Source organism: Diadema antillarum, unplaced genomic scaffold (genome assembly GCF_040938485.1).
Source record: "Diadema antillarum isolate AM-2024a unplaced genomic scaffold, OU_Dant_1.0 seq00000796_RagTag, whole genome shotgun sequence".
Taxonomy (NCBI): Eukaryota; Metazoa; Echinodermata; class Echinoidea; order Diadematoida; family Diadematidae; genus Diadema; species Diadema antillarum.
Genome location: NW_027271681.1, coordinates 548,694 through 692,872, shown reverse-complemented (window position 1 = coordinate 692,872; position 144,179 = coordinate 548,694). Strand labels below are relative to the sequence as shown.

The 144,179-nt window shown below is 40.4% G+C and overlaps 1 protein-coding gene across 1 annotated transcript; it reads left to right on the top strand.

Moving 5' to 3' along the window:
- The first annotated feature begins 55,071 nt into the window (after positions 1-55,071).
- Positions 55,072-135,811, top strand: LOC139739345 (LIM/homeobox protein Lhx5-like). The gene is made up of 5 exons (XM_071649960.1): positions 55,072-55,244; positions 72,575-72,774; positions 100,874-101,331; positions 125,599-125,773; positions 135,390-135,811. The coding sequence occupies exons 1-5, from the start codon at positions 55,072-55,074 to the stop codon at positions 135,809-135,811; spliced, it is 1,428 nt and encodes a 475-aa protein (XP_071506061.1).
- The last annotated feature ends 8,368 nt before the right edge of the window (positions 135,812-144,179 follow it).

The following is a 144,179-nucleotide window of genomic DNA, read 5'->3' as shown; positions in this document are numbered from 1 at the left end:
CAGGAAGACCTTGTGGTAAGAGGAAACGAATTGTCAATTCACACGTTTCAGAGACGGGTGAGTGAACGTTGAAAAACGGCGCAGCTAGACAGGGATCTCCTCGTCGCTTCTCGCGCCAGAAGTTGACTAGAAAAAAAAAATACAGACACAAAGCAACAGAGTTCATTAACACCAAACGCGTACATGTTTTTTTTTTTTCAACAATGATACAAACGGCCCATGTCTGGTCTATCGGAAACTCGCACGTTTGATTTAACAGGCTCAGTATATTATACCGTTGCAGTGATCTAGCTGAGGGAAGAATATCCCCTCTTTCGAAGTTGGCTTTTTGGGGTATACTTTGAAACGATACTAAACAAACGACCAATGTTTAAGGTTTTAAACTTGTTTCCTCTCACAAGGAACTATACAAAAAGAAGATAAGTAAATCATTCGTTAAAGTTTAATTACAGTATAGTGTTTGCAATGACATTATTGTTTGCATTCATAAGTACTGATTTTGATTATGACAATTAAGCCGATGATGTCATGTAATGAGCTGGTAAATGTTGCGTATAGCAGGAGTAAAATAAGTGGACCGTAGACGTTAACACTAATTACGGTCATAATGATAGCTGTGATGTGATGAACTTGTATTGTATTGAGTTTTACATTGTAAACGAAAACGTGATTATCGTATTTTGTGCACAAACCTATAACCAAAGGGAAGGTTGTTAGTGGATGACATCATCACCTCAGTTAACGTATTCAAAACATGGTTACCAACCAAGTCACTTTGCGGCAACAAACGTGAAATTTAAAACTTGAGTCCGATTTTTTGAAACTCACAACATTCCGTTCGTCTGATTTCACGCATATCGCTTCCGGATCAACTTTATAGTCATGAGGTGAATTTACTCAATCTGTTTCAAGTCAGTTATAGACATGAGATGAAATTGCGCTTTAAAGTCCTGAAAGAAGCAACATGACGGGCGAAATTAAGAAGAAGGAAGGAAAAAATAAGGAAAAGATTCGACTGTGACTTTGTCTCACTTGACACCCTGGTAACCCTTGACGTGCGATGCACTTTTTGGCGGGACAAACACAAGTCATTTCTCATCGTCTGCGCCTCGTCTGAAAACTATCTGACAGTTTTATATACGCTTAATTTTTCTAGGCGCAATCTAATCCGACCAAACATTTGAACAGAAGAGGACCAAAAAGTCTGATTAGTTGCCTCGGCATCGACTCGACTCTGTCTCCTCATTTCGCAATTATCATTCATCATCTCCATTTTCGTGATTGAGGATGTATTCGTTCTCCTTTCCTTTTTCAAGACCTGTGTATATTTTTGCCCCTCGGAAAGTGACGTGGCGGTATAACATACCCGTGAGCGCTTGAACAGTGCTGCATCTATACATTTTGGACTTCTGAGCAGACATCAAAAGGAAAGGGTTATCGAAAGACGGGCCTTTATGCCCACTTGCGGCTAGAGATTCGCGTTTTTGTGTTGGTCTTCCTCAAGGCTGTCGGAAAAGAACATGAACCCTAATTTTTTGTTGCGAATGGCCTTGTGTCGGTCGTGTTCCCCATTTGTTAACTTATTCTCATTGAATTGCTTTCTGTAAATAGTTTTAAAAAGGATAGAAGCAACAATGACCAGAAGTTTTCATTGTCTGTGATATAAGAGAGGAAACCGGGCTTGTCAAACCGATAAACTATCTTTTGACTATGACTTTTTGTCGTTTGAACGCTATTTTTCTACCCCCTCTTTCTCTCTCTGTTCGCAAGAGAGGATACAGAAGTGAAGAAAAACACAAGAAAGGGGACGAGAGAATCGAGCAGTTGCACTTCTAAGCTGGAAGTACCGAATAGAGAGGATAATAGCCCGCTTTGGTGGCAAGATGAATATCAATTTATCATGGCATGCGGCTTGAAAGGGTCGAACAAATAGCAACCTATGCTAAACTTGCACATTGCCACTTGAAGTTGAGTCTGGGGTTAGTCTTTGTAAACAGACGCTGTTATACAGAAGAGGGGACAGCAGACAAAGTAATGGCGGTTCACGTGCAGGATAAGTGGTCTTTTAGAGTTTCGCACTCTTTTCTTGAAATGCAGCCAGGTTCGCAATGAAGCATCATTAATACGTCTTGACGTGCGTGTTCATCGTAAACAATTGATGTGCGAAAGCCTGCTGATACACACATAATTCAGTGGTGAAGTTTGGTGTCGTGATTAATAGGTGGATTCGTATTAGCATTTGTGTATTATCATTATTATGATACTGCTACTATCACCATCATTTTTAGTACAGTATCAATATTGTAACTGCCAACATCATCACTGTAATCTATTTGCACTGCATGAAAGTGAAACGTCAAATAATCGAAAATTTCAGTTCCTTGCGATTCAAATGATGTTTAATAATTAGTATTTCCTCATTGTGCAGGTATGTGTGTGTATGTGTGTTAGTGAGTTTCAAAACTGTAGTGACGTACATTACCATCGATTCATGAAGATAACAATATTACACATAGTTTTACCGTATTATAGAATTTTTAACAACAATAACAATAACAGTATTACCATCATCAACAACAGTTACGCGTTCTGACGGCGATCCTTAACTTCGAGGATAAGCTAACTTCGAAGATAAGCTCGTAGTTAGATATGAGGCGCCAAGTGTCACATGGTCTCTTTCGTCACGAATTGTCACGAAATTGTTTTTTCGTCAAGTGACGTCAATTTCGTTACGAAATGACGAAATAAAAATAAAATGACAATTTCGTCACGAAATGACACGTTGTCACGAAATTGCATTTTGTCAACGAAAGAAAAATTTCGTTGACGAAATTGCCATTTCTTTGACAAAATTGACGCTGTCACTTGTCAGCGAAAAAAATCAATTTCGTCATGAAAGAGACCATGCGACACTTGGCGCCCCATACTTAACTACAAGTTTATACTCGAAGCTGATTCAAGGACCACCGTCTGAACGTTACTAACAACTAACAGGGATTGCGGGTGTCGTATGTTGGGTCTGAGTCAGATACAATGTGGCGCCATTTACGAAGGGATCCAAAACCAAACGAATGAATAAGATGACACATGCGTAGATAAAGACAATCAGTGCCAATGGCTTTAAAAACAAATCTAATTGCATTTGGTCTGGAACGTGGGCCATTCCTTTATCCGAGAGCATACAAGCTTTAAGTGGTTCGAAAATAAGAACAAGAGTTTTGAAGAAATTGAAATTGTCAAAGTCGTACAAAAAGTCGGAGTAATTTCTTTTGCCGTCAATAGGGAGATATGTCAATGATAATGCTGTTAATACCCAACATTTAATGTCTGCAAGTTCATCACTTAAGGTTGAACTATACACATCAAATTCAATTTCAGCTTATCTCTTTCTTTAGACACAGACATAATCTCCTGACACATAATATGCAAATGCAAATAGATGGCGGTAGAAACAACCCTTCATCCATCCTGTAAAACAAAAGATGTATCATACAACAGCTTTTGTTCATGAAGCTAAAATGGAAGGGAACACAGATGTCTAAACGAAAGCCGAGTCAGCCAAAATCGTGATGGTACAGCCGTCGGACTGCAAAGACATCGTGAATGAACACAATGATCAATATTCATGGGAGTTTACTAGAGACAAAGCAAATATATGATAGGGGATTTTCTTACGCTGCCATCTGAGCAAAGTGTGCCGAAAGTGAGAAAACTGTGACGTTGAATAAAAGAATCATTATAATCAGACCGTGAAGCTCGTCACTTGATTCCCATCCTATTTTGTGGCCATGAACATATTGTTTTGCAGGATAATTTTACATTGTGTGTGTGCTTAGATTTTTAAATCTGTACAGGGAAGTGCGCAGTTTACAGACTTAAGTAGACAATTGATTTCGAAGGACATTTCCGTGTATAACGAGCTGATATGATATCTCACCAACGCCCAGCCCACAGACCAAACTTATTCTCTCGACTCCATGCTAACGATCCGTCAAATATTTTAACCCTTTCCTTCTCGGGAAGGAGCCCAGTCATTCGCAGACCTTCACCAGCCAAGGAAGAAGGCTATATTTTTCACTCAATCAGCATCGATCGGGTTAAGGGAAGAACAACGGTCGGAGCATGAGTCATATATACCTTTGGTGGTAATCTAGACACATCAATAATATGCATTAGATTCACTTCAGTTTATTTCACTATCTTCTTCCACAGGATATGACATAAAATACGAAAATTACAAATAATCTTGAGTACACAATTGGTGCCTGTACGATGAAAATAAAAGGATAATTAACGAATTAAAACTTATTGTTTGTTATGCACTCGCAACTTTCTAATACGCAACAGGTATCAAGGGGCACTGTGGTCCTAGGACAAGATGTTTTACCCACTATGTCCCTCTCGACCAAGGTGTATAAATGGGTACCTGGCAACGCTAGAGCAATAATAATGACAGAGTCCTCTGGTAGAGCAGTGTCAATATTGAAGAGGCTACCCTGGATAAAGAAGACCATAGTGCATAGGGGGCAGAGCGATTTATCGCTGTGTAATGGTGTGAACAGGTTGAGGGATTCAAAGTGGGTATGCTCCAGCGAGGGCTTCGTCCCATCGAAACAGGAATCGATCACAGGTTCGTTGGTGTGTTTTATCCCGCTATGCCATTAAAATCATGTGACTCAGAACCGCTGACTCGTAAAGTGATTAGAACTTATCATTTGTGTACTTTGTAATTTTACGTACTCGACAAGAAAGACATTTAACCCTATTGAGCTGAACGCGCTCTGGAAATAGATTTCCAGTGATTACATATAAATGAATGGATGAATAGATTTAAAAAAAAATGAATAAATGAATCAATTGAAAATACATCAGTTGAATAATTATTTCATTGATCAATCAATATAGATAGATAGATTAAATTGATACATTCTTTTCTGTTGTTGACATCCTTCCGCTGAAATTCCTTTTATCTGATGCCCGATCTTTGACATTTGAAGCTGATGCATTCCTGATAAATAGTCAGACACAGATCTTCATTAGACCCGCCCCTTTCCTAGTTTTTGTTCATCGTCCTCACTCAATGAGCAGAGAAGACCCGGATCATGGAGGTACCTCGATGCCCGGATCAAGTATTTGACTCCCGGAACGACAATACCTATCGAAGACAACTAGAACTTTTGACTTGAACCATGGATGTAACTCCATGCTTGAACCTGTATCACCTCCAGTTTACCATAACGTGCACACATGCACATACACACATATAAACTCATTTCGGCCTTTGTGATAATGAAACACCAATCTGTCGCCATGATAATCTTAAAGCCGAAGTTGGATCCTTGTTGCCGATACCGGTCGAAAGCGATGAAACGAAGACTTCGGACCCAATGCGGAAGTCGTAAGCCCCCTGACGAGAGCTGCCGAAGTGTGAGTTGGGTCTGAGCTGCGGAAGTCTACGCCAGGGTTTTTGTGGTAGTCGATGGAGGAACCCGACCACCGCCATCATCATCATCAATCATACCTGGCGAAACCCTGGGGGCTGATGTCAAAACTTTGCTTTTTCGACTCAGCGGGTCGACTTGAATGGAAGCGTCGTAACAATAGCCAGTTCGCCAATAGGAGGCAGCCTTTCTCCCCCAAAGCTCGGTTACGCTTTTTTTCCAGGGCAACCGAGAAAAAAAAATCGAATCCATGCGACTGTTACCACAAGAGAAGCTGGGCTCATAGAAAATGGAAGAGAGGAAAAAAGTCCCCCTTTTTCTCAGCAAAAGACAGGAATTTATTGCTTGAAAAAAGGTAAACGCTCGGTCGTTTTATGCCCGGATTCGCTGCTTTTTGTTGGGCCGAACTGCTTGTTGATCCCAGTCCAATGGAGCAGTTGTGAAAGGTATTGGGACGAAGTAGGGCACGGAGTAGGTCGGATTAGACCCGCTATTGTGGCGGGGGCTTTGATGGTAGTCAACCGGTCGAGTCTTGGCCGCGGGGCATATCGCAGCCAAGAAGAAAAGAAAAAAAAAGTTCCCCTATTCCGCACCATTCCACACTCCCGCTGTCACACACACACACACACACACACACACACACACACACACACACACACACACACACAATGGTCTTTGGTCCTCACATCAACTGAAGAAAGTGCAAGAAATCCGTTGCTCTCTATACCCCTCCCCCATTCCATCTCATTTCTACTTCCATCATTGTAATATGCCACGGAAGACATGTCAATGCCGGCCTAAGGAGGGAGGACCATGGTCCCAGGGCTTCAAAAATACAAAATTTCCGAAAATAATCCACGGCCACCAAAATCCCTCTCTTTGCTCCTGAACACTTTAATACAAGAGATATCTTAACGATTTCAACACTCTGAAAGTTGAGAAGGTAAGAATATACCAACTTGAATGGAAAATGCGGAAGTGAACGGATTGGCCAAATTCGGGAAGCACCACTCTCATTTACAACTTCTTAAGAGAGTGACGGCACGTATGTGACTTAAACATTTCGAACAGACCATCAAGGAAGAATTTGCATCAGGCAGTGATGATTCCAAAAGAAAAAAAGTGGCAGCATTCTTTAAATACTCTTTATCTGACTTGACTTTCGATCAGCTCAAAATGTAGGCGTTGTTCAACTTGACGTTAATACGTACTATGAGCACTTGACTGTATCAAATTTTATTGACAAAAAAAGAATGTTTGTAGGTCTACTCTACCAAAAAAAAAAAATGCTGATTCTGATTCTGATTCTGATACTGATACTGATACTGATGTAATCATATCAACGATCAATTTCATTGTGGATATGTTTATTTCCCATTAATTGCATTGGAATTCATAGACTGAACTGCATTCCTGTTAAGGAGGGAAGTGATGCACATAACAAAACTGAACATTTCAGACAGTTTATTGCAACCCAGCTAAAATTAGACACAAAGGCAAACAGGCTTTACTTTCATTTGATTTAATGTCGAGTATTTTTTTAACTTTATTGTCGTCTCTTCTTATTATGGTTCCTCCCATAGGGTTACACGATGCAGATTGTCCGTTTAGTATGGGCTATCCAGCCATCTTCTCAGGTGGAAGAATTAAACAAACAAACAAACAAACATTCACATATGCAACTTGTTTCGGTTAAACAGTGGCCTACAAGCCGTCATCTAACACCTTTTTTTTTTTTGTTCGCCTTTTGATTCCGTCTTTCAGCAGGAAATGAAGAAGTTATGTGAAGTCACGAACTGTTGTTCAATGTGGGCTACCTAAGTTGTTTTGTTTTGTTTCGTTTTTGTTTTTGTTTTTGTTTTTGTTTTTTTGATGAATTTCTTTTCCCTTCCAATAATGGAAAGGAGCCAAAGCAAAAGTCCACATGGATATGTATATGTGGTCACGTGGTGTAGGGTGCCAACAAGTATTGAAAACTGCATGCTTTGCAGGAGGTGAAGTTGGACCAGGGAGGTGTGAGACTCCCCCTCCCCTTTCATTCAATCACGCACACGCACACACACTCACTTTATACACACTATTTACTGAACAAAATCAATGCTAACAGGCATTGTTAACCATGCATAACGGCGATATGTGGGGAATTTACTCATGAAAATTTTGCATAACACTGCCGGCATAGAGACGTGGCATCCAAAATACATTATTGACTGTATAAAAATAAGCTCAACGCTATGAATAAGGCGCGTTGTATTCCTCTTCGGCTTACCTGGGTGTCATGGTCCCACTCGTTAAACATTGCGTCTTGTTTAAGCAACACTATACCGGTTCAGTGCGTCGTGTGAATGGAGTATCGGTGCATTTCTAGCCACAAGAGTTTGTCTCCCTCCACCCCTCCCCCCCCCCCCTTGAAGGGTGACAGAGAATCATCAAACTGTATAAATTCAGGAAACAACAGAGTGCCAGCTTAGGCGTTTTTTCGAGCTGTTGCAGTCGACTGGCCCATTGTTCGCCGTTTGAAAAGATAAATCGAATTGTTTGAGGTACTAACTGCTTTCCTGCATGTCACCTTTTTTTGTTCACCCGTGTACGCTTAAAAGTCATAGATTCCATGATACCCAGGTGTTGACAAACTGAGAAGTGGATTATAACTAGTTTTCCTGTTAGCTTCGAAACCAAATCTGGCTGTTGGAACAGAAATGAGATATGCGAAACGGTGTAATGAGCTGTCCATATAATTGTACTTGATGGCTTCAGAGCTTCCATCCACAATCAAGAAGCACTTGGCCACGTGGGCTTTCACGACTGTTATTTTCCCCTTTGTCTCGCATCTAATATTCATTACGCCTGGCAATGTTTGTGGAAGTAGATTGGCCAGGAATACGCCCTCCGCTGTGCAAAGATTGCACAACAGATGACATATGCTTTTTCTCTTAAACTCTGGGCAGCTTTTTCAATAGACACAGAGCTATCACGTTCCTCTCTAAGTAAGATAAAACTTTGGTAATAGATTATCCAGATAGATCATCGAATTAAGGGTGGAACTGGCAGATTCACGGACCAAAGGACACATTTATCTACTGTGTGACTTATATACATTCATATCTTTTAGTCTTTTCCAATAGCACTGACTAGCATAACTGACTTTGTTTGTTCGACTGAGTTCATTATTTGTCAAACCAGAATACCAATTAACTTTATTTCAGGTTTTCCCTCCTACTTCAGAGAGAGAAAATCTCCGCAAAATCTTGGTAAGAAATTCTAGAAAAACGAGTCAATTGTTAGACCTCCGATGTTCCAAATCGAAATCCAGATTTCACCTTTAAATGCAACAATAGTCCTTTTGCTGGCACACCACAGTATGACCAAGAGAAGCTCATTGGTATGACCCGTCCATTTGGTATCTGTACACGTTCAAAGCGACAATCACCGCGCCTCGTTCGCATACCGGGCGTAACAGGCGGAGCAGGCCAAGAGGCACTTGGAGATATTGGCGGTCAGATTCGCAGCTGCCCTGTGACGAAAAAGGGTTCTGTCTTTTCGGCGGGAAAATCGGAAACATAAAGACGTAGGACCTAAATATTTACCTTGCTTAAAACTTGTACTGTCTGAGTACTTCATATCTCTGATAAAATAATTATTTCAAGTTGTGGTATCCACGTGTACCTTATATGGCGTTTGTATTAGTTCCCCTGGCATCATAAATGTAAATCTGATGAAGATGCTAACAAAGATAGTAAAGTGGTGATTCCTGTCGAAAAAAAAAATCTGTCTAAATCTTCTATCTGATGAAATAAAAGTCTATTCAAATGTGAAATTAGTTTACTTCGTCACTCATTCGTTCATCCTGCTGTAATTATGTTATGCCACAATTAAACAATGTTTGAGACACGAAATAGGTTGCGCATTGTAAATGTATTCATGATTAATAAGTTCAAACGACACAAGAGATGCAAACCTTTTCCTCAGACAAGGCCTACATTCTTACGTGAAAATACTGTAGTATGTATTATTACAAAGTGATCAAATCTTCAGGATAGTAACATCAATATAACTCGAAAACGCCTGCCTTCCATCAGCACGACACAAATTTCGACAGCGCTATAACCCCATGTGAATGATGATACGAGAATAAAATCGCGTACTTTCAAGAAATTACTCACCTTTGTTCTTCGCTCCCTCATTTAACGCACACACACACACACACATAATACATATATATATATATATGTGTGTGTGTGCGTGTAAATATATATATGTATATATATATATATATATATATATATATCCATATAAATGCATTTAATTCATCGATTTATTCATTTATATATTCCTGTCTACAAAGACACCTGAATGATTCGCCCAGTTAAATATACAAAGGCGTTCTACATCAGCAATTGGTATCAGTCTGAGATACGGTACAACATTGTCTAACACAGTATGCGGAAAGCCAATGAAGCAACTAACCTGATATCAATAATATTTGCTACATTCATTGAGAGATGCTTGGTGTTCTGGAAAAAACGTTTTACAAAACAGATATCATCATCAATTTACGTTTGTGTAATGGGAGGAGATGAATTGCTTGTTCGCGTGGTTGATCTTTGCTTTTTATAATGTCCCATGCACACTTCCATAAACGTGTTATTCTTCAAGCCGAAGTTGTTTGATGAAGATGATTGTTTTACCGAGATATGGAAAAAACAAATCTGGTTCTATTTTTTGTTTGTTTCTTGCGTTTGTCACGCTCAGAATGGAACATTCAAACTCACCGGAGCTAAGTGTGTGTCTGTGTGTATGTGTGTGTTATTTGGGGGAGGGGTCTCCCGAGGGGGAGGTAGTTATACAGTGTAACGAACCGACACCCCCTTCTTTGAGGTAACTGATGTGTGATCCAGATACGCATGTAAATGACTTGTCGGCGATGATGAAAGGGAAGCTATGTAGACAAACAGTCTAGTCATACACGGCGAAGGTGAAAATACTCGGTCCTCATCGACGCCGTCGCGGTTCGACGGTCCCAGATCGCCGGCGTAGCATGACGTTGACACATGGCACCTCGAAGCTGCAGATCCACTGTACACAACAATTTGTAGGCAGCTAAACTTTTGTCCGCTTCGACTGTACCATGCCATTCTCGCGCACATACACCCCGAATGGAAAGATAGAGAGGAAGAAAAAAAAAAGAAAGAATGGGCGGGAAAGAGAATGAGGCAGTTGAACGTGTCTTTTCTATGAAGATATTCTCATTGATAGATCTGCATTATTGATTCGAACAGACACGCTTTTGTGCAACATTGTAGGCTCCTCTTCCATCCATATTTGTCCGCGTCACGTTGCGTTTCGGTTTAGATCCTTTACTTTCATCCTGTTTTTTCGCTGTTGATTCTACGGGATTCTTCAGTAAGTGCCGGTGATTACGTACGTCGCTTCATTTCTCTGTGCCCCCACCATTCTCATTGTCCATCTCACCCCTGTGACATTGTCATCACAAAGATGAATACCAACAGCAGTCGGTTGAAAGATGAAAACAGGAAGCATACAAGGCTAAGTTAACTGTTGGGTGGGGGGAGCAATCATTGAACTATTTATTGACAAAATAATATGATTCAATGGGGGATGAGCTTCAATTCCGATCTTTTCTGCGTGCTTTGCACTGGTTTCTTTTCCACTCAAAGTAGGATACACAAATTTCTGATTTGACAAAGTCGGGATATCACTTCAAATAGTACTAAAAATGATCACACTAAAAAGTTTAAGTTTACCAACTGTCAGCAACAACAACAACACCATATATATATATATATATATATATATATATATATATATACATATATCAGCAGCAGATACTGTATTAGCGTTATCTTTTTTCGTGCAGTTTCTTGCTTTCTCGATGACATCAATTTGATTCTTGACAGTGCCTCGATACGCCAATAATTGCCAAAAATCAATAAATTTCTACACATCAACCACGATAAAAGCGGTTGTGCATAATGCCAATCTACGAAAATCCCTGAACAACAAACACAGAAATCATCAAAATGACAGCTAAAATATATAACATGCAAGCTTCACGCTGTTATAAATGCTCATGCTATCTGCACACGGCTCCAAGAAGAGAGAGAGAGAGAGGGGGGGGGGGAGGTGTACATACGAGAGCATACAACATTCGACGAGCACGGTTTCCAGGCAAATCTAAAAGATCTGAAGATGGAAATGTTTCGAATTTGTCGGGGAAAGTTCGTTCCGCTTCAAAGGCTCTGCATGCTACAAGCAACGTACAATAAGTTGATAAAAATTATCAACATTTGACTACTAGCGTAAGGCCGTTTCCTCGAAGTCTTCTCTCAGTCAAAACTGTGATTATTATGTACATGTTCAACAATATTACCATTGAATCATGTCCAGTCTAACAGCCTCGGTGCGGAAGCATTATATTCCACCCTTGTGGCACAGAACGCGTGAAATATCGTCTATTCTCTGAAGTCTATGATGCGAGAGCACTGTAGTCTATAGTGGATATGACTCTGGACATACAAACAAAAATGTCAGAAGTTCGAATCCTTCCCATTACTTATTGCATCCTTCCACAAACTTTTATCATATCCAAAATGTTCCTCTTCGCACAGGTGCAAAAAAAAGCATACCTGTTGCCGCTGGGGTAAATAACGATTGAATGCTTGAATATGTGAACGGCCAAAGTCCAAATCTGGCCGACATCTTTGCGGACCCCTCCCAAAGTAATGCAAATACAGATAATCATTCAAATCGCCATTTTATATTTCAAATTGTATACATAACATTTTCATAAATAGAGAATTAAAAAATATTAGGACTTCATTAGTTATTTATTTTCTCAAAAGTCTATTGGGTTTGGAGGGGTTTTTGTTAGATTCGGGTATCTAATACGATGATGGCAGAACCCTGTCTCGACTTAGCCGATAAGACCATAATTTCACTAGCGGAGATATTCTATCATCGATATGTTTATGCAGTATTGAACATATTTCCTCGATATATTGTGAAAATGATAATATCTCTATGTAAGTCTATCGCAAACTCCTGTCCTTTCCACGACCTTTGCAGTTTGTCAGATTGATGATCGCTGCCATTGTCACATGGTGTCTCATGATTTGTGTGCTTGTTGTGATTTTCAACACTCCTGCGAAAATTTACATGGCTATTTACTTTGTTTGAATCAACGGTGTCAGCCAGCGTCATTTTGCCATAGCTGTCAATCCTGGATTTCACCTCGAAATGTCACCGAACTCAATGGGAAGTTTCTAGAACTTTACTTCGAAACACCTCTATTCCTCTCCATTCAGGCCTCATCATCTTTCTTTTTCGTCACCCATCGCCATTGTCTGAACTTGAATCGGGGGGCAAAGGTGTCATCATTTGGTGTGAGTCATCGCTTATTCAATCTCCCTTGTAGGGCATCTTACTTTGAAAAGCACATCTCGCGAGTGTTGGACGTGTCAGAAAGCCACAGTGCGTCGGCATTGAGCGGTGTCAGAACTGAGCTGCAGTTTTTCTTTTGATGTCCTGAAGAGGCGGCCTGAAGATGGGCTTGACTGGTAACACCTCACCAAAGGCGAGATACACACAGAGACAGGATACAATTCGCAGTCAAAGTCTTATTGTTATTTGTGATGTGTTTACTGTTATTTATCCCGACTACTGACAAACATTGTGTAGTGTTTGAAGAGAACCTCTTGAGGAATGTTAATGTCTGCTTATGGCATGTATGTATGGGGCCGGCGTCAACACTGTAGACCCCTGGAATCCATTGATCAGACAGCTATAGACATCGTATGTTCATGGACCTACAACAGCTCCATGGTATGTTGTAGACTAAACTGCCTGCTCCCAAAGAATCGCCCGCGAACACGTTACATAAACAAACAGATCTTGAAGTGTCTCATCCTCAGTTAAAGCTGGGGTATATACAACATACGCAAGTAAAGAATTTGGTCAATGTTTTTGTTTCAAGGACATTTCTTCTTCTTTTTAAAGTATTCTGTATAATAATCTTTCTCTATTCTACAGACAATGGTCATCTCGTGTATAAGAAATAGAAAAGGTTTTCACCATTCGGCGCCAATGATTCTCGAAGCTTTCAGTCCAAAAGTGTGTAATTGTATCGATAAACTTTTAGATTGAATATTGACTGGTAAAAATTAGAGTGTTACATTTCATGATACTGGTAAGCATTGGTGGCTTGTTTGGAACTACAGGTGTCTACGACTTATATTTATTAAAAAAAAGAATAGGCTCAACTTTCAGTCTCTTGTAAAGCAGGTACTGTGCAGGGTAATTGGTCAATGATGAATAACAATGTATTGGCATTCGTCATCGTAATTAAAAAGTGATAATGATATTTCGATGGTAGTGAGTATGTCGAAGATTGAACTAATAGTGTTATTGCTCTGAATCATGGATGTAGAAGCTGCAGTGGTCATATTAATGGTGTATTGGTTGTAATAATGATAAGATATATTACGTTAGAAATCTTCACTTTCTAAAATGTTGATATAAAATGTATACAAAGAAGTCTTGCCACAAAGCTAAGGTAAAGAGTAGTATTGGTCATTTAAAAATGATTAGTCAATATCAACTTATCAAAGTAAACAAAAGTGGACTGTAAAATGACACCAGAATGAGAAAGTATCTTATATTTCTTTGTTTGGTTTTAATATGTCTTAGCACTTCTGAATAAAGAAACGATAAGATACCACACGACATTATACAATACGATACGATACGATACGATACGATATGATAATGTCATCACATTATTGTTTATCATCGTTATGTAAGACTAATGTTAAATATACTGATGATAAATATATAACTAAAATTGGTGCAACTAAATATTTTTGAATTTTTTATGATTTTCATGATCATCATTAGATTTTCATCATTCTCATCTTCATGCAACACGGATGTTGAATACACTGTGACCGTGCATCACAAAACGAACAAAAAGTCGCACACACTGATTTTGCGTGAGGACTGAAAATAATAATATTTGAAAATGTATCGAAATGAAACGCCACAAAATATTGAGTCATTGAATCAAGATTTATTCGAAGAACAATGGAATGACGTCTTTGAACTCCAAGATGTTAATTCTTCCTACGAAATTTTTTTACAAAAACTATTAGATTATTATGATAAACATATTCCTTTAACTCCCAAAGTAAATGGAAGGAAAAGAGCCCGGCAACCGTGGATTACTCAAGGTCTTATACATTCCATTTTTACTCGAAACCGTCTTTATAAAATATCTCTGAGGAAACCTACTCCTGAAAACGTGAAAAGGTATAAAACATATAGAAATAGATTAACTTCTTTGATTCGAGTTTCACGTAAATCATATATTTCAAATAAACTCGAATCTAATAAGGATGATAAAAATGCTCTTTGGCGGATTGTTAATGAAATACTCAAAAAGAAACCTACGGAATGTCCTGATAGCATTACCCATAATGATAAAGTTATTACTAATTCTGATCAAATTGCAAATATTTTTAACAATTTTTTTGTTGATATTTGTTGTTTTATTGATGCGCTTATTAAAAAGGAGCACATAATTGGAGTTTTTATGGATCTTAGTAAAGCATTCGACACTATTGATCATGACATTTTATTTGAAAAATTACATAATTATGGCGTGAGAGGGATTACTTTGTCATGGTTTAGAAGTTATCTAAGTCATCGAAAACAATATGTTGCATTTAAATCCAGTCATTCGTTCCATTTGAACGTGTCATGTGGTGTCCCTCAGGGATCTATCCTCGGGCCCCTACTTTTTTTGATTTATATTAATGATATCATCAATTCCTCTCCTCGTTTAAACTTCATTTTATTTGCAGACGACACCAATGTTTTTTATTCCCACAAGGATATTGTAACATTGGTGGATACATTTAACATGGAATTAAGTAATATTTCGAAATGGTTTAGAAGTAATAAGCTTTCATTGAATATTGATAAAACATGTTTTATACATTTTCATACCCTTCAATCTCAACCCACCCTTCCTCAAAGTATTTCTATTGATGATATAAACATTGCTGAGAAACATTCAACCAAGTTCCTAGGAGTGACCCTAGATAACAATCTAACTTGGAATACTCATGTCCAGAATATTATAACAGCAATATCTAAGGCAACTGGTGTGTTAAGGAGAATAAAATACTTAATTAATGATCAAATTTTAATGATGTTATACAACACCTTATTTCTACCATATGTAATGTACTGTAATATTGTATGGGGCAACTGTAGCAAAACCAAATTGAACACGATTTTTCTTCTTCAGAAAAAGGCTCTTCGTATATGCACACATTCAAATTTTTTGGCTCACACTGATCCCATATTTTATCGCCTAAAAACCCTAAAGGCCCATGATATACATTCATATTTAACTGCTATATTTATGTACAAACACATTCGAAATTTATTACCATTTTTCCATAATGCCCTAGTTACTAATGATCATATTCACTCATACCCTACCCGTCGTTCCCATGATTTTCATTTAAGTAATCCAAAGCTTTTACTTGCTCAAAAGTCGATTAGACATCACGGTCCGGATACATGGAACACTCTTCCTGAAGAGTTGAAACAGTGTGCCTCCTTGTTTTCATTCAAAGCAAACTTAAAGAAGCATATTTTATCACAGTATACTTCAAATACGAATTAAGCCCGAATAATTTATATGACTTATGTTGGTCTCCCGATAGTAGCAACATCGTAAGTCATTCCCTCTTCCAGCAAACCAATTTTATCATTCCAAATCCCAGCCTATCTGCCCCTGTGCACTCTCAAGCACTCGCACGCACATTCACCACCTTCACACATCAGAGTTTATTTTCCCCTGCTATCCTCGCAGCAGAATTTGTATTGTTTACCAATTTACCTACCTACCTTTTCCTCGGGCCGGCCATCTTTTCAAGCAATGCTTACAATGGCGGCCCTCTGCATTATCATTTCCTAAATATAATATTGTTATTGTAATCCCAGCTGCATAGACATGCATACTGTAATATCATTAATTTCCTTTTATATCATTGTTTATGCAAGTCAAACGACTCTGTTTCAAATATACTTTGTATATTTCCCATGTTCACGATTATTCAGTTTATGTACAATGTATATTGATTTGCAGAAAATAAAGTATCTATCAAACAAGTGAAATGGGTCAACCTAGCCGATCTTGACTTTTTCATATTTTCTGAAAGAGCAAGTCTTCTTTTACATTATGCTAAAATTTGGGATCATAAAACGGGCAGGAAAGTGTGTTTTTTTAACAGTTTATCTCGAACATTTTTTGTAGAATAGTGTGATTAGGTGTGTCTTTAGAGTCCCCTTTTCATTTCTGAAAAACCTTGTACATCTCTTCACTTTCAACTCTAATAACTTTTGAAAGGATAATGCTACTGCTTTGAATATCGGCATTAATTATTAACAGAATGTGTTAATGAGGCATGCTTAATTTCAGTTTAATTTGATAATCCCTTCATTGTTGTTACTCTGGTGGATTACTTCTTCTTTTTTTGTCCCATTCATAGTACAGCCAGCGCGGTTAGGTAAAGATTAAGCGCTTGAATAGATACTGTTCTTCAGAGCCTTTTTTCTCAGTTCACACTTTTCCTGAGTTTGTGCTTTCTTTCCAATATTTAGATAGGTTAGGAGAGTCCATTTGATTTGAGTTATACATCACTTTAAAGCTTAAAGTCCGCTCTTTCAGAATATGGTCTGAACTAAAAATGCATGTCTGCTGACCGTTTGTTTGTTTTGTGGTGCAGGGTCACAGTCACTGATAATGATTTATACTAGAATTGATACAACTGAAGATTTTTTATTTTCCTATATGTTAATAATTTTCATCGTTACTATTTCATCAAACTATCATACATTAAAATGTTATATAGATTCACAGAACGACACTGCTTGAAAAAAAAATAAAAACAAACAGCCACAAGCATCTCAGGAAAATACATTGAATATCTTCTACAGGATAAGAAACTACTTCTTCTTGGCACTCACTGTAAATCAAGACTCCCTAGAAGGAGTTAGTTGCGGTAAGGCAGCGGAAACAAGACATATACAACAACAATTTCGTGTAAGTGTCAAGATCAATGTAAATGATTGGACCAACTGTTTGAGACGTTTAGGGGTTTTTATCGGTCATCTGGGGGCTGCCCGACTCGAGGAGGTCATCCCATCTCTCTCTCGGCCACCCCACTGGCTGACCATCCGTGCTGGAACGTCAAGATTATTTCTCTCTCCCTCCTCTCCCCCTCCTCTCCTTGCTCTCTCTTTCTATATCCATCTCCCTAATGTTACTTCTCCCTCTCCCTCCATCTCTCTCTCGGTTTTTCTTCATCTCTTTCTCTTTCTTTTCTTATGTCATTATTCCGTCTCTCTGTCTCTATCTCTATCTCTATCTCTATCTCTTCATGCTAGGCACCACGTGACGCATGACCGCAGGCCGTGAGGTCAGGTTGATAGTGATGATGGCGTTGCGGTGGAAGTAAAGTATAGTTCCAGAGTCAAGTGCAATGCTGTCCTATTTACTGTCTTATAAATACAGGTGCACCCGTCACTCAATGTATCCGAAAATAAAACATATAGAAAATAACAACAAAACTGAAATCCAGCATTTTAACAGACGTGCGAAATCATTATGACTGTCCTTTCTTCTGTTCTTCGGTATTTCTTGCATTTTCTTTATATTGATAGATTATATCAAACTAAGACATGCACACCGTCAATTTCAGAGTACACGCGTACCTAATTAGAATAGATTGTACGTGTACTGAGTATTAGGATATGTATTCTCCTTTATATCAGTGCTCAGTTTACGTGAATTGAGCGTATGCAACATAGATACTATATACGTGTGTGTGTGTGTGTGTGTGTGTGTGTGTATGTGTGTGTGTGTATGTGTATGCGTTGTGTGTGTGTATGTGTATTTTATGTATATGCTCTTGTAAGTGAAAATGAGTTATATGATTCAATATATTCAAGGGATATATGTTTGGTATGTGTCTATTTTTTCGTGAAGAAATTATCAGTGGGATTGATTCATAATCGAGTTATTTATGTTGAAGAGAGATTATTTGCGGTATAAATTGAAAAATGGATTTGTTTTGTGTTTTGAATTGTATTTGTATTGTTCTTGTTCATGTTACACCCAGAATGGGTTAATTCATGAATGATTTGAATGAAATCAATAAATATCAAGAAAAAAAAACCCCAAGTATTCCTGACGTGCCCAAACAAACCGTTGATATCATAAATGCTGAACAATTCAAAATGTGAAGACGAATATCAAACACTTTTCCTCATAGCGACATTTTTATCTCTCTTTCTTTTTTTTTTTGGCCATATTCTTGTTAAACTGACTGACAGACGCATTTAACAAGAAAGAATGTTGTGTATACATGAGGAGAATGCATAGTTCATGAATAAATTGAAGAATCAGATTATATCTTGCTTCAAAATTTGTGAGACAGTGTCCTCTGCGAGTATTGTTGTCCGAAAACTAGACCTATTCCACATTCTGCTTGAGGTTCACACGGAAGTAGGAGTTCGGCGCCATGAGACTGATACCTTTAATGTATCGGGACATCACACCACCAATGCACCTGTTACGCTCTCCCTCTTCTCCCGTGTCATATTGGAGCCGACGTGTTCGCAAACTGCCAATATTTTGGTCCTGACTGAGCCGAAATTTGCCCTATTAACCGATCGGTCACCGGGTGAGCTCAACCCATTAGAGACAGGCGCATTTGACCTACAGTGTGTCTATACATATGGAGCCTATGATTAGATTTGTATTCGTATGTATGCATATTCAAGTAATGTGCAGTTTAATGCTTCCAGGTTAGCGTCCCTGGTCAGTGACGGAGCATCAATCTGCACATTACTTGAATATGAGACCGTTCTGAAGCAATCATTTTCACACAACAATAGATATACAATGAACTCTTGAATGAATCCCATAAGGATTGGAACAATCATCTCCCAGCATTTCCACTGATTCCCACTGATCAGTTACTAGCCTTCCCCTTTAAAACGTCAAGTTTGCTATAATGTATATATAGTATGCATCTCTTCAAGATTTTGTGAACTAATTTCGCTCAAAAACATAAAGCATTAGATCGCTTCCACATAACTATAACCATTGTTATTTCTGTGATAATGACACAAAGATAATGGCAAAAATATGTAATTGTAATAATGATAATGTCTTAGCTGTTTATGATATCGTCTGATTTAATCTCATTATTTTCTGGGGCAAACGATTTTTGGACAGGGCCCCATTTATAGTTTTTTTTTTTCATGAAAAACAACATAAAAAGAAAGATGGATGAGAAAATTCCCTAGCTTTACCTAGACATATTGGCTGTTGGCATCGTACTCCATCCCTTGGAGCGTCAAATTCGATTATTTGCAATACCGGTTGGATATCGATAGGATCGTTAACTTCCTTTTTTATTTTACTGGGTTTGTTGTTGTTGTTTGTTGTTTGTTTTCTGGTGGACGTTTCGGATTGAGGGTGTAGGCATCGAGTCGGAGCAGACTGCCAGACAGACGAAAGAAAGAAAAAAAAGGGGGAGGGTAAGTGTGAGGGGGGGGGGGGTTGAATTTTCACCTCCTTCCGATCTGCTGATGAAAATCACGTGTAGATCTAATCCCGGTGCTTTACCCGGCCTTGCCACGGGTTAGCCCGCCCGCCTCACCGGGCGATGATACCCTTGTAGCGCCGCTTCAGGTGGGCCGCAGATGTGCTGGGGCGATGCTTGGCCGATGTTTGACCGATCCATAACTCATATTTACTGTTCGTCTTCCCTTCCAAACATTTCAACCTTCTTAATCATATTCTCAATCTTTGCATAGTGTTAACCACCATATATACATATGTATATATATATAGTTCATTCGTCCGTCTTTCTGTGACTTCTCATGTCAAATAAGTAAGTTGTAACAGTAATCGAGAACAATATATAGAAACATGAATCTATGACTAGCCTACAAACACAGCATTGAACCACACTGAAATCAAATCAACAAATGAAATCAACAGTTCTTGTGACTTTATACATCACATAATTGTGGTGCTGAGGCAACAAAATATTCATGTTGCATCAAAAAAAAAAAAAAAAAAAAACCGAGGCCTATCAGCAGTATATTGAAGAAAAAAAAACTACAACAGTTGATATATATAACAATGATAATGATGATAACAACGACAATACTATGATGATGATGATGATAATAATAATAATAATAATAATAATGATATCATTAACATAGCATTTATAACGTGCTTACACAAATGTTTGAAACACGTACGCTGAAATGATTAATTTAATACAATCACTTCTCAGACAAACTACTTAGTGATAAAACATTAGTTGATTCATAGACAAATAACGCTAGTCACGAACATTGATATTTTCTGAGGTGATAAGGTGATACAATGATTTGTGGTTGTGAACGCAATGAGCTGTCTAACGTGCTCGCAGATTGCAATCAAACGAGCTATCATTTTAGTCATTATTTACTGAAATATGTATGCTACGGCTTTTACAAAACCCTTGAACTCTACTTCATAAACACTATGGTATAGTGGCAGTCGGATTTTCGCTTTTGATTATGGAATTAATTCACACAGGAAGTTAATACTTAATGATAAAATACATCTGATATGTTTTATATACTATTTAAAGTTCGACAATATTCTGCTGTAAGCAAGTATACATCCCTCTCGGCTTTCTATGACCTCTAGACATAATATTTTATGTAAAAATCTTGTGCGTGTCGCAAAACATTAGAATGTGTGTGTCACTGACCTTTCATAAAGTTAGTGATCATAATTTTCCAAATATTCCTGCTGACAAAATTCTAAAACCGTAAATTAAGTGAATACCAACGATCTCACGCATTCGGCCGGCTTGTGTCTGTTTTTCAAAGCTGCACACTTCCGAAAGTGAAGGCGATGTAACCACTGCTCAGCCTTGGGATCCATTCCAAAATAGCGCAGTATGTTGGTATAAGGCAGAATCGAACACAACGCCGTGCAGTGTAACTTTGGACTTGGCTGGGGACAGTGTGTGACATGCGCGAGACGTCACCCGGGGAAGAAGCCCGAGGCAAACACGACAAGAACTCGTCGGGCTATGATCGTGACTGCCAGTTCGTCTCGTGAATTACGCCCTTCTCGATTCGAAAGGGACCAAACCAATGGGGGTACTTATTTCAAGGTTTTCGAGCCACTCTCCTCTTCCTCATGAAACAAGGCAAGGGGATTTTAACGTTTGGATGTGTCTGGTTAGAGAGAGAAAAAAATCAACAAACTTAATGTTTGTTTTCTCAGATTGTGAATGACCGGAATTACCACCACCGCAGGAAATAGTGTGCGCGTTAATGGATTAATTCCTCACCACATGCCGAGGGGGCAGCACCCACGAACTTGAACGCGTGTGAACATATGCGAGGGTTGCCCGTGACACGTATCTCGAAGTGAAATCAATTTTCGAGATTAAATCGTCGGAAAATTTTATGAAGGGAAGAGGGCCTATTGCCGGCGCTCCTGCGAGCACAGCGAGATAAGGCCAACGGGGAAACTGAAATACTATACTAACCGCAGAGTTCGAGCCTAATAAATGTAACGACCAATGCCCATTTCACTTGCCTTAATGAACATTTCTTGAGATAACGGCCAAAAGCAACTAGGCCTAGATGATTCTGCCATACTGAACACGGTAAGTGTAAAGGGTTCCGTATAAAAACCATGGCTCCCACCTTGCAAACTTGTAGAAGGAATATGCACATCCCTTCTACGTGCAGAGTCATCTGTACAGAAGAAAAAAAAAACTTTCATGTTTTATCTATCATAGTTATGTGATTTACGGGTAATGTTAACACCAAATGACATGAGTCCTTTGTTGTTGTTTTTTAGAAACTGTCGCAGAATTTAGCATTGGATTGTTTTGCGCACTTTCACGAACGGCTTTCAAATAGTTGAAACAGTTTTGAGTCGCACTGAAACCAAATTTGCTTGTTCTATGTGGGGTTGATACTTTAATTTATATAGACACGCACAAAAAATATTTTCTCCAAAAGAGTCAGGAGATAAATTTTCGTTCGAAGCCAAATTGGGCTTTTTTTAAAAAAACAGATCATGATATACAAAAGTTGTTAATTCGTGACGTCTATAGCAAGACAAACTCAGATGAGAATGAATATGATTGTAGAATCGAGTACCGACAAAATAATTAATTGCATCGATATCACATTTAAAGTAGCGCGCACAGGAAACATTTGATGGTTCACGTTCCATATATTCACTTTCTTCTTTTATGTTGATGTGCATATATGTTCATATTTCACTGTTCACATTACACTGTACATGCTTTTTACAAGTGAGCAAATAGAGGGCGATATCCAGTGACGTAGCTTTTCCTTCATTAGCCTTGATCGCGCGGCTGTGGTACAATAAACGATATCATAACAAATCAGAATCTGATCATGAACTGGTAATTATCATGTATTCTAAATACTAAATCAATGTAAATAAATACATTTGAATAAGTCATATGTGAATAGAGGTGAATGATTAAGATATCGTGGCAGTTTAAGGACGTCTTGTTGCCTTGGGTTATCAGCTGTATACACGTGTGTATATAAACTATGCACATCATCCTTACGAGTGAGAAGATGTTGATATTATCTTTCTATACATACAAATCGTGTTACTCTAGATTCAGCTTTAGGGAGACATTGTGTAAAAAAAAATGTCAGCAGTAAAGAATGCGATTGAATGGGATATAAAATAGTTGATAAGGTTAAGGAGACACATTGTTTCCCTAAGGTATAGTGTTTAATTTTAATAACGTAATTATGAACATAATGATGTCTCCCTAAAGCTGCATCTATGTGTGTGTGTGTGTGTGTGTGTGTGAGTTTGACAGTCTGTGTGTGTGTGTGTATGTGTGTGTGTGTGTGCAAATATTTTCGGTATAGAATAGCTTATCACTTCAGTCTGAACTGCCACAGGAAGAGAGGTTTTGTGAGCTTTTTGAGTGTACTTCTCTCCTTTCCTAATTGTTGACATGTATATCGCATATTATGTGCATATAAACATACATTATACATGGTATATACATAATTATACATGATATACATAATATATACATAATATCATGCATCTCTCCGGCATGAAGTCACATCCTCTTGCTGACGTAGCTTGCAAGGGTTGACGTTGCGTAAGTCTGCCTTCTTATACCACGTGCTTCTGACTGTTGGCAAAGTGTGTATTCTTTTCATCCAATAGACAGCACGTAAAGGCAGCGCCGTTTCCCCTTTCGCGGCGCCACAGAGTGCTTGCTTACGAAGATGTGGAAGTCGCATATCGTTTTTTAAAAACTATTTCTGAGTAACACTATCAAACAAAAAGTACACACACATTTTCACACCTACAAGAGGACATATAATTATATACTGGATATAAATTATGTATGGTGTATACATATCTATATCATGTATGGTGTATACATATTTATATCAGCTATGGTGTATACATATTTATATCATGTATGGTGTTTACGTTTTATATTATGAATGTATGTATGTATGTATGTATAAAATATAGGCCTCGGTTTTCCGTGCCGAATTCATTATTTTTTCATTTAATTTCATATCAGGAACATTCATTTTCGTCAAATGCGCTCAGACTTAGAATATCGTCATTCAAAGTCGTTATTCGTCGTTCGAATTAACTAATTTGATAACCTAGATTAGCATACATTTTCTGCAATGGTTATTCAACTCGTCTCATCCTGTTACCAGCTTATTCCGAATATTCAAATTCGCACATGGGCAAACAAGTTCATAAAAAGAGCTTTCAAATTAAACCTGTACGATGCCTATAAAAAAATTACATTACTTGGATACTGCATTTTAAATTGAATGTTAAATACATCTATATGTGGATCACACAATATGATAATGAAAATATATATACATAATGAAGAACAAAAAACCAACAATGTAATAATCATAGCAAAAAGAAGGATATAAAATGAAATTATAAATACGGTATGATAATCAAGATGGAAATACACATATAAATTGAAGATATATGACATGCGATGATCATGGCGTAAAGAAGGATTTATATTAAAGTTCATTATAAAATATTGAGCAAAAGAAAAGTATGGATCATCAAATAAGGAAATGCTGATCTTTATGATGAAACTTAAGATAAAAAGTAACAGTCATCTTCAGTGACTTAGTGGACAAAATCGTTCTTGCTTATTCATATGTATTATGTTGAATTGAATGCTGAGTTGTGAAAATCGATTGCTCGAAAACGAAATTGAAAGTGCTATAAAGTGCTGACACATCTCCATCGCACCAATTTGAATGCACGGATTTTTAAATTCATACTTGAGCACGAAATTGATTGTTTACACCCAAATTAAAACTTATTTCAGTTATGTTGGATGCCAAATTTAAAAGCATTAAACTTGAAATTGTTTGACCAAAGTCACTACTACGCTTCAAATTTTTATAAAAAAATACAAATTTGAGTGTACATAAAGCAAAAATGGATGAAAATTTACGAAATTAGCCGAGAAAAACTATGTGATATATACATATATAATTATGTGAGTGTGTGTGTGTGCTTTTTTTTTTTTTTTGTTTATTCGACTATGGAATTTATGTAGCTTAAAATACTTACCCGTTTTTCTGATCTCCAATCTTATGAAACCCAAACGAACCCACTGTTCATCATTCTTTCCGATATTGCTGTTGATGTTGCCTTGTGTCATCGAGAACAGTGCAGCTGATGTTACGTCTGCTGGATTACTCCGATAAGCAGAAAAAAGATAAAGATGGAATCAACTATATCTTGTAAGATAACATCTTGTTATATTGCTACTTGGGACGTCTTAATATAATTGACAATGAGAGTATAGCGAAGAAGGATAATAAAGCTGTCGGCAAAAAGATTGTGAGAGAGAAACATTGCCTAGCAAGAGAGAGTAAATCTGAATGTATACCTTATAGAGAACCGAGAAGCATTGATAGATAAAATGAATATATATTTGCATGTATAGAGTACACTGACACGGATAATTCGGCAGCACATAATGTAACGTATGCACTTCCTCGTATGAGATACTTAGTTATGAATTCAGCTTATATCATCGGAAGTGTAGGTTCGCCTATAACATACCGACATGTGTTTGCTTGCGTATTGTTATGACATCACAAGTGTTTTCTTTTTTTCTTCCATATATCTTGTTCTTAAGCATTTCCATGAAAATAAGGCAGTAAACAGGATCTTGAAACGTGCGTATCGGAGCTTTTGATGGTTGGGCGTCCGTGCACGTAGCCCGAAGAACATCACGTGGTCGGGATATTTCTGCGGCTCGTCATATTTGTGGATTTCAGTGGGAATCTCTACATCCACCGCCTCCGGCTTTTGGCAAGGTGTGAATAAAAAATGAAAAAAAAAAAGATCAGCGAAGAGAATACGCAAATAGATGTTTTTGCCCGCGTTTGCTCGAAATAAACAAGTTAACCGCCAACTTCAAGAGCACGACACATGCTCGTTCATAATATGACGTAAAGTACTTGGGTATACAAGGGCTCATGATTCCCCGCAATAGGTAGTGACGCAGTTCACCTATGTCGCGTGGATATACTTATGTCTTTCAGTCCCATGAACAACATCTTTACATGCAGTGACAATAGCCTTTTAGGACTGTGACGCTGCGAGGGTTAACTGCGGCGCGGGTATACAGCTCGATTAAAGTCTTAACGTCACTACCAACACAAAATCGCCTACTGTTGATCAAGGTTAATACCTGATCCCACGGTAGTGATAACTAGTCCTGTAAGTTTTCGAACTCTTATCAGGCAACGATTGCAATGATTCGGTGGTTGTCTGTTGTTTGCTGTGTTTAGTCTTTTATTCTTCATGACGCAATAATTACAGCGCTAATCGGAAGCATGAAGCTAAAAATCTGTATTCTGTGAGTAGGATCTGTTTTGTGTGCACCTCGCCGTTAATGCCGCCCCTTCAGAAAATCACTTTGTTTTCGTTTGATATGTCCATTTGTTCTGAAAATAAAAATGTGTCACTAGAATGATAAATTGCGTCGGCCGTAGACTCTTTCTAGGTTTTCCGATACACGTGACACATCTAAATCTGTAATGTCTGAATAATAATATGAAGAATTATTTAGATTAAAGCAAGTTTGGAAAATGGCGTGTATAACAAATCGCGAATCTTATTTAATCTCGGCATGTCAGTGTTAGCATCTGGTGTGATCAAGACCGACAAAAATATAAGAGATCATCTCGTATGTAAAGGTCCCACAGGAGAAGACATATGGGAAGTCCAGATAGAACCTTCGGGGCAAGAGGAAGACACAAGTGGAGTTATGTTACGAGTACGGAGGATCTCGGGTCAATCGCTAGGTCGTTGACATGAAGAGCGTTCAACTCCAGCTGAAGATAGCACAGGAATGAGAAAGAAAAGAATGAGAGTGTGTAGGTGTGTTTGTGTGTGTGTGTGGGTGTGTGTGTGTGTGTGTGTGTGTGTGTGTGTGTGTGTGTCTATGTGTGTGTGTATGTGAGAGAGAGAGGGAGAGAGTAAAGGAAACAACAAACGCACCGTTAATGCATTTATTAATCTTCTCACATAATTCATCGAATACTGCTAACATCTGAAGCGTTATCCGTGTAAACTACTACACACAAACACACGAACAAACAAACACAGTCACTTTCAGTACAAAAATCATTTAAGAATACTCCCAAACATATAGAGTAACGGTCATACAATACTGTTTAATGTTCTCTGTGATTCTATTATGATGCAACGTATCATATCCTACTCATTTTCCGTGTCCCACAGTACGAGTATGTCTCTTTTTTTTATGTAGAATGGTTACCATGGATACACGAATCATCATTATTATTGAAGCAAAGATGGTACGTTCCTATCGTTCTCAAAAATATACTCAAAGAATATAGAGATATCCAGTTCCCTCTATCCCTCCTCACTCTCTTACACACACACACACACACACACACACTCCCCATCTTTCTCTTTATGTCTTTCTCTCCCTGTAAGCTTCTAATATTTTATAACTATTCTCAAACACGAATCAATTAAATCAAACTTGACCGAGATTAACATCTTGTTTCCTAACAAAGACTCAATCCGATTTTTTAACGTGTAAGACGTGAAAAAGCAACCATGTCCAACCAATGTGTAATTTGTCAGAAGATTTTTTTTTCATATACTCACTCAAATTTAGTTTCTTGTAATTGTTGTTGTTTTATAGGCAAACACGTTGTCGTCTGCAACTTTGACATTCTTCAAAATTGAAAGCTGTCAGGTTAAAATTTGCCATTTACAACTACCATACCAATGTCTCGTCGTGAGTATGGTGTAACGAATGGATGGCAGGGACAAATCGGACTCGGTAATCGTTCCTCTCGTCTCGGGAGACACGCCAACGGCACGCCGACACTATCGCTGCTCGCGATCTTGGAGCTTTTTAGCTCCGCCCACAGCGCTTCGTTTGATCTTGAAGCTGACATTGTCACGTGACCGATGACGTTTTCTGGTCTTTGAAACCTAAAAAAAAAAAAAAAAAAAAAAAAAAAGAGGCTCATGTTCGTAATATTTTAGAGATGAGTTCACTTTTGTACAAATATTATGACCAATAGCATCAATTGTACCAGCCTTCTGGATAAAACGTCAGAGATGTGGTGCAGGTATCTGAAAAATCAGGCTTCTTAAAAAGTTCTTAAGCTGCAGAGTGAAGAAATGCACTTTGAATCTAACAAAAAGCCCTTGCGATAAGACTAGGCATCTCCGGCCTCAGCACTCGAATCTGTTGCCATGTCGTGATTGACGCGGGCGAGTGCTCAGGCGTTTTGTAATTGATACTCGGAAACCGGTAGCGGATCTTTCTTGTGCGTGTTCCTAAACATGAAGACGAGAGCCGCCAAAGGCGTTTATCTTTCTACTGGTTACCATGGATACACGAAGCTCTCCGATGAGACGTGATTTCTTTTTATCATACTCTCTTGAACGAAATCGTTCAGGAGTAGAATATATTTCGCTAGTATGAATAGTATTTGCATTAATTAGAAATGCTGGTTAATCTGTTTTGGAATTTGTTGTCGTTAACAGGAAATGTGGCGTCAAGAAAAAAATCTTATTTCGTCAAGTCTGTCTGGTATGCTGTCAATATTCGTTCCACTTAGAAACTACTTATTTTCTAAGCGGTTGATGTCACACCACTCCTTCACTGCATGTGACTGACGTGTGAATGATTCTATTACGTCACTTAAGCAATTAAACATATCAGCAAAGGTGTCACACTTTCTGAAAGAGAAAGAAAAAATGCGGCTTCTATCTCTCGGTGTAAATCTATCTCTTTTTTGTCTTTGCATAATAATAATTTTTCGTTTGTTTGCTTGTTTGTTTCCTTGTTTGCTTTCTTTGTTTGCTTGTTTTTGGTGGTTTTTTGTTTGTTTGTTTGTTTTTTTTTTTTTTGCAGTTGGTTTATGTCCTCGAGTCAGACATAACCGTTGTATCGCCGTATGGTTTGGGTCTATCTAAGACAGTTAACGGCAAGTATTGGAACGATTATGTCCTTGCTCTCTTTATCCACTCTTTTAAACTCAACGTTCAATTATGTTTCGCAATCAAGTGACTTATGATAGAGTTTCATTTTCGGGAAATAATCAGTGACTGTTTTACTTACTGATATGATTAAACTCAAGATCAATCTTCTGTCTCCAGACGATTTCTAGAAATGAAATATCTTTGTTTCCAGCGCTGCTGAATGTCCATTTTAGTTTCGCTTCGATTCAGATCAATTAAGGGCACGCTCCATTCATTACCTTTCTGTGGGGTAAAGGATCGGTCCCAAATCTTCGCCCTTGCGCGTGGCTAAAATAACATGCAAATTGTTTCTACTTAAAAGATACACGTTTATATAAGTTTTCATGTAGTAAAAGCGGAACATCGCTGTCATATATCCACATGTCCCACACAAATTATAGGAATGGTATTGAACGTGCGGCTCCTGGAGATCATTTTTTTTCTCGAGAATTTGGGGCTGGTTTGAGAGTCTTAATATGATTTGGATGGTCATTCGCAGGAGAGTTGGTTTCAGGTGGTACCGTACTATAAACATTGTTAAATAGCGTAGGTATCTGGGGGAATGGCGCGTGGGTAGTAAATTAAGAAAATAAGGGAATCCAAGCAAGCAATTACATTATAATGAAATAAGCCCATACATTCCTACGAAGACATCCCAGGGAGGTTTCTCGTTGTGTATAGGCCTTCCGTGAGGTACCAGTTCGGAGGGTAACCGAAAGTCCATAATGGCTGCAACTCCCATCTCGACCATAATGCTTACATTAGATTTTGGTGATCCTGCAGTTGGTTTTATGGTGAATTATGATTTTACAGACTTCTCGATCTCTCCCACCCTCCCTCTCTCAACTTATCTTTCCCATTTTCTCCATCTATCTGTCTAAATATCTATCTGTCCATCTATCTATCCCTCTCTCTCTCATCATCCCTATGCTTTACAGTTTTCGGATTTATCTGAAGGATTCAGCCCTACGTCTGACAGAATTTTGGCAGGTAATTTTGCTCATTTAATACGTCAGTGATTTGATGTTTCATTTCTGAAGACTGAATGTCGGTAATATGTGTCAGAGTAGGTCCGGATAAAGGAGCACATACCCAGTAGAATAACATGATTATAGTCATCAATTGAAGGGAAATTCAAGTGGAGTAGCTTACAACTATACAGTATGTCAAAAATAGAATCCGATTTATGTATTGCTAACTTTCAAAGTAATTAAACAATCTGAATACTATTACAGGGAATGAAAATATAACTTCTTACCTACGTTTTGCAGAAAACCCAATTCAATTTTGGTTAAGTAGTCACAGGGAATTCTGGATCGTTGTAGAACATGGGTCCGTTTCTTCCAAGTTCAGCACTTGGATGCTCTTGGAACTGTGAATACAATGGACAAAACTTGGCGAGAAGGGTTTCCTGACATGCCCTAAAAAGATCCTCATTTCTCTTCTATCACTGAAGCGAATCGGGTGGGGTTTCTGTAAGATGTAGGTTATAAGAAATGATAGTTTTATACCTTGAAATTTCATTTGAATTGATTCACTATTTTTAAAGTTATCGTTACAGAAAGTCCGATTGTAATTTTGGGGGGACATACGGTATATCCCCACTATAAGAGTGAGTTATATGATCATGAGATAGCATAATATACCAAAGATACTCCAAAACGGTAAATGCACTTGAGCACGTTGGAAAAGAGTGTGTCCTTTCTCTTTCCATATAGGTAACGGAATAATAGTAGCAAGGACGATTATATAAGTACATTAACTCAGCCTTGCATTGCGGACTCATGATATGGTGTAAAACGAGTTATAACTTTTGTGTATTAATGATAGCACTATCACTATAGTCTTTTGTCGGAAGTGTTGCGTTACAACATTCCGACCGAGAATTTTGCAGTCGTATGAAACGAATCCATTTTGATTACTAGTATAGTACACTTCAACTTATTTTCAAGTTCATAGTCAATGCTCTGCGGGGCTGATGAAAATGAAGATGAATTCAGGCAGGGAAAAAAGTTTTTTTTTTTTTTTTTTGGTATCTGAAGGAAATTACGTTCCTACTACGATTTTGACCTCTGACGAGCGGTGCGGTGATATTGGTATCGCATTACAAGAGCCCTGTTGCGAGGAGTAACTCTGAAGTGCGTATCGGGAAGCGCGGGCTGAATTCGTTCGGACAACCATCGCTTGGTGTCGTCTGCTCTCTTCGACTACCAGAAATTCCTTGTTTCGTTCGACCCAAGCAGTGCCCTTTTCTTTCTGCTCCGCGTTGCCGTATGTTTGATTCGATTCGTGTTTTCATGTAATCAAAGCACTCCACTGTGAACGCCAGAAGTCCCTATCAGTGAAATACATGTTTTAACTTTCATTCTGTTGCTTTAGAGTGTTCTCTCCAATCGACAAACATTATTGCAGATTGTATACCACATACCTTCCACCTTAAATAACAGTCATGTATGGTATTCTGTCCCACTGACAGCCACATATTTGTTATGAAGATGATGCTACATCAATCGCAATAATCAGACCAAATGTCAAGTCGAAGGAAAAGAGCTGCTCTCCCCCTCCCCCTCCCCCTTCTCTCCTTCTACCAAGAATTTAGAAAGCAAAGGAGCCACTCCCAGAAGAGAACGAAAGGACCTTCGGTTTAACCACTAGAAATCTTGGCCGGTTTCGGGCTTGTCAAATTACGAAAGTAACTTGTACAGCCCTTTCAGACGAAAAAATAAAAATAAAACAAAAACAAAAACAAAACAAAAACAAAACAAAAACAAAAACAAACAAAAAAATCTCTCGAAGTGATAATCGCGATTGTAATCGCGTATAGAGTTACGGACCTTTGAGACGCTCGAATGTAAAACATGGAGCCCGTTCAAACGAATTAAAAATCTCTGTTGCAATCACGTTTATGAATCGCGTTTATAATCTTGATTTGAGTTTTGGAGTTACCAGCTTCCTGATCTGTCAATCAAACTCGCAAAACGCGTGCTACCTGTGCAGCACAAGCAGGTCACATGACATTTCGCGCCGTCTGTGGAATGTAAGGTCAAGCTAGTAAGCTCCGCCTCCTCCATCATAAATGTTTTGGCTGTAATCGATCCTTTCAGACGGGAATTGCACACCACGAATCGACCATAATCAAGATTTGAAAACACCTCCGGACCTCGATTTCCTAATCGAGATTTTGGAATCGTGTGTTTACAAAAATTTGCTTTCAGACGCAAGAAATATCAAAAATACGCAATAAATATCTCGATCATTCATGATAAGGCATCAAAGCTTTCTCCTAGTCTGGTTCTTCTATCTTGAGTTCATTGCATGTGAAAATGATAATGGATACCATATTCCCTCTTTTCAAGACAGAACTCAAAACCTTCTTGTTCCGCAAATCTTCTGTTGTTGTCGAGCCCACCGGAGGTGCGGGGAGACTGAGGGATCGCCTGCGGCGTCTGTCCGTCCGTCCGTCGTCCGTCATCCGTCCCTCCGTTGTCCGTCCGTAACGCTACAAAAACTTGAATAACTCTCTACCGAGGACTTCAATTTCAATCAAACCTGGAGGAAATAGTGGTTATGCAAAGTTACACATTTTACGAAACATGAAGTACACCTCAAGGTCAAAGGTCACAGTCAGGGGTCAATGAACTTTAGGGCCCAATGCTATGTTTTTACGGCGCGTTTCGATGACGGCTCATAACTTTTGATGTATATGTCTGTTTGTGACCAAACTTGGATGGTAGATGTCCCTTGAGAAGGTGAAGGTCATCATAAGGTCAAAGGTCATTGGCAGGGGTCAACCAACTTTTAGGGCCCAATGTTAAATTTTTACAGCGCGTTTCAATTATGGCTCGTAACTTTTGTTCTCTAAGTCCGTTTGTGACCAAACTTGGATGGTAGATCTCCCTTGGGGAGTTGAAGGTCATCACAAGGTCAAAGGTCACATACAGGGGTCAACAAACTTTAAGGACCCAATGTTAAGTTTTTACGGCGCATTTCGATTATGGCTCCTAACTTTTGATCCTTATGTCCGTTTGTGTCCAAACTTGGATGGTAGATGTCCCTTGGGGAGTTGAAGGTCATCACAGGGTCAAAGGTCACAGACAGGGGTCAACGAACTTTCAGGACCCAATGTTAAATTTTTACGGCGCATTTCGATTATGGCTCATAGCTTTTCATCCCTATGTCCGTTTGTGACCAAACTTGGATGGTAGATGTCCCTTGGGGAGTTGAAGGTCATCACAAGGTCAAAGGTCACAGACAGGGATCAACGAACTTTTAGGGCCCAATGTTAAGTTTTTTATTATGACCCATAACTTTTGATCCCTATGTCTGTTACCTTGGCAGGTAAATGTCCATTGGGGTGTTGAAGGTCATCACAAGTTCAAAGGTCATAGGCGAGGTCAATGAACTTCCGGGAGTAAGAAAACATTAATTTCTTCTACGCAAATGGGCGAAACACATTTTGGCACTTGCCTTGTCTTTTAATAATCGTGACTCTTTCCAGATGAAGCAATGTAAAAGTTGGTCTCACCTTTCTGCACCAGGAGTGTCACTGTGTGACAGACATGGCGCATTAAAAGACTCCATTATCATTGTCATTATTATTATGATAATAATAACGATCATTAGTATTAATACAATCGCTATTCTAAAGTTTATAATCGTGATTTTCTACCGTCTAAGAGGATCCGGGGAAAGTCAAGTCACTTTTAAAGTAAGATATTATGTATAATGAATCCAAAGTGAGTAAAGTGATGCTTTTCATTCATGGCGAATATTCTGGACAAGTCATTCGTGTAGCGATAGTACTTTGGACAAAAATAGTGAGTGAAGCATATTCTTATGGCAAGTAGACCCCTATTTGTGTACAGTGAATTACACATAAAGTCAAGTCATTCTTACAGAAATATATATGTTATATTATACGATTAATTCACATAAGTTTCGTCACAACTCTGGGATTTAAACCGCTGCCCACAACTCGTGCGCCGAGAAAACGAAAGGAACAAAAAACAAACTAACAAACAGCAAACGAACACACACACACACACACACACACACACACACACACTATTATGTAGTCGTGAGTGTGTCGTGAATATCTGCTTGTTATAATTATCAAATAGCTCCACTACACATCATTTTACACCGACAAACATACAAACAGAGATTAATGTTTAGCTGTATTTGCTTCTTCAGTTCTTGGATTAAAAGGCGCACACAAAAGTAGTAGCACCCCAAAATTATCTCATTTAGACGGTTTTAAATCACAAAATTGGGTATTCCGTAAATAACCCAACACCTACAGGAAATAAAAGACATGACAACAATACAAGGAAAACAAGAAGAATGCTCGTGTCAAACATAACGCTTTCCTCCCTAAATAGCCGATCAGACGATGGCAAAGCGAAGCACCATGAAAGGTATAGGCAGACGGATCGTCACTCCTCAGACGTAATTGGATAGGAAAACCGACAAACTATGATCAATAGTATTTTCTTCCTGAGTGCCTTGTTGCTCCTGAAAATTTCACTCCCTCTTTTTCCCTCAAAGGGCTTCAAAGAGAGTCCAGTGGACGCCTTTTGTGAAAAAGGAAGGGCAGGGGATAATACCATTATCATTACACGCATCCCGGGCTTAAGTGGTGGGAATGAGCGCCCCGGAGCGGCGGTGAAAAGCTGGCAATAAAGATGCGATTTCCTATACCCATGCTAAATCTTTTCCAATTTCCATCCCTCCCTCTCTTTCTCTCTTTCTTTATTTTGTTCCATCCATAAAGTTTCTACCTTTCACTGAAGCCCTAAAGCAGTTGATGTCTCCCATCCCTATCTTCTTCTCGTAAAATGATTTGTCTCTTATATTAGAAAAAAAAATCACTGTTGCATCTTTCCCCATTTCTAGCGCCACAACTTTTCTTTCAGCACTAGGATTGCCACTTGTGATACCAATCGCTTTCATGCTCAAAATGTCGATTTCCTTTTAACTAGCATCTCCACTATACGTGTATGTATATTATTGAATATATAGAATCTGTTCAAATGAAGCAATTTATACGGTCGATTGTAAATATCATTTCCTCATCAGTTTCGCTTGAAATTATTTCCATTTTATTCATACTGATATTGTACTTAGATTAGTAGCATGATGCACCATTTAGATTATAAGATAGCAATCCTACCAGTAATTAAAATGCCCTAATAGGCATATCTGAATGTATAAAGTCTTTTGCATCGGACCTCTTTGCACACAATATTTGAACACTGTTTATGCGCAACGGCACATAAACAAAAAAAATTCTTTTCTAATCACTGTAAGGCTGGATCGTTTTCAACTCGAAGAATGTGTTTTGGTTTGTTTGTTTGTTTGTTTTTTGTTTCCAAGTTTTCAGGATAGACTAATTTCATTTGGAATACTCTGTAATATATAGTTTCACAAACTAGTCTTCTGTGTTTTTTCCTCCTGCTCTTTCCTCTTCGTCTTTGTTTTTTTCTATATATGTATCTATATATAACTCACAGATATGTGTAAACACACACACACACATACATACATATATATATATATATATATATATATATATATATATATATATATATATATTATATATATATATATATAAATCCCTGTCACGCTAACAACCTCTTTTTCTCTTTCTCTCAGAGTTCGTTGCGCGGTCTTTCACTCTTGAACAAAAGCCAAGGAATCGTGGTAAGATCATTTTAGGGGGAATACTATTTGTCCAACTAAACACCACTTATCATAAACGGGGTTAATAAACCGGGACCGGCGTTTTGAATGGGCGTGTCCAAGGCCACTCCCCCTTAGAGTGGTTCCGAAGTCAGCTATCGAACCAACAATGGCGATGGGTCCGAGCCTGTAAACACCTAGGATAACCCGAGGGGTATTAGGTAACTCCCATCAAGGACTGTTCAGATGAATAAGCAGGCTTCATCTTAATTTCATTGGTCAATTACATTCTGATAATGAAAGATTATTTGTGTGCTTACCATATCAAAGATCTCTCCAATTTTGCTGCAAAGCACACACCACGTCCCCCTGTCGGTTATGTATGACTTTGCATTGTTGATAACAAATAAAAAAAAAACCTCCATAAGGCTTATTGACTTTCCTAAAAAGCATGACACGATTTCACATGGTTTAATCAATGAGCCGTCTCGTGTACTGTCAACATGCCACATTACAGATCGTCTCGCGGTACTTTATCGAGCTGAAAATCCATCGATGGGCGATAGAGAGATAAAGGTTCAACGAGGACGATATGCGAGAATTATTAGGCATCCGGTTGCCAAACGCGAAAGCAGCATCTGTGCCTTGTTTGCTCAACAAACCTTTGCGACAGAGAGTAAAAAAACACAGAAAAAAAGAGTGAGAGATGATATAGCTTGTTTAAAATTTGCAACTTCGCTGTACTTCCGGCATAACTGTTGTCCCCCTCTTTCAGATCTGTTCCGTTCACTTTATTTCTAGCATTCCGTTTTCAGTACAATACTTCTATAACAGAATTTCACAAAATTTCATAAATTGTATGAATTCTTCCTACGCATCAATACACATATAGAGTACAATCGTATACTGGAAAACATACAAAGAGGACAAATATGAAGCATTATCAAATTGAAGGTACACTATATGAGCGCGAACACTTCGATTTCAATTTTGAGAGAAAATTATAGGCACATATCTAGAAATGCAAGGGAACATCTTCATAAGCAGAGTTTGACTAGGAAGATGGCCTCTCTTACGTTAGTGTTCTCTTATTTCCCTCGCTTGACTTTTATCTAGAAGGTGACGACAATATGATAGAAATCCTGTTGATCTGGAAGGCCTGGGGGACGGACTGGGTCAGGATAATGAGATTATGCTCAGTACATTTCTCTCTTTTTTAAAAGATTTTTGCAAGACTTCCGTACGATCCGGCCTTTTAAGCCTTTTGAAAGTCTCGTGTCATCCAGTGATTAGCATGCATTTTTATTTATCTGTTTTATGTTCCTCTAATTGTTATTCTTTCATTCTTTCTCATCTTTTTCTTTTTATCTGTTTATTTCTTGTATACCTTTAGCAAGTTGATGGAAATCAACATTGTGGAAAAACCGAATAAATTTGAATTTGAATTTGAATCTGAATTTGAAATGACATTGGTTTTGTTATGCAGGATTTTTTTTTCTATTCTCCTGTATATTTCAGCAGCATTAGGAGAAAATGGACACAAAGCATACATACATTCAACTTTCTTTGCTCCATTATTGCACATTGCTATTTCCAGCTTGTGTTTCAATAGTACATCTTATTGTTTTACCAACTACATGTTCTTAGAAAGAAGACAGCGATCACCTACAAGCTATAAAGGCGCGAGATGAACTGTTGAACCCTGCAGCTGAAAATGCTTTATGATTAAGCTTTAATTGGATAATATGGAGGACTTCAGTATAAATTTTTCAGATAGGCAAATTTTACAACATTTTTCTATTCATTTCGTTTATTAATTTTCAATTGAAAAGAAATGAATGAGGAAAACATTCCATGCTAACAGAAAACAACAATACACATATGTATTCTAAATATGTCAAAATGTAATTTAATCACAACATAATAGGTTGGTAAGCATAGATGCATCAAATTTAGATGTTCAAAATGGTATCATCTGGATAAGAATTAAAACTGTGTTCAAGCTCGCAGTGCAATGACCTTTGTCTAAAAAATATGTACTTTACACTAAGGTCTTCAGCTATTGTCTTGTGCGTGACTTTATTATTCTTACTTTACGTCAGAAACCTTAACAAGTCTCAGTCATGGTCCGCCCTCAACCTATACTGTATCATTTTTGTCCTGTAACTACCTTAAAGGCCTATTTCTTCTTTGGGGAATGAGAAAGATTGGAAAATATTGAATTTCAGTATGATTCCGCGTGTAAAGCCGCATTCATGACAACAGATACTTTCATTTTGCATATTATTATCCCACTCACATAGGCATATATATATATATATATATATACATATATATATATATATATATATATATATATATATATATATATATATGCCTGTCATTGTCGACCCTGAGGAAGACGAATGTATTCGTAGAAAATTTGGTCTGAATGAATAGCACTGTTGAACTGTCAAAATGCATTGCCACTCTACTTCTTCGTCTTTTCTATACTGGTACCAACACGCGGACTACAAGTATCATAATATATATATATATATATATATATATATATATATATATATATATATATATAGAAAGTGGTTGAATTCAGTCGGGTTGTGTTCATATTGAAGTTGTTCTGCGATGATATCATTATAAACGATTGTGAGCTAAGGAAGCAAAGTAGCGCTACAGAAGTTTCATAATTCATAGTGTAGAATAAATTTAGCATCACAAATGGATACATACATTGGTATCGGAGACGAAATCAAGATTTCACCGATAACACGATTTGGAGCATGAATACCAGTGGATTTAAAGTCAGAACTCGGAGTGTGTTTGCTTTAGAATGTTTGCTTGCGGGATCCCTCATGTCACGTTAGACAAAGTTTGAAAAGGAAACATGCGAAAGAAGAAAAAGAAAGAATCTTACCCTCCTCATGAGTTAATAGGAGCATTAGTGGGCTAACCGCTGCTGTTTTCGCGGCACAGAATAAACAATAATCATCGATCTGTCTAAAGATACTCCTTGCACCATTCTACCGGCAGCCGTAGAAGCCGGGGTGGTCTTACCACGAGGTCCCGTCAGTGACATCGAATAACCTCGTCTTTTAACTTCTGTTAAAGAGACCCGACTATTTGTGAAATGAGACGGAGGACGGGAGAGAAAGAGAGAAAAAGAAACAAAAAAGAGAGATATGTGGAAGAGGTGAGGGAAAAAGAATAATAAAATGGTGAATAAAAGATCAAACCAATACTGACAAAGAGTGTAGACGCGTACCGACGGATCACAAAAAGATGGACCCTGGTTTATCCGCCCCTAATGTCTTCCTTCTCTTTACAAAGAGCGCACGAAAAAAAAAAGAAAAGAAAAAGAAGGAGAGAGTGAAAGAAAGAGAGATATAAAAAGGAGGGAGAAAGGGGTGGAGTAGACAGAGCAAAAGACAAGACATAAAGAGTCGGTCTCTGTAGCGAAAAATCGTCTCTGCAGTAAAATGGTTTCCCGCTCTGTTAAGCCTCCCTGTTGAAGGAGCTATCGATATAATGAGGCTTTTCACCGGCCCCCATTGGTAGCACAATGCATTGACAATGGTGTTTGCGACACGATTAAAGGCCCCAGTGGCGTGACAAAATGGCAAGGGGTGCAAACATACAAACATCTTGGTGAAGACGCTCATGGAGGAAAGAAGGTTCGGGGAAAGGAAAAGTGTTCGGTTTGATTGGTCTTTCGCCTGTCCAAGGGCTCTGAATAAAAGTCAAGAGGAATATTATGTACAGTGTCGCTTTATCTGTTTGTGTTTCGCTTTTTGTACTTGTTTTGTCAAATAAACCACATTTTTTTTCTGTCCAGTTAAATCCAACTAGTGTTTCTTATCGTTGAAAGAAGGGTCATGAGGGTAGTGTTCTCTGTATCATTGCATTGTCAATTAAAAGTATCAATAATTACAATGTTTCACTTTGAACGATAGAGGTCAAATAGACTTATAAGGCACCATATTGCGAAACACAAAATTACTGATTTACACTATTAATAATTTCCATAAAAGAAGAGAAATTATTAGCGAAAAGACATTGAATGTCAAATCTTTCTTTAAGTTTTGCAATCACTCTTATCCTAAGCCAGCGATGCCACTCTGTAAGAAGATGTATACTTAAGGAGAAGAGATAGGCCTACACACCATCATCATTGTAGACATAAAACTGTTTGTAAAAGTGAAGTATGTGTCATCCAAAGAAGCTACTTTCGACTTCTCTGTCATATCAGCACTGCTCTATATCAATTCTTCTCCTTCTTCTCCTTTTTTTTCCTCCTCCTCCCCTTCCTTCCTTCCCTCCTTCCTTTGCCTGGTTTACCCTATAACATTTTTGCGAATATCAATCGGAAGATGGTGCGACAAAGAAATCTCACAAAAGTTGACTAAAGAATATGATGCATGTAGAGACAAAGTTTTTCTTCTTATCTTCCAAGGGAATGATTAGATTTTTGGCCATCTTCAGTCTTTACTCAGAAAAACCACACCAATAATCTGCAAGAGATGCATTTCTTCCACAACATACGAACTCCAAGTAGGCCTATGTGGTTGAAAAGGAGTACAATGATGACATTGTAAAATCGTCGATTCGTAGAAGAGTTCCAAACGTTAGATTGTATACCTGAAAATATCGTCGCTTCGTACATTCACCTCGATAAGTTGTGTGATACATGAAGGATCTTTAACCAAATTTGCTCTTTCGTCGTTCGCTCCAGCCTCCCGACAGGTTAAGATCCCGTTTTGAATGGCGGAGTTTAGGGATTACTTGTGCTTTTGATTCGAGTTTGAACGAGGAGGAGGGACGCATCTTTGAACCGGGTCCATTGAGATACAGTCGAGCGAACCATTTCAAGAAATCGACCGCTAATTTTCAAATCTCTGGGTACAATAGCTCCCCACTTAACCTGAATGATAACCTATTTGAACGCACAAGTGCACGCTAAACCATCACATATATACACACTTTGGTGAAATGGGAGATTTCTGAGCAACACGTCATTAATCTCTAGTGGACATAATTCGACCAATTAACTGAAATTTCTATGACTCTTCTCAGTCTTATTGGTTTATTTACCTTTGCTACCTGTCCTTTTTCAAACAAGCGGAAGACAATTATGAGCGTGCATGGTTATTATGTCTTTATGGAGGGGTGAAGTGCTGGCGAATTATTTTGATATTTCCGAAGTGGTAAATAGTCATCATACAATTTTAAAGGGGATATGATTATGTAAAGTTAATACAGAGCTACTGTCAGTATATTATGAAACCACAAAAGTACGTCCCACTGCACAAAGAACACAAACACTCATATCTACGCGCGCGCGCGCGCATACACACACACATCACCGCACACGCACGCGCGCGCACGCACACGCACACGTGCAAACTATGAACCAAAGTAATGATTAATCAAAATAAAAAAGTGGGATAGCAAGTCGCTCGAAACTCAGCCCCGATGAGAAGTGGAAAATGAAAGGCATGAAAACCTAATAGAACAAAAGGCGTCATTGAGAGAGCATGGAAAGGGGTGATATAAAACGAAAAAGGGAAAGGAACACAGATGTATCATTCATTATACATATTCAAATCCCATCTCATTTCCTTGTCAAGTTGGGATAATGTACAAATAGTTACGCGGCATACTTACAAACACGGATACCATCTTTGTCAGTATGCCTTTGCGGATGTCGGCCACCTTATGTATTTGCTTTCCACTCAGAACAACAAGCACATCTACTTATAAAACGAACACACTCCAATACGGGAGCTAGTGTTGACATGAGGTCTATATAAGTACCTACGCATACTACTACAGGGTACTTAGCTCTAACAACATTGTGGTGATACGCACGGGTGTTGAGAACTTCGGACAACACTCAAAACAGAAACAAACCAATTCCAGATCATACGATTCGACAGTTGAAGTATACCTTGCAATTTTGTGTCAAATGATAGTAATGATGACTGTTTGTCATAAAAACAAAATCAGATTTCCTTCTCCCTCTTTTCTTTTTCACATTAATATGTTCACTTACTTTCACTGAAAGCAGAAAAATGTTATATAAATCAATATTTTCAACAAAAAAAAAGGGGGGACGGCAAGGGGATCAAACACTTATTTTCAATTGTGGAAATGCTTGAGGGATATATCGTTTTTTCATATTATGAGAAAACGACATAGCCTTCCAGCATTTTCACAATTGAAATGGTTGTTTTATCCCCTTACCCCTATTGTGAAACATGCACTGCAAATCATGTAGTGCATGGAAAAATAACATCAAAGCGTTCGCGCGCCCTTTTTTCCTTTGTTTTCTATTCACTCCCATTCAAAATAATACCAAAAACATCAATTCAGCTTATTTAATTTGCTGTTGTTGTACAAATTAACGGAAATAGTTCTATTCGTGTGTAACATTTCCGCACTTGGAAATAGAATGTTACAAAAGGAATGATTCAAACAACACGTCTCATTTTTCATTGCACACACACACACACAAACACACACACACACACACACACATGCATGCACACACACACACACACACACACACACACACACACGCGCACACACACCAACAGGCATTGTAAGCCATTATAGGGATTGAGACTGTTACAATGACATGAAAAATACTGTGCGTCTAACTTAAAAGATACTAAACTCTAGGGTTAACTCATCGACCAACACCGCCGCATGCTTGGTTTTGTGATTCAAAAGATAACAAGAGCTGGGTATACGGCGCCTTTCTCCTAAGCGAGTGGGGATCATTTCATCCGGGTCAGCTGGACGCCACGTTATCGTCACTCTGCATCACGGGCCGACATATCCCGTTGGTAGCCAGCTACTAGATAGCAACAAGAGCGGGATACAGTAGCCATTCCTATACACTCACGCACTCTTTAACATTATTCAAGTTAACTGATGGAGAATTATTACACGAATAGAGCAACATTTTGGTCTGGTGTCTTAATTACCATACATGTATTTTGGTTGTGCAACTGTTTGGCACGTCTGTATTTCCCCTCTGCAAACGATGTAGACACCATGACGTGACTGAAGTTTTAGAGCATGCGAGAAAAATTCGTATTCAAAGTCACTTCAGCGAAACTTTATGAAAGCCTTTTTTAAAGTTTCTCAAATCACGGTACGAAAGATTAGAAGGTGGAATTCATAGATCAGGTATATACTGATGTCTCAATTGTTATAATCAGGTTGTTGCGCTACACAAAATGGAAAAGGTGTTTAGATTACACGGTGATGATGCGACTGGCGGATTGCTGCCAAAGCGATTGTGTCTTTTGCAACAAGTTGGCACTGAAATCGAAATGAAGCACGATTTAGCCTCGCATCGTCCTCTCCATCAGCTCAAACAGACTGTGAATTGCAGGAGTTCAGGGCAAAGCGTCTTGCTTCGGTTGAAGATGCACCATTAACCACTTTAGACGGTAAATAAGAGTCATTAATCTCATTACAATAAAACTCTCCCTTTCTCCCCCCCCCCCTCTCTCTTTCTTTCTTTTTCTTGACCAAAATCTCCAGAACCCTCCCACCAATAAGGAGGATGATTTTCCAAGCTGGTTCTGACGAAGCGTTATCGTCTTCAAAGGAGATCTCGCCCATGTCTTTTCTTCCTCTTCGTCGGCTGTTTTGTTACTCCATGGTCTTGCTTTGACACATTTTTTTTTCCTCACTCCAGCAGCTACCTTTAAAAGAAGGAGAAGACTGCGCATTTTGGTGTTGGAAGTCCAGCCCTATTGACCGGCAGAGTCTTGGCCGGAGTGGTAAGCCCCACGCCCGGACCGTGAAAGGAGTGGACAAAGCGCCAGTTCTGTAGGAATGATCCTGCGATTGTCGCTTTGAAGTCGCCCGATCGACAATAGCCGAACCGAAACAAAGTGTGTTTTAAGAAGCCTCTTATGGTATCACATTCTAAAGGAGATTAGGAGTTCGCAAGTAAAACCCTTCTCATTCCTTTGCACCCCTCAACCTTTTCTGGACGCTTCTGCCCTCCATTTAGGGATCGGTTAACCATCCGTCTGAAAAGGTGTAACGTCGTTATTGTAAATTGGTTAACAGAAGGGGGATAATTCGGGTCGAGAGGGGCTTTTTGTCTGTGCATTCTTCGATCTTTTCTAAAAGATCGGGGTGCGTCGGGGGGGGGGGGGAACTTTTGCAGGCTTAGTTGACTTTAAAAGAGATAGCTTGGGAAAGGCAAGGACTCTTCATAGAAACCAGGATTACAGTGAACTTGTTAAAGTTGGACATTCAGGTGGTGGCCGTATTATTACGATCTATTCGCGCTTATTAACACTGTAATCTTAAACAGCCTTGACGTACTGAGACGGATGCAAGGATATAGGCTGAGACTTGCTGCTATAGGTGAACACACGAAAGCGTGCGCATGGTGAAGTGCCATTATCTCGTGATGATTCAAAAATTATGTCCTGTGATCTTGGTACAAGAAATGAAAGCAGACGGCTGTTGGTATATAACTCCATTCTGAACAATGTCTTGATGAGGTGATCATGGCTTTGTTTGACGGTATGAATGTCTGTTTCTTATCCTAAATTCCTTCGACAATGTTTCGGGGGAAAACAAACAAGCAAACAAACCGTAATTCAGGTGATGCTGAAAATAAAATGCGTTGTATTAATTGCATGTCGTGGAAGAATGTGACGATGTCTTTCATCTAGAACGGAAAAGACAAAAGATTTTTTTCTCTCTCTCTCTGTAATATGAACATTTTTAACCAACAGTTTGTATATTTCTATTACAATACCCTCTCTTTGCAAGATCTGGGTTGTTCTAAACAACGTGACATGATACAAGGAGAGCGAGATACAAAATATGCGAGTAGGAGGATAAATCTTATTCATCTAAAGAACAGAGGAAAAACAAGAGCGCAAAAATTCATAAAGGAACGCTTGATTCTTGATTTTTATCAGTGATTTTTATCAGTGATTTTTATCAGTATTATCTACAATGTAACGCCATTCAGCCCACACGCCTACCTAGTTCCGAAAATGATCATAATAATAGTTCGACAAGATGAGTCTATGCGGAATGAGTGCCCCGTGCATTTTTTGTTTGACTTGTGGAGCCGCCGTTGCTAAATATTATTGTTTTCTCGCTGATCGCACGAATGACGGCTGGCGCCAATATATTTGTAAATTTAGTAAATATTTTGAAACACTACTCGGGATATGTAGGTCTTAGTAAGAAGAACACATCGGAATGTTTTTTTTTCTAGTTTCGTAACAGAGAGATCATGATGCTATCAAGAAAAAAAAAATCAGCACTTATGCAAGGTAGTTATATAGAAGAGAAAGAGAAAACAGAAGCGTTCTTCAAGGGATTTCAAGCAAACATTTTTTGGTAGTCGTAGGAAACTGATTAAAAGCACTGGGTTAACTTTTTTTTTTGAGGGGGGGAGGGGAGGGGATGTTCTGGCTCCTAATTGTATCTCCACCCCCATTATTCGACATAATCGAATCGCGTTCTTTATCATTGTCACTTGGGGTTTCCCTACGATTGGTGATGTTCAATACGAGGAGAAGTAATGATCCGGTTGTAAGATTGAGGAATGATCGGTAGAGTACTATTTGTGAGTATTTACAGCCATAACGACCAGAGACGGTCGAAAACAACTTTAAGATTACAAGAGGATTCTGTGATTTAGTCATTACAATTTTACAGACAAGCAACTCCGCCCTCAGTTCCAATGAAAGAAGTGTGTATCATCGTAATCTTAATGATGACACGTGTGCCTTTAACAATCAGAAGTAAAGAGGGGGACTTAGTTCACCAAACAGCAGAGAAAATAATCTTCAAACTGGCGTAATTACGATAATCCAAAACCGTCCAAAAACATGTCGCTGTGTGGCGACGATTTTATTTGGCCCAGGTATCGAGGGAACTTGGCGTGCCAGTCGCCGCAGTGCTCAGCACTAGGTGGGTTTCGCGTCCGCGCAGCGCAGCAGTGCGTTAAATGCGCGTTGTCTCTTCTAGACGGATGAACGCCCGTGTAATGATCCGTCACGCAGATTCCTCCGTAGATAGTCAATACTTCGCTTTGAACATCTTTGCTTTAATCTAATTTTCCTCTCTGCCTCCTTTGCTGGATGCCCGATCAATAACTGTGGTAGGTGAGCATGTAACAAAAAGAGGAGAGGGGCGGCGTGTACGCCCAATAGTTCTTTCTCGACACGCCAAGAGAGAAAAGAAAAGCAAGGCAGCTAGAACAATAGGGGTGGGACGTGAGAAGTCCCACAGGACCAAAGGGGTTCGCGGTTACCAGACCAAGCCCTCTGCACCGTGCAAGGACCAGATCCAGGAAACAATGGGACCAGCTAGGGGCGAAAGAATAAGATACCTTGCGACTATCCTTCGTACATTTCTTCCTTCTCCGAACCAGACGAATCCATGCATTTAAGCCCTATACCACCTAATTTACTTGTAGGTTGCCGTACCGGACTAGTCTGTTCATGACGTCATTGTCAGTGGGATTGTGTCATCGTCATCATTTGCTGTAATTAATCCCCTCCCTAACTAAAACACTCACCATGAAATACGTTGTTGTGTGCTGGATAAACGTGTCACACATCTCGGTGTTCAGTGCGACGTAGGAACTCAAGTCTGTCATACCAGTGAGGTAAATCTCACCTCCCTGGTCATACACGCTGAGAACAAATAACATTATGACATTGTGCTCGCCTTCAGTGAGAAGTCGGTACAAAGTGACGCACTCTGTGACCATTCATTGTTATGGCGTCTGAAATGCACGAAAGATTACCAAAGTGTTAAGTCGACTAGAAGAATTATTAGACAGGTACGAAACTAGCCATGAGACACCGACAGTGATGGGTTGTCATAGTGACGAGCAGGAAGATGACAGGAAACAAAGGACGGTGATAAACTCCACATAAGTAAAACATCAGTGAGGACTCCATTCAGTCGTTACCCATAATAGACCAGTTCGCAATTGGCGATAGTTCAAATATTCCCAAATTTTAAACCATCAAAACCAAACAGTTATCAAGCTAGACCATCTACGTTCGTCATCCAACTTGCTTTTATGTTAAAAGTCCCCTTGATTGAATGTTTAGAATAATGCTTTTTCACTGCAAAGTTAATGGACACTGTCATTGACATTGCTTATTACAACTGTGTGTCCAACTTTGTCATTTTTTGTTGTTGTAGTTTTCTCAAATGACTTTTATTTGCCAAAGCGCAGAATGTAACTCCGAACTGGCTGAATAGTAACTAAAATGATGGAATGACAAGTGACGATTAAGTTTGGGGATTTTGTTTTGATTAATCATACATAAGCCCAAGATAGAGCCGGATGGAAACGGTCGACCGCTTACTATTCCTCGTGCCCCCCCCCCCCCCCCAACGATCGCAGAGGTCGAGGGATAAGTAAGTAAGTAAGTAAGTATATTATAAGTAAGTAAGTAAGTAAGTAAGTAAGTAAGTAAGTAAGTAAGCAATCATACGTAATTATTCATCTAATCGTGAGAAGGAAAACACGAAGGTGAAGACAATGAGTATAGGAGGAGGCGAATAACGATGTAAAGAAGACAAAATGAGGTGATTCAGTGGATGATGATTATGGTGATGATAATGATGATGACGATGATGATGATGATGATGATGATGATGACGATGATGATGATGTTTATGATAACGGTGATGACAACAGTGATAATGTCGATGATAATGCTGGTGATGATGACGTTTACGATGATGATGACATGACGATTTGAGGATATTTATGATAATGGTGAAGATGATGGTGGTGATGATGATTACAACGACGACGATAATGAAAATGGTCATGATGATGATAAAGTTTTGGGATTTTGTTTTGCTTAATCATACATAATTATTAATCTAATCGAGAGAGGGAGAAAACGAAGGTGAAGACAATGAGTAGGAGGAGGCGAATAACGATGTAAAGAAGACAAAATGAAGTGATTCAGTGGATGATGATAATGGTGATAATGATAACGATGATGATGATGATGTTGAAGAAAATAGTGATGGTGATGACGACGACGATGATGATGATGATGATGATGAAAATGGTGGTGATGATGATGATGATGACGATGATGATGTTTATGATAATGGTGATGATGATGATGCCAGAGGCCATAGAGAGGAGGAAATGAGGCAGAGGAAGAAGAGACGGGATGAGGGCAACTTAAAAAAAAAAAGACGAGGAAGGGGTCGAGAGCAGAGACGGGACAAAGTAGAATGTAAATGAGACGATGTAGATAACATTTTGACGGATAGACAAGGGAGGTAGCCAGATGATACTGAGGAACATCCTCCCTGAAAAGAAATAAAACCGATATCAGCCTAACGAATCTTGATTGGATTCAAATGCGTCTGCTAATCAGGTAATTTGCGCGTAATTACGACAGGCCTGTCGATAAGGAGTGCGCCACGCGCGGGCCTGCCGAGATAAACTAAGGATACGAACCAATTCGGGGTCACTGTGTGTTGTGTGCCAAAATGCCATGCCGTGACATTCTTCAGAGTCTATTGAGTGGTGTTGATGAAACATAAAGTCGCTCAAGCCGTAACTAATATTCTTTGAATTCTGGTAAAATCCACGAAAGCAGTAACGCTGTCAAGTGTATGTTGCCTACAAGTAGAAATTTTGTTACACCTCGCCCACTAACGAAGAAATAAGGTGGAAAGTAGTAAGAATGCCTTCGCCATCAAATGTGAGTGATGATTTCGAAGAATTTGCTATTTCAGGCACGTTTCGCTTTGACTAACGCTTTGAACACAGAGGCAGCATTTGTTTCTAAAACGATAGCTATCTTCCTAAGTACATATTGATACACAACAAAGAATAGCGTACCACCAAGAGCAATAAGTTCATTTTATTTTATTTCCAACAAAAATGTAAAGTATAAAGCATGACATGTGCATGTACAAAAATTTAGGGTACAATATGACTTTTGCAAAATTATGCGTATTATGCATATTGTTCGTATTATGCATATTGTAATTACGATGTGGTGTGTGACAGGTATATATTTATCAATTTCAATTTCAATTTATTTCTGCAACGTTTTCAAGCATTCAGTGTACAAAAAAAAATGAATAGTAGTGATATAGAGATTTTAGCATAATTATATTTCCAAGAAAAAAAAATTTACAATCATTCCATGAATAATTAAGCTAAAAGATACAGGAGATTGTCTAAATTTCTCTGTCATAACATAGCTGAAAACTGTTGCAGGGGCCATCACAATGAACATGCTCAATAATGTTTTATAAAGTGATAGGCCCTTAACATTTTCTTCATAACAAAACAAAACAAAAATTTCTAGATGATATCTATTTTTGTAAAGAAAAATTCAAACATGTTGAAAAATGACTGAAATTACTGGCAGAAAGCATGTTTACATTTTTTTAAAATCAAATTTAAGTATTTCTGGCAAATTCTTTAAAAAATCTTGCATTACACTTAGAGAATAACAATATATTGTAGCAAAATAACTTCAAACTATTCAGACAATTTGAATAAATATCCACATTTGAAGGTCTCTTCTACTTTGTTGGCTGTGTTCAAGGTTACTAGTACAGAAATCAAAGAAAGAGACGGGTTGTATATTGTGCTGAAATGTATTATATTCTATTATACATTGTATATCATATTGTATTCTATCAAATTCTATTCTGTTTTATTTTATTCTATTTTGTTCTTTTCTGTTTTATTCTATTCTATTTTGTTATGTCGTGGAACATACATAACCTCCATTAACTCACCAGAGAATAGACACTATAATACCCAGTTATACAGTAAATTCATAAGGCTCCTCATCTCCCATGCAGTGTTCTAATCCTTTGGTGATGCATTGGTGCAGGAAAACCTTGTAAACCAACAAACCATCTTGTTATGGTACAGTATAGATATGGGTCTGAAGTTATACAAACAAGAGGTTCTTGTTTCAAATTATTTCAGGTGATAACAGAGGTACTTGGCGATGCTTTAGTTTAGTTTAGTTTAGTTTAGTTTAGTTTAGTTTAGTTTAGTTTAGTTTAGTTTAATTTAGTTTAGTTTAGTTTAGTTTAGTTTAGTTCAGTTTGTTTTCCTGCCTGCTCCGTCCCTGCTTTCATTCTTGTCCTTATTATAGTCCTTTTTTCTGTTTTTTTTTTCGCGTGACGTCATGATATCAATTTTTTTCATATATGGAGTCCCTGACGGATCTTGAGATGCCCTCATCTCCTAGAGTAATTCATAAATTTTACAAGCTATGCTTTTCTTGTGAATTCCTCTTTTCCATATCGAGTTACAAAATAAGATTGTATTGCTTACTTGTTTATTTATCTAAAACCAAACTTGATATTATCATAATATTGTATGCATGTTTTGCTGAAACTTATGTGATTCAAAGTTCCTTAAAACATCATGTACTCATGTAAGCGTTATGTATATTGATTTGTATTTCTTTATATGGAAATAAAATCATTTGAATTGAATTTAATGAATGCTTGGGTAACATAAAAATAGATATACCCTTTAGGCAGAACAGCGATACAACTGAAGAGACTACTACTAGTACCAGGGGTAGATAAAAATTAATTTTTTTGTAATACATTGTATATGTTTTGCTTCAAAGCTGGAAATACTACTATCACTTAAAGTTTCTCTCATTAATGAAATTTATCATGCATTTCAATGCATACAGCAACTTAAAGGTAAATTAGTGGTGAAAATGGCAGTGATTCTGCCATGGCATGAATGTTAAAAATGGTACTGATCTTAACGCCAGCAATATAAAAATGATTAAAACAATGATCCCAAGCAAAGTGCTCCATACAAGCATGATCATGTTTACATACAGTGGAGTCTGGAGGCATATAATGTCTCGAATCCCGCGCAAGGGAATTTTCTTGATGGAGTTTGCCATCGTTGACAACCATGAATCTCTCGGCCCCTCTTGCTACCATGGCAACGGAGCAGGACTTCGGTCTGTTTATTCATCTCTGTAATCCGACCTCTCAAGAGAGAGAGAGAGAGGGAGGGATATGTTCGTGAAGAGGGCATTTTATTCTGTCCTACACCCTTGATCGTCTCCCTTTACACTTCCCCGTTGATGTTGTGTGTGTATGACGCCGATGATATGCCATAGTTTTGATATAACACTCCATTATTTTGTCGAAGAACAGCTGAAATCTCTCCCTCCATCTCTATTTGTCCATATCTGTCTGTCTATTTGTGTGTCTCTATGTAATATATATATATACATATATCTATCTATCTATCTATATATATATACATATATATATATACATACAGTATATTCCCATCGCTATAAATGAATATATATACATACATACGTACTACATACATTATTTGCATCTGCCTCAATTTCTTTCCTCCTTTTATATTCTTATATACAACGTCCACCTATTAAAGGCATAATTTGCTATTTGCAGATGAAACAAAAATCCAGCATTAGTGCTTTAAAATAGTTCTTAAATGTGAGTTAGGGATAGAAACAACCACTGTAAAAATTTGGATTGGTAAAATCAATGTTGAGTATTGTTACATATACAAAATGTGAACAATTTATAATTATAATGAAAATGCTTCCAGACTAAACCGTCTACAGTTACGGTTTATTGAGAAAAATACAGATATCTCCTTATATTTTAGGCTTTATCGCGAAAAGTTAATGTGATAGCAGCTTTGTGGTACAACAGAACTACACATATGCATCAAATGTCATATCTTGAAAATTTTTTATCACTGTTCCCAAAGGTAAACAGGGCCTTTAATCTCTCCCTCCGTCCCCCCCCCCCCCCATCCAGAGGAGGACTAGTAGATTATTTTTATGACAGAAATGACATCAAGAGAAGATTTTTGTACAGGTCAGTAGAGAAATTGAGGAATGAATATACATCATCATTTCCTTAGATATGAATATGTGGTTGACACACGCATGGCCCTGTTTCTGAATAGCCTGGATTTGACGAAACCGTTGCCATTTTCTTATATGTTTCACGTTCCTCCTCTGGTTTCGTTACAGCCGACATGAACATTATAGTTCACATTTAGATTAGGTTTTATCACATGGACATTCCTCATTTCCTTTATTTGATATTTCTTATTTATCTGGTCTGAACTTATTATCCTCTTTTCATTTCTCATTCACAAACACTGACTATATATACTTCGGGGTTTACAGTCAAACAAGCTTGCTTTTATGTAGGTCCCGTCACACATCCCTTTGTGGAACCCGAACCGTAATTTGGATTTCGACTAGTTATTATATATTGTGTATGTTATGTATGTATATTCTTTTGTCTGTTTATTATTGACAGGGTACTATATATACTACCATCCTTGTGCTATTAATTTTGATGCAATTTGATATGAGAAGTATGAAACAAATTGAAACTTGAAACATGGCGCGGAATGAGTGGCGTTTTTTAGAGGACGTTCGTTTGCATTAATGCAAAAATTTATGGGAAAATGGGAGATCTACATTCGCATGTTTATAATGCATGGATGCCATCTCTTAGTGTTATCGAAAGTGTTAGAATTTGCTTGAAGTTTATGTAAAGAACATGCAAAAAAAATGTAGAAATCTCAAATTTAACTCGTCTTTTATTGACATTAGATGGTTCTAAGAGTATCAGTCACCAGCTTAGTCGTCCATGATCTATATCATAATATTCAAGTGTGTGGAAAATAAGATACCGTATTCTCTGTGACTAATTATAAGATGGCCTCTCTGAAATAGTGCCTGTTCTTGCGTTACAGCAACTGTATAGCGTAGTACTTCTTTCAACCCCCCCCCCCCCCAGTTTCTTCCTCGAGTGTGAATAAATGTTCATGTGTTTTGCAAACAACCCCTACGCCATGCAGCGGCAATAGTTTTATTCGTACCGTGGATTGTTGGCGACAAAAGATATAAGAAAAATCAAAAAATCCAAACACACCCCCTCACTTGCCAAGTCTCTTTGTCTCTTAAGAAAAGCGCAAAAATAGAAACAATTGAAAACTCGTGATCTCCAACGCGATTGTGGCTTCTGTGTGTACAAGCGTGTCTTATCCTATTATTTACATCTCCCCTCCTTCTTTTGTTTACAAATTTGAGAGCATTGACACCAGGCTAAGGGATTCGGTGCATCCCGGATCAATAAGACGCTCTATGGATCACTGAAGACATGGAGTTTGGTTTAAAAGAAAAGGTGCTGTTCTGTAACATCACTCTGTTACTTGGGATCAACACCATGTACGGAAAGGAGGGGGTTTAGTTAGTCTCTACAAGAAGATAACTCATAGTCTTGGTTTCAAAGAAGTAAACTGCTAGGGAGAGAGAGAGAGAGGGAGAGGACAGATGAAGAGAGGGCAAGGGAGAGAGAGAGGGAGAGTGGGGGAGGTTTTGAAGACTCGCGTGCACGTGAAGAAACGAATATTATTAGGGTGAAAATAACGATATTTTTCGCTATCGCCATTTATATAAGTGCGTGTACGATTTCTTGCTTGTTTTTACAGCAAGCAAGGCGTAAGTGTGCAGTCCTCACTCTTGTGTGAAATTATCATAGGGGGCGGAGCTCCGAAGGTTCTTTGCGGGTCGCCATTGGCCAGTACTCGACACGCCTTGTCAGGCGCGTAGCATAGCACAAAGAACGCCGGCCAGAAAGTGCGGGGATCTCATTGGCTGCCATTGAAAATGATAGGCATCTATTGTGATCGCAGAGTAAGAGCGTTTAGATGAACTTTTTCCCCCCGTGTGTCTCTCCTCTGAATAATTTTGTTTTTTCCCTCCCTGTTGTTGGTTTGTGTATGTGCATCAGCAAGTCACACAGGGACGCAGACGAGTAATATTGTATCTATAGCTGAATATTTTGGCTATGACCGTGTCGAAGTGACACATAAGTGGTTGGGCTTGACGCGACGGCTTGTGCGACCACAGCGCTACCGTCTTGTGCATTCGACTCCGTCGCACCGGCGTGTTTTTTTGGCGTGTAGGGGGGATCGGCGAGATATAATCTTACAAGCAATCCGGTCTCACAGACACATGGCGGTCAGCTGCTAGCTGAACACACATGCAAGAAATGTTGTTCTGCAACTATACTGGGTTCAGCCTGTCATCTCCTCTTCAGAAAAACAACGTCATTTGCTCCATGTAGCTGAGAACAACTTCAGTTTCGAGATAATCATTTGAGGAGAAGATCTCACGGGAACTCCATGAAATTTCGACTTGTTAGCGATGGTTACTGTAAACAATAACATTGCCACTCTGTGATACAATAATGTCAACACATTTCCAATGGACGACTTTTAATGAGAGAGGTCCCTTCAAAGTGTCCAACTACTGAAGGCCTACTGGGGACAATCTTTTACCTGCAGACGGAGCATATCAGTTTGGTGGTCCACAACTTGAGGGGAGAAAATTCACAGCTGTGGCGTGTATGCCAGATTTACTCTTACTAAAGATAAACTCAAAAGATTGGGTTCTACGCAGCGAGCTGCCCTCTGCCGAGGTCGCCGGGCTCTTCGGCTTCACGCTCAGAGCAAACGCCCGCTAGGTACCGTCTAACCACGTCGCAGAAATCACGCTGAAACAAGCGTGCACCCGCTGTGCGATTGTCGCCTTCTCAAGTGCATGGCACATGTAAGTCATAAAAAAAAAAAATCTGAAGGGTGAACTTCTAAGCAAGGAATCCGACAGCAAGGTTGGTGAGGCCAACCGAAAAAGGGCGAGGAGGTAGAACACCAGGCGACATACTTTTTGCCAAATTCGAGTGGACGTGAAATGAGCTTTACTGTGTAACGGCACGTTTCTTCTCTCGTCGACGCGCCGACACATCCCCGTACGCACAGCGGGCTCCGTGTCGGTGAAGCGGGTGGATATAGGCATCGCACCTTCCCGTGCGGACGAGCTGGTTGGAACAGCCCATACCATACCAGTTGACTATCGTCAGTGGCCTTCATGCCTTGTAGCGACGGGGCGTTCGGGCAGAAAGACTGCTTGCTACACACTTGCCTGAGGAAATAAACGGAGACTGGAGAAAAACGGAAGTGAACACATCGATCAGCCTTGATAATCATCAAGATACGAGAAGAAGGGGAAAATAGAAGAAATTCTTATCGTCCAAAGTGAGTGAACAAAGACCGGCACCATTCCTACTATTACTGGAATACAGCCGGCGCAGGACAAGGCCGACTGGTCGCCGAAAATGGTGCAGGTTTGCGCGGGCTGCGAGCGGCCCATTCTCGACCGTTTCCTGCTCAACGTGCTGGACCGGCCGTGGCACGTCAAGTGCGTGCAGTGCTGCGAGTGCAAGGCCAAACTCACGGAAAAGTGCTTCTCGAGGGAGGGGAAACTCTTCTGCAAAAACGACTTCTTCAGGTAAGCCAACTTTCCTTTGCTTGTCCCTCTGGTTTTTGTTATTTTCAACGAGTTCACGTCCATTGAGAACGTTGCAAAGGCCATCCCTATTACATCGTGTGTTCTGTTGTGATGTACTGACATGATGAAAATAAGAGCAAACAAATAATCTGTTAGGAGATCGAGAAAATAATCTCGCAGTACTCCGTTACGGGGAATAATGATAAAAAGTATTTCCCATAAGTAGAATATATGTCACATCTCCTGTTGGAGATTCAGAGTGGCTCAGTGATAAGGGTTAACAATATAAGCTTCTATATTATAATTGATGAAATCATAGTTATATGCTTTCTCACTCAAATAAGTTACTGCATCAGATACAATATGATTTAATAACAAATGTCTCCACATGTTGCTTATACTCATGCAGTTTTCCTGTGACTCTTATTTCGTTGAGTGGTAGAGTGATGCTGCCAACATTCTTTTACATATCCAATACATAACTGTCAAGATAACTGTCAAGATAATGTCAAAGAAAAGTCAGCCCTCTCTTGCGTCTTGAAGTGCCACTGCGTTTTAAAATCGGCGAATTTCAAACGGACGATGGTTGTTTGATTTATCAACACCTCAAAATCTCCGGTAATTGGAGAGAAAACAGCAAACCGTGTCACGCAAAGCCCCTGTCCGCATTACAGTAAGCGGGCCGGTTTTTCTGATAACAAGATATCTTATCAATATGCAATAAACAAGAAGAGACGAAAATGGCCTCTACGCTCTCTTCCTGTTTGGAGTACCAAACAGGGCTTGGAATCCGCGTGAATGTGGTTTGATAACAACATATGTGCTTTCCTGGGCCCAGGATAAAACGTCTTGACAGGCGGGAGTACCCATCCCGACACTTCTCATCCAGCCCCATAATAGGCAAGTGGGGGATGTTGCTAACATAATTTATTGTAAAACTAGAGAGACCACACTCCCAAACTGGTTCCGGCATTTGATAAAATTAACAATCGACAGAATTACAATATCCAGCAATATGTGTTATTTACAAGGATTTGTATGAGTTTACTGTCAATGACCAATGCTGTATGCAAACTTTGCTATTACAGAACTATAATAGATAGTTCAGAGAACGTTCACGCTACCAAGCCAAGCCTCTCCTATCTGAGCAGCCTCTTCGTATGATCATGGTAGGGTCCATTGTATGCTGCACTGAGGTCAACTCTTACCCCTCTGTCAATTGTGTTTTGGATGTACATTTTGCAAATGTTTGTTTGTCTATATGCTACTATGGCATTTCCTGTGTGACAGATTGAATGATCTTAAGTTGCCACTGAACACTAAAACTCCATGGTTGTATCTCCCAAACGCTACGCCTTTCGAGCCGTCTTTCAATTCACTCAGCTGGGTTTAGTAGACGTGGTGATGAAGAAACAATACGAAGCACACAACAACAGTAGCTTTGTTACGCAACATTGTTACCCCCATTTGAGGTTTAACGCAACGCTTGGATTAAATCTCTTCTAGTGACGAATAGAAACCCAACTCGCTGTTGTATAAGGAGAGTGCAATTGTCGCCGATTAGAGCCAATGACTTTACGTGCCTTTTCAATATGCAAAGATCAGCTTTCCACACTTTTGAAAAACTATACGTTTATTCTCATACGTGTCACTTATTCAGCACGCTTCATACACTGTGAAAACTTGTACATCAAGAGTTGATATATCAGCATCATTCATAGTGATGTTTCTATCTTATTTGAGACAAATGCAAATCTAAAATAACCTCAAGAGGCGAAGCCTTGGATGGGAACCTGTAGATAAGTCGAATGCATTCTAATGTTTACATGATTGACAATCGTTAAGTTCTCGGTAAAATCGAGTATGCCCAACCTCGTTTGATTTCCACGCTAATGAAATTTTAATGAAACGCAAACATGTCCTATCACGCAAACGAGTTCAAATTATTATCGTCCAACCCTTAAAGTTTTGTACCTGTTATAATCGTATTTACCCGTTTTGAAGCATCTAATATAGTACATCTACAGCTATGCGATGCGCGAAATTACAAACGCTAGCACCGGAATCTACTAAATTAATTCTTAATCCGTTTCAATTACACTAATTCATCAATAATTCGAAAATGCGCTTGTTACATTCGTGCGATAGCTTTTTCAGAGTGTAGTAATTGAATGACACATTATTTAATATTCAATGTGTAATTTGTAGTTTTGAGGGTTCTTTTTATTTCATAGATGGGTACTGATACAGTAGTAGCAATGTTCATGAATGATAAGTGTCTATATGTTGTGGAAATCTGACAGTTGATAATGCTCTTCATACCTCATAGTGGTATGCAGGATATAGAAAATCCATTCTAAACTGATTTGAAAGTATGTGATGAATGATTTGCTGGAAGACATAATACCATGTATGGATGTCATTTTAATGAGGATGATAAAATATGTCATCATCCATTCCAGTGACAGTCACGGCATAATGTAATTAGTTTGCCCAATGTTCAGCAGTTTTGTTGTACGTGATATAATTAGTTTTCCTAGTCAACTTTGTGAATAAACAGTCAGGTTGTATTTATGATTTCATTCCACTAGCGAAAAAAGTCCATAGATTTTACTTTTCTCCCAAAATGGAATGGCAATCGAACATTTTGCATCACCGAATTGGATGAAATTAATGACTTATTAAATCCAACCAGCTGGGCTGTTTGTCACAAACTGGGTTGTGTTGTTATACACTGGCAGTAAACCTCATTTGGTACACTTAGGTTAATTTTTCGTTTTCCATGTTTCGGCTTTCAATGGAGTTGTCAACATACCTGGGTTAACAATATTGTAGACACCGCATTTGCGAAGGCATTGCTCTTGCCTACGACAAACGTGGAAAAATATCAATCTGTCGATCTCCTTGATAACTCTCTCTCTTCTCAAACATATGACTATAATCGTGAGATAATGAAGGAAGGCATTTATTAAGCAGCATACAGCCTGGGCATCATGTCCAAGATCCTTGTCTCATTGTTGTTGTTACATTCTAACCGTATTTCTAGCACTTTCTCACTCATGTGAATCAAAATGAATAACTTCTATGAGCATGTAACTATCGTCTATTTCAATATTTTGTTGTGTTTTTTTTTTATTTCCGTCTATATGAGTGAAACAAATTCACATCAATGAGTGATTAAAATGTGGAATTTTCATAGCTGTGACCAATGACAACAAGTATGGAGAGTTGCGGGTCATTTCAAATTCTGGCGTGTATTGCCGTTGCCTACTAGACATGCTAGAGATGGAGGCGCGTGATAACTGCAATATAAGGAAACATATTCCATCGGGTTGTCGTAAAGTTTCACACCGGTGTCTATCTGCCTCAGCAGTAGAAGAGCGACGGAGGGGGAAGAGAGGGAACCACAGTCTGGTGATGAGGTGAGCGTTTTCTGCATTCCCAACATGTGTGTATCGTCTATACCCACACCGTGCATCGTAATTGTTGTGGCGGGCACGCAGTGCGTTGATGGTCGCTAATCAGCCACTAATTGATAGGTTTGTCTGTAGGGCACTTGTCTTTCGGGGCCTGTACTTATCAAATAACCAACGCCACCCTCCTTACTCACTCGTACATATAGCAGCATGTCGTGATTGCACTCGCTGGTTGTAATTAATGAGCGTAAAATGTCCCGCCTTGCAAGCTCTGTGCTTACAATTTGTGCTCCCAGTACGAGAGGAGAAAAAGTGATGGACGAGCATGCACCTAAAACAATCATAATGTTATGCTTGTGTACTCTCTATCTGTCATCTTGTACTCACAGCATCTTTAGTTTACATTATATTCAGGAACAATTTGCAATGAGAGTTGTACCTATTCATGGTATCAATTTGAAGATTACAGAGTCACGAAATTCCGATGTATACGCAAAAGTTTTATACATATTTGCCACGGGCGATGTACGTTAATCTGGACTGTTCGATTCGTTCGTCTCGTTTATATTGTCTCTCATCAAATTATTAATTTCAGGCTAATACTTTTTTTATTCTGCTGCAACATCTTGGAGAGAATACTTCTCATAACCAAATCTTACAAAAGTCAGCTCCTCTCGCGTGCATACGTTTCGACAAAATGGACATGCACAAACAAAGTTTATTTACTGATGCATAATCAGCCTATCTGCTGGTCGATTCTTCTTCACAGAGGTGTTTGGGGATTTGATGGAAGTAAATCAACGACATGAAAAACAAAACTAAAAAAAGTATATATAATGATGAAAAAGTAATGTATACATTACTTTTTTTAATATCTACAATTTTCATGTCCGCGTATATACATACATAGCTAGATCTTAATCATTAATACCTCTATTGAAACACTTTACTTTTATTTCAATTAGAATATCGTTTATTTTTAGAAAAAAAAGACCATAAATCTTTAAGTTGTTCCAGTTTTAACAGGTTTATCACTCCATACGGTGTCATGGAGTTATTCTGCAAGGCTAATGTGAGCTGTTTAAACACATTTATGAAAGCGACAGAGTCGAGTGTTGTCTCTCTACTGATATCCTCTCTGTGTATATTAATGAATGGTAATAGAATCGGAGGTTTACCAACCCGAGTAACCCACGACTCCTTTACGTATTTATAGCCTTATTAATCATTCAATTTGCCGCTCGTTTGGTCACGTCTCCTGCAACAGCCTATAAGGCACAAATAAACATACATCATTAAATATTTAGCGCCCGTCACCGCAGACGTGTCATTATCTTAGAGATCAATAGTGTTTGGAACGAATTTCTCACCCCCTCCCCTTTCTTTCTTTTCACTCTCTCTTTCTTTGGGATCAAAAGAGCCGAAAAGTGAACGAGGTGAGTGTAGAAAGATGTTCGCTAATAATGATCTGCGTAACGAAGGAGATGGTAGTGCACGTATTGTGACTAGACCGGGACCTCCCACCATCACGGTCAGAGGAGAATGGTCATCTCCACAGCGTGTAACCTATTGGTCGTTTGGAGGAGGGAATGTTCGTTTGTACTCTTTCTTCTTTTGCGGTCAACTCCCAGTTTGGTGTCGGTTAGCGCGAGTATTATGTTGGATGCACCATGGTTCAAGACGTGGGCGTACACACTCATGTTCTCCGTTATGAAGGGTCTTTTCTACACCCATAAGTTACAACTTACAAGGAGCACGATTTTATTCGTCACGTCTTGTCTTGTACATTTTCCATGCGTCCAAGACGACGCGTTATGGTACACTTTGATCACAGATTAATACACCCTGCTTTTTCGATGGCCTAGAAGATATCATTCTCTTCTGGAGGTACAATTGAATGCGAGGAAATATTTCGTGCATATGCTTGAAAGCAGACCAAACCCCACCTCCTCCTCTTCCACCTCCTCCTCCTCCTCCTCGTCGTCCTCCTCCCTTTTCTCCCCTTCCTTCATCCTTATAATTTATCACAGGATAGCATGCCTCCCATTTGGAGCTAGACGTCATCTGCCAGTCGACATGTATGACAATCGGGGATGGGTGACGAGCACGGGGTAACGCCTCCGGGGCAGATGTGATCTGTGTGCATACAGCCGTTTCGTGGGAAATGACTGGCTATATGCATCCATCCTTCATAGATCAATGGAGCCCCAAAAGGTCACGTGCGTTTTGTGTATCTTGTCTTTCTCTCCCTCTCTTTCTCCTCCTCTTCCCCCCCCCCCCATCCTTCTCTCTTGTACAAATTGTACACACATGCACACACGCATATACAAGAAATGGTTTTATTTGCTCAGGATACAAAACGAATAATCCAGGAAGCATTCTGACATCTAATCTAGTTATATTTCCACGAGTGCGTGAGATATGAACTATATTTCTATCACAAGCAAAAGTTGTATAAGTGGAAAAGACAGTTGAATGATATAATGCTGAATGAGGTCATATGACCTGGTTGAAGGCAATACCTTTTTCCACCTCCACCCTTATTTCCCTTCTATAATCCATATAATAGCACATTTAACATGTACTCGATTAAAATAAAGACATAATCTTGCAAGTTTTGTTGGTCATTGAACTTACCGAAATGAACGGGCAACGCCAAAATTAGCCATCTTGATATATGTCATTAGAACGCGATCAATAAAAGAAATATCGATAGATAGATAGATAGATAGATAGATGTAGATAGATGTAGATAGATGTAGATAGATGTAGATAGATTGCTGATCATAGATGGGTGGATAGGTGCACAGATAGAAGGTTGGGGGGGGGGGGCAAGGTATAGATGAGGTGTGGATCAGGCGGTTTCCGTGGACAAATGTTAGAAAATGAACACGATGGGCAAGTTATCACGGGGAAGCACCTAGGGAGCACTTTCCCCGAGTCCACCGCATAGTCTTGCTTGTGTTTCACAGTCGACTGTCATACCATAGCTCCCAATTCAACACCACGGCGTGCAAACCCACGACGCCATATTGCAACATTGCCTTCCTGTATTAGTGTATTGCCCATTCAAATTTAAGTCAAATTTAGACGACGATGCGGAAGAAAAAAAATAATGGAAGAAGGAGCTAATGCAACAACTTGGATACTGATAATAGTCACTTTGCTATTTACTTGAGACACACTCTATCGAGTCAGGCTCTTTTTGAGGGGTGGGCAAACATTTCCACCAACTGGGGTGCACTTTTTACGAGGGTGAAGTGTGTTACTGTGCCATATTTTCCTTTGTGTTGACTCACATAAGGAAGGCGCTGTTTGTTTGACGGGATTTACGACAATGCCCATCTATTTGCACAAAAAAGAGAAGTTTCATACCGCGTTTTTTGTATCTAAAGGGAGGGGAGGGTAAGTGAGTTCTTTTGTACAAGTCAGGCGCGATAGGAGTCTATGGCATACTAATAAACTTGCTAACAAGTAGCAACACTGAATGCCATATGTTATATTTAACTCCTCATCCAGTAGTAATCTATATCTGTGACTCTGTGCGATATCTATCTAGTAATGCTGTGCGTAATTTACTGTGAAAAAAAAAAAAATCTCGGCTTCGAATGTTACGAGAAGGCGAGTAAAGGTCAAATAAGTTCAGACATGTTGTTTGAGCAGGATGGCGAGCGACATTGCTGAGACTTGAGAATATCAGAAAGGGGTTCGACACGCAAAGAGTTGAGTTACGGATTGTATAGCTGCACTTAACAGAAAATATATCAGGCTATAGATATTATACCAGCCCGGTCTTTTTGCCTCTGGTTGGCGTCACCAAGTAATCGCTTTCCACTGTGGTTATATCCGTTCGTGAAACGCGACAGCGCCCTCCCTGACGTGCGACATCCTCTCCACCCTTCCCTTTCGAGCTCCTCTTCCTCCATCTCCTTCTCCCTATCCTTCCTTCTTCATTCCATCTTTCCCAGGCCTTACTTCCTTGACGGCAGCAATTACATGTATCTTGCAACTTACAAACCGTCATTCTTTTCACAGGAGTCTTGCCACGAGATCATATTTTTATACATTTTTTCCCTTTATACATTGACTGACACATCTTCAATTCAATTTCAATTTCAATTCAATTCAATAGTTTATTTGTTTCCATCATCAAAGAAGAAAAAGAAAACATAATTCAAAGCGGTACAAGTTGTCGATTTGACTGTCATTCATCTGATAAGGACATTTTCTTCGAATACAATATAAAGTATGTGCACGAATGACATATATAAAAAAAAGAATCAATGCACACTTTGTCATGGTAACAACAAAAAAGTAACACTTTAACATCTTACATTACTTTTCGATAAAGGTTATTCATGCTACCATCTTGCATACACTTACCATTGATAAAGATTAATTTTACAACGCAATTCGTCTGTACCGTCATGACGTCAAATGCGTGGTATTCTTTCCTTATAAGGTTATAAAAATTATATTCGTTTTTAGTTGGACGAGCAGGTTGGCAATATTTTGTCTCTGGATGTTGGAGGCGTATACACGGATATAGTGTACCACCTACAATGTCTACATAATATCTAGGGCGCAGTATAGTCATGGAGGCAGTATCATTGCAATTTAGAAGAAGTGAAATGAGCAACGTTTTGTGTGCAATACACGCCGGCAGGGATAATTTTACAATCACGTTACTATGGAAGGTATATAGTGTGAGATGTGAAGAAAAGGACGATAATTAGAATTGGCATACTAACATCCAGAGGGACATAGCATTCTTATCACAGTATTATCTGTAATCGTCATTCAGCCGTTGCCTTTGTTTCATCGCTTATTCCAAAGACTCGTGAAAGATTCACTGGAAATAAGAATCTTTCAAGGACAACGTATAATATCTGTATTTCGAAATGAACGAAGTAAGGACACTAGCAGACGTGTTTGTCAAAGCGACTGAACCATCTCTCACTGCACACCCAAATCACCCATTTGAGCATTTGCAAATATCGAACTCTCCTACTAGAAAGTATAGCGTACAAGTTTTGTTTCTCTGCTCCCAAAGGGTGGCATTCATACCTGGAAAGTTTGGTCAAAGGTTAAATAAGTTCAGGTGTTGTCGGCGACGCTGGTATATTTCTCAAACAGAGAGAAAGTATACGGCTACACAAAAACAACAAGAAATCGTCAGCACACATACGCACAAACTCGCACAGATATTCGCACAAAGGGTATACAATGACTGTATGTGAAACTTCTTGATTGCATTTTACTGTTTTACAGATGAAAAGATGGATACTACAACTATAGTGGCTGATATGCCATTGAGTTACCGCATGAATGTCTAGATGTGTGAAACACAGTGTAGTTTCTGCGTGTTGTCAAGTATTGAGAGCTGGAACTTGCGAGGTAAACAAGATGTACTAAATGTGGATGCAAGAAAAGGCTGTGTTACTGTTGATATCTAAATGAAGTCGAATTTGCTGCACTTAATATGATTTTTTTTTTTTAATTTCGTTAAGGTTTATGCAACGATGTCAGCACACTATCTGGTTTCTGATCAGCAAATGTTGGTAGAGGAAGGTTTGATTTTAGTATATCGCAAGTCAATGATGCGTCAACGCATTCATTCAATATGCATGATGACAAACAGAATGTGCATGAATTAAACTCATTTGAACGAATGATTTATCGGATAGGGCGTACACATTGCATTCTTCTTTTTGTTTATAGAAATAATGATCTAATTGACGTGGTACACAATGTGTGCGTCGAGATAACATCACAGTGTGTCTTCTATATGCAAATAGTCCTTATTCAAATGACTTGGCTCAGCTGTGGCATTCTGTGTAAGTCTGTCAGTCAGGTATAATACTGAAGTGGAAAACTGACAAATGCATTTTTGCAAAGGAGTAACATGCGTTTTCTTATGGATTATTAAGAAATTTAAGAATTCAAACAATCACCTATCTTCATATCAACAAGTGTCTCTTTTTTTTTCGTTCTTTGTAGCTTTTTACTGAACAAAATCTACTGTATAAAGGTTCCTGTTTGTATATCAGTTTGATACAAACCGTAATTGTTAACGATTATAATTAAACAATGATTAACAGTTTCTGTGTTGTGAAGTACGTAATTCATAACATTGTGGTAAATATTGGCTCATCTTGAAGAGGGTTAAGTGGTCTGAAGTTTAAACACTGATTTTATTACTCCACTTATGACCGATGGTGAGGATATCGTAGTGTGTAAAGTATAGTTGTTTTAGTAGAGTGAGTTTTTTAGACTGAGTAAACACTGCTCGTCGATGTGTCTTTGACAATTTTAGGCTAAAATAACTCGAATTCGAGAGCTGTGCATTTTGAGGCAGTCGTGGCTATTTTTGTTTCCAAGAGTGAGATTTGAGCAAAGGGGAGAGTGGAGCAGGGTTTGTTCGAGCCAAAATGGGTTTGTGTCTCCGGGCTTGTTTTCTGCTGGTCGTTGGAGCACATTCGTTTCCTGGCGTTCCCGCCATTCAACGCGTGCATTTTAGGCGGGATTGACGATTCCCCCTCAACGCAGACGACATATCAAATTTACCTTCCTGTTTGGCTTTCCAATTTCCCCGTCGCATCTCATGGCGATATTGCCCATCAAATCATTACACCTCTAATATCAAGAGATGCCTTGGAAAAAAAAGGAGGGAAAAATCCTCCTCCTCTTCCTCATGTTCTTCTCTTGTTGGGGCGTTTTAGAGAAGCAATTCTGTTAATGTGTTGCGAGAAAGAAAGAGTGAATATGAGAGGGAAAAGAAGAGTGGGAGAAAGTCGGAGAAAAAGTGAGAAAGATGGAAATAGCAAATAGAGCCAGAGACAGAAAGGCGCGTTTAGCATTTAAAACCAGGAAAGATGTGGATTAAGAAAGAGACATGCGCTCCGGTGTCGGATTTCGTTCCACCTCACGATGGTGTAGTATCTATGACACTCCCTAGCCCCTCGAAAAAAGCGTTATTCGCTGTTGGCCCTATTAGGCGTAGGTCGTGATTGTCAGTGAAGGCGTTCCTTCAAATTTGGTCTTTGAGGCAGCCCTTTCTTTTCCCCTGTTTTTTCCTCTGATGCTTATATTTATTTATGCATGTATATCCCCGAGATAGTTAAGTGACAATGTCCCGTGTGTTTACCGCTTTCGTGCGATTACTGAAATGAAGGTACTCAGGTTACCGTCCGGTTTGTATATGATATACAAAATGCGTCGTGATAGATGAGCGTTATTTCGAATCACACCCACATTGGTGGCTTATAACCTGAAGATCGGTTGTACACAAGGAGCTACATGTACATGGTTGTATGTATGTTTGTATGTACGTGTGTATGTGTGCGTGTGGTTGTGTGCAGCTACCACATTGCAAATTTCGAATTACTGCCCTAATCTCAGTCATCAAGCATGTCAAATAGCTATCAATATATTTCATCTCTTTATATGCGTTTCCGTCATCTGATTCGATTGTTGGTGTTGACTAATTATGACGTAGTGAATGAAGAATATTGATATCTGTAGGTGATATGTGTACGAATTCTATTTGGACGTCATAGCATACAGCGACTCAAAGATTTAATCAACACCTTATTACACAATTTATGCTTGATATGGTCATCATTCTCTTCCTCCCTGCATGTCAATCTCAAACCCCTTCATGATCATCTTCCTTTCCCTCCTTAAATCACCAACTGTATCATATCTCTCACACTTCTCAAATCGATGGAATACTTTTATATACCCCTTTTATCCCTATTCGTTCATCCCTCCTCTTCTCTTCCAACCCGTCCCATTATGACCACCGAGCTACCGAACGCCACCACAAAATAGCATCAGACTTTTCTTTTCCCCCTCCTCCCCAACCCCCCCAAACCGGCAGATAATCTGTTCTGCTTTATGGTATCATTACATTCATGAACGCAAGTGAAAAACAGAACTTCTGTATACTCTCATCCATCAGCCCTTCATTCTATCTATCCCTCTCCTTCTCTTCCTCTTCTCCATTTTCTCCATTCCCTCTCTCCCAACCCCCCCCCCCCCCCATCTTTTTCTCTCGATTCGTCCCAGTGCACTTCCTTTGCTTCGCGAGGTAACATCACTTACAGGCTTGGGTAACCACTGCTACTATAAAGCCAAACGCATTGTTCGAAGAACACTCTTTTTTTGCGGGGGGGGGGGGGTGATCAAAATATCTTTCACTGTATTTATCCTTCAGCGTGGTCAGCGGAGTAAGTTTTAGAAACAAGGTTACAAAGAGTAGCCGAAGACATTCAAAAAGTAAAATAGGAAGAATTTATTGCAAGGAGAAAAGGGCATAGTATTTGATTCTCTAGTTATTTCCAGCTCTTTCTTCGCGATAAAACGCCCATAAGAAATGTACATAACATCCGACTTTCTGACCTGATTTAATGCATCACTGGGGCTTAGAATCCTATAGGAATCCCTTTTCGTTATCGCGTGATAACTGTCGCCAATTATAAGTCTCTCTAAAACCAAATTACTCCATCAAATAGTGAGCCAGTTGGATGTGTTGGTGATTCACTAAATGACCTTTGTCACAATTGTGTATAACCTTCTTATTGAAATGAAACACCTTTGTTGGTTCCGCACAGGCAAGGCCCCAAATGGACAACGCTCATGCATTGTAACATATAGATAACATTATTCCGGTATTTTCGTCTTAAAACGAGTCTAAACGATGCGTTGAAGGAACAGGTTACGTTACTAATCCCCTGTAGCCAACCGGTTTTGTTTGTTTTTTTGTTCTTTTGTACTCCCGTTATGTCCAGTTATACAAAGTCTTAACAATGTTTGCTGCGGCGTTATGGAACTCGGATTTTTGGTATTTTTAGGTGAATCGGTATGACTTCATCCTCTCAAGAAAACAGTTAAAGTGTAGATGCATAAACTCAGCTGGTTCAAAATAATGTGTAGCACTCTCAGAAAGTGTACACAGACGAATATCCATGCTCAGCTGTATTCGTCGTCATGTGGCTCTTTATATAGAGGGATCCTATACAATCACATATTTAGTGACGAATACTGGATTTATACAGTACGGAATGCAGAGCGCCTTCTATCGGTATTAATTGGGATATCAAGATGATGAGTGTGTTGAGATAGTTGGTAGTGATTTTTATCATCCATTCTTCTGAAGGACCATGGAGGAATGTAATGTCTTGGTGGGCGATATTGAAACAAGTGTGAAGTGTAGCTTATTATTGTGACTTTTCAGTGGTCAACCAGCTTATATCTTACTGTCCCCCCCCCCCCACGTCTGTTTATATCTTTATATGCTTATGCCTATCAGAAATGTTTACGTATCAATGCCGTGCAGTCTTGGGATGCCAATACATACTGTGTAAAGCGACGATCCAGTAGGCCTGTACACAAATCAGGTCTGTATAGCTAGGGTCAATTGCTCGACAAGAAAAAGCACTGTACTTTTCAAGAAGTGTAATTTTGTTCCAAACTCTAGTCCTCCTTCACCGTGTGCCTATGTCGAACGGAGGACGACACACGACAGGGGCAAAACGTGCAGCAGCAACAGCTGTCACGAAATTCATTACACGAGAGCCCGCCACCAAAGCCTGCGTTTTCTCTCCACTCGTGCTAAATGCAGAACAATGTTGGCGCGAATGCCGGATATGTCATTTCCTTCTCATTCCCGTTCTATAAGAAAAATCATTATGCATATCAGCACTGAGGGCAACACACCATGGGAAACGATAATCCGTTATGACAGTCTATCGGCTTGTTGCCGAAAAAAAGAGGAGATAGTTCTGAGAGTCTGAGATGAAGAGGAGTTAGTGTCTTTTCGCATCGACACGATCCCGCCACCAGCTACCCCCCATCCCGCCGTCGGGCCCGATAAGGTATTCGTTTAAACTTGGATTAATAACGTTATTGCACACAATAAAAATCAGGATCGTCAAAGTGGACGCATTGCGATACGCGAAGAGGTACAGGGCCTCCGTTTCCCCTTTTCTGTCTTCCATTACACAAAATCGTTTTGTTTAAATCCGGATTGTAATTGTGCGCCCATGGGCACACTCTAAAATTCATGAGAATTTCGATACGTTTGCACACGATGCGTCGGCCGCATATCGCTCACCATTATGTCTATGTATTTTCTTGCTGCAAGCGGTGACTCAGTGTCGTAATACATAGTGCTCGTGGATTTCTTCTATTTTCGACAGCCTCCCCCCCCCCCTTCCTTTTTTCAACACAACTGCTATCTTAAGTGTCTGTTCAAAGATAATACCGATGATTTTAGGTGTGTGTCGCTTGCTTAATGAAGTCCTTCTGGGTATGGTTCCTTTAAGTGCCGTTTTGAAATCCTCGCTGTGGCGCTATATCCATATCTAAACCCGTCCGCAAAGCAGCACCACTTCGCTCACCGACCGCCGCGTGTGTGCACTTATATGGCGGATATTTTTCACGCGTGTTTACGCGCAGTGGGGTCCCTGCTATTGTGTGCTAAAACGACCCCGACTTCAGCCGTACAAACCCGAGCTCGTTTGAATGCGATTTGTCGCTTCGGAGGCAGCCACCCGTTTGAGCTGTTGTTAGTGTTTCTGCTCTCTCTGTTGACAAAGAATAAATCATATTTTCTTGTTTGAATGACGTGTCTGTTCTGGTGTGCGCGAGAAATATTTGTTAACACCGTGTACCCGTATGGGCTCTATGTATGCCATTGACGAGGTACCGTGTGTTGCTTGGAGCCGTGGTTATCTACAGTAGCTGGCAGAGTATGACCCCAAAAAGGAACCAGTAGTAAAAGCGTTTGCTGGTTAACTCCAGTAAAGTCTCTCTCAACTTCAGCATGTATTTATGTGGTTTTATGACACACTAGGCACAGATAGAACGTATTATTTTTACACTATTTTGTGAGGCGATGTTGTGTTTAAATTCAATATCCCTCTGTAATAAAAACACATAATGCGTGCGTTTGTTTATTTATTTGTTTGTGTACATCTGTGTGCAAGCATGTGAGCACTATTTTGACTCTAATCAAAGCAGTTAAAATATTATTTGTTATTCCATCGTTATGACCCCGGAAGGAGTTACTGTAGTCACAGGAGAGCTATAGGTCGGTGAGTGTCGAGATTCTGTGTCAAAAATGGCGGATTTGATCTTTAACCCGCGAAGAAGTCGGGCGAAGAAGGCGCGAAGCTGCCCTGCCCTTGTATGGTGACGTTACGTTGCGGGATGACGACACCCTCTCGCGTCGCCTATTCCAGACAACCCTCTAAACAAACTCTACGAGAATTGTGTATGGTCCTTTTGGCGACCTTTCACCTGCCCATCACTTCTCGCTACATTTTGCACCAACTAGCAGATAATTTTCCATGAATAAAGCAGAACAGAAATAAAAACCACGCCATAACGTCGAGGTGCACCCCAGCATCAATTTTCTGCTATACGCTTTATAGCCTTTTATTCTTGATCAAGAAGTAGAAAGAAGATATTGTGTCACTTCATGGCAGCCAGGTTTGATCGAGTGTACAGTCACTCCTCATTCTGTAAAGATGAACAAGAGATACGGGATGCATTCACACACTCACCATGCATAATCAAATTAAACTAATATAAACTAATATAATTTTTGTCAGTACTTTTAATCTGTCTGTGTGTATCATTTAATTTTGTTTTTCGTCATCGGGTCAGTGCTGTAGTATATTAGTTTGGCACCAATAGAGAGGTGGAGAGTGTAGACCTAAATAGCATAGATACTGCGGTAGAAATGACAACTTCGTGGAGAGAAGTAATCGCCTTCACAAAAGCACAATTTGTATCCTGCTGCACTCGGTTAAAAAACAGAAAGTATGTGAATGACACTGTCAAGTAAAGTTCAAGCTTGACATATAGCTATCTTTTGCTGTATGTTTATGTTTCTGTGTGTTTGTGAGAGGGGGTGTAGACCCTGTATGTGTGGTAGGAACGTTTGTTGAGTTATGCTAAAATAGTAGTGATTTCCGACACAAACGACAATCGGTCTTGGGCGTGAAAGTCAATGGATTTAAGATTGTTGGAGGACGCGCACGTTCCTTTAAGACGATATTTCTCCACGTTTCCACCAGACGATAAATGATTTACATCTCGATGCAGGGCGCGCGCACTCGCAGCGTGCTCTAATACCCTTGTGTCTCTCCGCTGCACACTTGGTGTAGGTTTTATTTTATTTGCTGGCTAAACACGATAAACGGATATACTTGTAATTGATCACCGCGCGTAGCTCCGTCCAAGTTCGCTACACTTTGAACATGAATGGACAGTGCAAAGGGGGGCGGATGTTGCACTCTGGCCTGTGACGAGCTTCGTCACTTTTTATCACCGTCTTCATACATTTGTCTGCATTAAGTCGAACACCGTCATTATTTTCACCAGAGCTGGGGCATTTTGTCGGCAAATCCTGCAAAATACGAGGGGGGATCTCCCTGCAAAGACCCAGTTATTTTGGGGAAAGCCTCGTTGTGTATACAGTGCTCGCTAAATCGCCTACATTCATTCATTCACAAAAACAAGGAGAAAAACTGACAGAAAAGTGCAGAACCATTCTTCAGCAAAAACATGACATTGAACCCCCCAAAATTGTGTTGTTTCTTACCTTGAGCAGATTTCCCGAAAAATCTAGATGACTCTAACCTTTACAAAAATGGAGATGACAAAGTCGCAAATCAAGCTTTCTTCTCGTGCTGTTGTCGGTATAAGTATTGCGGGTGGAGTTGCTATGGCTGATCGATTTAGTGCTTTATCTATGTGCATTTCTCCCATGTGACTGATTTTGGTGAGATCGTCTATAGAGAGAGATTTTGTGGTTTCTTTATTTTAACAGAAAAACAAAATAAAACAAAGCAAAAAAGAAAGATACAAAACATCAACTGAGACAAAAGTGATCACAACTCGAAACGAGATGTTTTGATTTGGAACAAAAAGAGGAGACCTCACAAGTGATGTGTATGTCCGGTGGTGTACAATGGGAGGTAGGCTCGGCTGTAACGAAGTGTGTGACGTTTAAACACGTTCGTTATAACACACAAGACTGCAGTGTCAAGACATTACCTCCATTAGTCGGTCTACATCATACCTCACAGGGTCTTCTCATGTACACACACAAATATCACTTTCATCCTTCGCCGTGTATACAACACTCAACAGCAAAGAATCTCAGTCATTGAGAAAGGGAATGGCGTCTTTTGACGTCATTCTGTACATGCAGTATTCCCCATGATATATCATGGCTAGTAAATATTAGAATGTGTATGTGTGTGTGTGTGTGTGTGTATGTATAGGGGGGGGGGGGGTAAACTCTTCGAATTGTCCATGTGATTATCTCGTTAGGAGATTAGAAGATCTGATAGCTGTGACAGCGCACTGGTGCGTGAGACCGAGCATGAGGGAGTTGCAAAAATGGCGGAACCAGAGCATATTTAACCCTTTCGCTCTCATGCCGTACTTCTCATTGGCTGACGAGCTATAGAGAGAGCGGCACATTTTACACAGATGAAAATGGACACTCTCTCTCGTCCACTCTTTCATGGGACGTGCTTCAGCCAATGACCGTTCTTCGGCTGCAAGATCTGTGCCGATTAAAAAAAAAAAAAAAAGCCTATAAATCATATTGAAATGCATAAAAGTGCTTTTCTTCTGCAATAGCTGCATCCACTATAGAAAGTGATGATGGTTATAGAAATAGTGATGTTGGTTATAAATGTATTGCTGATAGTCGTGCAAAAGATGGTAATGATGATGATCATAGAGTATATACGTTTGTGATCCATAAGATGTAGACGCCATTTCTGTAACAGTAAATCATCTTGATTACAGATGCTGTGATCACAGTAATCATATCATCGCGACGATCAATATTATCATCATTGTCATTGTCATTTTTCTTTTTCATTCAAGGCGGTACGGCACGAAGTGTGCGGGCTGTCTGCAGGGCATCCTCCCCAGCGACCTCGTGAGGAGGGCGCGAAGTAAAGTATTCCATCTCAACTGTTTCACCTGTATGGTGTGCCGGAAACAGCTCTCCACGGGCGAGGAGCTTTACGTGGTCGACGAGAATCAGTTCATCTGCAAAGAAGACTACCTCACCAAGTGCCAACGTAAGTCTCTCGTTTCATATTCTCGCTACCACGTCAACCATCTCCAGTAAATAAGTTATTGTGGTTGAAAGAATCTTGGCCCCAGCCTCTGTTTCAGGGAGTCGTTGCACGCGCGCCCGCCCACGAACGCACATGTTTCGCGCACCCCACATCATTAATGCTTTGTTCCATATTTGGACACTTTCATCATTTTCATAATTTTCTTTTCGACTCTGCAGACTTATAGATTTCGCAATGAAAGCTTCCTTAATTCTGCTAGGGAAGTCATGTTTGCTACCGAGAAAGATGGAAATTGTGTTGTATAAAATTACTCCTAACAGATACCTCCTTGAAATTAGTCTTTTATTTAGAAATGATATGCGTTGCGTAAGCTCTGTAAGAACGTGCATTTATGATTAGCATAGCAACAAACGCGTGCATGATTGTCTATAGAGCTGGTTACCTTCTTAAGTTTCCGCCTTTCCCTTTGATCAATCGCCAATTCCTTATCATAACGGCAGTATCACCATTATGTAACACTAATAAATTACAAATCGATACCGTGGGTACGTGGCTGACGATATATTGCTCTCTACCAAGATATCGACAAAGTAATATCACGCTCTTGCAGAAATCTAATGGGCGGTATGAAAAAAAAAAACCCGTAGCAGTCAATGAAACGGACAAGCTATTCAGTGAATAAGATCTTTACCCTGAACTGCGTCTTTCTTTTTCTCTATAATTCTCTTTTTATATGTTTCTCTCTATCTATCCTTCTATCCCTTTATTCATTCATTCTTCTTCTGAAGCTCTCTTTCCGTCTTCCTCTAATGGTATTATCTTTTTATTCCATTCTCTCTTTGACTGTCCTATCTATACCGAGTACAACACCCCACCCCTTGCTAAAAACAGAAAAAGAAAAACTTTCTTTTTTCATTCTAGTAAGACCATTGCACTTTAAATCGAACGCATCTCTCTCCCACACTGTCGGATAGCGGAACGAATACCCTTTGGGCCTGTCCGCCAGCTATGTACCCAGATAGCGTTTGACCACATTTTTTTTGTCTGTCTCTCTGTTGCTTTACAAAAAAAGAGCACCAAACAATTTCACATCGTCTGTACTTCACGCGCCTCTTTTGCCCCCTCCGATGTGTATACAGTCGTGCGTAGATCGCTCTGCAGCCGCCCGCAATCCGTCTTCATATCACGAGAGTTATAGCCCTGAGTCGGAGGCGGTCGGTACGAGCGTGCCGCTCGCCATTGTGTGTCTATTGCACGCACGCTGGGCACGCACAAACGCCAGCAATCGAGAGAAGCAATGGGCGGTGTAAGGACATGATAGAAGAGAAATTTGTAACATTTATCAAAAAATGCGATGCCTGAAAGAGGTGGCTTCCCCAATAAGTGATCGCCGGTTTGGGGCAAATGTGGCCGAGCACGAGGCCGGGGATCCGCCATTCCTCTATCTGCCTTTGTTTCGTCTCTTTATCTTGCTTCTTTTTTTTTCTGGAGTGCGCGTGCGTGTGTGTCTGTGTGTGATGTGTATATGTGTGTCTTCCTGTGTCTGTTTGTCCGTTATTCTCTGTTTTCTCCTGTACCGGCAAAGCAGTTATGGTTATGTACTCTCATGGCTTTTATCGTAACTATTCACTTATATTGCTAACCCGCTGGGTACATGCTCATACACGTGTATGAATAATAATTGTTATAATGATATTCTCTGTAAATGCAGACCTTCAATGCAGACACATGGAATCCAAAACATCTATTTTAGTCCAGAACCCCCCTTGACCCCCCCCCCCCCCGTCAGTATATCGCCCTCAGATGTTTGTTTGTTTGTAGGAACAAAGTACTGTAACCAGGGTGACAGTAGCATCAAACAATAATATCTTGTGAGTTTTATGGTATGTGTGTTTGTGTGTGTGTGTGCGTTCGTGTATTTATTTGTGTTATTCATGTTTACCTCCAATCTGTCTACATCCTCTTCCCTAAACTCCGAGTCAACAGAATTCATATTTGTTTCAGTTATATATAGATTCGGTAGCTTTAAAAGTCAAAGATATACACTCCACTGGCATGCAGCATTTGAATATAGAAAATAAAAACCAAATCGGTTGTCTTCTCTTATTTCGTCACACATGAGCTCTCTGCTTGAAAAACAGATTCATGCCCAAACGGAAATGTCAACAAAGAGTTTTCTATATGGCGGCTGATTTTCAGCCACATATTTGCATGAATATGGCTGACTTTCTGATGGAAAAAAAAATCAGACCAACCTGTCATGATAGTGATAACAACAGTGTCTACGAGCCTGAGAGAAAGATAGAGGGGGAGGGGAGGGGGAGGGGGAGGTGGAAGGGGAGGGGAAGAGACTAGGGGGAGGGGGAGGGGGAGAATAGATTGAAGGATGAATGGACAGATGTGTTGGTTGAAGGATAGATTGAAAGAGAGATAGAGAAAGAAATAGCGAGGGGAAGGGAGATCGAGAGGGGATCGAGATCCACATGAAAAGAAAGAAACTTCTTCCTCCTTTTGCGCAGGTTCAGAAATGTTCGGGCTGCCAGCTCACTGTGACACCATCTGACCCAGGGTGCGCTCGGGGGTTGGGGTGTACTTTTGATCCGCTAGTTTCCAGTGTTCTTCGGGCAAATAGTAACATACACGATTAGTAAACACGGGGGAAAAACCTATTGTGAAACAAGGACATTTCGGCTTCACACACACACACACACACACACACACACGCATCTCAGAATAGAGACTCAAAAAGAAATCATAAGACTAGGAGCAAGAAAACTACAGAACGAACACAGAGGGACTGAAAATAACATTATATCATTAGAATCATTCACAAGCTTTATTTCCTTGTATTCGTCGCTGAGCAAACTTGCACTTGGCCAGAGATTTTGTATGTTTGTGTAGCCGCGCTGTTTAAATTTGTGCCACAACAATCCGGACATAATGGTATCCGTGTGGAAAGTCGCGGTGCTGCCTCAAACAAACGGTGTGCCAATGCTATATGTGTAACCCACTTACAACGAATGTCCCAAATTCTCTTCTTCTTTTTTTCCATCTTTGCAGTGCTCCATCAAAGAAAAAATGCACATTTTGGGAATTAAAAAAAAAAATGTTCGCACCGACAAATCGATAAAAAAATCAAATATTTTGAGATAAGAAAAATTAATGTATATTATCAATAACCTATTTTCACTATAGCGTCTCCGACTGCTTGCTTATCTGTAACGCTTTTGAAAGAGGTTTATGGAAAAGATTTTCGTACAGATTTTCTATTTCTTTTGTATTTATATTCGTAATCGTTGGGTAATAATAATTGCTTGCCACCTGTTGCAGATTTCATGATTGAATTGAAATCCACTGATTTGTGGGTTTTTTGTGTTTTTTTTTTTTTTGGGGGGGGGGGGTAGCTAGGTAGTGAATGCATTTTTGGGCAGATCTGCTGTGACGGATATATAATACACTCTTTATCTTTTATTTCAACGCCTTTCAAATATATTCAATATCAAATCTGCCCTCCCAAGGAAAAAAAGTAGTATCTGCAAGATATGATACATCGCAGATACTGTTTTTTTTTCCTTGGGGGATTTTCTACTTGGAATATCTATGGTTATCTTTACATTGCGTGTTTGCATAAATTAGGCCATTTTTTTGGGTAAAAGTATACCTTTCCTATCGCAATTTCACTCGAGAGAAAGCTTGATAATCAAGGGAATTGGGTAGCAGGTACACTCAAAGGTGTGAAGAAAAGATAGAAAGAAACAAAGAAACTCGTAATATATCATTATTTGAGGTAAAATCTTACTCGCTTCCTCGGCGCATCTCAGCGTTGAATGGTATATACTGTACGCAGAGACATGGTTAGAAAAGAAAATTAAGGAGCTTCGAAGCTTCTTGGAAAAGAAAATGCTGTCCAGGGTACCGCTTCATGAAAGTTGTCTGCCCTGATAAGTTGTCAGTCTCTGACAATCACCATAGTAACAGTCAGTGACCAGAGCTTCTCAGCCAATCAAAATCAAGGATTTTGCTGAAATTGTCAGAGATTGACAGCTTGTCAGGAATGACAACTTTACTGGAAACGGTGCCCAGGCCACGCAACAGGTGCGAACAGGCTCGTCTTGGATCCTGACAGCAAATCGATTTGTGCATGGTAGAGACAATGGACCGCTTCTTGAAGTGTTAGACCCAAATCGGAGGCGCGTTTTCAGAATCGAAAACCGATGAAGGTAATCATCAACTTTACTGGTAGTAGCAAAGGTGTCGCAAACTTTGTTTTGGGCTTACTCGAAGTGTCGGAACTTCACGAACAACTTTCTAGCTGAAAAAACATAATATCCTATACAGTTGTTATATTTGAACGAGTACTCCGTAGTACTCTATATGGCAATGGCAGGGGTTTCTCATTGTGTATCAATGACAAGAAAACACGAGGAGAAACGGAGAAATCGATCGGAGGAGGGTGTCATGTGTGATGGTAAGAAGGAGGAGATGAAGGGTGGGGGAGGGCGGGGTATGAAAAGAGGTTACGAGTTCGCCAAGTTCAGGACGGTTGGTGTCCCGTAGACGCCACTCGAGTGTTTGGTTGTGCACGTTGTCCAAACATCGGAACGCTACATCAAACGGCCGCCGGTGCGCCTCGCTGCGACGCACGGCGAGCGCCCGCTCGCGTGAGATAGGAGCGGCGTGGAGAAGCGGGGTCGAGCGCAAACAGAACCGGAGAAAGAAGACGGAGAGTAAACGGGAGAAAACAGGACTGGGAAAAGAATACAGCCTAAGAAAAAGGAGAAAATCTGAGAGGTTGCTTGCACTTTTAGCGCAAATACGTTTGTGTTGGTCTTATTATTATTCATGTGGCCTCCATACCTTGCCAGTCCCAAGTATACTCATACTACGCAGTGTGGAGTTGAGCTGAAGGGCTGGTACACTCACTTTGTTGGTACTGCAAATCGTTGTGCCAAACTTCTCATTTCTACATTACTGTGTTAAGTATAGATGTGCATAATACTCACGGAGGGGCTAATAGCGTGCTCTATGGACTCATCATCATCATCATCATCATGCAAATCCCAATCAAATCAAACCCAAGCCTCGTTATATACCTCAGTACAAACTAAAGGTGATCCCAACACAGCAGGGCCTGTATTAAAGAAGAACAAGAAGAAAAAAAGCTGAGTACCGTATGTGACCGAGATTAAGTTCGCCAATCTCCCCTTCCCCTTGTGAAAAGTCGCACTTTAAAGCAAACATTTTATTTTAAAGAGTATACAGGATACGCCAAACCATTTAGACACACAAGAAAATCCAAAACACTGAATAGAGTAAATATGCAGTTGTGGTTTTCCTGGAATAAGGGGACAAAACAGGAAACAAATAAATTGACACCTTCTCTGTGATCTCTTCTTATTCGGTCATTGTCTATATTGTTTACACGGGTTTCTCTTACTCCGTCATTACTAACAAATTCACGGATTCGTCTGAAGAGGGTTCTTCGTCTCGAGCCGAAAGGCGGCGGAGGAGGAGGAGGAGGAGAAGAAAGCGAACAGGCGGAGATCGGTGGATGGACGTAACACAAGGATATCCAACACCACTTGGTGGCCCGCGTCGAAGTCGTCATCGGCCGGTGTCGAGAATTGATGACGACAGGTTGGGCGCAGAGTGGTGACGCGAGGGTTGTCGCGAGCCGGCTTCGCAGCGGGGGTTCGCCCGCGGGGCGTCCCGGTTAGTCTTGTGGAGGTGGAGGAAGAGGAGAAGGAAGAGGAGGGGAAGGGAGGGGAGGAGGAGAATGAGGTGGGGGGGGGTTTCGGGACGGCGGATGAAATACACAGACGGGCAGTCATCAACACAAAAACTTGTGAGAAACATTTTTTTTAATCTCCGCAAAACCTCAACCTCAAAGGCAGCCAAGTAGAGGCTCTGTAGACTCACCGCATCTCTGTCTTACTAAGGAGGTACTACTCTCGCCTAGTACCTCCTTGATCTTACAAGGAGACAACTTGAAGAGAATCCTTTTCATCTAGTCTAAGTAGAAGACAAAGATGGCGATGAAAAGGAAGAAGATGCAAGTATATGATCGACGACATGTTGACGAGGTTATATTTTGTGTGAGATATCCTGTAATTTAATTAGTAGTCAATGTCACGTTCAAGGAAAGCACTCAGTGAGTGAGTGAGCGTACCCCCATAAGAAAATGAGCGTGTTCGTCACCGGATAAGTAGACCGACAGATGACAAGAGATGGGGGTTGGGGAGCGGGGGGGGGGGTCATGGTATGGCACAGGTATCACAATTTTCAGCAATCAGTGTCGTACAAGTCGTTTGATTTTCGCCATTACAATCCAATGTAGACACTCTGATAAATCTTTGCACACTTTTCGCTTGTCCCACATTTATTCCTGAGAGAGTGGCAGTTGTGTGTGATGTGAAGGAGTCATCTTGAATATATGTCACTCCATTGCTGTTGTAATCATCCTGACGAGGTTCCTCAGCTTCTTTCAAGAAGTTTTGCGATGAGCTGACTGTAAAGAGACAAGCATCCTTAAGGGATGCGGCTCCTCACTATGTTTGTTTGTTTGTTTGATGGGGTATAGCATCACTTGCGATCTTGGAACCTTCTCCAAGATAGATAGTATTGAAAGTATAGGAAAGTATTTATACTTCAGACCAACGTGGAATCGAAGTGACTATTTGCTTTTGATTCAGCAGCTCTGCCAACTCGCGCGTGCCCGAGTCTGAATAGAGAGACTATAGATACCTGTCGCGCTGCGTGTGGTTCGCCGTGTTGCCGGGGATGGTCCACAGACAAGAAACTCGACAGCGCAGAGGGAGTGGATGATTTGAAATCAAAACACTTTCTGGTATTGCAAATAGTTTCGATACCATCCAGCTATAGTATCAGAGATCAAATGATGGTCCAATATTCATTTAACGATCTATTTGTAACAAATTCTTTTTTTAATTTTTGACTCCGATTGTAACTTCAGATATACAACAAACATTGAGAAGAATAAAGGCTGATGAAAAATTATGTAGTACATAGTGGGCTGGGGCATCTTGAAACGGGTATATGGAGAGAAGTTGCTTTCGTGGAGGGGAAAAGCAAAGCCAGATAGAATCGTCTAAAAATGATATTTAAAAAAGCTTAGGAAAAAGAGTAGTTTGAGAGTATAAGACGAGCCGTTGGTAGGAGAAAGAGAAGAATGACCAAAAAAAAAAAAAAAAAGACGCTGATAAAGACCTTAAAAAAAGCGGAAACGAAACGCGAAGAGAAGCCGATGAGATGGACCGAGAATTCCAGTGGCCTCATTAGAGAGAAAGGAGGGACGAGGGAACCGAGAAAACGGAGTTGGTAGCAACTTAGGATAAATAAAGACCATCCTTTGACTACGCACTACCTCGTACGATCGCGATTTCTGGCGAACAATGCGCCGTTATGCCTAATGTAATAAGAGTCTCATTATGACACTATCACTAGTACCCAGGCGACGGTTGGGACTATTTCACTCGCTTTCTCCGTTCCCCTTTTTGATATCATTATTATTCTCTCGCGCAAAATAAATCTACGCCAGGGTACATCATGCATTTGAATTTGCCTGCCAGTCGTAGGGTGGAAAAAACAGCGGGAAAATGAGAAATGTGTGGTAAAAATTGTTTTCGAGAAATTAGTGACTTTGTAATGGCGGAATCTAGGTCTGTGTCACCCCGTTGCCATTGAAGCTGTCTGTTGAGCTAGAGAGTGACTGTGATTGCTCGTCAGGCTTCGCTTTGGTAGTTTGTGGAGAGGCGCAGCTATAATGCGCTAATGCAATGGGCCTGGGCAAGGGTACGACAAATAATCATGTCTACTCTTTAATTTGCACCCTCTTCCTTTTTTCCCTCCTTCAATTTCTTCTCTTAAAGGATGAAATAACTGAAAACCTTCAAAAAAGTCAAATTTGTGGTTGCCGTAAGAAGGGAGAATAATAATTGTAAATTAGTCAATGGGGAAAAAAGAATCATCATATATTGAACCTATTTTTCACGTTTATAGAAACACATAAGTGACGTAATGAATGACGTTTGCCTTCATTCCTGGGACGCGGGAGAGACCCAGATTTTGGTAATTCACAATTCATTGTAATTTGAATGCCATAGTGGCGCTGTACAAAAGCGCTAGATTTTTTGGAGGTGAAAGTTTCGACACCGCAAAAAACAAAACAAAACACGCCCTCAGTGTCATGGGAAAAGTGGCACATAGAACTAACATCGCCTTTTGAAGAAACGTGGAAAGAGAGACTGAAAAGAGAGATTTTCTCTCTTTTTTTTTTGCATACATGATAATGATCGAATTTAAAGTTATAAGATCATCGTAAGAGCCACAACTAACTTTTGAATTAGCAGACTTAAAAGAAAGTTGCAGTGTTTGAATGAGTTGGGGTCAATAATCCGCCCCATTTACGATTATATATATATATCTGTATATAAATATCCCATATATATATTTATATATTACTCGTTTTTACAATAATTGCGGCAACGAGACAAGTTAAGGCTTATTAGGGCTTTTTGAGTACTCTGTTGTAATCTCCCAGTAAAATCATGCCATAAAACGTATGCAAAAATCAGCGTTGGAGACAAACGCGTGGAATTTTCGCGTTAAAATCTCAAGACGGGGATTTGTTTTTCACTGAGCCGACCTTTAGCGAAACCCCACAATATTGTGCTTCAGAAGTAAATGCGAGTATCAAACTGCAGCTGAGCAAGATTTAGAATTAAGCCAATTGCGCCGGCAAAAAGTTGGCTTTCTCCGCTTTGTAAAGTTTCCTCTTCATCGCAAAGATGTGTGGACCGCGTCATGTTTCCTTATCATCTATTGAAATTAAACGGTTTCTCCTCCAGTTTTAGAAGAGGAGCGCTGAACAGCTAAAATGAATATCGATGTTCTCTGTCTTTCTTTTTAATGCTTTGAATGGAGTATTAGCCCTAATTCCACTGTAAGTCAGGTGCTTCATTCCAGACCATCACTGCTCTCAATATTCAACATCACATCTACCGTGAAATCTCCTCATATTTCTGGGGTATACTTATACTGAAGGGAAAGAAACAGAGATAGGCGCGTCTTCGAATCGAAGCGAACAAAATGAATGCTCCTCATGCAAATCACCAACTGACGCAAGTTTATCTGTTGTACCGCGGGCTTTGTTATGGTGGGTATTTGCCGCTCATACTCTTGCTTTCTACCCGTTTGTAAAAAGCCGCGGTAAAGAGGATATAGGGCGCGGGAATTTATCTTATACACCTCTCTAGTTCACTTTGAGACATCGGTATACAGTAAGGAGTTTTAGAGAAATTGGGCTAAAAGGGCTGAGAGAACTGGAATGTTGAATCACTGTCTGTTCTTCTCCATTGTTTCAACCAGTGCGTGGCATGGAGAGTCAATGAGGGGCATAAAATGTGTAGTAATTACCTCTCTGTTTTTCCCGCTTTATCTCCTCGCCTCCCCCCGTCTCTCTTTCTATATGTGTTTTTCCTTCCTTAGATGTTTGCGTCTTGATGCACTAATCTGGGCGTAAGATGGTTCCCTTATTATGGACACTCTCATCGACAAAGTGTGTCAACGTATTCAAGTAGATCTCTCACACTAGAAAGAAAAACAACGGGAAAACGTCGGCAATGATTTGATGCTTCTCTCAGTTCCACGCCGTGTCTCTCACCTTTCTGTATATAATATGTATGTAGGCCTATGTATGTTTGTATGTATGTATATGCATTTTGATGCGAAGACAAAGTGATGGAAGGAATAGTTTAAGTTTCCATATCCTATAACATAATTATGTCATGAATGATAATTTTTTGGGGGGATTTCGTTCAACATGAAATTTGGGGATTTTGAAGAACAATTTAGAAGGAGAAAAAAAAGACATTAACGTTTATGCTTTCTGTCTTGACTACACTGTGATATACTTTGTAAGTTTACAGGAGATCAGTCATATAACTATAGACTCAATTCTTAAATACTTCGAAGTTTGGTAGTCAACGATTAGACTCAATTTTTAAATGTCTCGAAGTTTGGTAATCAACGATTGGTTCGCAGTAAAGAGAACAATGGTGCCGAGATTAGGGTCTTGATTCTTAGCAACAAGCATGGTGCCTATGTACTTGGTGTGCTAGTGTCCCCCTACACAACAGGGACCACTTCCCATCCGGAATAAAGAGCGCGCGGACTATCGCTCACAGATCGTCTGCTTATAATAGGCGTTGGTCGTGACTCTGCTATGGGTACGGAGATTGGCGCGGACGCGACTCGGGGACAATGCGACGCATTGCAAAGCCCTACGACAAACACTGCGACGCGACTGCACGGTGTGGTCTCCTTTTGCCGACAAAAACCTCAACATAAATCAGAGCATTCGAGACACAAGGATAAAAAAGACGTACTCTTCATGCACTTTTTCTTTCTTAATGATATAATATGTATGTTTGTATGTGTTTGTATGTATATGAATGACGTATGAATGTGTATGTGCCAGAGAGAAGGAGAGAATGGGCGGGGAAAGGGAGGAAAAGGAAGGTTTGATATTCAGGTGTTAGATACCTTTGTGCAACGTGCAGCGCCACAAACGACAGAGTTTTACTTGTTGCCCAACACCGCACAAGACAAAGTGTCGTAGGTCAAGAGCGTGAATAACCAGGCTCCCCGCTACAGCCACTCCGACCCCAACCCCACTTCAAATATACACATTCGCCTCGATTAAAGTGCAGCTCAACTTTGGCGACATATTTTTGTGGTTGTGTGCAAACGGCGTGTCGTCAAAATGCGCCCGATTTTTTTCTCAAGTAGGCGTCATGCATGGTTCGACGGAGGAGGGGAGGGAACACGAGCCACGGCTGCCAGCTGGAGTGAAGACCTTTGGTAAAACTTTCCCGCTATACCACGATCATGGATTTTTTGTGCATGGCAAAAGAAGGAAGGATATAACTCAGTCAAATCACTGTGCAAGGAGATAACGCAATCATCAATCTGATAAGATCACATTAAATATATCATCACGTGATTTTCTTGTTGATACTGTCGTCATGATCTGTGGAGGTCATTATAAAACAAATAATGTCCGTTTTCACCTGAGTCAATAAGCACAGCGCAATTTCAGCGAGGCTTGTTTTTCAAATCCGCCGCAACTCCAAGTACCAATTTTCGGCTCTCGCATAAAAGCTAATAATCATCAGGCGTGGGACTCTGTCTTTCCGAGAACGCGAAATAAAAACACCACGCAAAGTTATCCTCAAAAGCTTATATCTTGTTTAATGGAGACGTTTTACGTTTTTGTTTTTGTTCAGGGTCAAAGTTGTTATTTTTCCTCCTCCGCATCAGGGTGAAGTTTGAATGTTATGGGTTGCCGAGATACATCCTTAGACCATCTTATGCCTCACTTTTCCCCGAGGGACAGACCTCCACTTGTCGATGCTACTCATACCTATTCATGGTCAAACACGAAAGCCGCCGGAGCCGCCCAAATTTTGAAGGCTCAAACCAGTAAACCCATTTGACGTCTTTTAGTCTCAAGGTATATAAGGGGAAAACGAACGTAAAATGGCGCCTGAACGAGAGAACACACACATACGCACACAAACACACACACAAAATCATAAAACCTGAAACTATGTCTGAAACAGATTGTATGACAAGTTTCTTTGACAGGTCGTGTGAACACAGTTGGGGGAAAAAATGGAAAGCGTCAATTCGCACATTTGCTTCATATGACCGTTGACAAATTCAGCGTTCTTTATCGACTCTGATTTTTAATGACCCCTTTATACAGCAGGACGCTTTGGAGATTGTTGTAGTTAGTCTCGACATTAGCAAACCTTTACTCAACTTTGACTGCTGATCTTTCGTACACGCCCTTCTTCTACTGAATTCCAAAAAAAAAAAAAAGCTACGTATATTACCGTATAGTTTTAGCAGCGAAATTACATCCCAAGAGGGCTCATGTTTTACTCTTAAAGGCCATTTTCGTAAATTTTGGTATGCTCTTGAATATCTTGACTTGCTATAAGAAGTTCCAAGAACTTACTTCAGGCTGTGTATGCTAAAAGCAACGCAGAACAATAACATAACCAATTTTAGGAAGTTGCCAGTTTCAGTGTTTTGTCTTATAGCGATCTCTTTATAACATTCATTCCATCCCAGTTTAGCTTCATGGACAAGCTGCTATCGGAATTAAAGGTTCAAAGTTCAAAGGTTTCAAAAAATTAAATTTCGCAATCATTATTTTTGTCAGATTGTTTCTCCAACGGATAACTCAGTTCATGTCACCATTATGTTTCAATATGTGCAGGGCCACATGTGCTCGTGAACTTGAAACACAGAAAACAAACACCGGAGATAGTGGGGCTGGCAGAACGCACGGGAATGAGTATAGACAAGATGGAAAGACAAACATGTGAAGAGAAATAGATGGTTAGGTTAGGAAAGAGAGGGAGAGAGAGGGAAGAAAATATTGTGGTTTTGCTCGATCCCAAGGGGACTATTCTACAGTCATCACCCTCGCCGACTTACAAGTTCTTGGCTGTTAACCCGGTGATTCGGGGCGGCTATTGCTTCTAGTGACCCCACGGCTGACCTCTCGCCTTTGAACTTCACCGCCGCCCCGCCCAATGAAATGACCCTTACGAGACCCGGTAGGGCAGGGAACATTCTAAAATGCAAATTGCCGTGGGCAGCCATAAATGGGTAAGGGGGGGGGGGGGGTGATAGGGAAGGAGAGAGTATGGGGAAAGAAAGGTGAAGAGATGACACGTAGTGAAAAATACATAACAAAATGTACGGAGAGGTAGGAAAATGTGTAGGTCTACTATTACCATTTTTACCAAGGGTGTGTGATGGAACAAGGTATTTAGTTAACGTGTACACCTAATTATTTCAATCTTTAAAATCTGGTTTATTTCAATGTGAAACGTGTTTTTTTTTTTTTGGGGGGGGTGTCAGAAGGAAAAGATATTTGCCGATTTCCCTGTTTATTGTAATTTGTAGAACTGATTTATTGAGTTAGGAAGTGTATTCCAAGTACCCAGTCTGTTGCGTCAGAGCAGACGATGTTATTCCAATACGGAATTTTATGATAATATAAAAGTAGTTTACAAGATATTACGTCATTGTTAGCAAACAGAAGTAGGAGCTCATGGTGTCAGCATCACACGGAGGATGTGGTCTCCAAGGTTGTGAGCATGGCCCAGATTCTCTCGCCTTGGCATTCCTACACCCTTGACTCATACCGCCACACGAGCAAACAGTCAACATCGTAAAGCATCGCGCCCCGTCGTATAAAGTGACGACTGCACATATGTTTCTATTCTCCCCTTTTACCCCACCCGCACCACCCACTGCTACCACTACTACTACTTCTATGTACCACCACCACCACCGTACACGCCACTGGACCGGAGAGCTGGCGAAATTTACGCAAAAGTCACAAAACTTTCACCCATTATAAATGTTTCAAATTTGACCGATTATAATGATATATAATACATTATATCTATTTCTCTCCCCGAACGCGCACTGATGCAGGCTGAGTTGACTTCTCAGTCCCAATCGGGTGGCGCACCCACCCCAGCCCGCTCCAGTATGGAAGAATGAATCGTCCCATCTCTGCCTTTCCTATAATATCTCTCTCTTCCTTGCCCTCTCGAACCCGCAGTCGGCCACCGTTTAACGGCCCATAACGTCTTGGAATGGAGACTCGGTCTCGCCCGTCGTCGCCCAATTTATAGGTACCGTCTTTTGTTGGTATAAAGAAAGGCGACCAGTGTGATCTGGTCGGAGAGAGGAGAGTGCGCGCAGCTATCAAAATCAAATCAAAGTCACAGTCGGCACCAAATGAAAGAAACGGACAGAATAATTGAGAAGTCATCCGTCGAGACACCTTAAAAGTGACACCGTAATAAAGGAGAGAGACTATATCCTCTAGAACTTGCATCATTTTTTTTTTCTTTTTTTTTGGGGGGGGGGAGGGGGAGGGGGTTCCATGTATGACTTCCACTTGCGTCCCTTATACAAAGTCGCCTTGTGTGTTGGCATTTTTTTTTCCAATCGTCATCATTTGTTTCCGGACGAAATCTTATCTCGTCCGGATTATAAGTTTTAGCATTTCAGCACTCGTTCCTGTTTCTTCCATATTCTTTGAATTGGAAGTGTCATCTGTATCATGGCGTATATACACAAGACATACTTTCACTATACATGTGGCATCTCCGTATAATGTTTATTAAAACATTTACATTATAGTGATTTTGTTTTTGGCTTCTCTTCTGTGAACATTTTCCCCGGTAGCAGTGTTCACAAGAGTCATTCATGTATTGCGAAATCTTGCTGTCATCTAATAACGATTATTCGTTAGCGTGTTCGATTTGCTACAAAGAAAACATAACAGCTCAATGAAATACGACTTCCATTCATAGTTGCATATCATTAAACGAGCTACCTTGGTGATTATTACAGTTAGCTGCTGTTGCTTTTTACTCTGTTGGCCGTCATATTTCATTGCTTTTCTAGGTTTGTACAAAGGTGCCGTATATACCATGGAGATATCTCCAGGTTTATACGAGTTCGCATATGTTTAAAGGGATCGTACAGTTCTGGTTGAGACCTAATTTCAGGTTTCTAACATTTTTAGGTGAGATAATGAGAAATCTCATATGAAATATGAAAAAGCATGCAATTTTATGAGGAATTCAATGTTTATTTGATAAAAATTGGTTTTGAAATGGCTGAGATATCCAAAAAAGAATGATTCTAGTAAAGTGTGGGACCCACACTTTGTAACGATCGCTTTGTTTTACTTTGTTTTTGGATGTTTCAGTTATTCCAAACCCGATTTTCACCAAATAAACTTTGAATTCCTCTTAAAACGGTAGGCTCTGTACTATATCATAAGTGTTTTCTTGGTATCTTGCAAAAATTTAAAAGCCTAATTCTCATCTCAACCAAAACTGTACTATCCCTTTAACCTACAAAGTATAACATCCGAAGCCATAGATCTTTGTGTCATCGCATTTACTCCCTCCGTCCCTTAACCCCCCCCCCCCCCCCGTCTCTCTATATCTATGTCCCTCCTTGTTACTTCATTCTCACTCTGGTTTTAAATAGCTTCCTATCCCCCCTTGTTGGGGAAGGCCGTTAATCGAATATGACAGTGTTAGAAAGCGCGCAGTGTCTATGTAACAAGCTAACATTCCCTTTAGCAGCGGAGATGGACGCCTTCGTGCACGCGAAAGGAGAGAGAGCGAGGAAGGGAGAGGGAGTAAGTGAACGTGGTACCATTATTCCCTGATGGCGGCAAAATGTGACATATAAAAAGCATTAGAAATGGGCGTGCATTGTATGAAATGTATGTCCCGTTTCTAACGCCTCTTTGTCGTTAATTCATTTAGGGGCGATTGTAGCTCGCCGGCACTCAATTAAGCCGCGCGCGTACGACATACGAACATTGATTTGATTTAAGGTTAATATACCGGAGGTCATTGAATAGACACGGAACACGATTTCCCACAAACCGTTTCTCGATTCAGTTTGTCCCAGCTTCATCCAGAACGGTTCTTTTTCCATCTTCTCCTACTATCTCCGTCTCTTTTTCTCTCTGTCTTTTTTTTTCGTGATTTCCTCTATTTCTGGTTTAGCGGAAACAACAACAACGAATTCGCGGGCGCAATGTAAGTTTTTATCAAATTAGAGCCACAAGCAGTCGCGTAAGATAAATCTCATAGCACTGCTTTGGTCAATTATGATTATAAGCATTGCTTTAATGACTGACGATCAGATGCGCACCTGTATTGAACAGACGAAAAGGGGGTTTCTGCAATCATTTTGACTCAAAGATATGGCTGTATTTTGACAATCGGTAAAATGCCATTTGGGACCTGCGCTGTTGCACGGCCAGAGACATGATTATGAGAAGACGAGAATCAAACATCATGATTTCTCTGGGTGAATATAATGAGGACAATTAGATTCATTTGTGGTTTCTTGTCAAATGTTCAGTGTGTGGAAGATTTGCCTATGGACACGTGTTGGGCACATGCTACACCGTGTCTTATATCCGAGTCTTAAAATATAATAAGGAAATCGAAAATGCAGTATGAACTTTATCACTCCTATACTAAAAACCGAAGACTTTAAAATGGAATAAACGGTATACTGATTGATCATCAATACTGTCTTTTATTCCTCGCTGAAACTTTTTTATCACACAACTATTCAAGTGTGATAAGAAATATCATTCGTTTAAAGTGGGAGATATTGATCAGTAATAATTCAATTTTATCAACACTTCCTTTCAATTTTTCTGCGCCTATTCGGCAGTATAAGTTACACGTAACTGGAGGTCCGATTTTACATTGCACTGCAGCATAATATTTTGCCATAGATATCTTTTTTTCCTGTCTGCCTCAGTCCCCCTCCCCCCCCCCCTCTCTCTCTCTGCTGCTGTGACCCAGTAGGTTGACCGATTAACCGTGTCTCCTATCGATTTCTTACGTAACGCCCATCGCGAAATATCGGGCGACGGAAATGGAGACGATCGATCGGCACAACGATACTTTCCACTCCCAACCGTTATGCATGCAACCTCATAATGAACTGTCAACTGCGAAATCATATCAGTAAATAGCCAAAAGCAAAGAGGATTTCGGATTAAAGGGCTTTGAGACGATGTATCTCTAAAAAATCTAGGATTTACGCCCATTTCAAAACTGCACGAATAAATATTGAAGATTATTCTCAAAATGAGGGATTTTTATACATAGTTTCTCCGTTGTATTGTTGATTGTTTCGTCATTATTCCATAGCTCTACAAGAAAATTCCTTTGATACTGTAAGGAAATGCCTCAGGTTATGCTATGCGGAAAGTTAGCTCGGTTCGCAAGTGTATAAGCTAGCGCAAGACCGGCGACATATCTGGAGATTTGTGTCAAATTTCCTACGCATAACCATGGAGCTCCTACATGGTTTAACGTCACCTATGTAACCAGTGGCAACATGTTCATTTGTCCTTGTCCTTTTTTCACGGATATCATTTGATAACATGTAGATTAGAGTGAACACCTAATGGCGCGAAAAAAATATTCCTAGGCAGCTTGGCAGGCATTTTAGTGGCCTGCGGATTACCGGTTGCTGAAAGGATGAACTACGTTTACGTCTTATGTCAGAAGACAATATCTTTTTCCCCCTTTCGCCGAGAGAAATCCCTGTAAAAGGAATACTTTGATTACAAGGGTTTTGATAGAACAAGAAGTTTGCCTACGTCGGCAAGCGTCTAAATGTGGTACACGGCACACAATCGACTTGTCTTTTGTTGGCCAGATAGATATATAAGTATCTCCAGCTTAACTTAAAAAAGCGCACTCCATTCTCTAGGGGGCTTTAACCAGCCACCTAGCTTCATTTCCAGTGTGACATTTTCTAATCGTCAGAGTGCGTCTATTCTGGTCTTTAACTGAAACAAATGGAAGCATGAATATCAAAGTTATTTATGTAGAACACTAATCTGTCCAAGCCTAGGGACTCATTGAGATAAATGGGGGTATTATTTACACATACACACACACACACACACACGCACACACACACATATATATATATATATATATATATATATATGTGTGTGTGATAAGAAAACCCAACAATGGCATAGATGTAATATAAAACGCTTTATCCTGGCGAGGAAAGCGCATGTTTTACAGCTATGCCATTTTAGGTTTTTTATCATATATATATATATAAATATATAAATATATATATATATATATATATATATATATATATATATATATGTATGTATATGAAATTAATGCAACTTAGCAGGCGTTTGTTGTTTATTTTTTATGGTTTTGGTTACACTGAGATTACGCACGCTAGGATATTTATACCATACTGTTCATATCACTGTGAAGATTTTAAGCACTTTCTTCCCTGGCCAAGGGGGAGGCCCCCGAAAATTTGAATTTTGAATAAAAACCAGATGACATTTAATGCATTCCTCCATCGTGCCATTACTATTACTATTATCAATTCTGTATAGATGCATGGAAAATGGAAAAGAACAGCTAAGTGTATTCACGAAAATGCTTACCAAAGAAAGTTCTGGGTAGCTTGCCTTAAAGGACAAGTTCACCTTACAACAGTATAAAGAAAATGTAAAGAAAATTCAACATATTTTCACTTTTTGCGCATAATAAAAGAGCACTTGACTTGCCTCTTTCTAAAGGCAGGGGAATAATATTACCCATAACATTTGTCGGTAACAAGTCGGGGGAATGTGTACTTTTTTCAAAAGATGAAATTTTGTGAAATTCTCTTTATATTTTTCCTTATATTGTTGTACGCATGTGACATCTAAGTTATTCACACACTGCAGTAGTCTTCTCATCCAGCGGTTACTGCACAAAAACTTCAAAAATTCATAACTTTTGAACGGATTGTCCGATTTTCCTCAAACTTTCAATGATGTGTTTCTACTAATATTGCTACATTCTCTCAATCCTTATGTTTATGAAGGTGAACTTGTCCTTTAACTAGGAGGTTTCCACCTCCCTGCCTTAACTTAGGGCAGAGTTCTTAACATCTTTACCCCGGATTGTCCATGTTCAGGATAGCTGGGTGGAGGATGGAGGGGGGGGGGGGGGGGTAATACGGTTTGGGTAGAGACTCTCCTGCCACGCCGCCGCTGCGCGCTGCGCCTCACAGTTCACGGTCCGGACGAAGCGTACGACACCGGCAGTATGTGCCATTTATGTGCCGCGAGGCATGTCGGTTCTTTTTGGCAGGCACGATACGCCAAGGTCACCAGGTGCCAGCGGTGATCACACCGGGTGTGCTCTGGGATGGACTGGCAGCGACGAAACGGGTCAGCGGGCTGTCCCATCTGTAGCGCATTCTCCGCTGGTTTTATATCAGTCACAAGCCCTTAGCTCTCGGTCCGTTGGTTCCACAGCAATCTCATAATCTTCATATCCTCAGTCAGTCTCGTGTTATAGGTGTTCTATTTACGATGCAATAAAACCAGTTCACTTTTTTATAAGGCTTTGATATGTTACTCATCCGTTTGGGATTAGTGTAAGGTATTGTGTAGCCATTGTCTGTAGCAGTAAGCTGCGAATGTCTGCTTTCAATAGTCTCATTTCAGAGAGCATTTTTGAACCAGTACTATCATCAAGATGATGCCAAATCAGTATCGCAACCAGCGTTAAGACAGAATTCAGGATTCATATCATTCAGCTCTAGTCCATCTTTGGGAGTAGCTGCAGCAGAGACACCTCAGTGAGCTCCATTGATTTCATCCTTAGTATCTTTATCGTCATCATCATCATCTGCACAATGTCATCTCCGTAATCATCACTATAATCATCGTTATCATCACGACTGTTACCACCCTTTATTGCACTCATCGCCATGCCTATCATCGTCATCAGCACCAGTATCTTAGTTTTCGTTGTCTATCATCACCATTGTCATCACCATAGTGATTATCACTCATCCTCCTCCACCACTGTCAACACCATCAACACCATCATCACCATCATCACCTGGGCCATGAGTGTCATCATTGCGACTTGACGTGGGAATGTTGCCGTTGATCGCCAAGCTTGCAAGCCGAGCGAGCCGGAAGACGCAGCTGCCGCTTCCTCCCCAAGGCCTCCGGGGGATGACGCCGCGCTGGGATGACAAAAGGAAACACGCACTTCACGTTTCATTCCGCGCGAGAGGTCCGATACCCCAGGGAGACACGTGCTTCTACCTCAACGCGGTCGATCCCAGTAGGGGGCGCCCTGCGGACGTCTGTCCTTGAATCGTCGGCGTCATACCTGGCGACATACCTTGGTGCAAATCGTGGCGTCTCCGCCGATATCCCGCCAACATATACCATGGACATTGTACCCAGTGCAACTTAGGGCGATTTCTACATTACTGAAAACAACAACAACAACAACAACAACAATAACAACAACAAAGAAGTACCTGGATAAAATTTTGATCTTTAAACAAAGGCTGTCATTGAAATATTGGTGCCTACTTATTTTCGTCACCCAAACGTATTTACACACACCCCCCCCCAAAAAAAATGTCTTCGTCAAATTATGTGTATTCTCGTATACCTTCTTGTTCTCTCCTAGAACCTTCGTCAAACTATTTTTATTCTCGTTTGCCTCTTTCGATTTTTTCCCCTTTACCTTTAGGGGATGCTACATACTTCGTATCATATTTACATGAAACGTCTCAGCTGAACCGAAAAGGAAGTTTTATCCTTAGGGCAAGATAGTGTCCAAAACGCATTTATGCTTTCTCAAAATTCCCACAGCGTTGGGAGTTGAATATTTTACACGAATTTCCTTTTTGTTTTTACCTCTTTCATCATTCATTTATCAGTCTCTCTCCTCCCCCCCCCCCCCCCCCCCCTCCGCATGTCCCTGTGCGATATAAACGTCTCTTTGGAAAGCCAAACTTTGCGGGTTTTTCTTCCCGTTGTCTGTCGGGCTGGCTTTCACAACTCATCGCCACCGCACAGTGATGTCTGTATTTATGTCATTCATAATTCATACGCCTTGTCGTCTGCTTGAAAATTCGAGGGTTTTCAGCTTTCTCTCTCTTTCTCTTCCCTTTTCCTCTTTTAATGTCTCACGGAATTTTCTTTCTATTCGGCTACGTACAAGGCATGTTGTGTTAAAGGTAGAATTCTTCGTAATCGCCTGTAGCCCTTTTAACGTTAAAATTCTGAGTGTGAAGATTGAATCTTGTATCAGGTCAAGCAAAATTAGGAATTTCATTGGAGTTCGATCAATGTTTGACCAATGAGGGAACGAAAAGCAAACAAGGAATTCTAATTTCTTTTCGTACATACTCTTGTGGATCTAGGACCACTCAGAGTTGCTTCAATTGGGGGAAAAACATAAGTGTTTAAACATGTTCCACATTTCAATATCAATCATATTTTGCGGTCAGTATGTTTGATGAGAATGTCTGCCGATTAGGCAATGAGTTGGATTTTCTTTTGGATGATTATGCGATGATTAGGACATACTCGGTTGTTACCTTTAAAATCGACATCGGGTACTTGATGTCGTTTGAGCGAAATGAATTCTGACGTCTCTTATCGCTTCACTGCGTCTGAAGCTGTTCCTCTGTTTCCATTTGCTGCATAATGTACGATCTCTCTTCTCGTACAATCAGCCTGCACCGCCCCCCCCCCCCCAGTTTTGATGATTCCACTTGTTCTCTTTCACTTCTTTCCCGATAATTTTTCAGCAAATTTTATGTGATCAACATCTATAGTCCCGATTGGCTGATTGTCCGTTTGCTTTCGCTTAACTATTGTATCTCCATTAGAAAGCACACATCAGCGGGTATCAGCGAAATACGCAATTCTGTGTGATATGGTACAATATGATATGATATAGACCCACGAGTATAGCGTTCTGTGTAAGAACACGTAGGTGAGCGTGATTCCACCTCCTTAGAAATAAACAGAGAGTCATAAATTTCATCTCTTAAGTCTTAGCTGCAGGAGTAATGCTAAAACTTGTAACTCCACGACATTATGCTTTCGTCACTGCCTGGTCGGTAACTGATTCTTTACATCATCAGCTCTCACACTCTGGAATATACCCATTACAATTATGAGATTCTTTTCCCGTGATTCTTTTAAGAAGGCTCTGAAAGCCTATCTGTTAAGACATTAAAGATTGTATATTTTTATTTCAAGCGCATAGAGATTTGTGCCGTATAAATTTGAAATATGATCAATATTATCTGTATTTCTTTTTCGGATTCCAAGTCAACCCAAAGTGTGTCGTTTCACATTTGTTTGCTTTTTTTTTGTTCGTTTGTTTGTTTGTTCTTTTGTTCAGGCCGTACACATATCAGTGTCCCTGTGTCATTTACATGTGAATCTATTGTTTGTGAATTTTAATTAATCAATTCAATTACTTTATTTTCATCGAACAAAAGGCGATAATGATACAAAGTATACAATCAACAAGTAAAGAGGTAAAACCTATAAAATCTAGCACAAAATGTACGTGTCAATAAATGTATAATATTATAAGACAAATAATGCATGCTTTTGCAGATTAAGAACTATATGAAGCGATGGAAAAGAGTGATCCACTAAAATGCATAGCTTGTAGACGTTGATGACGTGGATCACTGGATAAACATTATGCAAGTAACACATCTATCCAATGTGATGTATTCATAGCCCTTAAAAAAAATTCTGATATATTGATTGCGTCTGTTCCTGTGTACAGTCCTCCTCCGTTATTCCGCAATGATTTGGAATAATATCCATGATCCATATTGTCATGCATCTGCCTTTGTTGCCATACACTTATAAATACTGTCTTAGTTCCTTTATCTCCTCTCTTCCTATCTACCACCCCCCCTTTCACCACCCCACCCCCCCCCCCCCACGTCTCTCTCCGCCTTCCAAAACATACCATCCTATTTTAACCGTGTAACACCGTTCTCATATTTGCTCGTCCGTCGTATACATAATTGCGAACATAGCGTTCCCACTTCCCTCGCTCCCCACCGTTGGGGTATATATATCAGGCCGTCAAGCCCGCGCGACTTCCCCAGCCGAGCAGCATTCCTAGCCAGAGGGCTGCGTGGCGTATCACCCAGTCGCTTCAAACACCTGAGTCCCCTGTCTGGTGCGTGTACATGAATAATTGAGTCTTTCTTTCCCCCTCTCTCGGTCTCTCCCTCTGTCTTTTTTTCTTTCTTTCTGTAAATTATGCAAAGAGCGACAAGGATGCTCCCCCGAGACTCTCGCCTAGATATACGACAACCGTGGAGACTTTGGCTTAAAGAATCGAGAAAGTAATGGGGACATTAGCAAACCGCTTCGAGTGCATAAAACTGTATGGCTGTAATACCACAATATTTTCTGTTTGTTCTTCATTGTGTTTTATTGTGCATCTGTTTCGGAGTCTTTGGCCAACAGTGGTGCGAAGTCGAGGTGACCTTGTCATTTAAGGGCTATGTAGCCATTGTGTGTGTCTGTGTGTTTATGCGGAAATAAAAACACATGAAAAAAATTATAATGACAAGTAGGCTAACACAGCAATGTCCTGACGTACCTTTGCCTACTTCATATAGATCAATTGCCTGAAGTATCACGTAACTGTTGTATACGTTTGAAACCGGTGTCATTGTCCTTCTTATTGTCTTTATTGAGAGTAGAAAGATAGAACTCGTTCTGTAACAGGAAGGAATGCCAGGAATTGTATGAGATGGTTTTGGTTTCCCATTTGCGGCCGGCATTAATTTTTAATATCCCATCTACTTGACGTTTCCGCTCAAAGAGCACTGCTTTGAAACCACTATATCATTGAACAATTTGACTGATTGAATCTGCTGCACACACCACGAAACTAGCATAGACCTGCAATGGCCAAGGCTTTTCAGAATGCCTTCAGAAGTGAAGATGAATTTCATGAATATATTTTCCTCTTTTTTTTTACAATTTATTTCAAAGTCCGTATACAGCTTTAGACCTGTTTATGACTGCCGGCAAAGCTTCCAGAATCAATTCAAAGAGACCTTTCGGCAAACTAGGACATCGCGATGGCGGCAGCGAGCTTCAAAGATTCAACATCAAAAATAAAATTTCGAAGGCAAACAAAATGAAAAAAAAAAACGTCTCAGACCGTTGATCACTATATTGTAGTAATCCAGGATTATTTCCTTTTCTCCCTCCTTCTTTCTCTTCTTCTCCATCTCTCTTTCTCTCTCTCCATATCTATCAGCGGCACACACACACACACACACACACACACATTCTAAAGTAGTTTCTCATCTTTATATTTCTGCCTTCGCTTTCTTATGTAATCACATTTTTTTTTGCCGTATATTGTACTATGTCCTCTGGCCCGTTCTCTTCTCTCGTATTGAAGATGACAAATATTTTGCGCTGTAAGCAGTTTTTATCTAAACGTTTGTGTACTTTGAGTGCATATTCGCACAGCAAACCCGTAGGTCCTAGCATTGTACACACTGACAAAAGTCCCTTGCACACTAAGGCTTAAGGCAGTGCTAAAACACATCGTTTTTATATCTGCCGAATTGCCGTTTTCTAGCTCTGATAGAAAGTGAAATTCAGTTTCTGCTCTTGTTTCTTTGTGGTCGCTTCTTCCTGCGAATGGATGTTGAAAACTTGTAATATGTATTGTAACTACTTGCACTTCGCCCTCACATCTTAGTTTTTTATTCCATCATACATCGGAGACTTCGGATGTTCGGCAGTTTGCTCGGGTTTAGGTTCAAGGATTGCCCGAAAGTTTTGTTCTCTTGTCTTGAAGCACTATGATTCCTCTACAACAACGGGAGAGTTTTCCCACTTCTCTGTCGTTATTTCATTTCGCAGTATGCTTCATGTGAAAGTCAGCGATAACTATTTTCCCGTTTTCTCTCTTCTTTTTCCCGCCGCTTTAGTCTTCTTGACTATTTTTCCAAGGTACGCGAGCTTTTCCGACTGCAGGGCAGAGAGTAGCGTGCATAATATCCCGTGATATGGTTTGGTTTAGCGCGAAAGCACATGTTAGATTTGTCGGGTTTAGACGCTCGCTTTGTATCCCTCTTACAGGCATTAGAAAATGCGTTTCTGCTTTGCGCTTCTGGCGGTTTATCTACCTTAAATCCGTTCCCTATGATTCTGTTGTCACACATTTCGTAGATGTCATCTCTCGACAGTCCTTGGTCGGGTGTTGGCGTTGTCTAACTTTTTAGCTGATGCGTATATTCCCTGGGGTCATGTAGCTCGCAAACTCCTGCTGATGACAATTTTCAAACATTTGCCTGAACGAACTGCAGGAGAGCGGAGAATTAGAGGTACAATAAGCGGAGAGAACCGGTATCACTTTATTATTCAAGACGTTACAATCAAAAGCTCTCGGTTACATCAATGCTGATGCGAGATAAGACGTCAGCAAATCCACGGAAAACCTTAGACGTTAAAGTATTAGCTGCGCCTTTCGTCTTAAAACAGTACGACGTGTCGGCTGGAGAATAAAAAGCGTTGGGAATCACTGCTGCATGGCTTTTATTCTTTTGTTTTGTTTTGTATTTGTTTTTCTTGTTCTTGTTATTATAAATTCTTTGTTTGGTTTTGTACTTATTCGTAACGTCATTGACAACTACGTTTGATGCAGATAGTTTTACATTGCATGTGAGTGAGTTATGTTTTCTCTTTATTTCTGTCACATTGAAAGCCGCACAGAACCAATACTAAAAGCGGGATGGGCAGTTTTAAAAACAACATGTTTATAGATTATACCTATAACTATATGCAGAGTCGTCACATGAAAGTACGCAAATTCAGTTGACCCTCAATGAAGTCACTTCCTCTTACGAGTATAACGTTTATTGCAGAGAATCTCTTGTCAGACGTTAATACTGTCAAATACTTACCATACTTAGCCGTGTCTGTCTTGTCTCGTATCAATGTTTACGTTTGTTCTTTGGCCAAACTCGAGGGAGAACATGTTGCCAACATAATCAACGTTGGAAAGAATGACATCTTGTCAAAAACAAATGAGTGAATCGAGATAAAAAAAACTGACACTAATTTGACAAGTAAACTGTCAGTACGCACGCTTCTGTCAAAACCAATGTTAATCTTGTGACAGCAGAGGACTGATAAACAGTGTAGTGTTTGCTACTTTAGGTTTATCAATGTGAAATAATAATGATGATAATAATAATAATAATAATAATAATAACAATAATAATGATAATAATACCACTACTAATAATAATGATAACAATAATATCGATATTAATAAAAATAATAATTATCATTATTATAACCATTATGATTATCATACTATGAATGTAACATTTTTGTTGTTCTATTCTGTTGTTAGATACACATGTTGTCATTTCCATGTATGATTTCCTTGAAGAAAAAAAAAATCAAATCAAACTGAACTGAACTGAAGTGAACCAATCTGCCCATACAGTTCTTGATCACTGTAAATAAGAGCCAGCACCCATCTGCAGGAAACTGCAATTGTGCGAATAAGAATCAAGTGTTATTTTCCGTCTTCGGCACATTTTCTTTTTCAAAACAACAACGATAACAGCAGTCCCCACAAGCCGATGATGTATCTATTTCGGAAATTGGTACGAGTTTGGACACACCGGGGTTTGAGGCGGTTAGTAGAGGGGAGCCTCGGGGAGGGTAAATTCAACACCAACAGTTTTCATCGCGTTTACTCACCTGGTAGTACATTTATTTTGCCTTTAGAGTGTGTATCACACCAACTTGTGTGTAATCCTTGCTGATTTTCTCATATTAAGTTTGGTGAGTCCGTATAACTCTCCTGTAACATTTTGTCATGACCTTTAAAGGCATTTCACATCTATTCAGATCTCCGAATTGCAATGTATGTTCTTGCAAGTGCATAGTAGTTACTTTGTATTGGCATAAATATATTAAATTCTTATATCTTTATATCAACGTTTCAACGTCCACCTCAAATGTCAATATTCTAATAGAATTCAAGGCTTCCTTTTTTTTTTCCACTGGCTGACTTCGGGGACATTTTATGGTGATTAAGCTCCTGAAAATTTCATATGATATTCATGTGTTCCCTTTTTTGCGCGCGTTTTCCCACTTGTTCGATCCCCAGACCTCCCCACCACCAGAAGGCATGCGCATAGTGCACCGACCTCAGTAGCAAATAGTCTCGTATGTCCAGGCTCCTGGCGCGTGAAAAGATGTTGACCTTAATAAACACGGACTAGAGCTTGCATACAACTGATCGCATAGGTTCACATCGCAACGTGTATACAAGAAACGGGTATCCACAGCGTAACGTCTTTAAAATGGGAATGTTGGTGTCGTTTGGTGCCATTGCCGTTTATCATGGGAATCTGTCTGCACCAACGATGCTTACCTATAGCGCGTTCGGTGAGAACAGGTGATTGTCTTATGATGATATATTGACAGGTGTCACTTTCTCTATTGCTTTGTTTCCATCTTCTCCTCCAGAGATCCCCATCCTCACTCCACTCTGCTTTCCTTTCTTTCCGTGCGGCTATTGTTCTTTCCTTTCCTCATCTTTCTCCCTTCCCCCTTTCCTTCATCCTACTCCATTCTTGTCTGTCACCTGTAATTGATTGATTGGTCAGCGCAGACGCTGACGGGGAAAAACACGTGACGTGGATTTTTATTAAACTTTTATTTCTGCGGTTTAACAACAATAATGATTGTTGATGTTAGTAATGGCTTACCAAGGACGGGTTTTCACGCAGTCGGGAGAAGCATTGTCTAATAACGCCCCACATTCTAATCAATTTATGCTCACCGATATCGTCTGCAGCGAACGCCAGAATTTCATCGCGGCAAACCAGGCAACGAGTGCGCGGCAATTTATCATCACCAAGAGCCAAATCTATTCATTAAATTAAAAGTTCATGGAGTCACATTTTGACCACTAGTATCGCTGCCCCAACTTTCATAACGGTAAAAGGGGAAGATGATTAGCATTTTTTTTTTTTTTTTTTTTTGCGCGCGCGCTGGCAGTAACAGTGTTCGGAAAAGTGGCTCGACCGACTGGTTCTCAAAATAAGGACACGAGGACGTTTCAGTTTCCACCAGAGAGAGAGAGAGAGAGAGAGAGAGAGAGAAAGAAAGAGAGAGAGAGATGGGGAGGGGGCGGGGAGGGAGGACGGGAGGAGACTGTGACACTCAGTTGTGAACGACACACATAACACGCCTTTTATTCATATTCATCTCTCTGAGTTCAGAGAAGGTCGACCCACAAAATAGAGAAAATGCCTACTTTACAAAAAAGAAAGAAACTGTAAATTCAAAAGACACTTTCGTAATATATATAATATATACATACGTACGTGTGTGTGTGTTGGTATATGTGTGTGTGCGTGCGTATGTGTGAGCGTGTTTATGTGTATGTGTTTGAATGACATAAACGCATATGATATACGTGTCTGTCAAGTTAGTGTTTAAAGGCAGACGAATATATTCATCGAAATATTGTTACAAATAAATGTTCAAAAGTATATTTTTGTTGCACTTATGATATATATGTATATATCTCTGTATCTCCTGCAGTCAAACGACCCGAGCTACCGGACAATGATCATTTCAACCGACCGCCCGGCTCCTGCAACACTGCCCTCTCTAGCCACGACTCCAGCTCGCCGCCAGAGAGCCCCGGTACCGAGGACCTCAACCTCCTTGAGGCTGAGAGCGACGTGACGTCACCGTCTCTCGGTGCCATTCCGGCCACGACGCCCGACGACTTGGACCGTGCCAAGGAGGCCTCCAACCTCATCAACAATAATAATAACAACAACAACAACACGCACGAAACGAGCCTGGAGAACCGGGAGAACGAGAGCGGGACGGGGATTCCGGTCAGCGGGGCTAAGAGGCGGGGCCCGAGGACCACCATCAAGGCCAAGCAGTTGGAGACGCTCAAGGCTGCCTTCGCTGCCACGCCCAAACCCACGAGGCACATCCGCGAGCAGCTGGCCCAGGAGACCGGACTCAACATGAGGGTGATTCAGGTAAGGACCGACTAGTGCAATGATCTTGAGATGAGTTCAAAGGTGAACGACTCTTGCTTCCCATCATGCACCTGTTTGTTCAACCTGTTACAATGCTGCTCGTCCAAAAACCTACTGCCGTATAGACGCCACGGATTAGAGCCAATTGTTCTGCCCGCCTTGACAAACGCTTCATAGGACTCTCAAAAACTACGACAGCAGCTGCTATGCTTCAATGTCTTATCAGTCTCTACGAGCATTACCCAAATCCTGTTCTTTTTCAGCCATACGTGAAGTAAAAAGACAGATGGTAGGGTGTAGTCTTTTTTGATAACGAGTTCTACTCCCTATTGAGAAAGATTGCTAAGCCCACGAAGCAAAAATCAGATCTTACATCATCACACGAAGGAGGTTGCACGTGTATGTGCCTCTTTATCTTCTCAAGCGTGCAGTATCGTGAAGCAGTATGCATGCACGCTGATTACGTAAGCACACGATCTTGGGTAGATGTTGAAGTAGCGCGAGTATGCGTTTTCCAAATTTCATGTACATTATGCAGTTTATTAAACAGCATTATCACAGCAGCATCGCACAGACAAACACACACACATGCATACACCCATATACAGACATACCCACACAAACATACAAATTTACACACTTCATAGGTCTTACATAATTTGTTACAAGAACAACACACCACACACATACACACATACACGATGCACTCGTGCAAGCACATACTAGTACTCACACACGAACGAAAAGTCTGGTCAACAAAATGCATTCGTGCTTTTTTGTTAATGCAAGTCATGGTGTGCAACCACCGCGTACACAAATTATTATGATAGCAGTCGTAGCATAGACACAAGAGCTTTCGGCGCTGATATCAATAATCTGAATAATTATGTTATCAATTTATCTCAGTATTTAGTTAACACTAGTGTGTCAATAACACTGGACTAATAGCTATTTTTCACATGGAGCACAACATTAGCATTTATATTAATCATAATAATAGATTGAAGCCACAAAAGGCTTCGTTTTCGTAATGAATGCGGTCTTTCTGCCCAAGCTAGTCTCTCTTTGCAGGCTCACGCTGGGACATTCATATCCTGTCAGTGGTGGCGAGAATAACCAAAGTAACCAGAGTTATCGTGATAAATGTATCCGTTGGAGGTAGTTGAAATATAGCCACCACAAGTTTAGCTACAACCTACAGTAATACATCAACCGCAGTCTTTTCCTTTAAATATATTTTTTTTTGCGATTTCCTTCAAACCTGTTTTCCGCAGAACAGCTCTACGAATCGAGCACTGACAAAAAAGCAGGATTTTTTTTGTCGTTGTTATGAGAGCGGTATTTTGAAGAATGGTTGCCATCGAGTCCCGGTGTTCTGTTCGTATCACTTGCAATGAGGAGGCGTGCAGAACGTATCGGTCTAATGGACGAAATTTGACAGCCCCACGTTTAGAAGCTGTCAGAACAAACAGTCAGCGAATAACGTTGAGATACGCGCCTCACAAAGCATGAGGTAAGATTTCAAGCGCTTCTGACCGAGTGAACGATTCCTTATCTGTAAAGTGGACATTTCTTCTCATCTGCTGTGAGCGACATTCATACCTTGGAAGAGCTGAATCACCTCTCAAAGCTGTTATTCTGTTTCTTCTTTCTCCCTCTCCTTTTCTTCTTTTCTTATATTCTTCTCTCCCCAGAAGAAGAAGAGAAAAACGAACTGCTTCTTTTACTGGTACTACGTTTGCCCCTTCTTATTTTTGTTTTTCATTCAAATGAGATGCGACATTTTTGTGTTACAAAATATATACAATAATGTCAAGATTTTACGAAAATGTCATGCGCCATCTTCACAATAGACTACCAGCCGTAGTTCCCTGGATGGGTGCACCCGCCCTCCCCCTCTCTCTCTCCCTCACAGTCGAGTACTCACGGCTGTAAGATGATGATACGTCTTCTTCTTTTTTTCGGCTCGTCTTCGTGCTCAATTTGATGACGTAATCCCCTGATCATTATCTGTTCAACACCTTCTGACTGAAAGTGCGATCAACTTCTTTCTTTATTCACTGAGACTGGTCGTTCCTGTAACTCTCATTTTTCTTCTCCCCCCTCCCTCCTCTCTCTCCCTATCTTCATGCGTTGCTGCGATAAAAAACGAGGGGAAGGAGTGGGTAAGAAGGGGGTTAGAGAGAATAGAATTCTCCAGACTCTAATAAACGAAGCGTGTCAGAGCTGAATCACTATACCTTTAGCTGGTCAAGCGAAGAAAACCGTTAAAAGGCCTGCCTTGGGGATAGACAGAAAGGACGACACGGCGAATGGGGTGGACAGATGGGCCCGCGAGAAAGACGGCAAAAAAGAGTCAGCATCGATGGTGAAAACACAATACGCTGCAGTGACTCTCCTTGTCTTTAGATCGACTCCGAGTCGCCTGCAAGATTAGACTCGCGCCAGGCGCGAAGTGCCTTTTATTTTTAAGTGTATAATATCGGGTTACAACAGAATTCGTCTGTGTAGGATTATTATCTATCTACACATTTATGAGTGTTGTGTAAAGAAATAAAGAGGAGAGAGTCATGCTGGTATGAGATGAGTTTTTTTTCGCAATACGCCATATAGAAGGCATAATTTTTAGCACTCTCGTGATCAACGTCTTACTGACTTGAATTGAGGCTAACTAGTGAGAAGTATGGAGGCCGGAGTAGCTGCCAGTAAGCCGGGCTAATGTGGCGTGACGTTGTAACGACTCGACGTCCTCACACCTCGCCGAGACCAGTGGCGATGACTTGGCGAGAGGATAGGGGTAGACTATTGCCTCATCACAGTATATGACTGCATCGGCTTAGCCTACCGTCCATACTGTGCAGACCCCTCCCCCCCCCCCTTTCCAGTAACATTATAATTATACTGTAGAAAATGTCCCACTAGTTACATTCGTCTGTACGCATATATTTTCAAGATTCGTGATGTATTATAACATATTTTATTTTTCACCTGAAATTTGGACAGGACCGAAACGAAAGAGCAAAGAATTACTAACATTATACGTCATCAAAAATACAGTTTATAAGTGAGAATCCCGTGTATGATGGTTATGGATATGCGCTTGCTTTTATCAGTTTTATCAGTTTATTAAGTTGTTAGAAATTTGAACCAGAGCAATATACCTTTCAGTATCAAAGCAACGGACGATATCTTCAGAAGTCAGAATAACTCACTCTGCTTTAGAACGGAGTGATGTGAATTGGACGGAGTAATAATACATTGTCATTTTACCTCGTACATACATGCACACACACGCGCAAAACAGAACATGGAGTAATCGAAGATTTTTGTACAGTTCACATAAACGAAAAACAGTCTTACTGCAACAACACTGACTGAACAGAAGTCAGTCATTCCATCCCACCCCTTTTTTCCTCACCCTCGACCCGCATCAATATTTCAAGAGCAGCTCTTGTTGAATACTCATCGCGACCAGGTCATCGCATTCTATCTATCTATATCTATCTATCTATCTATCTATCTATCTATCTATCTATTTATTTATCTTTTTATATATCTTTCTCTCCAGCTATCTATCTATCCTTGTATCTATCTGTCTATCTATATCTCTCTATCTATCTGTCTTTCTATCCATATCTATCTATCAATATATGAATCTTTCTATCAATCTGTCTGTCTATCTGTCTATGTATCTATCTCTTTATATATTTTCTCTCCAGCTATCTATCCGTCTATCTATCTGTCTATCTGTATCTCTCTATCTGTTTTTCTATCTACATCTATCTGTCTACCTATTTATCTATTGATTTACCTATTCTCTATCTATCTCTATCTATCTGTGTCTATCTATGTATCCATCTTTTCATCTATCTTTCTGTCTATCTGTCTATATATATATATATATACATATATATGTCTGTCCGTCTGTCTGTGTATACACACGCTACTCTTGCCGCCTTATTTCCTCCCGTCTTCACACTGAATACTTCATGGCGGCCACTTGCAGACTTCGAGTGATGGTCGATGGCCCAAGGAAAACTCGTTTTTCAATCGAGTCTCGCCGATGCGTAACTGGCGTTCTGCTGACGGCAAATATGCGATCTTGCTGTTCTTGCATTCAAGAGGAGATAGATAGGAGAGGATATCTATGAAGAAAGGGGAATTTGAGGGAAAAAAAAGAAAGAGCAAAGCCACATTTGGATTTTCGTCACACCTCATCCTCGTCCCTTTGCCGAAATGCCGACGCGCTAAACAGTGCGGTATAGATGAACACAAACACACTTCCAGCCACTTAGGCGGTACGCCGTAAATGATGTGTCATTAACTCCGCATCTACTTCAAAGCAAGACCTAGAGATGTGCGGTGAATGTGGGACGTAGATCGTCAGAGAGGGCGGATGGAGAGAGAGAGCTGTGGTTGGAGAGATAAACAGACACACAGAGAGACAGACAGGCGCACTGACAGACAGACAGACAGACAGACCGACAAAATTGTATATATGTAGACAAATGACATGTGTAGAAAGAAAGAAAACGTAACATGACTCTATGCAGCATGATTCAGTAAGCAAGCAGTGTTTTGTGGCACCCCTGACACTCGTGACAGCCTGGCTGTTGCCATATGGAAATCATTATGTGTCAATTTCGACACTGCTCACTCGCCCCCTCCTCCATTTCTCTTCAACTTCAACTTTCTCCTGTTTCTTCGTGCTCTTCCATTCTTCTTTCGTGTCGTTGTAGAATACCTCTTCACATGATTCTTCCTCCAATATTGAATATTCCTCTCGTTATTTGCTATGCTTGAATCTGTTTCCTCTCTAGCTGTATCAAATTCACATCTAAGTCTGCCATTCTGCGCTATCTGTGTGTAACATCTTAACAATCTCCCGCCCTCAACGCCCGCTCCGAGGACAAATTTATATCGATTTTTACCACTCGGCTAACTTCGTTATCATTTTGATGTGCTTGGAGCAGATATGATCTCGCCTTAACCAGGGCTAGTCGACACACTCATCCCAACCCTCTCCCCCGAAATGATGTCTAGCAACATATTACGTCATTAAAGTCTATCATTTGCATTATCTCTCCTCGCTTAGTTATCATAGCCTCTTCGAGATTTCGATATATTTCCATAAATTTATAGTTTGCCTGACCCTGCAAGATCCGGAGAGGATAGGGAAAAGAGTTTGTCTGTAGAGTGTCGGTATTATTGATGTCAGGACTTTGTTTTCAGGGTATGATTACAATTCGCATCTCAATAACTCCCTTTTCTACATCTCAGTAATAGAGGGAAGTTTTGTTTTTTCATGTTTTGGGCGGTGTGGTTTTTGAGAGTCAGACGTTAGTTAAGCATCGTTCTAAATTTTCAGCATTTCGTTCAGTTTGATACTTTTATACTTTATTGCTGTCCAACAAAAGGTAATACTTTACAACAAATGGTCATGATGTTATAGCCGTGTTGGAAGTGATTTCTCTGATGAGGATGCTGCCACCATACGACAGGTGTTGGAAATTGTGACTTAATGCCCTGATGGTAATCATTTACCATTTAGGCTGTGGTGTGTGCGTGGGGGTGGGGTACGCGGAAGGCGTGCGCAGGTTGTGGCTACGTGGGTATATACAAGGTTCATTCGATGTAAAGTGGCCTTCAAAGTGCATTAAAAGCAATATTCTAATGATATGCCACATCTGTTAATTAAACTTCCCTCTCCCACCCCCTCTCTTTCTCTCATTTTCTCTCTGAGTCATTCTTATGAAACTGGAATATTTCAGTCCAATGTAAACTACCCGGCTAACGCCACATATGGTTACACATTACCCCTACCCCCACCCTACCCCCCCCCCCCCAAAAAAAGTAGAAGAATACTATGCTGCTGTAAACTACAATGCCATCTTTTTGCAATCATGCACGGATTCTTATTCTCTTCTATTCATATAAGGACATAAAAGGCGCAAAGAGGCAGAGAAAAATTACATTTCTCCTTTGCATCCCTAAAGCCCATCACAATTTTCGACACAAGTGCGTTGACACCTCGGAAGAACCCATCTCTTAGCTTTGGTCTAAGATTTCACCCTCTTTCCGCCGAAAGTCAGGAGAGGGAGAGAGGGGAGAGGGGAAGCATTGAGAATAGGGGGGGGGGGGGGTAGTTTTCTAGAAGAGAGAACGATTTGCTGTAATTGTGATCATTCTGTCCCTCGGAGGGTGAGAGAGGTAGTGACCTGCTCATACCAAGTCACTGACATGCCTGGGGTAACTCTTGCGATTCTTCTTCCTTTTTGTTATTTTGCTTTTACCTTTTTCGATATCAGTCATTGTTCCACGCCGCTTTGAATGAATGACTTTTACACGGTATTCAGCTCGCACGGATATGCTCATAAAACGCGCGAACGTAAAACACACACACACACCACATCACACACCACTTACAGGTAGGCTAGATACATCCAAACATCCACGCCCTAAAGAAACAAGACGTTTCTAGTTTGCTTCTGGCGAGCAGTTGCAAGAGAGAGAGAGAGAGAGGGGGGGATAAGTAGATGGAGAGAGAGAGAGAGAGTGAAAAAGCGAGAATGGGAGAAACTCCGCTATCGATGCTCCTGAAGGGTGTCATCTCTTGCAACATCCGGGGGGATAAAAAGCGTCCGTCTTATTCTCATTGCGAATCTTTGTCCACTTTTCGTCCTTCAAATCGTTTTCGGGGAATCATATCTGTGTCAGCTGTCCTCTTTTTCAGCTGGAAAATTTGCTTTTAAAAAGGCCTTCGTTTAGATGGAAACCGGAAACAATCAATTTATTTGTCTGAAATCTTGCGGTAGATCAGTAATCAGTAATGCTATATAATGTTTGTTTCATCTGGACCAATGCTCATAAACCATAAACAGCTAAAAAGGAAGAATATCCTAGCGACACGAGGACACAGAAACGTTTCAAAATTTACCCTAGGACGTTATGCATTTTGAGAAGACAAACTCGAAGTTAAGTCAAAGGCTTTGATATTTCGATTTACCATTTGCATGGAGAGGTATGCCAGAATTGTGGCACGAAACACAATGAGATTGCCATGACGGTACTGATAGCTGTGACGACATTGTGTCTATCACTGTCAAAATTCTTTTATAGATCATCATTATTATTGATTGCAGCGTCATTATAACTTTCAAATAGTCAAATATTATGTTTTGGGCTGACTACTGACCACATACCGTTCAAGATTGCCGGAGATTTGCTCCACGCAACATGCTTATGCGGTGCGCTTTACAAATTGATCTTGCAAAGAACATCCATGGTGTCCATTCTTTGAATTTTTCCCTCGCTGACAGTGGCTGTCATGCAGGATTCTAAAAGAACGCTACTAACAAAAAAAATGTCTCTCTTTATCACTTACGTTTGACTACATAATCAATTGGTATACAATGTCTTTGCCCGTAGTATTTAATATGTCATGGAATATACTAATATAATGACTCTCTGCTTTAGCATACAGGGAATATAATAGTAACCCTTTCGGACCGCTGCTGTAAATACCACTGATGTGTCATGCAATATAGCTCTTAGTGGTAATGATAGGGTTAATGGCCGCAAACACACACACACACACACACACACACACACACAACACCGCAGCATGTCATCTGTCGGTCTGTGCCAGTTGTTTTTCGTGGAGGACAGTATTTCCCGTGACACACGCCCGCCCCTCCGAGGGTCCTTGCTTGTATCTTATCCCGTCCCCCTTAGCGGACCGCGTTACACACCTATTTGCATGTAAACGAAGTATCGGCCCGCGCGCCGAGTCAAAACAAGGCAAAACAGCACGTAACACAATACGAGTCCGTGCGGCGTTGGGTTTCCAGACGACCTGTCGACCACTTTACTGTCCTGATTTCTCGGGATTCAACTCACCTTGAGACACCGAGAGTTAAGCAAAAAGAGGGAGGAATTCATACGTATGCATCTCTTCTTCTCAAATTACCCAAAGCTGATGCTTATTTTCTTTTCTCTGCGCGTGTCCATTTGACAATATTTTTATTTTCTTGGTCCCCACCTTAAAATGCGCAAATGGCTGTTGAAAGATCTGAAATCTCAACTGTCCCTTTTGTTGTTGGTTTTTTTTTCTATTTGTAGTTTATTTGGCATCTTTCGCGTATTTCTGTTGAAAGGGAAGAAAACTAACATGCACTGTCAGAAAGAAGTCAGAGTGTGGTCAATGTCATCACAGGACCTGCTCTAACAGGAAAGATTACACAACATTACTGACATTGTTCGTTACACCTTTGAAACATGATCCCTAAGATATGTTTGAGAACGTATGCCGTTGGTGGCAGTGTAACTTAGGCAGCCGATCAGAAATAGGCATTTAAACAGTTGACACCTTTTGCTCAATCTTGTCTTTTCCATCTTCGCAAATAATATGGAATACAATGAAAAGTGTTTCAAAATTAAACAAAATAACATTGCCCACATCCAATAAAACGACATTAATAGCAATTACATGGTAAATTCCACCTCTTCAAAACGTCCCATCTGTGCATCCTTCAAAAAAGCATGTGATTTCGAAATCGATACTCGTCTTCCATGATAATAATGGTACAGTACCATCGTGAGAATAAATGCATACAGAAACAAACAAACAAACTGACACACACACACACACACAAGCAAACAAACTGAAGCATTATACAAGACACTCCTTCTGACCCTCACGTGAAAATGAGAGGCGGAACATTCCAGGCTGTAATACGGAATGCTGTGCCTTTGTACGATTTCCGACTCCCTGAATGTTGAATGCAAACCCCGACCGACTCGTGTTGTAATGTTTCATTTAATTACTCGTGAAATTGCCGCCGGTTTTTTTTTTTTTTCGATAGCCGCAGCGGAATTAAAAAACATGCATTGTGTATGCACGGGGCACTCACACGAATCCAAACAACGATACCCAGCGTCATTCTTAGGCTGACTTCGCCTTTATCTTTTTTTTTTTATTTGTATTCCTCATGAATAGTTTTTTTTTTTCTTTTTTGTAAGCAGACGATAGCCGAATTCTTTCGAGTGTAAAAGGAATAAACATGCGCGTTCCACTGCGTGCACAACAGCCTTGGTGCACCGCGTCCTTTTTAAAGTCACATGACCATTTTATTTCACCAACAAACAAAAAAAGAAGAAAAAAGAGAAATCCTCAACTTGTTTTTCGGCCTCATTTTAAAGGTAGCGAAAGCAGTCTCTATTGCGACCCATTCTTGTGCTGAAAACTTCAGCTGGGTTTTCTTCCTGGAAGAAGAAGGGGATAAAGGATAGAGGAAAAACGGCCTGCTCGTTTTTCTCCTTTTTTTTTGGGGGGGGGGGGGGCAGGGAATTATCTTGTCTTCTCTGTTCCTTTAAGGAGAACTCTGAAAAGAGGAATATGCCTACTATTTGGACAGCTATCCTCAAGAGAGTCATACTTCTTTGGCTTATCACCCCCTCCGTGAAGGGTGGCATAATCGCCTTCAAGATATTTCGTCCATTTTGGGGGAAGGAAGACCTGTTTGTGTGTGCGTATGTGTGTGTGTATGTGTGTGCTTGCGTTTTTAATGCATATCAAAAAGAAATCCCACAGGGAGGTGCGTGGCGTATTTCTCAAACATAAAACGACAAACAAACAACATGTTTTCGGCTCTGAGGATGGAATCGCTGTCTTTTATGGATGGCAGAAGAAAAGAAAGTGCACCCTCGCCGGGGGATCGGCGGAACGAGTTGAAATCGTCGGGCGTTCTTTGTGGCTTGGTAATAAATAGTAGGCCCTACTGGTTGACCCGATAATTATGACAAATTAGCGTCATACTGCGGAGAACTGTAAATAACTGAAAACTGATATTTGTGTATGATACAAAGACCTTAGTTTGGTAACAATCGATCTTCTCTTCTTTGTGGGGGAAAAAACCTCGCCAAAGTTGTCCATTCTGTATTCCAAGACAGGAAATCGTTGTAAGAATAGGTTTGCCCGGTGATATCGTTCGCGTCGACGAATGTTCCCTGAAAATTTGTAAAGACGAGAAAAAAAAAAGAGAAGAGAAAAACGTTTAATTCGATTGAAACCCCCATCGCCCTTGTGCTAAGAGAAGGCTTACAGAATCAGAGTTGGGAACTTATCCCCATTTCCGTGTTATTCTAATGTAATTTATAGAGGCATTTGGAGGTTAAATGCCGGAAGTTTCAAACAATCATCGCCAATACAGATCACATTTTTGAACTTCGTGATAAGTTTCATAAAAATCATCCCCTCTTGTTACTAGTCATCAACCGTTTTTACGCCCTCATCCACACTATTATTAAAAAAAAATGTCGCCTTCGTCCTTTCCCATCTCTGCATGACCTGCGGGTCCGTTGTCATATCTCCAATCAACGTCTCTGCTAGGGATGCGGGCCAAAAACAAACAAACAAACAAACAAATAATGATACTAAAGTGTGGACGTGTAAACTAGATCACTTCTTTCTTTTATCTGTCACTGATGTTACTTTCAGTTTACCCCTCCTCCTGTACGTGCAAACTTTGTTTCTTTTCCTAGATCCCTTCTTCGGGCTCAGGTTAAATGTTGTAGGGTTTCTGTCACTCTAGTTGGGTTGATTTGTTACGTTTTATTTTGTTTTATCGCCCCCCCCCCCCCCCGAAGTTTTCTCTTTCCACTCACTCCATGCAACTCTCTCGGATCTCTCTTCTATTTCTTTGGTGTCGCAGTATGAATAGCATGCTGTATATCCTCAGTCTCACACACATTGCCATACACACACACACACATGTATACACACAAACTCACATTCACACACAAATACTGTACACACAACAACATCGACAACAACATACCCGCTGTCCCGCCCGCATCTTTCTCTCTCTCTCCCTCTCTCTTACCAGTCTGACTTAATCTTTCTTATACTTCTCTCTCCCTCCCCATCTCTCACACACACACGCACACTCTCTCTTTTTCTTTTTCTTTCCCTCTCTCTTCTTGTGTCTTCCTTTCTTTCTCCCTGGCCCTGCTTCTATTTCAAGAACGCCGTGGCGATGGTGCGATCATGTTACCGGTTCGGGCGCCGAACCCCGGTGGCGAATGCCAGGTGCGACGGGGGGTAACGCAGGGACACGCGACGTGGTCTCCGCGCGGCCCCTTCGGCGAGCTGGGCCGACGGGGTAGGCGCTCGAGCCCGTTCGATTCCTTGGCAAACCATCCTTGGCATGTGTTTAGCGTAGGCGATATGGTCACCATGAACGATTATGGATAATATTTACAGCCTTTTGAATGAACAATGGTATCTTTCAAACGAAAACAGAATGCGTCTCTCGTAATATTTCATCGTTTGATTTAACCGAGATTCCAGCATTGTTTTGCTCAAATTAACATCTTTATTACTGTGTGTAATCAGGGATCATTCATGAATATATGAAATTCAGTACATAAAAAAAGAAAACAGATAGCTCAGGAGGCAGTAGGTTGTCAGATGAATGTCCTGAAGGCGAAGAAACAGAATGAACAGTGTAGTGTTAAGGAGCACTTGGCTAGTTTAGAATATCTTTGCTGTAGTGAAATCTGTGTAGAAGTCACGAGGCATGACGTTGGATATTAGTTACACAGTTAACTCTATAATATGGTGAGTGTACATGACATCAGGTCATTGTAAACGAGTGGCCGTTATACGGAGATAGTTGTCTTCTTGGCCTACTGGCAAAGGGATACATTGTGGAGGTTTAATACCACGGAGTGCATTGCTCATCCGCTGCATCTTGAACTGAATAAGAGTGCACAGGACAATTGGGGGGGGGGGTGGGGAGGAGGTGGAAATATCTACTAGTTAACTTGTTAGCTATTCTGAAACCGCGTGTAAGATACATCAGTGTTTGTTTGATTTTTCGCAGTCAATGGGTTACTATTATAGTTCATACGTTTCATGTTAAAGAGATAGATTAAAAATATAAAAAATTTCAAAATATGTTCATGTTTCTACCATAATTAAACAGTACTTGGCTTACCTCTTTCAATGGGGCATGGGGATTAATAACATTGAACGACCTTATAACGTCATGATGTCAGCAACAAGTGGAAGGAATGCACACATTTCAGGAAAAACAAAGTAAATTTTAGTAGAATTCTCTTTATGTTTTCTTTATATCGTTGTCCAACTATGACATCACAAATCGTTGTAGTCTTCTGTACCGAAACTTTAAAAATTCAGAACTTTTAAACGGATTGTCTGATTTTCTTTAAACTTCACTGGCGCTTCTACCAATATTTCTGCATTCACTTAACCACTCAATTTTATTTTCCTTCATTACAGAGAATCAAAATACCACATTTTCCTCAGAATCTGTAGCTCTTCACTGGTCTTGTGCCTTCACACAAACATGTACGTCTGATTTCTGGAATTGTAACTTCAGATCAAGTGTTTTTCATGACCCCTAAGGAAGCATGGAATGCTTACGAGCAAACAATCGCGGGATCGCCCAAGGGCCAAGGCACTGGTGATAGAGTGCCTTTCCTATAAGCAGGGGGTACAACCGTTACGGCCAGGGGTCTCGAACCAGTGACCTCGTGATCACTTGCCCGAAGTCTTATCCACCAAGCCACAGGAGCTCCTGCGATGTCGGCCTATAGCTGCATACGCTCTAGAAAGTCAACAAACGGAACGCTATCGCATGCAGCATTGAACTTTGAGTATGCCTGTTGAAGTTAATCGTAGGTACCTATATTAATCCGATTGGAACATGCGGGTAAGACTGCGGTATTAGTGTCTTTTTATACGACTTTCTGTGCTAATAAATCCAACGACAATGATACAATCGTTACTTGATACCCTGCTAACGCTCAACATGCCATAACCTATCCAACATTGCTATATACGTCAACGAGAGAGGCCGGAATCGTCTCAAACACGAATTTATATCTCTTTCTACAAACATTGGCAAGAACAACGGTAAATCGGAATACGACTTGTCTCTCTTCCACTCGCTTCCAGTATTTTTTTTCTTCTCTGTCTCTCGAAAACTTGATGTTCCTTCTTTTATTCCCATATCTTCCTTCGTAACTTCAGATTTGCCTCCTCGCTTTCACTTGCAGTTCTTGTGGCGTGAGAGATTTATAACGGCTGGATGCGTCGCAGTGATATTCAGGAGGGTATGAAGGTCGGAGCGAAAAGCGGGCGGGTTACGGCCGGAACCCACCGGGGCCACAGCGGCGCGGCAGTGAACAGAGAATCGAGGCCATAGGGTCAGAGTGGGGGCGTCCTAGTGGGGACCACTGAGCGCACTAGACGGGCTAAGTCGGGTATACCTCCTCCCCCCCCCCCCCCTTCTTTGCAATCTCCCCAGGGGACGTGACCCCGATACGAGCTAGAGACTCGATGATCAATAACCCGTGTTGTGAGATGTTGAGATTTCCCTCAACGTTTACAGACTTTTAAGAGCAGCTCACATGTTTGTCCTTACTGACATCCGCTCGCAAAATTGAACGCGCAAATCGATGGAGATACTCTATATACATTATTACTTCTTCTTTTTTTACAGGATCTATACTCCGTAATATGTTCTGACACAAGGATAATGCTCATGTTTGAATTTGATTCAGATTCTCGTGAATGAGATAATTTCATTCATTCATCTGAAGGCAGCTCATGTCTTCCAAACTGATTACCATACATAGTGTGTTGAGTCTGATTTGGGTGTGAGCTTTCTTCGCAAAATTCTCTGTTCAATTAAATCGAAAAGTATAGTTTCACGACATCGATCACGACTATCGCAGTGTGGCCTCGTCAAATTTGCAAAGTATCATAGTTCACTAATCAAATGGTAGCAGGTTTGTGAAATTGCCAGGAAATGTTCTGTTATCTGTAGTTGATATCACATTTTTCCTCGTGGTGACTTTCCGGGGTGACCCGAAATTCTTACCATTGCACACACACACACACACACACACACACACACACACACACACTTTCTGCACCTCTTCTCTCCTTTTTTTTATATTTTCTTCCATATATTCCTAAAAATCTTTACGTCCCTCTCCGCCTACCGCCCACCCTCCCTCTGTCTTCACTTCTTTGAAGCTTCTAGTCTCAGCCTATTTGGCTTTCATCTTCCCGTCTTCCTCTGCCTCATCTCCTCTCTTCTCTCAGTATCTCTCACTATATTCCTCCCTCTCTTTCTTCTCTGTCTCAGTCTTTCTTCTCTGATTTTCAAGTTTCGATGCTAATCAGGATTCCAGGAACTGCGCAGGATGTCTTCATCGGGGCTTTAACCATAGAGTCATCCGGTACTGACGGACTTTGTTATGCCAAGATTTAGACGCCAAAACTCTCCGGCATCTTGACATTTTCCCATAGCGAGCGCGCCCCTCGATTCTATAGCCATCGCCTGATCTCTCCTTCTTCATAATATCTTTCCAGGCTAGGAATTTCTATACCGCCAGATCGGTAGATGGAAGAGAGAGAAACTGGTTGCTAGGCAACGTTCTTCCGCAGTCTCCTCAATCAACTCTTTCTTGTCTATACTCTTTCCCCGCCCCATATACCAACTGCAAACCAACGGGCAGACATCTATACGTCCGGGAGATCTGACCAGGCAGAGTGATGTAACTTGGGGGGGGGGGGGGGGGGGGAGGAGGGGGGGGGGGGGTAAATACATATTTTCATGTCATATTTCCTTGAAGTTCGTTTCTTCCCAACCTTTCTTTCTGGCACGTGTGCAATGTTATCTTTCACAACACTTAGTTACCATACAATTTCCATTTCTCATTCCTAACTGCCTACACATAACCAAGTATTACTTTAAAAAAAACTGACAACCCCGAAATATCTTCACATGCCCTGGTTTTCATCTCCTGGTTGGATTTTATAGCAGGAAATATATGCGATTGCTTATCTTCTTAAATGCCTCCTGTCTATTTTCTTCCTATGTCTGTCCAACTGCCTTCATTGACTTAATTTGCTTCATCTCCCAGCTTATCAGGGAAGTATTTCAAAATTACTTTATTTTTTGTTTGTCTGACTTTAAGCTTCAAGTATTAAAGGAGAAATTGCTTCCAAGATCTATCTCCCGTGCCCTCTCGTTTCCTAGCCACTCTTAAACAGCTCTTCAATCCCATCTTTTTTTTTTCTTCTCTCCCAGACTACATCTGTTCGACATCTTTTCTTGACGAGATTCATCTTCTCGCCCTTACCCCACCCTTGCCATCCTCGCGCTGCCCCACTTGGGAGCCATTTTCGGCAAAATCGTTTGGATAAGTCCCGAAATTCCCTGGATTTATTCACAAATCCTCCCCTGTGATCGTCCCAAACTGGGCTACAAGAGCCATTCCGGCCCAAAGCAGTGACGGGTTACAGCGATGGGACGCGCATAAGAAGCCGGGTGTTAGCGGCTGTAGAGTGTATAGACACAGTAAGGGTAACTGTCACTCATTCTCTCGTCATAGCCCGCCGTTCTCGTATTCCTATTCCCGAATGTTTGTAGTCACCTTCTGCAGACGAGAGTGGGTTATCGCCATGTCTTTTTGCAGCAAAGAGGGCGTAACTTGAGATTTGAAATCGAAGATCATCAGCGACGAGAGCACGCATACACTTAACTTACTAAAGAGTATGTTTGTTACTATAAGTACAGTATGTTCTACCCGATTTTTTTTTTGTGTGTGTGTGTCATGATTGTGAATAGGAAGACTTTGGTGGGTTAACATGGAAAAATTTACCCTCAAGGAAAATTATTTGTATGTTCAAACGGCATACTTCATTAACTATCAAACATTATTCATGTCCACCTAATACACCTTGACGACTACCTGCGAAGACCCGATAATACAGAGGGTTCGCATTTGCTATGCCAGGGATAGAAAATAAATCGTATGATAATGTATGTGTGTGTGTGCATTAGAGATATATATCCATAGATAAAGACATAGAGATACAAAGGTATATGTGTAATGAAAAACTGGAATACGTGTGTGATCGATGTAATAAAGAGAAAGAGGACGTGGTAAAGAAAGAACTTAAGGGGTAACGTGGAGATGTTGTACTATCAAGTTACTTCTCGCTTTTCACTTGTTGAAAAAAAAATGAGTACGGAGAAAAAGATATGTCACACACACCACACACACACATACACACACAACGCTGCACAAAAGGCTGGGCAACATACGACTATGAACAATCGGGAAGAAACTAACTTTGAGCATAAGGAGAAAGGGGAGCATTTTGCACAGAGAGGAGGAACGAGAGCAAGGGGGATTGGGAGCGAAGGGAAATAGAGGAGGGAGGGGGAGGTAGAAAGTGGATGAGAAGGAAAGATAGACTCCTTCAGCCGGCGTCGGTTCGCGCATCGTCCCCGCGAAAGTTTGCCCTAATCTCTGCGATATTGGTATCAATCCCTAGGATCGAGCCGGGGCTCGAAGTTGATACCTTCTCGGTAATTGGTACATCAATGGAGGACTAGAAAAATGCCTCCAACTCTCTGTGATGATGAGCTCGGATTGGGATGATAGGCGGAGAGGGTGAGGACGAGGCGGCTGAGGAGGAGGAGGAGAGAACTCGTATGCAGACAGAGAGAGGGGGTAGATTGAGGATTGGAGGATTCGTAGATGACGAAAGGAAAGTGAAGGCATTTTAGAAAGAAAAAAAAATCGTCTTATCGAAAAAAAAAAGGTAATGTGTCTGATAATAAAGACGGAGAAAACGCCTAGTTTAAGACTAAGGTTCACAAAAATAGAGAATGATATGATAAGATGAAAAATCATCATTTGACAATGAAAGGAAAAAAGGTAATGTGTCAGATAAAGACGGAGAAAACGCCTAGTTTAAGACTAAGGTTCACAAAGATGTTATTATCTTTGTGTCATTATTTGACAATGAAATCTTTGAAGAAATTATGTTAAGTGCCCATGGACTGTAACTTTTATTGTGTCACGACAAGTTTCAACAAGAAAGTCGCGTTAGATCCGCACAATGTCACAACTCGTTTTGATGCAGTCATTATATTGTTTGAGTCGAAATTAGGCGATATAATTTCGTATGTCAGGAGGGTCTATGCCAGATGATACCATGATATGATGAGATTCCAAGATCTTCCATGGGGGTGTCGCTGTATCGGGATAAAGAAGGGGTGGGGTAAGAGGGTGGCCAGCGGTGTATAAAGAGTGGAAGACCTAGGCGGTAAGACGTGAAGAATGTGTATGCCAGGCGACCAACCTAAGCCGACTATTTATCCACAATTCGCATTTTGATTCGCAATTATTCGCTGCATATTTCTGGATCGGCGTCTTTGCTCATATACGATTGTGACTACCCCGTCGACATAGATCAGAGATGAAGAAATTTCCCATATACTTTAAGAAGTCCATGTTACAGAGTTCATATGGTTTGTTCTGAGCAGTTTCTTCTTCCGTATAAGGCGATCCTCGATGCATTCTTTCATATCCATGTTGAAGAATCCTGCAGCAATGATATCGACAGCGTAGGAGACAATGACGTGACGGTGTGAATGTCTATAGAAGAGTTGAAACGGTGACGTCATTTGAAGTGACGCATATTTGAGACGCCTACTTTTAAACTGATCTACAACAGTGTATGTGGGGAAATGGATCTCACACAGCTACTCATTGCACGTAGCCAAAATATCGTATAAATTATTGCAGCGTCTTGGGAATTCTCATTATTCACTCTTTGTCATTCCAAATGTTATACGTTGAGTTGCACGCCATCCATTTAATATTGTCTTCAGCGATGACGTGTTGGTACAATACATGACACCCTTCTCTCAAAACGTTAACATCTACGGTAGATTACGTCCATTGTTACGTAATATTCGTATGGGGTTGTTGCCCACCGATGGAATCATGTAGTGTGATCAATCTCATCCACTGGATTCAGTGGATGTAGGCTGACTTTTGACACCGTTCATGGGTGGTTCTTCTCGTCTTGGATCAGTGTTATGTCAGAATTTGCAGTTATCATGCATGATTCTCCGATCCTAAAGGCTACCAAGTGTATAACTGACATGTCAACAGATGCAAATGACACAGGAAGTATTCCTTCGAAACAGACCGGAATTTGGGGGCTTTTCAAAAGTTGGGATAAACTGCAAGGCTGATGTTGTTCGAGCAACATCTCTCAGCTGCCCGTTACGTGGCCGACCTCAAGTTATAGGCCTCCTTCTTCTCCTCCTCTCATCTTAGCTAGTCAACTAGGAGCTCGACGTTAGGATGACCCTTTGATGGTGACTATATTTAAGGTTAATAGGAGGAAATAAGAGTCAGTTCTCACGAGATGGTAACTCATCAAGATGGTACAATTGACGGTAGGATACCAATGGAGGGTCTCTATGAAGATACCATATAATGGGTGTACGATGTGAGTCACTTTCTGCACAACAGGTGTAATTTCTCACCCATCAGGAACTCCCGGGTTTCGTCGTCGGGTGGTACTTTAGTAATGTGTAACGAAAAGTTGGTCAGAAGACGAGGGTGACGAAAGACCAATCGATATCCGATGTCGTTGGGTCGTGTATGAGTTGGGCAGTGTGTGTGTGTGTGTGTGTGTGCGTGCTCTTTGGGGTTTGTGTGTATATAAATGTGTGTGTGTGTGTGTGTGTTGTTTGTGTGTGAGTTGAGTCCACGTCTGTGCGTTGAGGGATTGATAGGAGTTGGTCAATGGGATGTAGGAATAGAGTGTTTCAGTAACTTGTTAGGAGGACAGTTCTCTATTCGACATCTTTCAAATTTCGTGAAGGGTTTAAGGACCTACCCCACCCCCATTTCTCTTCTTACTCTCCCATTCTCTCTCTTTGGGTCCCTCCCCTTCTCTCTCCCTCTCTCTCTCCTCTTTCTCCATCGCTGTCTGTCGACTTTGAAGCTTGCCGCGGTCTCACTCAGCGCTCCCACCACCCCGTAAGATACCTGGTCTAATCACACCTCTGGGACCGTTGGGTGGAATGCCTCGCCCGTGCCCCCTCACAACCCCATTCACCTCCCTAGGGTTGCGAGACAGGGAGTCAAAGGGCGAAAAAAAAAGAAAGAAAAGAAAAAACTGAAAATGATCAAGAACCAAGCCAGACGATCAGTAGCAAGACTTTGTAGATGTTTTTCAAAGTCGGTTTCTATCGCCTTTAAGGGTTGCTAGGCTCGTCCATAATCCGTTAGTTTAGTTTGTATCTTTTCTGTCTTCCTGCTCGTGTTAATTTTGCTATCCGTGTAGCTGTGATGTCAGCTGAAAGAGATTAGTGTTGAGTCACGCAATTCGTCGAATTATCGCAAACATGAAAAGAATTAGCAAAGACAAAAATATGCTATATTTAAAGGTAAATGCCCCAGTTTTCCCTGCCTCCTCTAAAAAGTAGCAACAAAGCGTGAAAATATAAAAGGAAAATACTTTATTCCAAAACGTCTGTTAGTTACAAGACTAACCGACTGCCGGGGTTGTGCAAGAGCACTGACTGTGGCCCAAATACATGATGGCTGTGTGACGGGAGAGTACTGGAAAGACAAGGGGAGAGCGGGTGAGAGAGGAAGCGATGGTTACAAGCCATGGTAGCGGCAAAGTAGCAAAAAGAAAAGACAGGTTGAGAGAAAAGAGAGACTCAGTTGTTTGTGTACAGTTGGCATACCGACGCGTCTCTCTACACCGCGCAAACAAAGCGCAAGTGTGCCGAGAACTTCCCCCGAAACTCTGGGGACGCCAGTGATCTACAACTGTATCGGGAACTTGTCGACAAGATTTCGCTGCCCCGGCGCTAAACGACCAGATGGGAACCTCATTCTGAATTTCTAGGGTTTCTTTCGTCATCTAATTCCTCTTCTCCACTGTACTGTTTGATGTGTGTATGTGTGTATGTGTGTGTACGTGTCTGTGTGTTTCCTCATCCTTTCCTCTTGTATGTGTCGTGAATGAACGAAATATTCATCGTTTTTAATATTTAATTGTAGCGCGTGTCCTTCATACGTGTTTAATTCAGTTCGTTTATCTTTCTAATCGGAGCAGTAACACCCATCCCTTTGTCATTCCCTTATCTGTCCCGGTAATGCCGCAGAGTTGAACAACATCCACGTATCATCTCCAAAGTGAACCTTCCTTAAGCTCGCGGTATTATAACCTTATCACTTAAGAAACCCTCCAACTGATGACGAAATCTACCTTCATGATCTAAAAATTTCGACACGGCCACATTTGCAATTTGTTACTGAAATATATGGCACCCGTAATAAATGTTTGGCTATCTTATCATATCTAAAGCTAACCTACAATAAAGCATCTTATTTCGTTATGCGACGTAGAGAATCCTATCATTATTATTAATTGAAATTGATGACATCTCCGTTGAAATGCAAGAAGTGCGTTAAATCCTCAACGAATGAAAGTTACACACAGACACACACACACACACACACACACACACATAAATGTCATCACATACAATATGCGTAAAATAATGTTTATCCGTACATACCGCGTTATGTGTATGTATGCAACCATATATACACATAATATACAGAGATGTATTTGCTTGTGACTTTATACTGAAGGCGGAGCGAGTCTCGTTTCCGACCCCCTTTTTCATATTTTCTCCCTCCTTGCTCTTCAAACCCCCCAAATTTCTTCAATTCCCGAATTCTCGGTATGAATTATGACATCGGCATCCGAACACAAGTCAGTCGCTAGTCACTACAAAACAACAATCACCTTCACACTATTCCCCACGGTGGGCGCGAGGCACATGCCGAACAAATTGGCAGCGATATAAATACTGGGTCGATGAGTCTACGCTCCGGCCGCCAGGGGGCGGTGTCTAAGGACGTTCACCCGGCGTCAGCGCAAATGTTGTGACTCCGATTAAAAATGCTGTCCTGTGCTTCAGTGTTACAATGACACGACGTGTTAATAAAGAGATTAACACCCGTGATAGTTATGATATCATTGAAATTCATAGTAATTTTCACAGCAATAATGATGAAAACTATGCTGGTAGTGAGAGTAGGAGCACCAGTATAGTGGCAGTAGTAGTTAGTAGTAGTAGTAACACTAGCAGTAAATAAAAATTGCGTGATTGCAGTGAAGAGAGTGCTATAAGATACTGCGTTATAGTTTGATAATAGTTACTATTGTTGTCAACATATTATTATTATCATTATTATCATTATTATTATTGTTATTATTATCATTATTATTATTATTATTATTATCATTATAATCATCATCATTATTATTATTACTATTACTATGTTTATGTTTATTATCAATATCTGTGTTTATACTTCCAGGATGTACGCCTTGATTGCCCCGCTCGTTTTGTCTACTTTTGCTGTGCTCTTTGTAGTGCTATCTTCCTTTATATTCTTATCTTCATCCTGGCCATTAGGCCTATAATGTTATCTTAGGCAGCAAAGCTCGACAGGCACATAGACTGACAGACAGACATGGAAAAGAAGAAAGAAATGAAGGATAATTAAGAGAGGAAGGCAAATTATCAGACAGTTAGATGTGAAAGAGAACGGTATAAAAGGTGGGGAGAAAAGGAACCAAAGAGAGAAAGAGCGGCGAGAGCAAAGGGAGGAAGAACTAAGTCAGAGAGAAAGGAAGAGACAGCTTTACGTTTCCATGGGGCATTACTTCCTTCGACGCCATCAATAGCCCTAAATCGGTGGTAGTGAGGCAGGGCAACGCCATAGGAGCGCGCGCGCATGCATACCCGTCAGCACCCGCCGCGCATATTATATATATTTTGTCGGCATGTTGGGTACGAGGTTGTTTTCGTTCCCCCGTCACAAAACGCGTACCATACGATACGCGGGCCTGAAAGACGGCGGTGACGAGCAAAGGATACAGTTTCAAAATCGCGCGGAAGAGAAGGAGAGAAGCGAGAGAGAAAAAAAAAATAGAAAAAGAATCACCCCGAAATGGCCGAGATTTTGGCGACAGCAATTCGTGTTGAAACTCAAACTCAGGTGACTTTCGATTTACGAGGTATAGCTTTCCTTGTTGGGGGAGCTCTTTTTTTTTGTGTGTGTCGGTACTCAAACCTGACGTGACGAACTTGAGAGACAGCGAAAGAGGGGAAAAAGGGAAGTGAGAAGAAAACACGGACGGCATGTTATGTTATTTTGTTGTGGTAGAAATGGTATCCCCCGTCTTGAGAGAGAATTTGAATAATCACTCAGCGCATAAAATATTTCGAGATGCCGGTTCGATTCGATCCTATCTGACATTGCCATCCGCACCGGAGGCGTCGGGTTTCCACTGCATTACGGATCCTTCTTTGGTGTCTTTACTGTCACAATTTCTCTTCTGTGTCTTCCGTCAAAATTAAACGTTTGAGATGAAAGCTCCCAGGAAGAAAGGTGCAGAAAATTTGTCCAATTTAGTTTCGTCTTCGCAAGCGAATTCCACGTTTTGTTTACGCATGCGCAAGCGTTTTGTTTGTGTGTTTAGTTTGTTTGTTTTAATTCTTTCTTTTTCATTTGCTTGTTTTTTTTTTCAACTGATACTACAATAGAAATATATAGTAAGATAGCAATCAGTAATGTTTCCGGCAAATCTTGAAAATGATACAGTTCATTGGAAATGATAACGCTAGTAATCTAAGGGATGAAAGAATGATGAAAATAAAGAGGACACTGATCATTCTATATTTCCGCACATCAGTGAACACAGATACCGCCTTTGCAAACATGCGCAAGCGTTTTGTTGTGTGTTTAGTTTGTTTGTTTTAATTCTTTCTTTTTCATTTGCTTGTTTTTTTTTTCAACTGATACTACAATAGAAATATAAAGTAAGATAGCAATCAGTAATGTTTCCGGCAAATCTTGAAAATGATACAGTTCATTGGAAATGATAACGCTAGTAATCTAAGGGATGAAAGAATGATGAAAATAAAGAGGACACTGATCATTCTATATTTCCGCACATCAGTGAACACAGATACCGCCTTTGCAAACATGCGCAAGCGTTTTGTTTGTGTGTTTAGTTTGTTTGTTTTAATTCTTTCTTTTTCATTTGCTTGTTTTTTTTTTCAACTAATACTACAATAGAAATATAAAGTAAGATAGCAATCAGTAATGTTTCCGGCAAATCTTGAAAATGATACAGTTCATTGGAAATGATAACGCTAGTAATCTAAGGGATGAAAGAATGATGAAAATAAAGAGGACACTGATCATTCTATTTCCGCACATCAGTGAACACAGATACCGCCTTTGCATTCATGTTATATAAGGCCTTTGAAAGCACACCGTTTGTTGAAAGTGGTACTAGTCATGTGATTATGACGAGGTCATAGCCACACACCATGGCAGTAATACTATACTCTTGGCATAAAGGGCAAACCACTATACTTAAACCAAAACAACAAGAAACGAAAACCAAAAAAAAAAAAAAAAGACAATCCAGGTACGCATGGTCACTCGCTACGACATGCATTCAGTCACGGTGGCTAGCATCTTTGTTTCGATGACGGAATCACGAGATATATGTATGTTCTTTTATCGCTCACATGCTTTCAATTCCCGCCATGAAGAAGAAGTAAGATCCTGTCGTCTGCGCTGGAGATGGCAATAAGTTCGCCGCTCCCAACTTGCTCGGCCGGGCAATCGATCGATACCACACGGAGCGAGGCGGAGTGAACAAGCTGAACTCATAGCTCAACCCACCTGCTTCTTCCGTCTGTAAACTCATCATCATCCGCGACTAAAAAGCAGCATCCCCCATCATCATTCTCCTGTCTCTCTCCTTCCTCCTCCCTCTCTCGCCCTCTTCCCTGTCCCTCCTTATCTTTCTTTCTTTCTTTCTATCCTCTATCCGTCTCCTTTTCTCTATCTGTCACTCTGTCTTCTCTCCACCGCAGCAAACAACCATCAGATTTGATTTGTTGATACGTTCTGTCGATGATTTGTCTCTAAAGTTGAGCACAAAGCATTTCGCTGAGGGGCAAGGGAGAAACGGAAGGATGGCCTGAGCTTAATGAAAGAAATCAAGAAATATATTTCATTATCTGACGTTTTCAGACGACCCATGAGACAGTAGGCACTAATATTTCAATATTGTTTGTGGCTAATTGAGTTGCACAAAACGTGTTATCTATGTATCAATGCTTTGAGACCAAGCAACATCTTCCATTCATCCATAGAATAAAGTTTTCTATGTCATACATGTCATCTACCTCCTTTAAAGTTCTTACAAGTGAGGAAATTGGTGATGTTGCACAAACATGAGTAAATTTGTAGTATCTATCTAACAGGCAAATTATTATTTTGTTCACATTTCGCTGCTCCCAGGTCTGGTTTCAGAATCGCCGCTCAAAGGAACGCCGAATGAAGCAGCTCAGCGCACTGGGAGCGAGAAGACACCACTTCTTCAGGAACCCACGGCGCATGCGCCCTCTCCGAGGACCCTTCGATGTGGAGAACAACCCGGACATGATGGGAAGCCCGCCGTTTGGCTATGACGCAGGTGAGGTTATACCTTTGTCGTCTGCTTAGCACTCAACTCAACAACCATTCTATCTCTTGCATTGCCAGTGGCGGATCCAGGGAGGACCGCAACCGGCGCACGCCCCCCCCCCCTTTATTTTTTGTTGAAACAAAAGAAATAAAAAGAGAAAATGGGGGGGAGGGGTGCGTGCGGCCCCCCCCCCTTTAATTTTGTTGACGCGCCCCCTCTTTACGGAATTCCTGGATCCGCCCCTGATTGCTGACGCTGTTGGTTCGTATACAAATTGTAAATCACTTTTCATTGTTGATGTGATTGTTTTGGGTAATTTGAAAGTTATTCGTGAAGAAAATTATCAAATGTTCTTATAGATTACATAGATTACGCTGTAATCTTCACTTCTATTATTGTTGACGCAAATGCTCCCATGCAGCAAAGATTTTGCTACATGCGAATTTTATACACGTCCACATGAAGTATGTCGTCTACCACCAAAATAATAACGAACCCGTATGAATCGTAGGCAACCTGAGCTTACCGATATTTTTCCTCCAAAATAGGTGAAGCCTCCAAGCGATACGTTTACGCTCACAATTTTCTTTTATTAAAATGTGACAAAGTGTAATAATTCGATCCAATTTAGATAAGAAGATCTCCTAAAGTTTATGGGCGTTGAAAATCCCCTCACCAATTTCGCACAATTACAATTTTCGCGTTTATTTTCTTTTTCCTCGGTAAAGAGCACAATGTCCGTCTTTGGGTCATTACGACCCGAAGCCATGCAGGGTATATCGACCTATTATCGGCTCAACGCACGCGTAGCATTCACATAGGACCCACGCTAGAGGTCGCAGCTTGACTGCGACGGTTAAAAAACAGATCCCAGGTAAAGGTGCCGCGATTTCCCTTTCACCCTTCTTCATACTGCACGATTCAAAACTTTCGAGAGAACATAATGAATACTGAGTACATTTACAGGATAAGAAGCAAAAGACGCGCTAAACTCCAGTAATGGCTGCCTCATAACTTTTCAACAGTGAAGCTCATCTCTATACGATACAGACAGAAAGTATAAAGTGATCGAACAAGTTGCTGTCAAAGTATCCATGTGTGTTCCACGGCCTTCGAGACATTTTGCCGATTGTAGGCGTTCAAATGTACGAAATTTTTCAAAGGTGCACGTTCGTGAGCTTTAGATCGTATGTAATATTGCGTGTAATTTTCATTGGGCCGTCGGATAAATATCTTTATAACATTACTACAGATCTTGATCTATCCCGACCGAGTATTGGAACGGCCTATATAAGCATTGCCCTGGCGTATTCAACATAGCGAGTAGGGCCAGAACATACATCACAAACCAGACGAGGACTGAATCGACCACTTCTAGTTTGAAATCCGACAAAAAGGGAAATTTGTATTTAGATGTGAGAATGACGAAGTTGTTTCAAGAATATTCACTAAACAAATTTTAAAGACAGCTGCGAGACGAATCATTAACGTCATAGACTTCAACAACAACAACAACAACAACAACAACAACAACAACAACAACAACAACAACAGTGTGACAGCTCTATGTTCATGTGTCAAGTCGAGACACTGGCTGAAACGTGGACCAACGGGCTGGGACCACTCATCTGGTGTTGGGACACTTGTGGTGCTTATTCACTGGGTCGCCAGAGACCATTTTTAGCTCCATGCAGCGACCAACCAACTATTGACGCATTCGAACGGGTCACCCTGGCGTGTATCATGATGTTGCGTTATACTGTACAACACGCTTTGGTCCATGCGTGTCCTATGTATGCCTGTAGCTATCCCTTTCTGGCATCACCACTGGTCAAGTGGTAAAAGACAGTGCGTGCGATCCCACGAAGCTTAGAGTTAACGGCACATGCGCGAGATTATAGTCTGCTGTGCGGGAGCTTTGTGTGCTGTATTGGTGTAATGTGAGACTTGATATAACGTAGTGCATCTTCATTAGATCAAGCTGCGATAATCGAACCGCCCCATCAAATCTCGAGCAAAAAGTGACTTCCAGTTTACTGTGTTCGCAAGTCAAGCCTTATAAATCAAATGAGGTTCTTAAAGTGTAACATAAATGAATGGGAGTGTTTTGGGAGGCTTTTTCTTCATGTACCCACACAGATTAAGACAGCGTGCAAAAAAAAAAAAAAAAAAAGTTGCTTCTGACTCCGCGTCCTTGCGAACAAGTGGTTAAGACCAGATTACAGCGTGCGCCATTTTCTAGACCAAATCCGATTAGCCAATTTTACACCTACGCGATTATGTAATTTGCCTTTAGTTGAGTTTTTAACATTTATTTTGCTCTCTTGCGGCTTTGTGTTATGCATACTATGTTTAAATGGATTTATTTCTTCCACGGTGGCTCTCTGATACGAGTGTAGGTGAAGACGAACTCTCTCAAATTCTTTGTTGTCGAGACCAAACATTAATTGATATTGCCAGAGTTAAAACATAATCCCTTGAGGGTTAAAGGAATTATATGCGGGTTTTTTTTTCTAGAGAACTCTAAAGATGTGAAAAAGAAATATTTTGCGTCACTCAGTCTATAGAAGCAATGTAGAGTTTAATCGATCAGCTTAGTTTCTATGTGTGTGTATGTGTGTTTTGCTAACAAACTATCATTTTGATCAACCGTTGACATTGATTTCATTGTCGACATACAACACATACAGTGCGTGATTGGAAAGTCAATAATTATCAGGAGTAATGTGCAGCTTCGTTCAGAAGAGATACACGTTAAAACGTCTGTTGCAGACGACCATCCGAAATTATCATATTGCTACGGACACTTAGGGCGCCATCCTAGGGCAGAGTGACGAACAGCAACAACTCGATACCCCCTAAATGTATACATCGTGTTTGTGTGAAAGACAAAGTTCGATTTTGACTGCTTTGATGTGTTCTGTGAGAGGAAGGAAATGACAGACAAGAAACGTCATCGGGTCATTGCCTTCCGATGAAAAAGAGCAAGCTGTATAAACTATTTTTAAGCGTTCGAAATGAGGCAGAGTGTAGAGACTGTATCAATCACATTTTTAATGCCGCTCTGCCGTACCGCCTGACTGCACTGGTTTGGTCCCACAGTCGTGAAATCCCTGGCTATAGCTACGCGTCTGTGTAAGCAATGATAATCACATTGTAAGGCATATAAATGGAAATCAAGGCTTAACAATGAGTCTATCCTCAAGCTCATGAACTATAGTCCAATATGGCGAAATATCTGCCGTAAAAGCTGCATAAAATTCTCTCGTAGACGTAGTTCTATATCCGACTTTGGGCTGCATGATGACATTTACAGTAGGTTTAGTGCTTCCCGTGGCTCTGAAAGATTTATTTATGAGATTTATGATTTATCATGAGCTTATGTAAAATATTGTATAAAGTTACCAGGAACACTGAGACAAAATTTGAGAGTAATTTCTGTGTAACTAACGGAGGAAAGGGAATACCGTGTAAGCAAATTACACACACACACACACACACACACACACACATAATATATATATATATATATATATATATATATATATGTATATATACATATATATACACACAAACATACATACACTCAGCATCTTTCCTCTCTCTCTCTCGGTATCATCATGTGTTTGTGCAATTTTTACATTTTATGCATAAGTCGACAGCACAGATATCAAAGTTGGTTAGCGCCACGCCTTAGGCTCGTACCAATGGGTTCCCGTGAGTCCGCCATGAAACAACACACAATTTAGTCGGACGAAGGCTGCGCATTTCGCATAACAAGCACGATGCTATCATCTGCGCTGGTTGACCTTTCTCTCTATACATTCGAAGAGAAATTGAGCGTCTCGCGACCCGTGCGCTGAATACTAGTACGAGGCGGACTGGTCGCCTGACCACCGAACACTCTCTCCCGCGAGCTCTGGTAGCTTGGGTAGTCAGGGATTGACACCTTCCCATCTTGAGTCCCATCCTCAATTACTGGCTGTAATGAGTTGAGGGCGTCCCCTCTTCGACAGAAGGGCAAAGGACAGAGAGAAGGGGATGGAGAAAGTGGGGGGGGGGGGGTCGCAGCATTTTCGCACCTTCTGCTATCCGAAATTGACCGGAAATTTATCGAGATCTCGTGTTGCAGTCTACTTTACAAGGACCTGTGAGTCGCTGTTTGCTGCGCCAGCTCGCGTTACGCGTTGTGATACAGTAAACCGCGCTCGAGTCCCAATAAGTGCGACGCTCATCAGCGAAAAGAAGGAGGGACAGGAGGGTCCTCAAAACTCAAGAGGGCGGACTGTTAATTACACCAAGTACAGTACATGGTGTCAAAGTAAAAACCTATACCATGCGCTAGCGTTTTTGTATTGTGTGTGTGGTTGTGTGTATCGCGGTATCGCTGCTTTGAGTCAACATGTTGCTAGTGTACAATATTGAATCATACGAACTCAAATGTTTGATCACCGAAAGCACTCCTTAGGGGCCGATATTAGCGCATATTGCCCGATGACGTCACATGCTTAGGGCCATAATAGGCAAACATTGCTCATACAATATCTGTATGAATCAAGGTTTGCACTCTATCGCATCTTCTCACTGCATTTACAGTTCAAAGATTTATTAATTCTATGCGAGATTCCTCAATATTATGTGGCCGTGACATAAGTAAGCGTAGTTGTTCCGTAAAACTTGTCAGCTGATGTATAGTAATCTCACGAATAATGTTATCAAATGTTAAGTCACGTGTAGTGAATAATGTTGAACCGATATTGATGCATTTTCTGCACTCTAAGCTTTCATTTTTAATGCAGTATTTGGTATTGATACAACAACAACCAAACGTTTTAGCATCATAGCTATGTCACCATCTTACGGTAAATAGATAAAAGAAGATGTGTGAGTGACACAAGTCTTAATTGAATTTCATTTTTTTTAATGATAGATACAGCAGTGATTTCGTTAAATTTGGTACATTGTGTTTAAGGTGTAAACTTAACATTAAATCTAAGATAGATACAGCAGTGGTTACATTAAATTTGGCCCATGGTGTTTAAGGTGTAAACTTAGCATTTATGAAAACAAGATAACAATATAGACAATCGATCTTGACGAACAGTCATCGATCGACAGAGGGTACGACACGATGGGAGGGGAGGATGGGGGGGGGGGGTTGAAAGGAAAATGTCACTGTACGGCTGTAGTCCAATTTGTCAGTGGAAATTATACCGTTCGTTTTCAAGCTCGGCCCCGTATACACTATGTGTCTTCGCCAAGCGATCGCGGTTCCGTCGGGGGACAATTGGCGCGCTGTGTGGCGGTCAGTTTCAGCCTGCTCTGTGTACTCATTGATTCGACGTCGCTCCGGGCTTCGCGCGTTCTCTAAATACCTCTGATCTCTTTCTTTTTTTCCCCCTCCTCGCTTCTCCTTCACTAAGGGTAAAGGATAAGTTTAGATTGTATAGTTGCTGTATATGAGTATTGTCCCTAGTGACATTTAGCGTGAAGGGAGTATGGAAGGGCATCAATGCATTTAGCACACTTTTGCAGTGTATAATAGTTATGGTATTGAGGGATATACAAAATATTATCTTTATAACCAAAATAAGCGAGTGTACACATTCTTTTTTTTTTTTAACAGACAAAATTGAGTGTTCATTTTGTACGCAGTTCTATTGCTACGGTTGAAGACCTGTAGAATTAAAAGGATGCATACTGAATATCAACGTAATCACGGTTCCACAATCATAATAATTGATAGGCCCCATGCGTTCACTCTTTTAAATGTCCACAATGCAAACATTAATGAATTGTTTTAAAGCTAATGAACAGCAGTGTTAAACTATTGCCACCACAAGGCCGTTATCGGCGCAGCCACATCGAAAATGGTCGGAATGCTCGTGCCAAACTCTTTTTCCTCTTCTTGTAATTCGCCCGCTTACATCAGATGACATGGCATGATAAGCCGCTGAAGGTATGCACGGCGCACGGAGGGTAAACTCGACCCGAGACCTCTGGCCGCGTGTTTGTTCAGCGCCCCGTATACATATGCTCCGCGGCGGGGTCGGTTTCAAGTCTCCGCTTTTGTCCAGACGAGTTAGTTCCACTGCGTTGAGTTACTGTCTGCAAAACACTTTGTTGCCTGTCGCCTGTATTTCCTAGATGACCCCCTCCTGCCGCCTTCTCCCCTCTCTACCCCCGCCTTTCTCTTTTTCTTTCCTTTATCTTACTCTTTCCCTATATTTTGTTCTTATTTTGAATGCGTTAGAGTCGATATGAGCAGTTTCTCATGTGATATAAGATTATTTTACAACTTTTCAAAGACATATAAATAGAATACAGAATATGATATATAAGATTGCCACTCATTAATCGTGACTGATAGATATTCTATAGTTTTAATTTGATAAATCCTTTCTTGTTTTCCTCAACACGCATATAAATTTCGTGGACCCAGGGCTGTTTGGTCCTCAACTGTTTTCTCCTCCCCACCCCACCCCTCCTCACCCCTCTTCTCTCTCAGAGGCTGCGTGACACTCCTTCTCTATTTACATTTTTTTCAAAATCTTCATTTCATATTCCTCAAATAACATGTATTCAATCTACATCGATAAAATCTCCTCAATAATTATTTCCTCTTTCCACTTCATCATTTACCATATCAAGTGGAAAACGACGTTAATGCCGAGATGTTCATTATAGCTCAACTGGAGTGAAAGTTCGTTGCGCTAATGATCGCTGTATAGTCTTTGTAAGTATGCGTGCTTTTGTGCGTTGCTGTCAGATATTGAAATTTGCGAATCCGAGTTGATATGACTGTGCAAAAACAAACAAACAAGCTAGTTATAGGATAAAAAGATTGCACCGTGCATGTAAAATTTGAAGTGCCATTTTAGGTGACAAGGCGATCGAAAAGCAATGTTTCATCTTCGCCAACCACCTGATTGTTAGAAGTAGCAAATTACTTGAAAACATAATTACTACTCCATTACCAGTCTATTACACGTTGTCGTGGAAATGTTAGCGTTGGCAATGCCCCCCCCCCCCCCCCCCGCGCCTTACGGTGTTGCCGAAGCACGATATATCTTTCCCGCTGTTTGCTAAACTTGTGCGTGCTTTCGCTGGCGAAGTGATACATCATGGGTAATTCCAATGTGATTTAAATGCTTGCGATGATGATCGAGTTGTTATACTTGCTATATACCCTATATACATTATACTGGGAAAGAAAAAACACCCGAAATATATGTATAATGACAGAAGAAATTGTTACAAAAATGGATGAAGCGATCTAGTCGAAACATCAGACATTCGAGTGATAAACGGATTTGTCACGTGCTGTGACGTTTCTCCGAAGGCTTTCGCTGTTCCCAGGTACCCCCGTCCATCTCACGCAGAGCAGTCGCATGCAGCGAAAATTATCTTTAACTGCACGGACCCTCCAGTGCCATCACTGACGGCAATTCTTGCATTTTACTTGGTTTCGTTACACCGCTTCTACAATGACCAGGTAGCCGCATTTAGCTCAACGGGGATGCCGCCGCTTCAAAACAGTATGGCATTATGACATCACGTGATCACCACTATATTTTTTTTCTTCTCCTTTCCGTCTTACGGTTAGGTAGTCTCGGTTCCAGGACATGCAGGAATGTGCGGCATTCGTACATCTCTGCTTGAGCTCACCTATGAAGTGGAAAAGCACACAACAAACATGCATTATTGAATAAATATAAAAAGAAAAGAAGTGGAAATCGTGTAAGCCATAGGCGAATATCATTGTCACAAACTGGAAAAATTGTTGTTCAAGATTTCTGTTTATGACTCACAGATGACAATAATTTTACGATTCTTTACAGAGAATTGCGACATAATATAATCGCACTTTCATGCTGAAGACTGGGGATAATGATGATACCAAAGGTCCAACAAGTTCTGAACCCGTATCTGGCCAGTGATTTCCGTTACGTCACGATGACGTGAGAGAGTGCATTTATTCGAAGAAAAAAAAATCACCCTATCAAAAACTGAGCCATGACATTAGCTATTAGATGGGGACAAACTAATGCTCCTATTCGACGTTGACGTCTTTGCAAAAATCACGAAGTGCTAGTGCCTTTTCTTGTCATAATACCGAATTATTGCTTGAAATTTTTACTTTTGATACTTGACTTATAAATAAGATCCATTTCACTTTGTCACTCCTCAGCGGCGAAAAAAAAAAGAAAATCTTCCGAAGAACTTGAATCAAACACCTGTCACTTAACTCTCTCAGCCCCGTGGGCATCATAATGTACGTACAATGTCAGTTCCGTTAACGAGGTGTGTTAGAACAAGATTGTGCCGATATTGTGATTACGGGCGCGTTCCCGTCTATATCGCTGCTCTGCACACACGCATTCATTATTGAAGAAGAATGGCTTGTAGGTCAGCAAAGTGTTACGTAGGGAGAGATAATGTTACAATTACAATGCTTGCTTCTGTCTCGGAGAACTACACTCTGGCTCGACTAGCAACCAAACAAATCCTCATGTAAAATTCACCAAGCGGAGAACGATAGACGGAAGTACTCGTAAGCACGACAGAAACAGTGAAAATGATATGCCGCGTGTTGATGATTCGGTCGGTCGATGTTTTCAGTGGCACGAACGTTACACACATACGAGCCACATCCTAAACCTTTCCTTCTGTCTGTATTTTCCCTTTTTTTTCTGTTCGATTTTATAGTCAGGGTGATTTTGCTCAGATGGCGGTAGGAAACTGGAGAGAAAGCGTGAGATTTGAAAGAAGGGAAAAGGAATGAAGGATGGATGATAGCAAGTGAGCAGTGAGGAAAAAGCGATGTGTAATGAAACACCAGATGGGGATTTAGCTGCGGGAAGGTGTAAAGCCGTCTTGGTCCGAGATACGTGAGGGGCTACACTACAAGGAGGTGCTAAGTCTTGCCCAGATCTCCGCCTCGCTACACTCTCCCCGCTTCGTAGCGCTTCCTCGCCTTTTTTTCCCCACCTTCAGTTTAACCCACCTTCTACTGGCTACATTAAAGTCCTGTAGATATCGAGCTCATGCGTTTCTTCACATTAAACAAAATGGGGGTGGGACGGTAGGACGCCACCATTGTGCAATCCTCTGCGGAGAGCGTGTTGGAGACTCCATGAGTAGCTGTAATGTGGCACTCCTTCTTTTCAAGAATGAGAGACCCGCATAGATAATATGAGGCGCCATTCTTCTTGTGCAGCGCCATGATATAGAGCTTCATTCAGTCTTGTAGGAGATCACACGATCATTGATGTGTGTAGTCAGTTTGGAAGTGTTGAGAGAATGTTCAAGCAGGGAGGTGACTTGAGGAAGACATTTTACGTTGTGAAGAAATATCAGCGCAGTGATCAAGCCTGCATTGGTTTGTGAAACGCATCAAGCTGTTAAATCAAATGCACAATAAGCCGACTGTCGCGAAGTTATTTGCCGGTCTCAACTCAGGATTTGCCAACATTTTGTTCGATTTTCTTCAAGAATTCAAAAAAAACACAGAGGAGACTTTGGATATTTCTTGTTATCATTCATTCATTCATCATAGAATGAATATGTGAAGCTAAGAAGGTTAACATAGCGCATATCTTTACTTTTTCTTGTATTTCCACAGACGGAAACCCGGATTACTATGGGCCAGCGGGATACTTCGACTACTTTCATCCGGGCCATCCGAACGGCCCCCCGTCCTCCGAGGCGCCCGTACAGCCCACGGAGATGGCACCCTACCTGCATCCTCCTGCGTCCCAGGGCAACCACCCCATGGACCATCACATCCCCGTATCACAAACGGGGATGGGAGGTGGGCTACCGCCCGACGGCAGCGACTTCCTGCCGGGCAAGGAGATGAACACCAGCCCCGAACCCTTGCAGCATCTACCGCCCGTCACCGCCAACGGGGACATGTTCCACCACCATCATCATCACCCGCACATGGGCGATAGGTTCGGCCCGCCGAGAGGGGGCGCTCCGCCACACGGAAACGGGTTCCGCGGCGTACCGCCGCACCAAGAACTGAGCGAAGGGGTGTGGTGACATCATGATTCGAACCCCTGATGCGCGGAAACACGCGTAATGAGGAGAAACTCTCAAGAGCTGTATCTCTAGATATGCTTTCATTCTTTGATAAGTGGAAACAGTACGTGATTCACACACAAAAGAATATTATTATATCGTACGTAATCCCTTCGTGGATATTTATGTCGGCTCCAGTCAATGATGTACAGAGTTCCTATGAATTTTCATATTGATGTGACTTTCACTCTAATTATGTTCGCGATTTTTTTTTATATATCTTCACTTCGCAAAGTTGATGTAAGTTATTGCGTGGACATAGAGGCTAAATGAGCCTTCGCACTCTTACTCAAGTGGACATTACGGCTGACAGACTTGAAATCAGCAGTATTATACTCAATTGTTGCCAGCATGAATCCCGCCAAACCTGTGACATCCTAAGACAACATTACCGGAGCGATCAGCTTCGAGAAAATACTCATCAGAGTGGACAACGTGGATTCGTATTTGCCAAACAAGGAACACTCTCTTTCCGACAGAGACACACGGTGAACTTAGCCTCATTTCGAGCCGACCTTGAATAGTCTGCATGACGTAGCCGTGTTAGACACGTGACCTCATTGTGATGTCATAAGCGAATCGCACAAAGATGTTGTGTGTTACTCACTGCCCGACAATTCTAAGAGTGTAAATTCCTAACCTGCCAAATTTCCATGGTTTCATTTGTTTATACGTCCTTGTCACTTAATACAAATCGAAGTCAGTCCAACGGACAAATCTTACACATTTTTTACAGCAACTCTGGTCTTGCCGTGTTTATTTCACTTCCTAGGGTATGTCAAGAAGTGTGTTTGCTTAAGAGAACGAGAAACAAAATCACGAACTACAGTATTGTGAGTACTAGTTATTTGTGCTTTAGTTTTAATCAAGATTAACTTCAATCTTGTCAGAGACACTCACACAACATGAAAGTAGTCTCCTATTCTGATTATTCACTTTCTTTGGAGTGACACAACCTGCAGGCCTTTTCAGAAGACATCGGTTATGCAGATTCAAAATTCATTGCTGACTCAAAGTGACCGTCGAAAATATGAACTCTATGGGCAGAAAGACTATGTGCAATTTGTAGAACTAAGATTACTCTATTCGCGAAAAGGCTGATTTTAAAAGTAAATACTGTTTTGTAAGTGTTTTTAACTTGTATAAAATTCCTGCGTGAATGATTTGCTCCCGTTCTATGTAGCTTTGAGTGAAATCATTTTTTTCTATTGTTGTTGGTTTGTTTTTATGTTGTTCCCTCGATAGGATAGAATGTCTGAAGAGGATCACTTTTTTGTTTGTTTTTTTATTCCTGAGACTCTCGTTCATTTTAAGCTCATGTCAGTCGTTTGCGTTAACTTCAAAATATTGTAACTTTTCGTCTCGTCGTTTTACATTTAGCTTGAGCTGAAATCTTCGGGCGATCATTCCTTTCACCGAGTCAGTGTCATTCACTGATTGTATAAAATGATGTATATCAGATTGGCTGATTAGCACAAAGTCAAAATCAGTATCTTCAGAATTCGCAACAGTACTCGAACAAATTTCTTGCACAGTAACCTCTCTCCGCTCAGTACGACTTTCATTAATGATCAAACAACCACATGATGCAGTTGTTGTTGTTGTGATTCCTTTGTAGGCAGTACTCGAACACCCCCCCCCCCCTCCGAAACGATTCCATCGAGGACAAAATTGTGTGGGGACAAATATCCCTCATGACTCGGACAGTCTCGTGATTGTCCCGTGACAGACGTCCGGGACAGATGACTTGGTGTTTAATTGTCCTAACGATCATTCAGACGAATCATTCAGGTAGTGAACAGGGACTTCTTGATATAACGGTTAATAGAAACAGTAAAACTCGCATCTTACTGCCCTCCCCCTTCTCGTCCCCCCCCCCCCGCCTGTTAAGAATCCTTGCAAACGGTTTGCAAAGAAAAAAAGATACTATGAGTACTGACTATAGTGGCATCCCATTATATAAGTATTATATGCCCCGATAATGTGCCAAAAACGTGTCCAAAGCTCTACACATTCATTATGATTTCATAACCGAAGAGAATTATTTTACTCCTTCGTCGCTATTGATGTTGCTGATGTTGTTGTTGCTGTCTGTGCCGAATTAGAGCAATGAGTCATTCAATTGATCGAACAAAGTCATTACGTGTAATGGGTGAAAAATTATGTTCTGTGAAGTTTACAATGACAGTATCACAGAGGGGTTGTAGTTTATTTGTAATCCAATCTAGCTGCATGACATTGAATGAAAAAAAAAGAGATCAATATCAACCTCATGGGCTTTCGAACAAAATTTGTACATTCTACCCTGCGAAAAGTATTCTCAAGATTTGCATAACATGACGATGTATTCTAGGGTGGTTTTTTTTAAAGACTGGCTGTATCGAGTTCAGTTGGACTACATTGGATCCGACTTCTCGAAATAGTTTCCAATACCGTACAGTGGAGACTGACGCGACCATATACGAACAAATTGATCAAGTATGTATGTTACTGTGAGTTACATGTTTCGATGTTCATTCGACAGCCTCAGAGTGTATGATGTTTAAGCAACAAGGCCCCCTAGTTTTGAAAAGCTCTACTCATTTGAAAAATTTGATCATCGAACGCCTTGCAGTTTGATGTAGGCATTGCATCAATCTTACAATCAACTGTAGACGGCTATGTGACAAGGCTGAGATTTAAAAAAAAAACAGTAAGGGATGCGAATGTGAATCGTTAATTAGATGAATTCTAGTCAGTACATTTTTTTTTAATCAAACAGAGGAAATGTTGTACACGTACACAGACACACACTAAGACAGACAGACAGACAGACAGACACACATACACACACACACACACACACACACAAATCGCCTCAGGAGATCTCTTTGTATCAGTGTGTGTCTAGCGTCTAGTTTACGAACCTTAACACTACGCAAACTTGCACTCGAAACATTTTTGCTTTCCTGTGGATTTAGAAGCATGTTGTTTTGCGTTACCTGGGTATTACCAAGACTTGCTATACGTTCCCCTGTCATGACTTCAGTGTAATGGATTTGTGCCCCGAGATGGGGGACGTTATCATAAGTTGTTCCTATATCCACGGGATAAGTTGTGCACAGCTTTGGGCAAAATAAGGAAACGTTTTTGTTTCATGAAAACGATTCCCGGAGTCGTCTCCCGCATTTTATTACATCTGTTATTCTTTCCGTATGAGAACAAACAAGCTCTTTCAGGTTATATAACTTTATTCTTATTTTTTTTTCCTCTAGAATATGGACAATACAAGTCATAGTGACGCATGGTTCAGCTGTCAAAGGGGGAAATCCCCAATGTTGTTTGTTGTTGTTTTATTTGAACAAACTTTGTTATACGTTCTGGATTCACTTGGACGAAATTTATTGTCTTGTGTAACATGGCTTCTCGATGACTCACCGGAATGTTTCTATAGTTCAACTTTCTTTTTGTTATGTCATGTGAAATGTGAGAGAACTTTGTAAGTACTATCGGACCTATGTCTAATTATTTAATTTAAATCATTAAAATTTTATTGACTTGTTTCATCGAAATTCTATTACAGACTGCATTATTTTGTGTTTCAACCAAATTAGCATTTCATTGTTTTATACACAAGCGTGTGTGTTTGTTTGGTTTGAGAGCGTGTGTATGTGTGTCGGTGTGTTTGTTTGTTTATTTGTTTGTGTGTGTGTGTGTGTGTGTGTGTGTGTGTGTGTGTGTGTGTGTGTGTGTGTGTGTGTGTGTGTGTGTGTGTGTGTGTGTATTGAAATGTACCTTATCAGTGGAGGCGAGTTTTGTCTTGGTGTCATAAATTATGTGTTGAGGGATACAAACGTGAAAGCTCTGTCTGAAATGAAGATTGTTCAAGTACTGGACATTATTTTTTAATGAGAAAAAGATTGCAACAGAAACACGCTGTGAAATGCCTTACCAAGAAGAGGTAGATAAAAAAAAAGTGACGACACTAAAAGAAGAAGGAGGAAAGGAGGAAAAGAAGAAGGAGGGGAAAGAGACTATGTAGTTGTAATAGTAGTAGTAGTAGTAGTAGTAGTAGTAGTAGTAGTAGTAGTAGTAGATGTTGTAGCAGAAATAGTATACATGTAGTAGTAGTAGTAGTAGTAGTAGTAGAAGCAGTAGTATAGTAGTAGTAGTAGTAGTAGTAGTAGTAGTAGTAGTAGTGGTATAGTAGCAGTAGTAGTAGTAGTAGTAGTAGTAAGAAATGCTATTAGCAACAGCAGCAGCAGCAGCAGTAGTAGTAGTAGTAGCATGGTAGTAGTTCATGTTGTGAGATATTCAATTTCATTGAGAAAATGGAGTGTGTATGGGTATTAGTAATGAAGCCGATCATTCTCCGTTTCATAGTGTATTAGAGCATACTGAATCTCACTCTGGAGTAGTGTTACCTATGCCCTGCAAAAGAGAAACTAATTAATAATCAATGATATTCAATTTGTAGGAAAGCTTTGTTAGTATTGTAATCATTATTCTCAAGAACCCACCTCGCACATACGAAAATATGATGTGGAATCGGCAATCTGCATTGAATTTGCCCGGAGCCCCACAGTAGGTGAAAACGTGGCATAAGGAAATTTTGTAAATTACTATTAATGCATGGAAATTAATTCACCACAACCCACGATTTTCTAGACATTTACGACACTTCGACGGCATCAATGACTAAGTATCATCTAAGATTCCCCGGAACAGACGCTTCCGCTTGATTAATTTTGATCACTTTGTTTAATATGAAGTCAGTGTTTTAAGACCCACCAATACCATCCACTGAAATTGACAAAAACAAAACGAGATTCAGGAACAGCCATATAATGTCCGTAATGCAAGTGTATTTTTGGTATTTCAAGGTCATGATATTCATTTCGAATCGTCATGGGTTATTTACGATGCATTATCACTTGGGTGATTTAAAAAAAAGAAGAGAAATATATACAGTACATATATATTATATCCCACTTTTGTGGTCGCACTTCGAAATATCCCATCAGCTGACCACCATAAAATTGCAATTCGATTCCACTCTCCCTGTCACGCATCGAAGCCTCCGCCTCATCCTCCCCATCACAGGTCCAAAAAAAAAAAAAATGAATAAAATAAAGCCAAAAACAAATCATCGGCTTGGGCAGACAGACTCCTACGAGATGAGCAATTGGCTTGGCATTTCGAAAAAAAAAAAGGAGAGAGAAAGAGCGCGAAGTGCATCTGTCTCATTACTCAAACGGCGTCTTTCTCCATTCCTTCTCAGTCTATCCATATTATCTGTCCTTCTTTCTATCTCTTCAGTCATGAAACATATAATATATATATATATATTTTTTTTTTTTGAAACAAGAAAGGGAAAACTGACCAGAAACAAATAATAATAAATAGTGAGAACTTTGAGCAAAGAAAATGGGTTTTCATCCCGATGAAAACCCGATGAAAACCCATTTTCTTTGCTCAAAGTTCTCACTATATATATATATATATATATATATATATATATATTATGTATATACGTGTTTATGTGTGTGTGCGAGTGTGTGTGTGTGAGTGTATGGCGTGTGGGTGGGTGTATGTGTTTGCCTACCAGAACGCAAAACATCTTTTATTTATTTGTTCATTTTCATTTTCAACAGAGAAATATAAATGTATAAAACGTATCATGCTAATCAAAACAAAATATTCATTTTCTGAATATCGAAATATATGTAATAACAAATAGGTTGTAATTCAAAGACGTTTGATATTCAATTCATGATGTTAAAGACTGCTAATGTATGAAGATAAAATCTATCAATTGTATCAATTGTGTATAGTTAATGCAGGCAAAGCCAGCAGACATAGATTTACTTTCTATACCATTATGATGATATATAAGTAACTAGATAAAGAAAAACTTAACACAAAATCACCATGCTTTTGGGGGAAGTTTATCGCATAGTCGCTCCATTTTCTTCTTCATATTTTGTCTACTCACCATCCGTATGATTAACGTAATATTCGGTCCATCCATCCATCGCCGTTTCATCATCTTCTCGAAAATACTCCATCCCGTGCTTCCTGCATCCATCAATCCACCAATCACCATCTCATCACCATAGCAACCGTACCCCTCCCTCGTTTTTAAAACTCTTCCACCATCTGCCCACGTTTCCTCTCACATCACATGTCGGTTGAGGCGAGGCATACATATCTGTAAAATACGCAGCTTGGGTCAACATATAGCCCATTCTCTCTAACAATCCTTCCACACTTTTGCCTTCAAATTTCACCTACAGATGGCGTTCCTGTTACCATGGCGAAAGCCAGTTATACATCAGTTTAGCTTTTCATTTGACAACGAGAAGCAGCGATGAGAATTCACTTTCCGTCGATTTTCCATTTACAGTGTCTCCCAGCTTGGTCTAAGAAGAAAAGAATTGTGGTTCGCTGTGAAACGCGATTTGACAGTGTAACAGAAGTTGAATAAAGAATCATATTCATCTAATGAGGCGTGTATGTGTGTCAAACTGACCTGGATATCCAATTACGAATATTTTCCTCTTTGTGGTAGAGCTGAGTCGAGACTGAGACCGTTAGAATTAGATCACAGTTAAATAGAGCTAAATCAGAATAATGATCTGGAGGTTATGATATCTATAATGTCACATGGTAACCGGTGAACCCTTAATCAAATTGCGTTTGAGTGAGTTTTACGTGGTACTCTTCATTAATTTTGCAAAAGAAAGATCTACGTGTGATATTTTCTCGATTCTTAATGACAAGAGCAGTAATTCCTCTGTCCTTTCACAGAAAATGTGTTAAAAAATGTCCCTGCTCTATCTTGGATAAAGGCACGGAGAAATTTTAGTCAATGACATTACGAGCTCAAAACATCTGCGAAGAATTATACAATCGCAATCACTTGCTCATGACAATTTCCAAGATGCATCTTTAGGATATATATCAAATTTGTCGAAGGACCTTCGCTCAACTGATAAACATGTCATGTCCAATTTTGTCATTTGTTTCGCTGTTAAAAAAGAAAAAAAAAACAACCTTTGAGGTGGTTCTCCATAACTCACGGTAAATAGAGTTAGGTAAAGTCAGTGTTCGATTGAATGTATAATTTCACTTTTTGTGCGATTCACGAGTGGACTTACACCGACAATACAGTATAGGCCTACTCTTCTACATGTGTATAAAGCACAATGAATTAAACACAAACGCATATAATTAGGGTGTACAATTATAACTGCATTGTTTATTGTTCAACAACATATATTAAAAATGAATGACTCTGCTGTTGTTGGACTTCACTGTTGTTCTCCGTATAGTTAAAAGCTAGAAGAATCAAAATCAACCAAACGTCGATTAAGTCAGAGAAATGAGGATTCGTCTCCACTCTGAAATTATTTTTCATAATATACATAATGAAAAAAAAAATGATAAAGAAGTAACCCATATAACAGTGTCCTGCAGAGATCAGCCAAATACCAGATGGTCATAAAATGCATTTTTCTCTGTTGTACAAAAGCTTTCATTGAGGGAAAGAACGCAAACAAAAAAGGTCATGGATTTACCGTTGTTGCAAAGCTGTATACGGCAAAGGTCACGTCTTAGACGCTTTCTCTATTGTTGACGGAGAGAAAGAAGCTGTGTTTGATCAGCTAACACCAAACATAAAGTCCACACGTCGTGGACAAGAGGCTGTCATATAATAACGGCATGAATCAAGGTAGAAGATCAGAATTTCACCGAGACGAGAGAGGAAAAGGCAAGAGAGCAAACATTAAAAGTCACAGCAGCCCTGAGAGATAAAACGAGAAAAAAAAAAATAAAAAACCGAAAAACAGATAACGATTCAAATAAATTGAGAGGAGAGAATGTCATCCACAATCTTATTGACCACGTAGATCTAAAAAAAAAAAAAAAAAAAGACGCACGCACGCGCACACACACGCGCCTAATATGACACACGCCACTGGCGTACTCTTGACGAACTTATTGATTCTCAGCGTAATCAATCATTGGAATTTGTCCCGAATTGGCCCTTATTTGAGGCAGGGGGTGCGGTACTGCGATGGGCGGAGAACCAGGGTGAAACTACGGGAGGAAGATGGTAAGAGGGAGATGCTGCGGCGCGCAGGACGTTTGCGATTGAAGGAGATAGAGCGGCAGGTGGTTTGGTGTTGGTTCGCTTCGGGTATCTCGGGCGAGTATCGACCCGCGCCTCGGCCGTGCCTCTAGCCGCCAATTTGTGCTGCGAAGCGCGGAACTAGCATGCAGCGAGCCTCTTCTATTGCCAAGGAATTGACCGTGTTTCCATCAGGGTACTGCGTGGATAAGGAGA

Excerpts from the sequence above, each read along its gene's own strand:
- LOC139739345 (XM_071649960.1), top strand. The coding sequence starts at position 55,072 with ATGGTGCAGGTTTGCGCGGGCTGCGAGCGGCCCATTCTCGACCGTTTC. Across the intron at positions 55,245-72,574 it reads TGCAAAAACGACTTCTTCAG|GCGGTACGGCACGAAGTGTG; the intron begins GTAAGCCAACTT and ends TTTTCATTCAAG. Across the intron at positions 125,774-135,389 it reads GCCGTTTGGCTATGACGCAG|ACGGAAACCCGGATTACTAT; the intron begins GTGAGGTTATAC and ends GTATTTCCACAG.